Raw genomic sequence first — 144179 nt, 5'->3', positions numbered from 1 at the left:
CCGTATTATAGCCTGACAACCCCAGCAGGGGTACCCCATTCCACTAAAATAAGCAAAAGGTAAAGCAGATACATACACACACAAATTGCGCATTAAAATTATCAGGGAGACTATCGTTCAAAGAGAAAGGAGTATTTGAATGGGACGAATTGAAGAGAGAAAAAAAAGATTAAGTGATTGTTGGGGTTAAACGCCCGAACAGCAATATTTCAGGGACACAAGGACAATGGGGTCGAAAAATTTTGATTGCCACTGGAAATAGGGAGAGGTGGGCAGGGTCGGGCAATTTAGCCTCCTGTGGCGGAGCGCAAAGGTTCCTTCTATCGAATACCACAGCGGGGTTCTTTAACGTACAAGGAACGTGGCATTTTTCCCAACACGTTACACCAGTATGCTTTTTGGTCAGGTTTTCCGTATTATGGCCTGACGACCCTAGCATCTGGGATACACATCCCAGTTACTCTGTGGGCACCCCTAGCCCCACAAGCTAAGTGCTGGTGCAGGCTTATTCGTTTGACACCCGGACCCACACAGGCCAATTTGACACCGAATCACCAAGTTTTAATGTAACTGTCGACCTTGGTTGATGGTATATTACGATGCAAAAAAAAAAGAACTTCATGTAAAGGTCATAAAAAGTAGACTGTATTTCAGACGTATCTCACTATCTTCAATTTGTAAATCGAGAGTTTCATTTTTTTTTATCTGGAGCAATTTTGTATAGACGTAACAAAATTTTTTTTTTACCATTATGCATATGTTCGTTCACAATTTCTGCCATACATCGACATCTCCTTATACCCCAGGGAATCTGAATAAGAGATTTCTTACAACTCGCATACTCAGAAAATGTATAAGAGTAAAATGTACTCCCTAATTAAATTCGTTGTACTACATTTTAAATACGGATTGATTGATTGTTGGTTGGTTGGTTGTTGGGGTTTAACGTCCGAGCAGCAATATTTCAGCTATATTCAGACGATGAACATGAAATTGATGATAAAATGAATATGAAATGATGATGAGTTGAAAAAGGGATGGGACACAAGGACAATGGGGTCGATAGATTTTGATTGCCACTGGAAATAGGGAGAGGTGGGTAGGGTCGGGCAATTTAGCCTCCTGTGGCGGAGCCCTATGGTTACTACTCCGGGAGAATACCACAGTATTATAGCCTGACACCCCAGTATGTAACACGCTAGGGGTACCCCATTCCACCACCCGGGGCACACATCCCAGTTGCTCTGTGGACAAAGCGCCCTAGCCCCCGGCTAGGGTTCTGAGCACTATTTAGTCGCCTTTTACGACAAGCTTAGCGCTGCTGCAGGCCTATTCTTTAAACACCCGGACGATTGATTGTTGGGGTTTAACGCCCGAGCACTCGGGCGTTAAACCCCAACAATCAATCAATCAATCTCTCTCGTACAAACTTCTTTATCTTGAACGGTAGGGTAGCCTCCTTTCTGACTGTAAGTTAGTAGTATTGTAGCAATCTCCGGTATTTTTTAACAGACAAAACTCATATTGTTTTAACAAACATGCAACTATTACTGCACATGATATACAGTGAGGCTATCCAATAACGCGTGTCACTGTAAGTAGGAAGTTAATACGAACAGAAATCAAAAGTTCAATATATTATTCATACTTTGTTTGATATTAACACTTTCTTGAAGTTTATGTTCAACTCTTAACAATTTATTCTAAGATTAATCGAATAATATAAAGAGCTAATACCCTTAGTATTCCCAAACGCTAATTGATAATTTCTTTTTCGTGGGAAGAATAAACTAAAATTTGAATTTGAAATATAGAAATCCCATTCTTATCTCTAAGGTATTTTAATATTTTTAAGTATATTTCGCATATTCATATATATATATACAAGCTCCAAAGTTTGTAAGGAGTCTTGTATTCAACTGACAATTCTGACCTCTAAAATTAAGCCGTACTCTATAACGGAATGGTTCGGAAGTATTTTATTTTCTTGATGATGATAGCTTGTGACGTATGTTTGTCAAGATCGGTAAGTTAGCAACTAAATATTGTAGGTTTTGACACGAACGCAGAACAAATTTCGTATCATGTTGGTTTCCGATTACTTTCGTTTTTACAATAATTTGGGTTAAACTTACCGGATCTTTTTTGAAAGTTTAACATTTGTTACTTTGGGATATGGAGAAAGGCCCTATAGTTTTTAGACCCCTCCCTCTTGAAAATAAACTGCTTAAAGGGAAATGAAGGTTCTGTTAATAGAAATAGTTTGATATCCAATTATGATGATTCCGTTGTTGATGTGTCCCTTATGGAGTTCAGTTTCATGATTTTTTAACAAAATGTACCTGCCATTAACCGTTTTAGAGTGATTGGGGTACGCAATTTGGATACGCCCAATTTTGGTCGATTTTCGTCTTTTTAATTGATTCCTCTTGAAAATCTCAGCCTGTGTTTTTCAATTAGATTCCAGATAGTGCGGTTTTCGTGTAATGAAAGGCAAAATAGTGCCAAGTCATTTTTTTATATTTATCATCGGCGTTTGATTTTTTAAGATTCCTTTTGAAAATCCTGGTCTACATTTTTTTTCAATCAGATTTAAGATATCTCTTACAATTTTTTTAGATGACCCTTACGGCAGAACTTCTTTATTTGTTTGTTTGTTGGGGTTTAACGTCCGAGCAGCAATATTTTAGCTATATTCAGACGATGAACATGAAATTGATGATAAAATGAACATGAAATAATGATGAAATGAAAAAGGGATGGGACACAAGGACAAAGGGGTCGACAAATTTTGATTGCCACTGGAAATAAAGAGAGGTGGGTAGGGTCGGGCAATTTAGCCTCCTGTGGCGGAGCCCTATGGTTCCTACTCCGGGAGAATACCACAGTAGGGTTTTTTAACGTGCGATGCGAGGAACGTGGCATCTTTCTCAACACGGTGCACCACTATGGTTTGCGGTCAGGTTTTCCGTATTATAGCCTGACAACCCCAGCATGTAACACGCCAGGGGTACCCCATTCCACCACCTGGGGCACACATCCCAGTTGCTATGTGTGCAGAGCGCCCTAGCCCCCGGCTAAGGTTCTGAGCACTATTTAGTCATTTATTCTTTTAACACCTGATTGTTTCTGCATTATCATCATTTGTTGTGCTTGTACATGTACTTCACTTTACACGGTACTTCGTAATGTCATTTGTTTCATATGGGAAGATATTTTTTATATGTTGTTTATCATGTTAGAAATACTGAACGGCACTGAGAGTTTTAGTGAAATTTCCTTTTTATATTTTCTATATCAAAAACTTCATAGTACATAATATGCTGCTTTGTTTGATTCAAAATCAGGAGTATCGTCAAACCATGTGCTCTTCAATATTACGATAAAATTTCAAATTCACCAGCAAAACGAATGTAGTCGTTGAAATACCCTTACTATCGTATGTTTGATTTAATAGTCAGATGCCATTACAATTCATCTGTGTTTTTAAAATTTTTTTTTTCAAAATATCAAAATATCCGATATCACTGTTAGAGTAAATTCCGACGTGTTATTAATAAAATTCGTTTAACAACACGCGCAATTTCAAATTATTTAAATAAACAAATCAAACCATAAAGAGTGTCAACAAATTAATTTTTTTTGTTTGTTTGTTGGGGTTTAACGCCCGAGAGCAATATTTCAGCTACATTCAGGCAATGAACATGAAATGATGATGAAATGAAAAATGGGATGGGACACAAGGATAATGGGGTCGACAAATTTTGATTGCCACTGGAAATAGGGAGAGGTGTGTAGGGTCGGGCAATTTAGCCTCCTGTGGCGGAGCCCTATGGTTCTTACTCCGGGAGAATACCACAGTAGGGTTCTTTAACGTGCAAGGAACGTTGCATCTTTCCCAACACGGTGCACCACTATGGTTTGTGGTCAGGTTTTCCGTATTATAGCCTGACAACCCCAGCATGTAACACGCCAGGGGTACCCCATTCAACCACCTTGGGCACATATCCCAGTTGCTGTGTGGGCAAAGCGCCCTAGCCCCTGGCTAGGGTTCTCAGCACTATTTAGTCGCCTTTTTCGACAAGCTTAGCGCTACACGGGTCACAAATTAATTTTAAAAGCCACGCTAATTGTTATTAAAACACACTTCGATCATGATTTGTAATAAATCAGTTTTCCGACTAATTAGTTGACTTCGAGACATCAGGGTTAACTAACCTCGAAGTCTTATCGAGGGGACTGATTGATTACCTCGAGTTATCCGAGGTTTCGATTCATCCGAGGTAGCATTGTATTGGAGTAAGGGGAGTTTTGCTGGGACTTTGTAATTAGTTCGAGTTATCCGAGATTTCGACTAATCCGAGTTCGACTGTACATACGACCCGACATTTCAACAATGTAAACCACCATATGACCCGTGTTTGATTGATTATTGGGGTTAAATGCCCAAGGAGCAATATTTCAGCTACATTCAGACGTTGAATATGAAATGGGATAATAGAATGAACATGAAATGATGATTAAAGGAAAAGAAGGGATGGGTCACTAGGATAATACGGTCGATAAATTTGATTGCCACAAGAAAAAGGGAGGGATGAGTAGGGTCGGGCAATTTAGCTCCTGTGGCGGTTGATTGATAGTTGGGGTTTAACACCGGAGCAACAATACTTCAGCTATATTCAGGCGATGAACATGAAGTGGATGATAAAATTAACATGAAATGATGATGAAATGAAAAATGGGAGGGGACATAAGGATAATGGGGGTCGACAAATTTTGATTGCCACTGGAAATAGGGAGAGGTGGGTAGGGTCGGGCAATATAACCTACTGTGGCGAAGCCCTATGATTCCCAATCCGGGAGAACACCATAGCAGGGTTGTTTTAACGTGCGAGGAACGTAGCATCTTTCCCAAGAGGTGCACCACTTTGGTTTGCGGTCAGGTTCAGGACAAGTTTCTGAGCACTATTTTTCCGCCTTTTGCGACAAGCTTAGGGTTGCTGCATGCCTATTCTTTTGACACCCCGATCTGCCAGGGGCTCCCTGTTTGATGGAAGTATCAAAAGTGTACATTTGTAAGGGACTTTGACGGAGGACATTTGGTTTGTTTGTTTGTTGGGGTTTAACGTCCGAGCAGCAATATTTCAGCTATATTCAGACGATGAACATGAAATTGATGACAAAATGAACATGAAAGGAAGACATTTGGGAAAGTCTTTCTAAACAATCTTATTGAAGCAAAAAACAAAAAACATGAAACCTGGCTTACCTTGACTATGTTTATTTCATATAATTTACATAAGGCAAATCCGAAGTGTTGCTTTTTTTTTAGCGTATCTCTACATATAGAGTATTTAACATTAGATCGAGTATTTAATAAATTTACAAGTTTTAAATATAATTTGAAAAAAAGTCAAAAATTTTTACTTTTGTAGCTTATCTATGACGAAATGGATGCTGAGAACCAGATTCTTAGGTACAATCAGATGAAGAGTTTACTACAGGAAATTCTGTCCAGAGGACAAGATGTAAATATCATATCATAACTTGCGTATATAAAAAGAAAACAAAATCAAAATAAATTGATTGATTGTTGGGGTTTGTTTGTTTGTTTGTTTTTTTGTTTGTTGGGGTTTAACGTCCGAGCAGCAATATTTCAGCTATATTCAGACAATGGACATGAAATGGATGATAAAATGAACATGAAATGAAAAAAAAAAGGATGGGTCACAAGAATAATAGGGTCGACAAATTTTGATTGCCACTGGAAAAAGGGGGGATGGGTAAGGTAGGGCAATTTAGCCTCCTGTGGCGGAGCGCAAAGGTTCCTACTCCTATCGAATACCACAGCAGGGTTCTTTAACGTGCGAGGAACGTGGCATCTTTCCCAACACGGTGCACCACTATGGTTTGCGGTCAGGTTTTCCGTATTATAGCCTGACAACCCCAGCATGTAACACGCCAGGGGTACCCCATTCCACCACCCGGGGCACACATCCCAGTTGCTCTGTGGGCAGAGCGCCTAGCCCCCGGCTAGGTTTCTGAGCACTATTTAGTCGCCTTATACGACAAGCTTAGCGCTGCTGCAGGCCTATTCTTTTAACACCCGGACCTGCACGGGGCTTGTTGGGGTTTAACGCTCGAGCAGCAATATTTCAAATTTTGATTGCCACTGGAAATAGGGAAAGGTGGGTAGGTCGGGCAATTTAGACTCCTGTGGCAGAGCCCTGTGGTTCCTACTCCGGGAGATTACCACAGTAGGGTTCTTTCCCAACACGGTGCACCACTGTGGTTTGCGGTCAGGTTTCCCGTATTATAGCCTGATAACCCCAGCATGTAACACCCCAGGGGTACCCCATTCCACCACCCAGTTGCTCTGTGGGCAGAGCGCCCTAGTCCCCGGCTACGGTTCTGAGCGTTATTTAGTCGGCTTTTACGACAAGCTTAGCGCTGCTGCAGATTTATTCTTTTGACACCCGGACCTGCACGCGGCCAAAATAAATTGAAAAATATAACAAATGGCAAGTGTTGATGTTACGTGTATAATTTGAATTCAAGAATGTTTTATGGCATTTTTTGTTTGTTCATACAGTTGATATTGTTTACGTACACGTTCGATAGCCATTGATCTTCAGATTTCATTTCATTTTTAAAAGTTAATTAGCTGTAATGTTACCGGATTAGAATCCTTTCTTTTTTTCTGTTTTTTAGTATAGACAATATTGTGTTTTTATTGATGGTTCAAGCCCCTCTTCAGGATCAAAAGTAGAATATCACAATACTTTGCAGTTATCATTCCTACTAAAATAACATAAGTGATTGATGTGTATCACAAGTTTCTAGACTAACCGTCTTTAAATATTTCTTTTACCTAAAGGACCTATTTGTTATGCAGAAGAAACTTTCAGTATGTACTCCAGATGGATGTGGTATTCCAGAAGAAAGAAAAGTAATTCAAGTAACGTGAACTGAACATCTGATACCGCCACCACACTCCGCAGAGACATACTTTACACCTATATTACTTCTTTATTTACGCATGTTTATTTCAAATTATAACTTTCAGTAAAAAAGGGGAGGCGACATTGGAACAGTTTTCCCATATGTCTGTGGCTTGTGTCTAAAAAAACTAAATCAAACAAAACCGGAGACTGTTTAAAACCTCTGTATTAATTACCAATTAAAAAAGATGTTTTGTTTCAAAAATAATCAGTAAACGAGTGATCGGTAGAATAGTTTAGAATAATTAAAGTAAAAAATTACTACATCGTCTACACATGATATCAGCTTTTGGGTATTAAACAATAAACCTCGGATAGGATAGTTTTACACGCTCATTAGCCTCTATTGAAAAATACAACGTTAACAGTATTTATACACTCACAATCATAATGATCATATGAGAATTATTAAAATATTTCTATTTGCACTTTTTGCAGAGGAATACAACTAAGAAACGTATTTGTCTGCCTTCTGGGTGTGGAAAGAGAAGATTTTTTTGAGAGCTCTTGACTAAATGCAGACTATTACTCGTTTTGTTTTCAAAAAATAAAATATTTAACTTATTTGACTTGTCTGGCAATTACCTAAATAACTGTGGTCAGTATATCTGAGTACATGTAACTATAGGACGTTCAGAACGATGCTATACCATTGCTGTACTTATACTCCAGGATGTCATTAGATGGATATCCACGTCAGTGAATGCGAGTACATGTCACTGTATGACGTTCAGGACGATGCTATACCATTGCTGTACTTATACTCCAGGATATCATTAGATGGATATCCACGTCAGTGAATGCGAGTACACGTCACTGTATGACGTTCAGCCATTGCTGTACTTATTATCCAGGAACTTATTACTCGGATATTCACAAAAACGGATCTATTCATTAATTTTTATCTTTGTTTGTTGGGGTTTAACGTCCGAGCAGCAATATTTCAGCTATATTCAGACGATGAACATGAAATTGATGATAAAATGAACATGAAATGATGATGAAATGAAAAAGGGATGGGACACAAGGATAATGGGGTCGACAAATTTTGATTGCCACTGGAAATAGGGAGAGGTGGGTAGGGTCGGGGAATTTAGCCTCCTGTGGCGGAGCCTATGGTTCCTACTCCGGGAGAATACCACAGTAGGGTTCTTTAACGTGCAAGGAAAGTGGCATCTTTCCCAACACGGTGCACCACTATGGTTTGCGGTCAGGCTTTCCGTATTATAACCTGACAACCCCAGCATGTAATACGCTAGGGGTACTCCATTCCACCACCTTGGGCACACATCACAGTTGCTCTGTGGGCAGAGCGCCCTAGCCCCCGGCTAAAGTTCTGAGTACTATTTAGTCTCCTTTTACGACAAGCTTAGCGCTGCTGCAGGCCTATTCTTTTAACATCCGGACCTGCACAGGGCACAATTTTTCAGACCTCTTCTCCTGTGAAACTACTTGACCAATATGTTTGTTTGTAGGGGTTTAACGTCCGAGCAGAAATATTTCAGCTATATCCAGACAATTATTATGAAATGGATGATAAAATGAACATGAAATGATGATGAAATGAAATGGATAATAGGGTTGATTGCCACTAGAAAAAGGGGGATGGTTAAGGTCGGGCAATTTAGCCTCCTGTGGCGCAGCGCAAAGGTTCCTACTCCTATCGAATACCACAGCAGGGTTCTTTAACGTGCGAGGAACGTGGCATCTTTCCCAACACGGTGCACCACTATGGTTTGCGGTCAGGTTTTCCGCATTATAGCCTGACAACCCCAGCATTTAACATGCCAAATGTACCCCATTCCACCACCTGGGGCACACATCCCAGTTGCTCTGTGGGCAAAGCGCCCTAGCCCCCGGCTAGGGTTCTGAGCACTATTTAGTCGCCTTTTACGACAAGCTTAGCGCTGCCGCAGGCCTGTTCTTTAAACAACCGGACCTGTACGGGGCTCGTCAATGGTTTTCTTGGTCCCATCTACTAAGAAGTATTGCCATTAACTTATCATTTTTGAACTAATTTCTTGAGTAAATGTGGTTAGGGATTGGATGGACGCGTAAGAAGGTATTATAAAATTACCGACCTCCAAGCATTGAATTTTTAAAATAGGTTAAAACAGTTCAAAAATAGAAAAAAAATAAAATAAAATAAAAACGAGATTAAAATCAAATCGATAACTGTTGTTCTATTGAGTGAGACTTTTGGATACGAGGAAAATGAAATTGGGGTACAGTATAATTCGTATAGTTAGTATAGCAAAAAATTAGCGAACACTAATCCGATTAACAATCAAGTAAAATTTAAAACAAAATTGCACCACCGGAGCATCTGGTACCGCAATGGCCCTGATTTTGGTATATAGAAGAACTAGATTGAAAGTGTAATCAAAAGAATGCAATCCAGGGACAAAGACCAGACATGGAAAACAGACATACACAACAAAGAACATAAAGTAACTAAAATCATACATACAAAGTAACAAAAGCAAATGAGCAACTCGGACTCCCCTAAAACTAAAAAAACTGGGAGCATGGACCAGGTGCACCGGTAGGGTAAGCGTCTTCTGCTTTTCTAGAAACACCCGCCGAGTTGTTCATAAAAAGTCAAGTCCAGGGTAGACAAACGAGGAAAGGAAAACTATGACTGTTGAATAAATGGTTTTCATGGTGCAGATGGATACACCATAACGATCCACGAGTTTACGATGACGACCATAAAACTTCTGTAGTGATGACTCCAATCTTGTAGCAACATAACCCTGTTCCAGAAGTGTATTTGTTAGAGTTCTAGCGCGATACAAAAAGTCTGCGTAGTTTCGGCAGCCCCGTGCAGGTCCTGGTGTTAAAAGAATAGACATGCAGCAGCGCTACGCTTGTCATAAAAGGCGACTAAATAGTGCTCAGAACCCACAGGAGGCTAAATTGCCCGACTCTACCCACCACTCCCTATTTCCAAAGGCAATCAAAATTTGTCGACCCCATTATCCTCGTGTCCCATCCCTTTTTCTCATTTCATCATTTCATGTTCATTTTATCATCCACTTCATGTTCATTGTCTGAATATAGCTGAAATATTGCTGCTCGGACGTTAAACCCGCCCCGTGCAGGTCCGGGTGTTAAAAGAATAGGCCTGCAGCAGCGCTAAGCTTGTCGTAAAAGGCGACTAAATAGTGCTCAGAACACATGCCGGGGGCTAGGGCGCTCTGCCCACAGAGCAACTGGGATGTGTGCCCCAGGTGGTGGAATGGGGTACCCCTTGCGTGTTACATGCTGGGGTTGTCAGGCTATAGTACGGAAAACCTGACCGCAAACCATAGTGGTGTACCGTGTTGGGAAAGATACCACGCTGGAGTAGGAACCATAGGGCTCCGCCACAGGAGGCTAAATTGCCCGACCCTACCCACCTCTCCCTATTTCCAAAATTTGTCGACCCCATTGTCCTTGTGTCCCATCCCTTTTTCATTTCATCATCATTTCATGTTCATTTTATCATCAATTTCATGTTCATCGTCTGAATATAGTTGAAATATTGCTGCTCGGACGTTAAACCCCAACAAACAGTTGAATATCTTGAGTCAGGTAAATTTAACAATAAAAATATCAAGAAACCATCATGTGTTTATTATGAAAGTACTGGTCATGGGAGTGATTTGGTAGATACAAGTACATGTACACATATTTCGTTCAAATCATTTAATTGTAAACTAGCAAGTAAAAAAATCCATAGAAGGTAAATAAAACTCCCTCCCTTCCCAAAACAAAACTAAACAGGTACATTGTAGTGCATTCAATGAAAGGGAAATAATCAACTTAAATATTAAAAAGGCAGGTAAAAACTGAATAGCAAAAATATGGAGGCACATAGGAACTAAAAAGTAAATAAAACTTGCGCCAAAAAGTTAAAAAACGTATTTCCAACAAAATTGAAGAAAAGCCCCACCATGCCATACAACCACCTAAACAAGTATAACACCGTACTACAAATAAAATATATTGGAGAAAAAGCACCACCACCATATCCACTTAAAAAATACAAGGTAGTATAGCAATATCTGAAAAATGCTGACCTCTTTTAATAAAACAAAAGTAGAATAACAACAACTTTTAGCTGTATCTGCTGAAATATGACAGTAAACATTATAAATCAAGATGATTCAAAGAGAAAAATGTATATAGAATCGAGCCCCTACCTTGTTTGAGTGTGTCCAATGAAGCATGTGATATAAAACGTTCTGTCCCGAGGTAAGGTAAAATTTTCCAATTTTCCAGAATGAAATTTGCGGCGTTGACAAGGGATTCAGTGGGCGGCCAAATAAGAAAATAGCGTCGGACACAAAATCCCAAAAGGGATTATATTGCCACTAGAAATAAGAAGGGATGGGTAGGGTCGGGCAATTAAGCCACCTGTGGCGGAGCCAAATAGTTTTAAACGATATCGAATACCACAGCAGGGTTTTTTAACGTGTGAGAAACATGGCATCTTCCCCAACACGTTGCACTACTATGGTTTGCGGTCAGGTTTACCGTATTATAGCATGGCAACCCCCACCATGTAACACGCAAGGGGCACACAACCCAGTTGCTTTGAGGGCAGAGCGCCCTAGCCCCCGGCTATGGTTCTGAGCACTATTTATTCGCCTTTTACAAGCTTAGCGCTGCAGCATGCCTATTCTTTTGACACCCGGACCTGCAGGGGCCGAAAACTTGATTTACTTACAGGAAATAAAACAACATGCTATATGATTCAGAAATGTATTGATCTGTGATTTCAACGCCTTCACATGCATATGGCTGTGTGATTAAACACTAATTGAGAAAATACCGTAGTGGGTCCTAAATGACTTGTTCTGACAACACTGTAGCTTAAGTTCGGTAGGTTGTCAATACGGTAAGATGTGGAATCTTGGTACCACTGACGTAACGTCCAAGTTAACGATTTTGTTAGAGTTTTTTCTTAAACTGACGTACATCTAATTGTGTGTAAGGTTAATGGTATTTTTTTAAACAAGTTTAAAACCTAAACCAAAACAAAACAACAACTTCAAATCACATTATACTTAAACTGCACAAATACACAAAGCCTAAATCATCGAACATAATCACATTAACTATTGATTGACGGGTGTGGTCATAAAGCTTAACATCAAGTCCGTCACTGCTACAGTTCTCAATATCGTCGTCATCGCAAATATAGACAACAGAGGCTGCTGGAATCAATGCCAATTGACGGCGAATTAAAGAAAACATTAATGGATTGTCGTTCATATATTGAAAATAGTATTCTTCTATCACACGGGATCCCGAGTTGAATCGAACGCCCCATCATGTTCTAACACAAAAGTTTCGGATTTTGCTTTTACAAGGTAAAAATCGCACTCTTCGTCATCACATAAAACAGCAAATATTGCCTTTTTACTAACGGGATCCGGTAATTGTAAACTTTCGTCTTCTGTGTCATCTGTATTTGAGTTTATCGCGTTTAAATTTGACGTTTCGGGTATAAGTTTACAAATTTCTCTATGAATTTGAGTTTTTCACACTGTATTTAAATCTAAAAGGCACGGCTCGCAAGTGTAACACGACAAAGATCTGATTGAAATGTTGCCTTTTTGAAGTGCGTCGGCTTGATATAGATATACCTAATCACTGGAATTGGTTAATAAAGCCGTGGTTCGTTTTGCGGTATAGTTTCTATAAATTTAAAGATCCTCCGCTTACAGCCTTCAGTTTTTGGTTGAATAAGATTTTCGCTAGAAAAGTCAAAGGAATCTGCCGCTGATCGGATGGACGCTTTCCCTATAACCACAACTAAATCGGCTTGGTTTTTCGAAATCCCACCGACAGCATTCTGCAGCCCCTTTGCGTGGGCTGTTTCAAAAAAGTTTCTCACAATCTTCCTGTAACCTCATTCCCGGAACGAATTTGATAAATTTCCAAGACAGTGACGAATCTTATAATGACTGGAGCATCCATCACAGAACTCATGCATTGCATCAACATGACATGAAATCGATCTTGGATATTCAGAAATTTGGTTTTGTACATAATGTGTAAAATGATGATCGTGTTTTTCACCGTTGGAAATCACAATATAATGTTCGGTAACAATATGGGGATCATCATTCGTACTGTGCACGCCGTCCACGTTCAGTACAGCATGTCTATAAGTCAGTGTGACGTGTATCGAAAATTCTTGTTTCTGGCAGTATTCTGATTGAAATATCTGTTTGTTCTTTGCACCTATAGTTTTCTGAAAAGTCGTGTACCTTTATACAATGTTTTAGTGGTAAGTCTTTAACTAATGACTTTAACTGTGTATTCTGCCACTTAGCTTTATACATATGGGACGGGATTTATCTAGTTGCTTTGAAAAATAAGCCATCATTTCTCCTAGTTTGCTTTTTTCCGAACTAGCGTCAATTTTATTCTTTAACCCTGATTTTGTTTTGATATCTAAGTATTCGAAAAAACTGCGTTCACATCCACTGTGCTGATACTAGTTTCGACAGGAACAGTAGAAAACTTCGACAGACCACAGTCGATACAATCTCTACAGCCCAATGTAAAAAATAGGCCTGTAGCAGCGGTAAGGTTGTCGTAAAAGGCGACTAAATAGTGTTCAGAACCCTAGCCACGGCGCTCTGCCCACAGAGCAACTGGGTTGTTTGCCCTAGGTGGTGGAATGGGGTACCCCTGGCGTGTTACCTGCTGGGATTGTCAGGCTAGAATACGGAAAACCTGACCGCAAATCATAGTGGTTCACCATGTTGGGAAGCCCCGTGCAGGTCCGAGAGTCAAAAGAATAGACCTGCAGCAGCGCCAAGCTTGTCGTAAAAGGCGACCAAATAGTGCTCAGAAACCTAGCCGGGGGCTAGGAGCTTTGCCCACAGAGCAACTGGGATGTGTGTCCCAGGTGGTGGAATGGGGTACCCTTGACGTGTTACATGCTGGGGTTGTCAGGCTATAATACGGAAAACCTGACCGCAAACCATAGTGGTGCACCATGTTGGGAAAGATGCCACGTTCCTCGCACGTTAAAGAACCCTGCTGTGGTATTCGATAGGAGTAGGAACCTTTGCGCTCCGCCACAGGAGGCTAAATTGCCCGACCCTACCCATTCCCCCTTTTATCTTGTGGCAATCAAAATCTGTTGACCCTATTATCCTTGTGTCCCATCCTTTTTTTCATTTCATGTTCCTTTTATCATCCATTTCATGTTTATCGTCTGAATATAGCTGAAATTGCTGCTCGGACGTTAAACCCCAACAAATAAACAAACAAACGTGTTGGGAAAGATGCCTCGTTCTCGCTCGTTAAAGAACCCTGTTGTGGTATTCGATCGGAGTAGGAACCATAGGGCTCCGCCACAGGATGCTAAATTACCCGACCCTACCCACCTCTCCCTATTTCCAGTGGCAATCACAATTTCTCGACCCCATTGTCCTTGTGTCCCATCCCATTTTCATTTCATCATCTTTTCATGTTCATTTTTTTTTTATCATTTTCATGTTCATCGTCTAAATATAGCTGAAATATTGCTGCTCGGACGTTAAACACCAACAAACAAACAAACAAACAAAATTTTTCTGCGGTTTTCCATCACATATTTTAACATGTACTTAATTTTTAAACGATAGCGACAGCAACATGTAATGCGATCTTTTTTTATTAGCAGATCGAACAAAGAACTCCTCTCAAACACGCGTTGTGATGTTTTAATGTTTGGAAAGGAATGTTTCAAGTCCTGAAACACTTCAATTTGAGCTCTTTTCAAGAATTTGCACTGGGTGTGATGAGTACTTTTTAGGGCCTATGCGAACTCTTTACATAGTTTTTGTTTCCGTTGGAATGCCAATTTTCTGGAGAACACCAAAAGTTACACATGATTTTTTGTCGTCATCATTCAATGCATCACACCTTGTCTCACATGAAGTGTCTGTATATGCTGCACTCTAAGAGTGAAATATCTTTCTGAATGTAGTTGCCCTTGATATTCTGTTCTGAGACAATATTTTAGCCACTTGCCGATGCTGTAACTAAATTAACCGCTCCCGCGCTTCATCCGACCATCGGTATTTAGCCTTCTTATATTTCCTTCATATTTTCAACTATGGTTGACGCTAATTGATCTTGAGGTGTCGATATTATATTTTTATCTTTTTTTTTAGAATTTTAACAGTTGGTGATTTGTCTTCAGATACACAGCGAGAGTTGACGCACGCTTATTTGGTGTTTGTGGTAAACACGATTTATGTTTCTTCAAAAGCCTATATTTTGACATTCGATTTGGAAATTCAAAATTGTTTTTAGTGGCATCGTTATCACAAACTTCTGTTGCAGTTAATTTCATTTTATTCTCACTTTTTAGCCCTTTCCTCTTCAGTACATTAAGTTTCGCTTCTCCCAATTATGTTGTCTTTTTGTTTTCTATTTTTTTTTTCGCTTCGGTTTCTCTTTGTTACCATTTCCGCAACGCTGCATTTGATACTTCTTTTTGATTGCATGTACATTGGTCTGAAAAAAAAAATGCCTACGCGTATTCTTTGTATTTTTTTTGTTATCTAATTTTATTGTGAAAAATATCAGCTCCTATGGTACATAAAAGTTTGGTATTGACGCCATGTGATGCATGTCATAAACGCATCAAATTTACTTTCATTTCTTATTTAGAATAAGATGCACACCACATAACCTGTCTTGATTTTTCATTTGAGTGTTGCACTTCTGAGATAAAATTTATATATATTGTTCCTGAAATTAGCACTATGCAAGAGTTATCGTTCTTGATTTGCTTTGCATGAGTAATAAATGTATGATTTTGTAAAAAGTACAGATATGAATACAAAAAGACTGTTCCCTAATAATATAGCACCTGATGATCGACAAAAAAACATCGTTTGTTCCGTGGGGTTTTCTACACTATGAATCACCTGTACCATACCCAGTGTTTGAATTTTATACATACTCGTACTTAATAATATGCGAAGTAGCATGAATGTTGTGTGCGTTTAAAACATAAAACTACATGTATACATAGACTTTTTGCAATGTTAAAATTCGTTTAAAGTCACATTCTATACAAAGACTTTGCTTTTTGTTTCTTATGACAGACATTTGAGGACGACATAGAGAAATTCGAAACATTTCCTCAATTTACACCTATCTATCAAAATATTGCTGCTCGGGCGTTAAACCCCAACAATCAATCAATCCATGGAAATGCACATCTTGAACGTCTATCACTTTTGTAAAAAATAACGTGCTTTTACAATCGACAGTGGGGAAATAGTGAATGCGATCAAATCAAAAGCGAATTTGTGCATTTTCAACAAAGTGTGACATTTTACTGCGAAATCTTGAAAAACGGAAGTAATTCGTTGTTATGAGAGAAAACACATTTTACTACTAAAAAAATCTCGGCGAAATGAACAAAACAAGTATGAGCATTTTTCAAAATATCTTACATTGGTAACTAGACCAAAAATACAGTCGAAATTCGCATTATAGCTTCCGAATACCGAAAAACCGCGACATTTTAAAAATGTGATACAATGCTTCATAAGCTAAAAACGGGATATTGCGAAATAAAAAATACATGATGCATTCACCCTTTTTTCATGCTGCAAGGCAAATTATAATGGAACATAGATATGGAAGAGTATTTGTTCCGGAAGTAATAAATTATTAAAATGGGGGTAAGATTTGGTTGTTATTTGACTTCTTGAAACTTTGCAACAACATTTTGTGACATTTTCGGTCGATCTTTGAATTACGTGATAGGCATTAACAAATAAGGGCTTTTGTATTTGAGTGCCCTTAACTATGTAGAATTTTAGTTAAAATAGCAATGATTGCAGAATCTAATTACATGATGTTATATCTTAGCGCGTTTTTTTATACTTTCGTCTACTCGGTACAATTATTATGCATTTGTAGGCGTTTACAGGCTTTTGTGGTGTCTTCGGTTGATGATTCACCAAAGTAGGCTATTGGCGTCATGTTTTTCATTACGTAACAATAAGTGGTGTTCTTATGACGTAATTTTTCAAATCTTGTAATTTTCGTGCTTTTCACTTTTTGGGGGGGATATCGAAATTGAAAACCCAGTCAATGTCCATGTTACGAGTCTTCATTGTCAAAGTGCCGTTTAAGCGTTTTTGTAGTTTACTATTGAAAAAAAATCCATCTACAGAATTCACTTCTTAATTTGATAAGTAACAGTTCATGTTTTATGATAATATGGAAAAATGATAAACGTATGTGCATTCTTGTCCGCGAGTGTGAAGGTGTGGTACCAACATCTTGCGCGACGCCAACCGAAGATATCTTGTCTCATCTGCGATATAGAAACTGCGTATCGGCAAATCAAATTGTTTTCATGACCGTTAAACTTCTAAAGTGGTGATATTCCTACATTGTATAAGAAGTCATTTTGATATAATCCATCCATGCTCGCCCGTGCAGGTCCGGGTGTCAAATAAATAGGCCCGCAGCAGCACTAAGCTTGTCGTAAAAGGCGACTAAATAATGCTCAGAAACCTAGCCGGGGGCTAGGCGCTTTGCCTACAGAGCAACTGGAATGGGGTACCCCTGGCATGCTACATGCTGGGGTTGTCAGGCTATAATACGGAAAACCTAACCGCAAACCATAATGGTGCACCGTGTTGGGAAAGATGCCACGTTCCTCGCACGTTAAAGAACCCTGCTGTGGTATTCAATAGGAGTAGGAACCTTTACGCTCCGCCACAGGAGGCCAAATTGCCCGACCCTACCCATTCCCCCTATTTCTACTGGCAATCAAAATTTGTCGACCCTATTATCCTTTCGTCCCATCCCTTGTTTCATTTCATCATCATCCATGTTCATTTATCATCCATTTCATGTTCATCGCCTGAATATAGCTGAAATATTGTTGCTCGGGCGTTAAACCCCAACAATCAATCAATCCATTCATGCTCTACAGAGAAGTCATTTTGTAGATCACAGGCGCGACAGTAAGAATCAACTGTAAAATAATACATTTATATGTTCATGTATGATTAAAATGTTTTATTCTTTATTATACACATATAAGTTTTCGACAATTGATTGAACTAACCCTGGTTTCTACTTAATTTTTACTATGCAATGTTACCTTTCCTCGTTTGTCTACCTCGGACTTGACTTTTTATAAGCAACTCGGCGGGTGTTTCTAGAAAAGCAGAGGACGCTTACCCTACCGGTGCACCTAGTCCATGCTCCCAGTTTTTAGTGGAGTCCGAGTTGCTCATTTGCTTTTGTTACTTTGTATGTATGATTTTAGTTACTTTATGTTCTTTGTTGTGTATGTCTTGTTTTCCATGTCTGGTCTTTGTCCCCGGATTACATTCTTTTGATTACCGCTATAACCTTGGTTCCCTTGATTATTCTTTAAAACCCCAAAAGTGTAACCAATCCTTTTTATCGTAATATTTCAAACAATGATCTGGTTGGATTTTTTTTTCTTGGTGATCGAATAATGTTTAATACCAAAAAGGTTCATAATCAAAATAAGTAGAGTTGTTGTATATGCTTACTTAAACGCCCCGTCTGAAATTAGCAGTATTAGTAAATAATGTCAACGTGTGATGACAAATTACACAAGTTATGCGTCGCGACACGTTGCAAGGTAGATCGGTAAATCACAAACATCAAAAATATTCTTTACCTTTTTCATATGTAGTCCTGCGTGGCGTGGGAAGAGAATTTAAATAAACCTAAAGTACCAGGTACGCGATTTATTTTACCAATAAGTTAAGTTTTGTTGAGGTTGTGTAGAAAGCAAACTATTTCGACATCATGTCTCACAATAAAGATGAAATGGTTCAACTTTTCAAAGATTTGGATAAAGATGGTGGAGGAGTATCGATTCAAGAACTTCAAAGAGGAATAAAGGAGATATTTTGCCAGGATTTGAATAACCAATGTATTGTTGTGAGTGAAAAATCTAATTTTACTAGTAAATTTATAGAATTGCATTGACCATCTGCATCACTTGTCATGTTTTTTTTCTTTCGCGTTACTGTTATAACAATTTATAAATATCGTGAGGTCTTATCTTTTTAAAAGTCGGATAATGCGAGAGCTTAATTGATAGTTGGGAACAATATAAATTGCTTCCGTCGGTCTGTCAACCGTTTTCAACGTTTGAATTTTACTATTTGTAGCCCCGTGCAGGTCTGGGTGTCAAAAGAATAGGCCTGCAGCAGCGCTAAGCTTGTCGTAAAAGGCGACTAAATAGTGCTCAGAAACCTAGCCGGGGGTTAGGCGCTCTGCCCACAGAGCAACTGGGATGTGTGTCCCAGGTGGTGGAATGGGGTACCCCTGGCATGTTACATGCGGGGGTTGTCAGGCTATAATACGGAAAACCTGACCGCAAACCATAGTGGTGCACCGTGTTGGGAAAGATGCCACGTTCCTCGCACGTTAAAGAACCCTGCTGTGGTATTCGATAGGAATTGCCGACCTTACACATCGCTTCTTTTTGTAGTGGCAATCAAAATTTGTCGACCCTGTTGTCCTTGTGACCCATCCTTTTTTTTTATCATTTCATGTTCATTGTCTGAATATAGCTGAAATATTGCTGCTCGGACGTTAAACCCCAACAAACAAACAAACAAAAACTATTTGTAAGAGAGCTGTATTGCGGTACACATCCATCTGTCTGTCATGTGGCACCATAACTTGATTGCCTTTTATCACAATAAGATGTTTCGTTTTTTAGCTTAAACTTTACACTCGTTTTTGATTTAAAAAAAATGCTACGTTACGATTCACGGGTCGATCAGTTTGCTTCCAGTTTGGCGTATCGAAGCGATTCGGTACTATTTATTTTAATGATGTCTACTAAATTTGAGTTACGACCATGTCTGATATCATTAATTATATATTTTCAAACTAGGGGCCCCGTGCAGGTCCGGGTGTCAAAAGAATAGGCCTGCAGCAGCGCTAAGCTTGTCGTAAAAGGTGACTAAATAGCGCTCAGAAACTTAGCCGGGGGCTAGGCGCTCTGCCCACAGAGCAACTGGGATGTGTGTCCCAGGTAGTGGAATGGGGTACCCCTGGCATGCTACATGCTGGGGTTGTCAGGCTATAATACGGAAAACCTGACCGCAAACCATAGTGAAGCACCGTGTTGAGATAGATGCCACGTTCCTCGCACGTTAAAGAACCCTGCTGTGGTATTCAATAGGAGTAGGAACTTTTGCGCTCCGCCACAGGAGGCTAAATTGACCGACCCTACTCATCCATCCTTTTCATCTTGTGGCAATCAAAATTTGTCGACCCTATTATCCTTGTGTCCCATCCCGTTTTTTATTTCATGTTCATCGTCTGAATATAGCTAAAATATTGCTGCTACGACTTAAAATCCCAACAATCAATGAACCAATCAAACAAGGTCTGTCTTACCTGTAACTTGAGATAACGACAATACCTTGTCGAGTTATTGTTTTATGCGTACTGATATTGTGTTATTTAATCGAGGGGAGAATCTTTTGATTTTTATGTAACTGTAAATGTCACTACCCAAGCTCGTTTCATTTGCATGATTTCTATCTATATGACCAGCATCTTTCTTAGATCAATTCATTTCTGTAGCAGTTTGCCAAAATACAACACCAAAATCTAACTCTAAATGATAAAAGTTTTCTCGTTCACACGATTTCAAACGCAAAGCTGTGATAACTGTGAGGCTAAGGTGTTTCATATCGGTCGCCTGGGCAACAAAACTAACGAATACTTTGATAATTGCAGTCGCATACTTTGATAATTGTTGTTTACTAGTTCAGTCAGTGACATGTTACGAAAATCTTATTCTCATCGCGCTGTGGACTTTTGAATACTGGTGTCTGAAAAAGTAAAAGCACAGTTGTTGCAAATACAACAATTCAACCCAAATAACGAGAGAACAATTTGTACCAATATTACCGATATAGAACCCCATTTAATACGGATTTCTGTTGCAGAAAAAAAAAGCGCATATCAAGTCTTATAAAAGTTTAAGTTAATTGAGTTACATATTCTGTGTAACCGACTTGCTGTTCACTTACTTGCTTGGAGTGTTGTCTTTCTTTCAAATTACCGGCACTAAAATACGGTGCTAATATGAAAAATTCATTAGAAAAATGTATAAACAGAACAATAAAACATTGAATGTAATTCAAAAATTTAAATCGTGACCAAAATAAAATTATCTAATACAGTTGAAAGGTTTCAGTTATGAAAAAGCGACAACCCAAATAAGAAAGGTAAATGAAAGACGATAATATTCACTAAGTTCCTTTTTGAAATTAAATGATTTAAATATATTTGAAAACGAATACACGTATCCATATGACTCATGCATCGGTATAAAAGTTCAGTAAAGGATAAATACATATACTGTCGTTTGCAGCATGAACATTTAGCACATCGGTATGTTGCTAAGCAACGGTGTATACTGGCAATCATTTTTGACAATGTGGACCTTTTCATAAAACAGAGCAATTTGTTAGTGATAACATATCCTACATTTTAAAATATTCGTTTTAAATGCATGTATACATTTTTTTTCAGAATATGATGATGGGTTTTGATGCAGATGGTGACAAAATGATCTCAGAAGATGAATTCATTTCTCAAATGTGTGACAAGCTAGACCGCAAGTAAGTATATGAACAAAAGAAGTGTGTAATGTATGGTGTACGGCTTGGTATTTATCAAATTAGTACCGTTCTATAAGAACACAAATGATACACTATTAAAAAGTAGTCACAAGAAAACTATTGATCAAACTTTACGACAAACGTGGAGACTTCATTCAGAATTGTCAATGTTCCTTTCATCTGTGGCAACACCCTTCAACACCTGCGTATGGAGTTTTCATATCACACTCATACGTTATGCCAGAGCTTGTCGTAACTACGCAGACTTGTTTGTATCCGCGCTCGACTTCTTAAAATTAGGCTCCTGGAACAGGGTTATGTTGCTACATGATCGAAGTCATCACTACAGATCTTATTGTCGTCATCATGAACTTGTGGATCGTTACGGTGTATCCATCTGCACCATTAAAACTGATTTGTTCATCGTGTCATAGTTTCCTTTAATCTTTCGACTATCCCGGACGTGACTTTTTATAAGCAACTCTGCGGATGTTTCTAGAAAAGCAGAGGACGTTTACCCTACCGGTGCACCTGGTCCATGCTCCCAGTTTTTAGTGGAGTCTGAGTTGCTCATTTACTTTCGTTACTTTGTATGTATTATTTTAGTTACTTTATGTTCTTTGTTGTGTTTGTCTGTCTTCCATGTCTAGTTTTTGTTCCTGGATTACATTCTTTTGATTTTATCATCCTCCAATGTTTCTGCGAGGATATACATGTCGCTAGTGTCCTTCCGTCATTCTGCCTCATTTATTTTTTTCATATATTATTTTCAAGTAATAGTGCAACTAACGGGTACTTTTTTACACGTCGAAGGATTGTTCTTTGTGTTACAATACGTTTTAGCTCTTTAAAACTAAGTCAAACTTGTACTACATGTAATCTTAATATACGTAAACAGAAACAAATGTAATTATTTTGTCTGTAACATATAGGTTCAGGTGATGTAAACATATGGTTATTACCGTGGTCTTGTTACATGCCTACACATTTCGTGGTACATATCTACATACTTCATACCTACCGTTTCTTTCAGAGTTACATTTTCTAAGAGATTCAAAGAATACGATGCTGATGGGAACGGAAACCTATCAAGGGACGAAATAAAACGACTTCTTGATGGTTTGACCAATGAAGATGTTGCTGAACAGATGATAAACGATTGTGATCAAGACTCTGATGGCAAAATCACTTTGGAAGAATTCCTCAGAGTTATGCAGTAGGAGTCTAGCAATGAACTGACATTAGTACTGAAGTATTCCCAAGCATAATGACATGCTCCTAATCCCGTTAGTTTGATTTCTTTTTTTAGCAAAGAATCAAACACAAGCAAAACACAGGACTACCAATAATTTCCTAGGTTTTGGATGCATAATTGCACAAATCATGTTTATGTACCGTGTGTAGCAAATATGAACCTGGCAACAATCATGTTTTAAATGCAATTTGTCAATATTTCCTTGTCATGGGATATTTTATTATATTTATATGTAGCAATATTTTATATTAAAATTTACGATATAAATCTACGGTAGTGTTTTAGCGTTTCCTATAGAAAATGTTCAATCTTTTCCAATTTTAATGATGCACTGTCCATTATGCCAATTGAAAAAAAATAATTTGAAGGATACTTTGAATCTAAAATGCATGTACATGTAGGTTCATACTACATGTAATAGTTATGTAAGAAATACTAACGTTGCATCTTTATAACAGACTTCCTAATAAAAGTACTACCGATCGTTTGGTAGCAGTTGAAATAAAGGTGGTTTGAATTGTCAGGTAATGTCATTTACAATAAGTAAATTCGTAAAGGTCAACATTCGAATGAAACAGTTCACAGGCTGTTTTTTTTTGTTGAACTATGCAAAGTCACACGAAACTGTACACAGTCTTTAAGAATTGTATAACTTTTTCTTTACGAAAAGAACACATCAAATTGATAATGCCTACAGTAAAAAGTGGTAATTACGACAAGACCTTCATGAGTTGTTATGAATCAATATATTTTATACAAGTTAATCATTCCCTAAAGGCAAAATTCTGTCTGCATTGTAAATGATGTATACATTTTAACAATTATATAGTTATAATGCAAATGCCAAATATTATAAGGCAAACTGGGGAGATAATGTGTTTAAAAAAAACGCCAACACCCATATAGATGATGCACCTTCGATGAGCAAGTTCGACATTTAAATGGTCATTTATTCCTTTTTATATTGAAAGATACGGTCAAACTTCTGATGGGTCATATTGTATAATTATTAATAGCGACAAAATATGTATCCCCTGGCCACCTTGTGGTAGTTTAATGAATGAATCAACCAGTCATATGCATACTACGCATAGTAGGTAGTAAAGGGATTGTGAAAATATTTATGTTAATTCGACCATATATTTTACCCCTGGCCTTATAAGCCTTTACCTGTCTCAGTCATTCAAAATCAGTAATAAATACAGCTTAACCGGTTGTGTTCGCCATTCAGTCACAAAAATAGACCACTGTTCACTTCGTTCTTTGTTTTGGATTATTTTCTGCAGCTGAAATGTCTCACAGTGTTGAAGCCATGAGCGCTCTGTATGATGAATACGACAAAAATGGAGATGGAAAAGTATCTGTTCAGGAGCTAAAACGCGGAATTCAAGATAAATTTTGTGCAGATATTGATGACAAAAAAGTGGTGGTAAGATTGTTTTTCACAATTTTCAACAATTAGAGGTACGCTAGATCGAATTAGTACTGTAACTCTTACTGAATTTGAAACTGGCACCCACCCCTCAAAAACAGTTTAGAAAATCATCATGGAAATGACGAAAATGTTTTTCAAATTTCAACGGATCTTGAACTTTTTTATCATATGATAATCTTTGCACTTCGTACAATCTAAACTTTTTGAAATGTTTTGCTTTCTATTTTGTAAAAGTTAATCTAATTCAATGAATTCCATTAACTGGCAGTTTCCAAAGGATTTACAGTTTATGTTACATTTATGACTTAAACAACCACTGTAGGGAGGGCGATTTTATATTTATAGTTTTATCTTTGTTTATAAAGCCATGAAATTGTAAATTTTAACCATACCATAAATTTAATATACATGTAGATTTTTGTTTGTTTGTTTGTTGGGGTTTAACGTCCGAGCAGCAATATTTCAGCTATATTCAGACAATGAACATGAAATGAAAAAAAAGGATGGGTCACAAGGATAATAGGGTCGACAAATTTTGATTGCCACTGGAAAAAGGGGGGATGGGTAAGATCGGGCAATTTAGCCTCCTGTGGCGGAGCGCAAAGGTTCCTACTCCTATCGAATACCACAGCAGGGTTCTTTACCGTGCGAGGAACGTGGCATCTTTCCCAACACGGTGCACCACTATGGTTTGCGGTCAGGTTTTCCGTATTATAGCCTGAAAACCCCAGCATGTAACACGCCAGGGGTACCCCATTCCACCACCTGGGGCACACATCCCAGTTGCTCTGTGGGCAGAGTGCCTAGCCCCCGGCTAGGTTTCTGAGCACTATTTAGTCGCCGTATACGACAAGCTTAGCGCTGCTGCAGGCCTATTCTTTTATCACCCGGACCTGCACGGGGGATAAACATTAATAGTAAATAGAACGCCTTCATTACATGATCCTTGCATAACTGCTAAAATCTTAAAAACCCGTTGAAGAATCTAGGTACATGTACCAGATAAACCTTTATATTATGCAACAAACTTTAAATATACACCCTGGGAAGATTAAGCGAAGATACATTTTCCCTGTGGTCATTGTGTTAACCTTCACTGAAGCGACTAATTACACCTCTTTAAAACTGATTTCGTATGCTAGTTAGGAACTTTAGGTTTAGTCATTATCATCTGACTACTTGTTAAAATAGGGATAATTGATGAATACATCATTTTAATGCACTCGTGAAGTACAGCTTATATTACCATTTACTATTTTACCATAAATGATAAAGGTCTACGCTTACAGACAATATAAAAAAGACCACTGGATCATGGTTTATGAATACATCACATTTTAGTATTAGCTAAACTAAACTAACCGGAAGTTGATTTAAGGGTGTGTTTGATTTTTTCCCGACGCAGTCGGTATATTTTCGCTTTTTACCCTTTGACCTTAAGGACGCTCTTCTATGGAAACGCAAGTCACCTGATTGCATTTCTGTTTCCCGATTTGCCACAAATGGCGCTTAAAAAACACGGTATATCGAAAACTTGAAATAGCGTTAAAAAACCGTATCGAAAATTTGAATTGCGTGCCATGTGTTGTTTTCTTGAAAGAAATGTAGAAACTTAGAAGTAAAATTTTACTGTGTCGGCGTTCTTTTTTTTAAAGATAGTACTTGTTTTAACTCTGGGTTGTTCTATATTGCGCTAAAATGATTATTGTAGTATCTTTTCACACTTATCTTTGATAAACCCCGTCCAGTTCATATGTACAATTTTGTGTATGATACGCATATATATTTTATTTGATCGATTTCAGGCCATATTTATGGGTTTAGATATGGATGGTGACAAGTGTGTCAGCAAGGACGAATTCCTCGATCAGATGTGTAACAGAATTAATAGAAGGTAATAACCTCCAAAAGTAAAACTTGTGTTATCCAACTCTCTGTTATTTCGAAATCCAATATAATTGCGCATTTTTTTCTTTTCCCAATCTCCTCTGTAGACCGTGGTCGATTCCTGGTTTACTACGTATTACTCGCCTTGTTTTTCCCCAAATTCGATTCTACCCTGTTTTTAAATCTATGTATTCAAACTAGAACAGTTATCTATGAAGAATTGGTGAACTTCCTTAACATTTATGTCAAATTCTAATTGAATTTTGGTCACTTTTCGGTACCACATTTTACAAAGCGCAAACCATTGTGTATAGAAAAAAAGTATTTTTCTGAAAGTATTTTACTTGTACATGTACATTCGAAACTTAGTGGAGGCTCATACTCTGTAGTTGTTTGTGGTGTGAAAAATGTTTTCGTGTAGTGTACTTGTATGTTCGTGTAAATTAGTTATCAACTGAAACACCAGGAGTCTTTTAATATGATCGATTTTCTCTAATATGTAACTCTCTCTTTTCACCGAAGTATATGACTATTGTAGGGTAGGATTCACAAACCAGTTCAACCAGCTTGATGCTGATAAAAGTGGTTATCTCACACCCGAGGAAGTCAAACCACTTCTACAAGGACAATATAATGATGACCAAATTAATGAAATGTTTAAGCAATGTGACGCAAACAGTGACGGCAAAATTGGCTGCGAAGAATTCCTCAAACTTATGTAAACTATCGCAATTTTTGTTCACAGTGTATTTTTTTTTTATATTTACACAAGTTATATTGTTTTAAATGTTTACTTTATATACACGTGATGTAATCGTTGATTTTTCCTTTGGTTCTAGCATTAGTTAAATTGTAGAAGCTTTTTTTTCAAATTTTACCTCAAAATCTGAATTTCTTTATCAAAACTTGCCATTTTTCTATCAATGCATTTTGTCCTCCTATTCTGGTTGTTTTATATGAACATGTTTGTAACTGTTTTAAAATAATAAAGATTGAATAGCAAAAAAAAAAAAAACGAAGTTGTTTTATTGAATTATAATGTACACAGGCATTTCATGTAAAGCCGCACGTACTGTTTCGTTACGAGGTTGTCTATTTTATGCACTTAGAAACAAGCAATATTAAGTTCTTAAAGTTCATTGAATTGTAATGCCCCAAATAGAGATGCTATTTTTCTCGTGGATTTCATTGTCAACTTTTCTTGTTTTCTTAATAATAGTTAATAATGCATATGGATGTCCAAGTCAATTTCACAAATTGTGTAAATTTGAAACTAAGTGATGGCGTCGTAACTCTCGACCAAAATTACTTTGTAAAATAGGCTGTCAGAACTGTGTCTCAAAACAATCATGCCAAATCAAATAAAACTGAAAAAAATACATGGGATAAAATAACGTTTTTAGTAGATTATCGATATATATAGACAAGTATACGTAGCTTAATTTAACTGTTGCCCGAAGTAAACGTGGCGGATTTCACTGCTCCATTTAAAAAAAAAAGTGCTGAAAACTAGCGAGTCATGCATTTCAATAAAAACAGTAATGTTAAAAATTCTTGACTCTCATTCATAATGTATATAACAGTAAACAATTGCAAAAAATTAAAAAAAAAAAAAAAAAAAGACATCTTTACACCCCTGAAAATATTGTGAGCGCAATCAATTTGGACAATACCATTGTACCAAACACTCAGTTCGATGGTCAATATCTAGAAATCTGTCGAATCTGTAACAATCCTAAACCAGTGTAACTGCTTCAGTGCCATAGACTTCTCTTTTCAGTTCAGCTCTTTTGATATTACCCTTTATCTACATTTTTTCGTATTTCTTACCTTTTTCATTAAAATTGACCCAAGGATGTATGAATGACAGTCGTAATAGAATGTTATTATAACTTCTTAAAGCATGTGAATATTATTTACAATCTGGAATTACAACCTGATCCCTTTCTTCGTACAATAAAAAATAGTTACAAATAATGTACCCATTTAAGTACCAATCCGTAAAACTATCGGCAGAGGTTATTCCTGGTGCAGAAAAAAAACCAACTTAAGACAAACGATGCATTTTCGATCTACTTACACTATAGTGACCTATATTTTAAGGACATTCACATCTCACTTACATCAACCATATCAAGGACAATAATAACCCTTGCAATGCGCCAGTTTCTTGTACAATCTATATACGTGTAACAACGAATGGAAAACTAAGAAAAATTATGTGGTCATTGACTGTTTCTGAATAAGAAATATAAGTGTGAATCTTGTCAGTTTTTGACTTGCATAAAACAAGCCTGTCTGATATTTATTATGTAGCCTTGATATATAATCTGATCCGTTCGTTCATCAATGTGCTTAAAACCTTGAATTATAGATGCATTTCTTAGATACGTGTCACTCGCCAAAATTCACAGATCTGTTTTTGGTTTATTTCAGGAAGTCAAAAAGTATAGATACCTGGTTAAATTGTAATTGAAAGTTATTGTATTATTTAAGAAGATGGTAAGTGATAGACTACAAATCATCGAACTAATAATATGGTTTACAAGCTACATTGTGTACCGAGCTTCGTACACTTCTGATACCCACACTTTTGGCAAACGCAAAAGCCTTTGAGCAAAAAACATACCTTACAGTACAGTGCACATTTCTGTACCTAGAAATAGAAGGAGTAATCAAGGGGACCAGGATAATAGCGGAAATCAAAGTAATGTACTCCAGGGACAAAGACCAGACATGGAAAACAGACAAACACAATACAGAACATAAAATATCAAAAATGATATTTACAAAGTAACAAAAGTAAATGAGCAACTCTGAATCACTAAATACTGAGAGCATAGACCAGGTGCACCGGTAGGGTAAGCGTCCTGTTTCAAAATATGACGAAAATTAAAATTGTAATTAAATGTTTCGGATAAAGTAATACGGTGTCTCTATGATCAGGAAGCTGAGTTATGAGCATAAGAAGTTGCAGACAATAAAGACGGTCATTGATACTGTATAATAAACTCGCTACAGCGGAAGTTGATGTTAATACGGTCTGAAGTAGTATCTTGTAGTATGGAATGCGTAGATTCAGCTTTGACAAAAATCAATAGTAAAGTGACGAAAATTTATCAGATCAGACAAAACCACAATGGTTTAACTAATTCAATTCCCCTTTCTTGTTAGAAAGGAAGGGGTAACTGATTCAAAAATATATTATTTTTACTGGTATGTATACTGTCACCACTATTTCAAAAATCGAAAGTACAAGGCGTGTCCTTCAAAAAATACCATTAAGCGTACATTATGACTTTTTCAGATCTTTGTACAATATGACTATGATGAAATCTTGTTTTCCACATTGACAGTAATAAACGTGTAGATGACAGTATCGGGCATTTAAGAAACTTATATCCATTACCGTGGGTGTATGACTAGTTTCAAATTTAATAACTTTTAAGTTACCTAATATAAATTGCTAAAATTATAGATGTGTATTCATTCATAAATTACCAACACGAAACCTAAACAATTTTATGTAAATGAGGACGTATTTGTGTAATGGAAAGTTACTAGGACATTGATCTTCCGAACAACCCACGATAAAATTAAATTCGTACTAAAACTATTTTTCTTATATAAGGTACAATAAAACTTACCTACATTCTTTTCCAAATATTGATGGTTACCGAATGATAAACGCTTCATGTATACATGACTGTACTTAGAATCCCCATTACAACAATCGGCGACATTTTTCCTAGACAAGTCCACTAAATATTACATGTATGCTACAGAGAGATAAGCATTTTACTCATAAGCGTTAATTCTACTAGTAGATAAATAATGCAGACTTAAAGTAAACTTTAAGATGGCAAATTAAGAGAATTCCAGAAAATTCTATTCGTATCAGTACTCAGTCCGGATTTGACTTTCTATTTCAATATGTTTGTTTTGCTTATATACGCCCGTCAATATTTTGACGGGACGTATTATGGTATACAAATGCCCGGCGTCGATCTGTCCGTCGTATACATGTCGCACCGTAACCTGAGTACAGCTTATCAAAATGTCTTGAAACTTACTGCAGTTGTTTCTTATGATGGTCAAGCGGTCTGTATACTTTTTGGTGAAAATCAGATTAAAACGTTTGGTATTACAGGACTTTGTAACTAAAATAGGGGTGTTTTTTCACTTGTCACGCCGTATCTCAAAAACGATCTATGATCATTGCTTAAAACTACACACTTGTTAGTTATATTAATTTCATTTGCTGTGTATTTTTTGGTAAAGATTTAATAATATTTATTTTCAAGTTTTTTAATTCATTTGGTAAAAAAGCAACGTGTTTTTTTGTTCCAACGTAACTTGAAAACAACTTATCCATATTTCTTGAAACTTAACTAGTTTTCTTCTTATGATGGTCAAACGGTCTGTATACTTTTTGGTGAAAATCAGATTAAACTTTTCGAGTTACAGGACATTGTAACTAAAATAGGAAATGATTTCTGATTATTATTGTTCACATGTCGCTCCGTAACTTCCGAACAACTTATCCAAATTCTTGAAACTTGAGATAGTTGTATCCAAAAAAGTGTAAAAAAAAACTGCCCTCCAACCCTTCCGTACATTTATTGATGGAAAAGCCCTTAGAAAGAACCAATATTGAGAATTTTAGAGAAACATTATACCATGAACACTGAAACATGTAACAATTTGGGTTTATTTCTTTTATCAACTTTCTGTTTTATGGAACTTTGAAATTTTCAATTTATATAATGACATGCAAAATTTTCTTTGCAAGAGCCTTTGCTCCCTTAATCAGTGGTGCATCGTGTGGGGACAGATGCCACGTTTCTCGCACGTTAAAGAACCCTACTGTGGTATTCTCCCGGAGTAGTAACCATAGGGCTCCGCCACAGGAGGCTAAATTGCCCGACCCTACCCACCTCTCCCTATTTCCAGTGGCAATCAAAATCTATCGACCCCATTGTCCTTGTGTCCCATCCCTTTTTCAACTCATCATCATTTCATATTCATTTTATCATCAATTTCATGTTCATCGTCTGAATATAGCTGACATATTGCTGCTTGGGCGTTAAACCCTAACAAACAAAACAAAATTATTGCTTCAATTTGGTATCATATAAAACATGTTGGCAATTTTGTCGGTCTCTTGCATAAACTTCCTATTGAACAAGAATAAGTAATGAGGAAGGATATACTTGGATGTATTTTTTTTTAAAACGAGCAATTTATTATATATTTATATCATATTCACACCCGGTGCCCAGGGCGTTCTTGGGGTTCTTAAGACCTCCTTAAAAACAAATAAGCACTATTAAAGTCAAAGTTTTGTTTGATTTGTGACTATTAAAGCAACTCGAGTCTAAAGAACCTCTCTTCTCTACAAATTCCTGCTTACGGGCCTGATATTATGTAAAGCCTTAACTTATAGTTAGACCACACAAAAGCTAATAGTAAGCAATAGCCATGATAAGTACAAACCGACTGTACAAAGGGCGTCTACCAAAATACATGTATTAATGCTTCAACTAATAAAACCTTGGCCTATTGTGACATTTTAATCAATGAATTGAGACGTACTTCAGAAACCAAGTTGTCGAAGGTCAACAGACAGCTCGTGGGTGTAGATAAAAGTGGGATTTGCCACAGGTTTTGGCAACCATTGTTGATTTTAAAAGATGATAAACGTGTACATATTTCTACTGCATGACTAGATACACAAACTATGTAAGCTACTTATATCACGCGGCGGCGGAACAGGCATGGGAACTTGATTCATCATAATTAGTCAACTAAGACGTTTCACCTGAGATTTTTGTTCGAACACCTGGGCTACCTTTCTTCAATGATACACAGTAAAATTTAATATAAACCTTTGGAGTGGTATTACTGATATATCGGCGTATTAACAACTTTTGAACAATCCACGCCTCCAAACCACCCAAGGTTTTAACATGCCGTATATGGGTAATAACCCAATCATTTTAAGGGATAGATGCATATTTGAAATTGTTTGGAAAGATTAGGCTATTTACTCGACTGTGTTTAAATCATAGAAATAAAATGATAATAAACAGACGCTGTAAATAACGTGGACATTTTATGCGTCTTTGTTTAAGATAATCTTGACACTGATCGGATTTGTAGTATGGTTTTATCATCATGCATGAACAGAGAACGGGGGTTATAGGTTTCAGTCTTGTATTCTCTGCATCATAAGCTTCTATAGTAAACCTTAAATTATCATGATTTAAAAAAAATAGACAAGGAGATTCAATCCCCAAATTTTGACCGTTTTTTCCATTAAAGAAATATAAAAAAAATGTAGGTCAATTTTAGTGAAAAAAAAGGCACGAACTTTGGTACACAAGAACAGGTAGAACTAAAAAAAAAACTTCTACTTCCACTTTATTTTGAGTTCATAAATATATACCCCATTTCTGAAACACTATTTTTCATGAAAATACTGTTTTTCCTCAGAAATAATTTTTTTTTGTGTCGTAGCTTGATATTTACCCTGTACTTGTGATTGAAAATGATAATCATTTGTGAGAAACAAAAAAAACCCCCAAAAAACCAAAACAAATAAACAAAAACACACAAAAAAAAAAAAAAAAAAAAAAAAACAGGAAAAGGCAAAAAGAAAGCGCACTATATTTTTTAGCCTTCATGTTTTGACGTACATCCGCTCAGGATTATGCAATACAAGACTGATACCTATATGTACAATCTGCTCCACAACTGTTATAGCTGAAAACGTATCATTCATTTAATTTTGATAGACGTTAATGCTTCGGTGACTATCTACAAATAACTTTTGATTCGAATGAGGAAAGTGTGAGAAGTTCTTTTGCCAAATATCGGCAAAAAACAAAAATAAAACATGGCCTAGACGAGAAAACATGAAACAAAGACGATCAACAGAATCAATGTAGTGAGGTGAATAAAACCTTCAAAAAAAAAAAAAAAAAACTAAAAAAAAAAAAAAAAAAAAAAAAAAAAAAAACCAAAAAAATAAAACTAAAGCAATAGCAATATGACCTCCCACAAAAAAACGGGAGTGAGTACGTGCTCTGGAAGGGTAAGTCTGTCCTGCTTCGTCAGCGGCACCCGTCATATTGTTAGTGAATATAATCTGGTAGTAATCCAGCAACAATAATGTAGCCCCGTGATACGTGTTCACACTAGGGTGAAATCATTTCTTTCAAATAAGTATGACGATGTTAACATCGCAAATAACTTTGTGGAAAATTGTTGAAAAATATCCGAATTTGATTATATTAGAATTTATCCAGTTTTTTTTAAACGTTAGTTAAATGTTTTTAAATTAAGCTCTATTCGGACCGCTTACAATAAAAGGTTGTTCTTCCGTCCCGTTGATAATTCGTTAGCTGTTTTCTTTCTTTTTTTCTGTTAATATACTGGTATTCTGCTCATGACGGACCGCTTCTTCCATATATTCATACTTAGAAATTGGTCAAAGTGCAGTGCAGAGTATTTTTCGATATAATTACTAATTCATTTTTATATCGCTAATATTGTTAGCGCGTTCTTGCATTCCTAATTTCAGTACATATTCGCATATGATTTGCAATATTATAGGGTTATTAAATGGTTATTTTATGATCCCTTTATTAACTGATGACTTAAAATAACAGGAGTTATCTGTACAAACCTTTAAATACAGCTCAGTATGACATATTTCCTAGTGAAGACTGTAACACTCCAGATCTCTTGATGCATTTATTCACCCCGACAAGTTTAACTTTTATACAGGGCCAGAATTAATACAGGGCATGTGCCCTGTATTAAATTAATACAGGGCAATTGCCCTGTATAAATTATGGTTGCTAAAACCTCCTGTTGTATTAAAGGGGCAATTTACATTGTATTTTAAGTCATCAGTTAATAATATATATTACTAACCCACGTTGTTCTGCTGATCTGTGCCGTGTTTACCGCCATAGTGTCATAGTTATAGCTTCATACGGGATAAAAATGTACCTCTTAAATATCATGCCCCGTGCATGTCACCCGTGCAGGTGTAAAAAAAAAACATAGGCCTGCAACAGCGCTAAGCTTGTCGTAAAAGGCGACTAAATAGTGCTCAGAAACCTAGCAGGAGGCTAGGCGCTCTGCCCATAGAGCAACCGGGATGTGTACCACAGGTGGTGGTATGGGGTACCCCTGGCGTGTTATATGCTGAGGTTGTCAGGCTATAATACGGAAAACCTGACCGCAAACCATAGTGGTGCACCGTGTTGGGAAAGATGTCACGTTCTTCGCACGTTAAAGAATCCTGCAGTGGTATTTGATAGGAGTAGAAACCTTTGCGCTCCGCCACAGGAGGCGAAATTGCCCGACCCTACTCATTCCTCCCTTTTTCTAGTGGTAATCAAAATTTGTCGACCCTATTATCCTTGTGTCCCATCCCTTTTTCATTTCATGTTCATTTTATCATCAATTTCATGTTCATCGTCTGAATATATCTGATATATAGCTGCTCGAACGTTAAAACCAAACAATCAATCAATCAATCTTTACAAGACTATACAGGACCTTTACATTAGCAGGGCCCGGTATCTAAAACATGCATTGCCAGTTATTTAATCTGGTTTCTAATCTGGTTCCCTGGTCAATATAATAAGCGACCCAAAGATCACTAAAGTGTACCTCTTTTTTAAAATATCATACATGTCTATGTGTTTTTTTTGCTTGTATGAGAAATGTACATTAAAAGTTGAAATGATTGGTTAGCATTGAATTTATGTGAAATCACCAAGTTTCCGATTCAAACACAGGGGCTCCTTGACTTTATAGGTCATATACATTATCATGGCCCCGATATATCTATTATACAGGCATTGTCAGTTTTTTAATCTGGTTCCGGATGCCCAGTTATTTCGATTGAAAACATTGAAAGAGTACGCAATCATATCAAGGGAATTCAACCAAGATTCTAGCGGAAGTTGCCCGATTTTAGAGCATATCGCATTCGTACCATTTCGGATCTTGAAATGAAGCCAAAATCAGTGTCAAAGAATATTTGACGTTTAGCGACTTTGAAAACTTCAGTCTTTGATTTTACATGCTGTCCGTCGCTATTGGTTAATTCACATGTCAAAGCTTATGCAGAGGGGTGCTTTTTATCAAACTGTTTCCTAAGTAGTGCCATCGTTTTCTACTTTAAACTTAAAATGATTGTAAAAAAATAAACACTATTGTCATCATTTGGCGTCCGTCGTCGTTAACAATTTTTCAAAACTCTTCTCCTCTAAAACTACTGGGCCAATTGGAACCAAACTTGTTATGGATGTTCCTTGGGGTATCCTGCATAGAATAGATGTTGGGATTTTTGATCCGTCGATAAACATGACCGCCGTTACTAAAAATAGAACATAGGGGTCAGGCAACAGTTTTTCGCATATATCTCGAAAGCGGTTAGGTTAAGCCCAATCCTGATTAGATAAAAGTGTTCAGCATGATAAGATCTATTTGTGGTCAAATTTTCATTGTAACCTGTTCAGCCCCGTTGGAGTTACTGCCCCTTTTCAACGTTTTTTGCTATTTTTTGTTATTTCTTTCAAAAATCTTCTTCTCTGACACTATTTTACCAACTGAAACAAAACTCGGTATAAGTGTTCCTTGGGGTATCCTGCATAGAATTGAAGTGGAGTTTTTTGATCCGTCGAAAAACATGGCCACTGTTACTAAAAATAGGACATAGGGGTCATACAGTAGTTTTTCGCATATATCTCCATAACCGTTTGGTTTAGCTAAATTCTTACAACTGCTGAAATGATCCTTATTTTTAGGACTACAAAAGTCTTCAGGCATAAAATTTGTCAAACGCCTTCTTATAAGAGTTATTGCCCTTGACGGGAAAATGACAGGTTTCTTTTTACAGTTTTCAGCCAATGTCTTGAAAACTATGATAAGATTTAGACTTTCATTTACTGACATCATCCTTATGATAAGTCCTATCAAAGTTTTCTTGAGTCAAAATTGTTGGATAACTTGTTTAATTTATTGCCCTTGAAAGGCAAAATTCAACCAGATGAGCGATTCAGGCTCCTGTGAGCCTCTTGTTTAGTAATTGCTCTAAAAACGACAAAACAACAATATTCGAATTGTTTTGAATACGCATGGATAATAAAATTTGTTTGTTTGTTTGTTGGGGTTTAACGTCCGAGCAGCAATATTTCAGCTATATTCAGACGATGAACATGAAATTGATGATAAAATGAACATGAAATGATGATGGAGTGAAAAAGGGACAGGACACAAGGATAATGGGATCGACAAATTTTGATTGCCACTGGAAATAGGGAGAGGTGGGTAGGGTCGGGCAATTTAGCCTCCTGTGGCGGAGCCCTATGGTTCCTACTCCTATCGAATACCACAGCAGGGTTCTTTAACGTGCGAGGAACGTGGCATCTTTCCCAACACGGTGCACCACTATGGTTTGCGATCAGGTTTTCCGTATTATAGCCTGACAACCCCAGCATGTAACACGCCAGGGGTACCCCATTCCACCACTTGGGGCACACATCCCAGTTGCTCTGTGGGCAGAGCGCCCTAGCCCTTGGCTAGGGTTCTGAGCACTATTTAGTCGCCTTTTACGACAAGCTTAGCGCTGCTGCAGGCCTATTCTTTTAACACCCGGACCTGCTCGGGGCCATGGATAATAAAAAAAAAACATAAACTCCTGTACATGTGGATAAAAGCCGTCAAGTCGATGATAGAGGACGAAGTCCTCGTAATGGTAATCAATACGAATTTAACTTTTGATCTGACAAGCAGTGTGAAACCATTTCCGACAGGCAGGAAGTTTACCAGCATTACTGAGTGATTCACTGTAAGGATCTTTTCTATTTCATATCTTGAACAAACACAAAATGTTTATAACATATAAAAAGACGTGTTAAATAATGTAGAAAAGTAAATCCTAGATGATGTAAAACGGTGAAAATATCAATATATTCAAATTCGTCCTTTTAAAGATATAACTGCTTAATATTATTAAGACTCGTTAGTGTCTGTTAATTTGTAAGTCAATAAATGAGAAAAACTTTATTAACATTCAATGAATCGGACGAACCGGAAGAACTGTCATCCATGCAAGACAAATAAGTTGTCGTCACTAACGACTAATCCCCAAATATCGTTTTTAGGCCTTTCCTACGCTATGGCACGACACATTCTTTTTTTGGAATTTCCACAAATCTATCTATTGCGTTGTGCTGACCATTCGTGATTGGGTAAACTTAACCATTCGTCCAAATAACCGAAGCAGCATTAAACAAATTAAGATGAAACAGAAAATCTGCCATTGATGAAAATATTTGAATAAACAATAAGCAAATGACCATAATAAGAAAATCCATCCACGAATTCAATTCGAATTCATTAAATCATCAAAGCCTGTATACAAAGCATATTGTATCACCCTAATCCTACGTCGCACATTATGAAATTTTTCGATAGCAAGAAGAGTTACATTCGTGAATAGGACAACAAAGACGAAACCCAGGCGGATAAGAATCTATACTACTAAAGGAAGAGACCGATTTCTTGTGAAAATATCCAAATTCGGAGACCGTCATTAGTCCGTGTGTTATAATACGTTTTCGCGCATGCTCAATCGACCTACTGTCCGGACTTGGTTTACATGTGTTACACGAGTATTGTACGTTCATTATTTTGCTTACTTAAACGACATCCACCATTTTTCTGAGGTTCAAAACTGTCCAGACATGGAAAGGCGTAAAACGTGTCGAAATAAACCTTGAAAAAAGCTCCCTCTTCTATGTTTTCCTTTGTATGTGTAAACTGGCTTGACTGGTAAACCCCCTACCCATTGTTTTGAGAAAATTTTGAATTAATATTTAAAATTTAAGAATATATTACGTACCTTTTAACTTGGCGGAGCAGAACATTAAGAAATTTTTAAACGATATTCAACCCCCCCCTCCAAAAAAAAACAAACAAACAAACAAAAACAAAACAAGCCATTGGAGCATCAATCACAAACAAACAGGAAATGACATTTTCACCGATTTAGATGTAGTATACATGTAGTTGTCTTTCTTTTCTTACATTGTATGATAAAAAGTTCTGTTCGAGAAAAATGTACAGTTCGGATGAAGTGTAAAGGAATCATAAACTTTTTATTATGCATAACAATTCATTTGAGTGTCTGTCTGTCCGTTCGTCTCCATGCGTTGTCCATTTGATAAACAAAACTGTACAATTGTTAAGCACAAAAATACACGCAAGTTCGCTGTTGAGCTAGACAAAAAATATTTTTCCAGTTAGCAAGAGACCACTTTGATAACCTGCTTGAAAGCATCATTTGGCGTAATATTTCACTGAATAATAGGACAATATACTAGAAAGTCCCTCTCGACTTTTCTCGCCAATTCAACCATTAAATAATCACGAGCTAACAAGTCCCAGTTTGGCCAATGGGGGTTGATTACATATTTGTACATGTATATATATATATTTATATACTTATATACCTATATAAGGGTGGTTGCCGAGTTAATGTGCGTCTGCAAAAACTCGCACGATACATTGAAAATAACCGATATCAAGGAACAAGGCTTTAATGCTTCTTCTTCTGTGTCTTAATGTTATATGAGATTTCTTCAACAATGAAAAAACGTCAACACCTTCAAACCAGACCAAGAAGGACCCATGTAACGTGCACATAAGCAGAATTCTTTATAAAATAAAAATCAAGGTTACTCTCTTGCTGCCCCGTGCAGGTCCGGGTGTCAAAAGAATAGGCCTGCAGCAGCGCTAAGCTTGTCGTAAAAGGCGACTAAATAGTGCTCAGAAACCTAGCCGGGGGCTAGGCGCTCTGCCCACAGAGCAACTGGGATGTGTGCCCCAGGTCGTCGAATGGGGTACCCCTAGTCCTGATGTGTTACATGCTGGGGTTGTTAGGCTATCATACGGAAAACCTGACCGCAAACCATAGTGGTGCAACGTGTTGGGAAAGATGCCACGTTCCTCGCACGTTAAAGAACCCTGCTGTGGTATTCGATAGGAGTAGGAACATTTGCACTCTGCCACAGGAGGCTAAATTGTCCGAACTTACCCATCCCTCCCTTTTTTCTTGTGGCAATCAAAATTTGTCGACCCTACTATCCTTGTGTCCTGTCCCATTTTTCATTTCATGTTCATTTTATCATCCATTTCATGTTCATCGTCTGAATATAGCCAAGATATTGCTGCTCGGACGTTAAACCCCAACAATCAATCAATCAATCAGCTCTCTTGCTGCCACTGGCAATGGAGTGAAAACTTGGTAATCAGCTACTAGCACCAGGGTTATAGGTAGAGACTGCTAATCTTGAATTAATCGATCGCTGCAAAAATACGTCATTGATGCAACGCATGTCTGGAGCAGTCAGATTGTTTATTGCAAATGTACATGTATTTTAATGGAGTTCGATTTTTTCCTCAACGTACTATATCAATCTTTAAAGTCTTCGCTTTGTGTTTGTCGGTGTCGTCATCGTCGTCCTAAAACACCAGCTCTTCCAATACCTCTGGGTCAAATTAAACCTGGGACCAATAAAATAGCTTTTTAAGCCCAGATTATTTTTTTTTCAGGAAAGTGCATTGGCATGAGGATATGAACTTTTCTTTTCTTAAAAAAATAAGGAATGTGAATATAAAAAGAAAAAAAATAATTCGCTTACATGCGTTCGAAAATATTTTTCCGCGCAAAAGAAATTCTGAGTTAAAAGAATACCAAGTCCCCCTGAAAGGTTTATGGTCAACTCCTCTTAAACCACTGAAGCAATTTGAACGGAACTGTACACCATTGATGTATATTAGATGATCGTAGATCCTTTACAACGATTACTCATTTTGTTTAGATTCGTCAAGTTAGTACTGTGTCCACACTTTGCTCAATCGACCGCGGGCATCCTCCAGTAATGACTTATGTCTACAAAACTGGCTTCAAAATGACGACAAAGACGCGGTAAGACGTCATAACGTTTTTATCCCTGACAAGAAAGCACGACTCGGGGAATACTTGATCGGCAAAACATTATAACTTCTATTCAACTGAAGGAGGAAATCTTTTTCCTGTTTTTTCCATAAACTGAAATTCCGGATGATTATTTGGATGAGTTCGTATTTTGTCCAGAAACCCATCTAGATGAAAGAGATGTATGGATTTATAAAAACGATAATTTTCATGGATTTAACGACAAAATTGACAATACTAATTGGGATGATTTTTTATGGTATCCCATGATCTTGATGATATGACTTCTAAATTTACTGCTAAATATTTAGAAATTGCTAAGGAGTTCATTCCCTGCAAAAAGGTTACAATTAGACCTAACGACAAACCGTGGTTTAATTCTTTTATCCGTAAAGAAATGAGAATTCGTGATCGATTTCATAAGCAATTAAAAATCAAGAAAACTCCACAATTAAAAGCAAACTACAAGCGCCAAAGAAACAAAGTCAATAACATGATGTCTTATGCTGGGGAACAATACCAAATAAATGCTAATGAACTTCTCGACAAAGAAAAATCAATAAATCCAAAATCCTACAGGAGTTTAATTAAAAAACTCAAAGATGAATACAAAGTCCAAAACATTCCTCCCCTAATTAACAATACAGGTGAATTCATAGTAAACGAAAAAGAAAAGGCAAATCTGCTAAACGAATTCTTCTGTTCGATATCCAACAAAATAATTCATACAATGATCCACCACATTTTGGAACTCGTTGTGTAAATAATCTAGATATTGATCAAATCAACCCCTAATGAAGTTCAAGATGTTCTTGAGACGCTACAATTAGGCAAAGCTACTGGCAATGATTGTATTAGCCATCATATGTTAAAATATACTGCTTCAACTTTATGTTACCCCCTGTGTATTATATTCAACAAATCACTAAGGGATGGTAAATATCCGTCTACCTGGAAATCTGCTAATGTACTAGCTCTTTTCAAATAGGGTCAAAATCAGATACAACTAATTATAGACCAATTTCATTGTTAAGTTGTGTTGGTAAAGTCTTCGAACGTGTTATTTACAAATATATGTTCTATAAACTTTCTGGTAGATAATTCCTTAATTTCCCGGTTCCAATCTGGATTTATGCATGGACACTACAGTTCATCAATTGATTGAAATTTATCATAGAATTAGTCTAGCTCTTGAAAAGAAACAAATTATTTGCACTGTTTTTTGTGATATATCGAAAAGCGTTTGACCGCGTTTGGCACAAAGGCTTCATTCAAAAGATAAAGGCATATGGTATATCTGGAAATTTATTAAAATGGATTGAAAATTATATGTCAAACAGAAACCAAATGATATTAATAGGAAATTGTCTATCAGATATAGGTACTATTAAAAGAAGTGTTCCTCAGGGTCAGTGCAAGGACCGCTTTTTTTCTTATTGTATATAGATGACATTGCTGACAATACCACAAGTCTATCCAGGTTATTTGCTGATGATACATCACTGTCATATGCCTCCGGAAATATTAATCAAATTGAAGAAAACATTAACTCAGATTTAGAAAAGATAAATAACCGATAAAAAAAAACTGGCTAGTAAATTTTAATCCCCCCAAAAAACAGAATATTTGTTATTTTCTACAAATCGGCAACCGGATAGACCAAGTATGAAATTCAATGATCAGTTGATTGACTGTGTGCAAAATCAAAAACACTTAGGTGTTACATTTCATTCAAATTGTAAATGGACTTGTCATATTCAAAATTTAGTAAAAAGCGCTTCCAATCAACTTTCCATGCTGCGTAAATTTAAATTTATTCTTAGTAGACAGAATCTGGAAAAAAAAATTATTTTGCCTATATTGTACTTTTGTTGGAATATGCCTGTGAACTTTGGGATGGTTGTACACAAGATGATATGAACAAAATTGAACGAGTGCAACATGAGGTTGCAAGAATTGTCACTGGTCTTCCAAAATAGGCTCCTTATACTTTGAAACTGGTTCGGAAACCCTTCAGTCTAGAAGGAAAAGAAGGAAACTTAGTTTGCTTTATAAAATTCACCATCAAGATTGTCCATCTTATCTTAATGACTGTTTATCACCGTATCAACGAGATGTAAGGCAAAGAAACTTGCGAATTGATTCTGACTATCGGCAACCATTTACAAGATTACAGTTATTTTCCAACTCTTTTCCCGTCAGCGATTAGACTTTGGAACAATTTGGAATCAAATATACGTAATCTTCCAACCATTTCTAAATTTAAAAAAAGCAAACCGATTTGAAATATATAATAAACCTCCTCCTTGTCATTTCACAGGTTGTAGATTATATATTATTCTACACACGAAACTTAGACATGGGTGTAGTGCCCTGAATGCAGGTCTATTCCGTGTTAATTTTGTGAATGATCCGGGTTGTATCCGCGGCTGGGTAGTTGAAGATACCATACATTACCTATTGGAATGCCCATTATATTTAGAGACACGAGAACAATTACTAATAATACTGCCTTTTTACCAGAATTAACAATCGAAACTCTTTTATACTCTTTTTAGCTTACCCGGCTAAAGGCCATGTGAGCTATTGCCATCACTTTGCGTCCGTCGTCGTCCGTCGTCAACAATTTTTCATAACTCTACTCCTCTAAAACTACTTGACCAAATTAAACCAAACTTGGTATGAATGTTTTTGGGGTATCCTGCACAGAACCGATGTGGGGATTTTTGATCCGTCAAAAAACATGACCGCCGTTACTAAAAATAGAACATAGGGGTCAGACAGCAGTTTTTCGCATGTATCTCCAAATTTGTTAGATTTAGCCAAATTCTGGCGGGGTAAAAGTGTTCAGCATGATGAAATCTATCTGCGGTCAAATTTTGGCTGTAATCAGTTTAGTTATGTTGGAGTTATTGACCTTTTTCAACGATTTTTGCCATTTTTAATTTTATTTCTTTCAAAAATCTTCTCCTCTGACACTACTTGACTAATTGAAACCTAACTTGGTATGAATGTTTCTTGGAGTATCGTGCATAGAACCGATGTGAGGATTTTTGATCCGTTGAAAAACATGGCCGCCATTACTATAAATGGAACATAGAGGTCAGACAGTCGTTTTTCGCATTTATCTCCAAAACCGTTAGGTTTAGCCGAACTTTGATATGGAGTAAAATTATTCAACATGAAGAGATCTATCTGTGGTCTAATTTTGGTGAATATTTGTTGACCCATGTTGGAGTTATTGCCCTTTTTGGACGTTTTTTGCTGTTTGTAATGTTATTATTTTAAAAAAATCTTCTCCTCAGAAACTACTTTACAGAATTCAATGAAAGTTGGTATTTTGGATTTTTGATCTGTTATAAAGCATGACCGCTGTTACTAAAAAATGAATATTGGTGTCCGACAGCAGATTTTTGTATATATCTCCAAAACTGATAGGTTTAACCAAAATCTGATATGGGGGTAAAATTATTCAGCATGAAGAGATCTATCTGTGGTCAAATTTTGGTGAAAATTTGTTGACCCATGTTGGAGTTATTGCCCTTTTTGGACGTTTTTTTTCTGTTTATGATGTTATTACTTTAAAAAAAATCCACAGAAACTGCTCTACAGAATTCAATGAAAGTTTACATTTTTGTTTTATAGGGTATCCTTAACGAAATGACAGATTTTTCATCGCTGCCGTTTCTATAAATAGAACAATGGGGTCAGACAGCAGATTTTTCTATACATCTCCAAATCTGTTAGGTTTAGCCAATACCTTTCAATTGCTGAAATGATCCTTATTATAAGGCTTACAAATGTGTTCAATGAATCAAATAGAGTTAAAATTGTCTGACAACTCCTTGTTAGAGTTATTGCCCTTAAAAGGCAAAAATTCAACCAGGTGAGCGATTCAGGCTCCTGGGAGCCTCTTGTTTTTAGTTCAGAGAACTATTGCCACATATATTGAAATGGCAAGTTCATCACATGATAACATATATACTGTTCTTGATTCAGTTTTGTCACAATTAGTTGTTTACATTGTATATTATGCTTTATTGCTGACGTATGTTCACAAAATATTTGTAATTGATTATCTGGAAAGGACCTTTGTAAGTTGGTATAACTTATGTTCAATCCAATTGCCTGTGAATTTTAGCAATAAAATATGTTTAAACTAAACTGGTCCAGAAAATCTCTTAAACGTATTTTTGTCCCCGCACGCGTCGCGAGGGGACATGGAAATGCCGGGCGTTTTTTTTTGGTTATGCTTTTACCAAATACGTTTGTGTTTTTGGTGTGTGGCTTTATTATGAAGAGTTACAGATTAAGTTCGGTTGAATGATTTGAACGGAAGTTATGGCCCTTGGACTTAGAACATTTCAGTGCATTTACAGTTTTCCGCACTTTTTTTGTAAAGCAAAAAAGAAGACACGAACAGAACACATAAAAAATTTGCAATGATAATCTTAATCTTGTGGATACACGACCCTGTTCCAAAAGTCTAATTGTTAGAAGTACAGCGCTTTACAAAACGTCCACGTAATTTCGACAAACTCTAGCATGTCAGATGTATGACTTAGCTGTGATAAGAAAACTCTTTCCGCATCGTTTAAATACGGAATGTTTTTGTTAAAATTTTACCAATATGCAGATAATAAGATAATGATAAGTTCAGAAAAAAAAGAACAACAGAAGAGACTTTTAGTAAAACAAGAAAACAAATTATATTCATTTGATTTATTTAAGAATCTAAAGACGAATACAACATTCTTTAGTAACTTTTCCTGGCACAAATATAAAATGTACTTTCCTTTTTTTAACATTAAACATATAAAGCGTTCTGTTCATCCTACTCGGTATATTTATGGAGTGATATGGAACACTGACTTATCAGTTGTGCCACCACAATTTCCGCCACCTCCCCCAGTGCATAGACTGTTACACCCACCTGCCTGAATACCTGATGATATGCTATTTCCACAGAAACATCTATTTCCATTCTGAAAAACGAAAAACATTTTTTAGAATTCCGAGTCGTGTAAAACATACACCTGAACGACTTGTAATTTATTACAGTAACCATATTATATTTTGGAAAGGTTGAAATTAATAACTGTTTTGTAAGTACCTGGTTTTTATACATGTTTACATGTAGCATGCCAAATTGATAAATAAACATATACCAATTATGAGCATTCTATTTCTATCAAAACTTTATAATGCATAATACTTCGTAAATAAAAAAAGAATATGCAAATATTTCAGAAAATTAATCCGAATGATCAGTTTTGGTTCCCCGTTTTTATTCCAAAGCTGTTTACCAGACTCGATTTTACTACATAAAACTTCTGTGCTAAAATTAGATCGGCGGTTACAAAGGTCATGTGATCGTCCAGAATTGCGACGCTCTAAGGAAAAAATGTTTAATGGTAAATTTGAATGAGATTGGATTATTAGGTTATAATGTTTGTCTATCCGCACAAATGTAATTTCAAGGTTAGTTTTTACTTGAATAACATTGATTTAAAGCAGAAAATATGCTCGAGGTCGGTAAGGCGCTACTACTTTTGATGTTAAGTAAGTTCAGAACTCGTCTGCTCAGATCTTAAACATGTCTGGCAGTGATATCGAAAGTTTCGGCAAATCTGATGTCATAGAGATGTCTTAGCTGTTGAAGAAAGGTTAAGAGATGTTTTCAATGAACAGGGTAAAGATGATGATTAAGAATCACATATATTCACACCTAGAAGAATAACTTGCCCAAGACAACAATGAACCCAATAAAAGAGGCTTTTGATTTTTGGCAGCTCTTTGTTGATTTGCTAAATACCAAATAGCATACATGTCAGGTGAGAATAGAATGCAATGAAGAACGCCAACCCAGCCTGAAATTACAGCTTTTCTTGTTCTAACATAACAAATGGATATAAGCCAAAAACCAAGCATCAACTTGTACTGGTCATCTGATCCCGTCATCTAAAGGCCAATTTTTTCATCTACAATGAGCCGAGACAGTAACACACAAATATTAAGATATCTCAACTTTTCTGACTATGCAGTTGAGCCAAAACCAGGTAGTCCTGACTATGATCCGTTGTTCATTATTAGGCCGGTGGTAAAACGTTTAAATGACACTTTCGGTTCCAAGTACATTCCAAGGAGAAATGTCACAAATGATGAATGTATGGTACCCTTTAAAAGCCGTACACCCCTAAACAGTACATACCCAGCAAACCTAACAAATGGGGTGTAAAGATATGGATGCTGTTAAGTTCTGAAAAGAGTTACATACAGTATATTAATATATACCCTGGCACATTTGTTAGAATCGAAAGATGCTTGGCACTCTCTGTAGTCTATGACTACATTTTTAATGGAAGATTAAGAGACCAAGGTTATCATGTGTAAACTGATAACCCTTTTACTTCTTGTCTTAAACTGAATTGTGGGAACACTACGGGACAGCGACTTGTGGCACTGTACGTACAAATAAAGCAGGTTTACCAAGTGGTATAATGTGTAGCAAGTCCTCAAACATCAACACAGGTGGTGACTATCAATTCAGACAAAAAATAGAGCCATATTAGCAAGGCAGTGAAAGATTAAAGAAATGTCTCTGTCATTTCCACAATACTTGATAACAGAGTAGGTCATAAAAGTCGCCTAGTCAATGAAAATGGTGCATTATTAGAAATGGTTAAATTCAATGCTTTCAGTCGCAATCGCTCATTCACAATCACCATCTTGGATTTCTCATCCATGAGTATTTAAGAGCTATTATCAGGTAATGTACGAGAGGTACACCGAGGAAGGCCAGCACTTAATTTACCAGAACTTAGATGAGTTCAGAGACATATGCAAACAACTTTTCAAATCAAATCAAGATGTCATGTCTGTTACATGAACTGCAGAAATGGCAAACAAAGAAAAGTTAAATTAATTATGGCAGCAGGGATTGGGGAAAACATTTATGTTTACCTAATTGCTTTACAAAGAACCATACCCAGAAGAACCACTGCTAATTTGACAATTTGAAGAATTTATAGTTCGTTTCTGTTTCCTGCTACCTGACAAATTTGTTCCAGTTTTTTTTTTAATTTAAATTGAACATTATATTTCCATGGTTTAATTTGGACAGAGCTGGTTGTTGCTATCGTTCAGTTTTTTAGGGAGTTCATTTTATGCATGTTTTTAGTTCAGTGATCAATATATTTGATTTTTCAATTGAAAATGATATTAATGCTAACGTGTTTTTTTTTGCGATTGAGATATCAAGTTAACAAGATCCGCTAATGGTCATCAGACAATCTTTTCAACTAATGAATAAGTTTTTCTATATTTTGAAATTTTCTAGAAAAAAAGTAGTATTAATTACTAATAACTAATTAGTATTTTTTCCTAAACAAATATCCTGGTTACTTCACAGATTGAAAAAGGGGCAATATGAAGTATTATAACCTGGTTCATTGTTCTGTCATTTGAAGTAATTTATTACCAGCTTGATTTCTTCGTATTAGAAGGCTATTTCCAGTTCGGAGACGCTCGCTTGATAACAATGGCGGTTTTGAAATACAAACGAGAAAAAGCTGTTCAAAGTCTTTTCATGTTTTATACCTCTTCGATGATTGTAGAAAGAAAACCTTAGGCATGGGTGAACGGACCATCATTTCAACTTAACAAGTCTACATACGATGTTATTGTTTTGTGCAATTTTGTGAATAGTTTGACAACAAGCACGTGATATCATGAGGACAAGCCGACAGGATTACTTGAAGAGACAACTTAAAAATTCTAAAAATTATCTTCGTTTACGGTTTACTGTTTTATCAATAGTGCGAGTGTTTCGAGTACTTTCATACAGATTTAACTCTGCAATGCTGAAAGGCTTTGAAATCTCGAGGGTTGTAAGCGTAGCCATTTTTCACGCACATGTACTGAAATCAATTCCGCCCAGTGCGATACGTCGCGTGAAATTTACTCGGCTGCTCAGACACGCCAAATTTTTTTAAAAATCTGTACTGAAAGTGTAAACTGAATAAAGGCTACAGAGCCGAAAATGTATCTGTCTATCCCTACCCGTTTACAATATCTGATCAGATAAATGCATGTCAGTCCTAAAAATTATTTTGGATATTTCATTTTAGAATTACATATGTATAAACACACATTTGTGTTTTTTATTTTTCATTTGTCTCCCCTTAAACCATATAGCCCCGTGCAGGTCCGGGTGTTAAAAGAATAGGCTTGCAGTAGCGCTAAGCTTGTCGTAAAAAGCGACAAAATAGTGCTCAGAACTCTAGCCGGGGGCTAGGGCGCTCTGCCCACAGAGCAACTGGGATGTGTGCCCCAGGTGGTGGAATGGGGTACCCCTGGCGTGTTACATGCTAGGGTTGTCAGGCTATAATACGGAAAACCTGACCGCAAACCATAGTGGTGCACCGTGTTGGGAAAGATGCCACGTTCCTCGCACGTTAAAGAACCCTACTGTGGTATTCTCCCGGAGAAGGAACCATAGGGCTCCGCCACAGGAGGCTGAATTGCCCGACCCTACCCACCTCTCTCTATTTTCCAGTGACAATCAAAATTTCTCGACCCCATTGTCCTTGTGTCCCATCCCATTTTTCATTTCATCATCATTTCATTTTATTTATCATCCACTTCATGTTCATCGCCTGAATATATCTTGCTCGGACGTTAAACCCCAACAAACAAACACATTTTGTTGACGTCTTTGTATTCTACTCACCATAATTCCAGCGTATGGCTTACCGACAGTAATGCATGTATTCACACATATCAAGATGGATAAACTGGTTGGGTCAACAGTTACCTCTGACATTGTAATTTGGTAACAACCACTGTGTGTATAAGCTTCTGTAAATAATAGTACGAAATACATGTAGTAGGCTCCAATAGTTCTTACATATGCATCGTATCAAAGGGAATTTAACGCAAGTGCTGTCATGGCATAACCTCTATGCGACAAAAGTTGTAATTACTTGAATACTGTAAACGTACTAATTTTCGCTATTTCCGCGCTGGACAGAAAACCGCGAAATTGATTTTTAACGCCAAATAACGCTAATAATTTTTTTTAAACCGCGAAAATTGATACCCGCGAATATGTTCACTTCGCGAAAATTAGCAACCGCTAAAATTAATACGTCTATAGCATGTAAAGTTTATACCCATTCACATTTACGAAATTCGTATAACTACACGAATGCTTGCAACTTGGACATTAATACGAGTGCTTTACGACTGGTTACTGGTTTGAACAATTACGATGTAATAAACAAACAGAATGCTTACTCGTCATCTTTGTAACAATGAATGCGATGCATTTACGAGCAATTTACGAATGTATCTGAGTTTTTTAAGCGTAACTGCGAGTATAATACGTATTGTTACGATTTGATCCACAGCTTTTACGAGTTATTTACGTATAGTTTTCGGTAACTTACTAGGTTTTTTCAAATGTTAGTGGTTTTCTTACGAATGTGTTATACTCGGTAATAATTTTTAGTTGGGTTGCATTTTCATACATGAATTCTTGGTCATATAGACTCGTTCATTCTTCATTTTTACATGCAACGATAGGAGACAAGTTTATATGTTTCACTTATTCTCCAACAAACACATGTAAGAAAAAATTATCTGCAATCTAAGCCTTCTTGCCGCAGGATGTGGTCGCACAAAGCCCGCGATTGAAAGGGAATTCAAGGGAATTGCCAAGTTTCAATGGTGACCAAAAAGAACATAATCCAAGATAACGACAAGACAAAGAAAATAGATATACACAAAGTACATGAAATAACCAAAATGACACGTAAGCAAACAATGGAAATAGAGCATCCGGGACTTTATAAAAACTGTAAACATGAAACATTTGAAGTGGCGCAGTTAAGCGTAAATATTTAGAACAGATTAGTGAACGATAAATGGAACTAAATACAACTAACACAAAATAAAACAGATTGTTTATTAGCCCAAATTGATCTGAGTTGGTATGGTCTCTTCTATATCTAGACTTTTTGCCATTGACCATGGCCAAAAATTTTTTCTAGAAACACCCTTCGAGTTTTTGTAAAATGTCACGTCCAGTAGATGAAAAAGGAAAGGGGGAAATGCGACACCATTCCCAAAATGCAATGTGTTTAGAATAACGAACCTTATTTTTTTGTAGCAGCTTCCCTAGAAGATAAAAAAAGACCATTGCGGTACAAACTATTCGCGTACTTTTGGTGAGCCTCATTGCACAATGCTTGAGTTGTGGTATGAAAATCAATAAGCAAGTGAGATGTTGCCACATATGAAAGGAAAGTTGATGACACGAAATGAGAAGTCATCGCTTTTGTCATATTGTTGGTAATGAGTTAGCTTACCGCGAACTTATGTTAATCCGTAAATCCACTACAAAATCATTTAAAAATGAAGTGTAAAACGATCCGTATGATAACCAAACAGTTCACGATTTCTTGCGATCGGTGAATGATCACTTTCGAATTATTAAGACATATTTATGTAAAAAAATTGACATGTAAAATAAGATTCGTGTATGTGAAGGGGGTTTCAAGTGATTTATTAAGTTTTATACATTTGTACCACTGCTTCCTAAGTTTATACGCAACTTTACACAGATTCAAAGAGTAGTGTAAATCAGATAAAATAATTCCTATGAAATAAAAAAGTGAAGACTTTAATGAAATCCCAGAAAGAATTTGCTGAAATTGTTACGAATGAATAGAAAATTGACGATACAAAAAGGAGTTAAATTGCGTTTATGACTTTCTAATTTCTAAAAAAGTCCAAGTTTGAAAAGCGGTATAACACTTAAATGTTTTTTCAACTAGGATCTAAGAGTATGTGTAGCTAATGGTATTCGTTTTATTTAAACGTTTAATATTGTAATTAACATAAAAGTACAAAATTTTACAATAATATATTGTCAATTGACTCAAAGCTTTTCATGCCGATTGTTGATGTTTGATTATTTTTGGCATGATTCAGGCAGGAATCATTCTTTAGTGATCAAACAAGATAAAAAGACATACTCTGACACATATTTCCAGCATAATTGGAATAGCATACACAACTGGTTGCCGACTGACAATTCCCGTTTATGCAAGTAGCTCCTGTACAAGGAATAGCTGCAAACAGTCATTAATATTATGAAAACAGTCAGAATTTGAATGCCTGTAATGACGACTTTGTAAACCTTTAAACAAAAGAATTATAGGATACAATAACAGTGATCATTGTAAGAATTTTGCCATTTGTAAACAATTGTACACTATCTTGATGATAACATTTATGTAAAGGTTATATTAATATTTTAAAACTGAAAACCACCGATTATGTAAAATAAAGTCAGAGAGTTGAAATAATAACACTTCTACTACTAAAAGGTCATACGTAATTTTTTTTTACGCTTGCGATTTGATAACCCCAAACTTACAAGTTGTCGCCGTCGGTGGATTTGTTGTCGTGGTTAGTTGTTTTGATGTCGTGGTTTGTTGTGTTGACTCAAAAGAAATATCTGAAACTTCCAAGTTAAAATTAATTTATAATGACCTTTTCTACACTTATTAGTGTTAGTCTCCGTATTTCCATGTATTAGGATCCTATTATTTTGTTTATGTAATACATGTATAAAAACTTTTCAAGTGTATGCAGAAGAAAACTCAAATCTGACTTTTGAAGGCAAATTGTGAATTGATATGTACACATATTCAGAAAAGTGTAGTTATTCATATTTTTCAAAAACAATTTCAAACTAGTTTCACGCATTTGAAAGTTTTTTTTACACAGATTTGATTTAAATCGTTATTAAACATGTATGATGTATTAATTTTAAAGACGAAAACTGAAATTTTGCTTACTTGTGGCTGCAGGGAAAGTTGCAACTGGAGATGACTGTAGTTCTATATATCCTAAAAATCAAAGATATCACGATTTTCAAGAATGCCTGTTTTCTCGAAACATTCTACAAAAAACATCCGGAGTTAAAAGAAAATATTCAAAACATTTCAAAATTTTGTATGGAAAAAGATAGGTGCATGTGCCCTCAAATTTGTGGAAACATTTGTGACTTTTTGTTAATTCTCCATTTATTAAGCAAAAGAAAATGTAAAAAATAAATAACCTAAGAAAATAAAATTATTTTCAGTCTGATATAAACCATTGTAGGGATATTCAATTTTTCATTATATTTTGAAAGACATGTACGTAAGGTTATGACATGCAGATTATTGAAACAAACCTTGTTCATAGTACAAAACTCCAACTTCTAATACCCCTGCGGAATCGTAATTAATCGAGTTCAGAAGGCACATGTATGTTGGAGTTCGAAAGAATATAGATTTACATGCAGTATTTCTCGAACATTGTCTTACACAATCAATAACAGAAGAAGTCGCTTCTGACGTAATTAACTTGTCAGTAGAGTATTTTCCATTCAAGTTACTGTTTTTCGTGAAAACGGTAGTTTCTGAAATATATATATTAAATGTTAGTGTGGACTTTCACATTTACTTTCTTTTGACATAAAAATGTTATATCTTAAAATTGATATGAAATAAATGAATGGCATTAAGGTCTCAGTAGTATTTTTTTTGCAATAGCTTGGTTTTAGCTCACTTGGCTTGAAGGGCCATGTTAACTAATGGCACCACTTGACACCCGTCGTCGTCGTGTCTGTAACCAGTGTAACAAATTTTAAAAACTTTTCTCATCTGACATATTTGCATTAACTGATATTGACCTCTATGATCTTTACTAACAATCGAGTTGCTTTGTTTGTTTGTTGGGGTTTAACGTCCGAGCAGCAATATTTCAGCTATATTCAGACGATAAACATGAGATGGATGATAAAATGAACATTTTTACATTCTTTTAAACCTTCTCTATAAACTTAAATGTTTATCTGTAGTCCCGTGCAGGTCCGGGTGTTGAAAGAATAGGCCTGCAGCAGCGTTAAGCTTGTCGTAAAAGGCGACTAAATAGTGCTCAGAACCCTAGCCGGGGGCTAGGGCGCTCTGCCCACAGAGCAACTGGGATGTGTGCCCCAGGTGGTGGAATGGGGTACCCCTTGCGTGTTACATGCTGGGGTTGTCAGGCTATAATACGGAAAACCTGACCGCAAACCATAGTGGTGCACCGTGTTGGGAAAGGTGTCACGTTCCTGGCACGTTAAAGAACCCTACTGTGGTATTCTCCCGGAGTAAGAACCATAGGGCTCCGCCACAGGAGGCTAAATTGCCCGATCCTACCCACCTCTCCCTATTTCCAGTGGCAATCAAAATTTCTCGACCCCATTGTCCTTGTGTTCCATCCCTTTTTCATTTCATCATCATTTCATGTTCATTTCATCATCAATTTCATGTTCATCGTCTGAATATAGCTGAAATATTGCTGCTCGGACGTTAAACCCCAACAAACAAACAAACAAAATGTAATTTATATATCTTGCCCTAATCGTAACTGTCGCTGATCTCTAACTTCGATATATTGAACTGTTGAATTGGCGATCATGCACTAGTAATTTTTGCTTTTGTTTTTCCTCCTTTCACAAATTTAGAGTTTTTTGCACTTAGTGGGTAGACTAACATACATTCAAAACAACAATCTTTTGGGAAGGAACTATCATATTATGACCAAAATGAGACAAAATTTCAACAAACAGGAAAAAAAATTGCACGTGTTGACCTGATAAGTATTTCTCCATTCGTAAAAGAAGTTGATATAGGATAGCAACTAAAATCACCTACTATGGATTCCATACCAAATTTCAAATTGATCCATCTTTTGTAAACAAACAAGTGTACAACATGTCTTAAGTGGGAACATACATGATTGGTATTTTTTTTGTATTTGACAGCAAAGAAAGTTGCAACGACAAACTTAGAACGGTCGCACAGAATAGGCAATTCCAATATACCACTATCTAATTGAGTGGGGGTATAAAAATCATACTGTACATACCTAAAGCTGCGAAGAGAAATCCAACATTTTGCAAAAATGTCAAAATAGATAACATGTTGCTTAGACCTCTTTTAGGTGGTTCAGTGAAAAGAAATCAATTCGAACCCGATACAGTCAACTCAAATGTTTATATAGCTAGGTAAATAATTGAGATTCCTTGTTTCACAACTGACTCCTGTTAACTACATTCTTTTATATTAGAAAAAATCTATTTAATCATATTTTAATGTTTACAATGATTTTACTGCTGGTAGATACATTATCGTCAAATTGTAATTGTATGCAGTTTGTTTACAAAATCAGCTTGCTTCTACTATATATTGAGTTTTATAAAAAAAAAAGATGCATTAACTGATAAAACAAGTATTTATTATTTTATAACCGTCTCCTGAGATGATTAATTGATTTGGATTGAACCAAACACCACCAAGGTCATTTTCAGGTCATCATAAAAAAATAATCTTTATTAGTTTGATTCATTAAATTATTATTTGCCATTAACTGTTCTGAAAAGCGTTTCTACTTATGTCTATCCATTCTTCCATACATTTTATCTTCAGTTTTTTTTTGTAATTTGATCCTTGAACTCTCTGTCAAAGATAAGTTATATATGTTATTACTCCTTATTATAACTATAAAAATTCTTCCTTCACTAAGTAAACGAAAATAATACAAAAAGTTGTAAATTTCCAAATAACATTTAAAATTCGGTATAAGATTTATTAGAGCTGAACGTATTGACATGAATCTTTTTTCACTCATCTTACTAAAATAGTATTTCTGGTTAAATGAGGCCCCGTGCAGGTCCGGGTGTTAAAAGAATAGGCCTGCAGTAGCGCTAAGCTTGTAAAAGGCGACTAAATAGTGCTCAGAACCCTAGCCAGGGGCTAGTGCGCTCTGCCCACAGAGCAACTGGGATGTGTGCCCCAGGTGGTGGAATGGGGTACCCCTGGCGTGTTACATGCTGGGGCTGTCAGGCTATAATACGGAAAACCTGACCGCAAACCAAAGTGGTGCATCGTGTTGGGAAAGATGCCACGTTCCTCGCACGTTAAAGAACCCTACTGTGATATTCTTCCGGAGTAGGAACCATAGGGATCCGCCACAGGAGGCTAAATTGCCCGACCTTACCCATTCCTCCCTTTATCTAGTGGCAATCAAAGTTTGTGGACCCTACTGTCCTTGTGTCCCATCCCATTTTTCATTTCATCATCATTTCATGTTCATTTTATCATCCATTTCATGCTCATCGTCTGAATATAGCTGAAATATTGCTGCTCGGACGTTAAACCCCAACAATCAATCAATCAATCTGGTTAAATAAGAGTTATAACCTAATCCAAGACAAATGATTTCGTTTAGATAATGCTGCAATGCCTAACTTATTGATAATGTGAATTTTTATTTTATGAAAACTTAAAGAAAGATTGGATATGGTTAATATTTTAATCATTTCAGATAGACCCAGATGGTAAATTTTTGAACAAAAATTAGGTCCAAACAACATATCTATGAAAAGACATCAAAATGATACTGTCCAATCAAATTGAGACTTTATCTATATTTGTTTATAAAATGGTGACCTTGTAGATACAGCGGAGTGTCTTTTTGAATGTGAATTAAAAAAGTATATCTGGATGCTTTGCAAATTTCAAATAGGTACAATTGTCAATCAAACATTTATATCTCTTCCAACATTTCTATAAAAGCAAACACATTCTATGCAATTCGCGAAAACGACAAACATTTACGAATTAATAAAAGGACATTCTGACACTTATGTCAACTTAACATATTGAAAACTTAATCTGAAATGTTTGTTCCCATTTCAACATATATTATTAGGAAATCATATTCAATTGATACAACACTTAGTAAATATAAATCCTATAAAGTTTCTGGCTGTTTACTTTTTAGTGATTATTGACCTAGGGCAATTTGAAGTACAAACATAGGTGCATTTTACGTATTAAATTAATGTTCTATTGACACGTGAACTTTGGATACATTTAAGTGTCAGTAAGTGTCTGTAAGAATCAGGCAGTGGGAGAAACATGGCGTGAAAAATCCCACTATTTTGATAGTTTAATTTGACTATTTTCACCATCAGAATCAAAGAAAAAGGCAAGATTTGCAATATCACTTTGGAAAATTAAGATATAAATTCATTGAAATTCACTGTAAATGATCATATCAAGGGCAACTGTGTCAAAAACCTAATTTTTCAGCATTCTATTGAAAAATTTCTGAGCAAATCCAGTGATACAGAGATAAAATAATTATCTTTTTCAAATAGAGAAAGCATCCTTGAGTGAAACTATATTCTCATTGGTGGGGTTTTGACTTGCATGTTTTAGATTTTCTCAATTTTGCCTGATTCTTACAAATACTTACATTTAAGTCTAAAAAGGTTCTTACCTGATTAATTTATAACTTCCAATTAAAAAATTCAGTTCATAACAGAATCAATACTGTTGCAGTACACTTACGGCTTTTGATTTTACTGAAGTAATATCTAAAATGTTAAGGAAACAAAAATAAGGCAAGGGATAATTTAAATTAAACAAAAAATTATATACAATATTTTATATACAATAAACGGTTAAACTACTGCTTTTATATTAAATACTTAAATATGAATACAATGTATTACTACCTGTGATGGAGCACTATTGATTTATTAATGTATTAACTATAATTTGTTGACTTGTTATATACGTAATGCATAAGTTGTCCGTTCAAAACGAACAATACAAAGAGCAAATGATAACCATTGTGCATGTGATAGTTGATTAGATTTTTATCCTTAATACAAATGTATTTGTCCTGGTCATTAAGGTCAAATGGGGTTCTTAACGTCCTTGACGAGACTCAACCGAGAAATTAAAAACGTTAAAAAACCCCTAAGTACTTATTGGTTAGGACAAAGGGGAAAAAGGTCTAAAGTATTAAACAGATGATCAGAGTTTTGCATCTGAAGAATTGACTAGTTGTGAAAAACACTACAAACGTGAGTTGTCATTTTTATGTACAAAATAACTTTTTCAGGCATTTATTTGTTTTGATATGTGCACGTACATTTACTGGAATCAAACTACAGGTGTTTGTGTTTGTGATTAAGACTTTGAGGAAGGAATATTACTACTAGCTTGATGTTATTTTACCATGATTTGCTTCAAAGGGGGTATCCAGTCTTACCAATAGACTTGTTTTTCTCGTATCTAATCAAAGTGAAAACTCTCAATGGTAGATTATGATTGAAATATAGCGACATCAAGACCTGTAATTTTCAATTTTACATACTACTATTCCCATACGCAGCTGAAATTGCGACTTAAAAGCATATCATACATCGTTGTTACTCTTGAAAAGATGGAGCTTCTATAAGCAAACAATTTATACCTATATTATTTTAGTTACTTTGTGTTCTTTGTTGTGTTTGTCTGTTTTCCATGTCTGGTCTTTGATCCTGGATTACATTCTTTTGACTTACGCTAGAATCTTGGTTCCCTTGATTACTCTTATTAAAACACATGCGAGTCATCTTAATTTACCAAAGATGATAAAATGGTGGATTTTTTTCATCGACAACATATTTGTTCAGTCTAGTGGACGAGTTTTTTTGAACAGACGGTGGTCATTCCAATAGGAATAAATTGTTATCCGCTTATAACTTATTTTATACAAAGAAGTTACATCGTTAAGACAGATCCCTTGATCTCAGTTTCCGCTATAAAGATGACATTTTAACATCATAGATTTGAGGATTTATTTACATCGGATTTATCTCAACAATCTTAAGATAAAGGATACAGAAACTATGAAGTCAGCCTCATTTGTTGACCCATTCTTACAGATCGATGAAAGGAGAAACCAATAACTAAAACGTGATGACAACTCGTTTCGTATAGTCAACTTTCCTTCCATTTTAAGCCAGATCTCTTCAGCACATGTGTTTGCAGTTATTATATAATAACTCACACGTTATGCTATAGCTTGCCAAAACTAAGCTTACGTTTTGTACCATGCTAGAATATCTTACAATCAAGGTATTGAAAATGATTGATTGATTGTTGGGGTTTAACGCCCGAGCAGCATTCTTTCAGCTATATTCAGGCGATGAACATGAAGTGGATGACAAAATGAACATGAAATGATTAAATGACAAATGGGATGGGACACAAGGATAATGGGGTCGACAAATTTTGATTGTCACTGGAAATAGGGAGAGGTGGGTAGGGTCGAGCAATTTAGCCTCCTGTGGCGGAGCCCTATGGTTCCTACTCTGGGAGAATACCACAGTAGGGTTCTTTAACGTGCGAGGAACGTGGAATCTTTCCCAACAAGGTGCACCACTATGGTTTGCGGTAAGGTTTTCCGTATTATAACCTGACAACCCCAGCATGTAACACGCCAGGGGTACCCCACTCCACCACCTGGGACACATAACCCAGTTGATCTGTGGGCAGAGCGCCCTAGTCCCCGGCTAGGGTTATGAGCACTATTTAGTCGCCTTTCACAAGCTTAGCGCTGCTGCAGGCCTATTCTTTCGACACCCGGACCCGCACGGGGCAGGTATTGAAAAAAGGGTATTTTTGCATATTGAAGTCAGCTCTACAGAAGTCTAATGGTCGTCATCACCCACTCATGGATCGTTATGATGTATCCATCTGAACTCCATGATAACCGAACCGATTTATTCACCGTGTCATAGTTGTCTTTTCCCTTTCCGTCTACACCGGACGTGACATTACATAAGCTATGAGTGGGTGTTTCTTGGAAGGCTGCCCATGCTCCCAATTTTAGATGGAGCCCGGTTACTCATTCACTTTTGTATCTATGAACGTATTTGTTATTGTTTTTGTTTTCATGTTTATCACATATTTTTATTGCGTGTTTCTATTTTCTTTACCTGAGCACTATTTCGTTGCCTTTTACCACAAGCTTAGCGTGGCTGCAGGCCAATTCTTTTAACACCCAGACCTGCACTGGGCGTAAAAAATTGAGATGATAAATTTATAATTTAAAACGATAGATGCATCAGAAATATGGAACATCATAGCCGGGGGCTAGGCAATCTGCCCACAGAGCAACTGGGTTGTGTGTCCGAGGTGGTGGAATGGGGTACCCCTGGAGTGTTACATGCTTGGGTTGCCAGGCTATAATAAGGAAAACCTGACCGTTTGCTTGCTTAAAATTCATTACCTTTCATGGGTAAATTATTTAGCAATCCATCCAATCCACAATATGCGATTGACCTATATCTTTTCAAAGTATCATTTACAGTGGGCGTATATAGCAGTATACACGATTTAATTTTTTTCATAATATATGTTTATGAAAAAGATTATTAATCGATTTCAAATTGATAGGATTTCAATCAAGGTTTTTTTAATGTTTAATGCTATATTTTGTTTAACATCGTTTGACAATCGGATAACGTCACGTAAAATCATTAACATTTTCCCGACTTTGCAGTAATTTTGCATTTTCTGAGAAGACTGGCTGCAGCGTCTGGAGTGAATTTCGAACGTTCGACTCTATTTCGGAGCTTGTTGGAACTTAAAGTTGGAGTCCCAGCATATGTTCCAAAGGGATAGTTTGTCCTGTTAAAGCAGTGTCAGTCGTCACATTGTAAGCGAGTAAAACCAGTAAGTGGCAAGTTCGATGGGTTGTAAATATGGTCATACGAGAAATGCGAATGAAAATACGTTGTCTCATCTGTGAGATAGAAAATTAATATCGGTGAAATAAAATGTGATGACGACCTTTATAACATTTTATGATAGTAACTAACACTGAACATACCCTTGAAAAATGAAAGATTTTGAAAATCCTTCTTTCAGAATACGACCAAGTAGTCGCTTAACTCAGAGTATTAAGAAATAATAGATGCTGATCATATTTTTTGCCCGCTATAATATGGGTTATGTATTAGAAGCTAACGACATTTGTCGTTACAATATTATTATTATTTATATTTATACAATACTGAGATGTTGAAACAAGATCATTCTTTTTTCTCTCATTGATTAGCATTTAGGCATCAAATGATGGACGGAGCTGAAATTGGTATAGAATTAGATACACATTTGTAAATATATTTTGACTTTATTATTGATTAAAAATAACGAAAACACGATAATTCAATCAACAGAATAGACAACATTTACAGTACATATCACAAGTAATCATTTATGATTATTTTTACCCAACAATAACTCACAAGCGTACGATAGCACTAGATTCACTCACACACATACATGTAGCAAAGTGGAAGTGTTTAAAAAAATTGATTTTACAAAAGTGTCACTGCAAAAGATTTCAAGCATCGTTTTGAAATTGTAAAAAAGGAGATAGAATATTCTAGCCATTTATGTTCAATAAAAAAAATGAAGGCACGACTCGTTTTCTAAAATCAATGATTCGGAATACTTATATTATTTTGATTTTCCTTACATTGCTGAAACAGGCACTTTGCATTCGTTTGACAATTCAACTACAGGCATACATATTTTTTTTACAATACCAGTAAATAATTGCTAAACATCATCATTTGATAAAAGACACGTTATACATGTAAATACTACGGACGGATTGCATGAATATTAATAACTATGAAATATAGCTTTTGTAAATATTGGACTGGACAAGGCACACGTATGAAGTACATTCATGAACTCGCAATTTTTTCAAAAAACATAGTATTTGAAATATCGTCCATTCATAGTTTTTTTAAGGTTAGTAGTGTAGATATTTTATTCAAAATGGGTTTCCATAAACCAGCCATATTAGTATGCCATAACGGGATTGTACAGTAATAACTTTAGTTTGCTACAAAGACATGAAATACACATTTCATGCTAAGACAGATTTAGTCAAATTCTAAAACAATCATAAAAAATAAGGATATACGGTTAAACCATGTTCTATGATATGATACTGGATTTGTGTATCTTTAATGAAATGTAACATGTATAATTATGACTTGTACAAACGCTCAAAATACAGTCAACAACTATTTTATTTTTCCATGCAATGTGGTCATGTGGATAAGACTATTGACCTTATGAAAGACCACGTCTGTAATCTAAGGAATGTTTAACACAGTTTTTGTCAGAAATTATGATGGAAGGTGCGAAAAACAAAAAAAACAATTTGAGGCTTCTATAACATTATGACTGTTTACGTATTGACTTGGTTAAGACAAAGCGCGTGTATTGTATCAACCTTTACTTTTGTTAGCAGTCTTAACATGTCTGCAAATAACTTTGCAATTTTCATGACGTTTTCTTGGGTCTTATGCATATTTGTTTAATTGTTTGTGCATGACGGGAAAGTGACGTCATATCAGATAAGATAATTAATACGGCAATGGCGGATAGCATAACGATTCCAAATACACCAATATTTCTAGCAGACGGACGACTATCCTTTGCACTTATCTTTTTATTTAAGATGGCAGAAACATTTGTCTTGTCCACCGTTAAGATCTTTTCTAGTTCTTTTATCTTAGGTTGTAACCATTCAACTATTTCGTCATAGGTCATATTAGTAACGTTATGAGATGCCCAGTAGTCAACTTTCGCTTTGTAGTCACATGAGCAGGGACACATACCTGAAAAATTGAATTATATTTAGTCAAATTTAGACAATCGTTTAAGTAATTACAAACGTTTGGCATGGAAAAGAAATCTGTGATTTGTTGTTAAATGATATTATCTCTCGGTTTGAAATGAACTCAACAAATGTTTTACACTATAGCGTATACAAGAACAGGTATACAAAATATGAAAAAAAAATGAGTTGATCATGATGAAATTTGAAATAGCCATAAAACTTTCTATAGTTCATTGAAGACAGAGAAGACAATATCATGACAATATTCATAACATAAAGGACCTCCCAACCGGTTTTAAGAAATGTACATTGATAACAATAGGGGATATATTGCCATGCTTCAGACGAGCAACTCAAAACAAGAAACAATACCTGTATAGGATAAAGTACCCATTTATGGGTTATGGGGCAATCGGACATGGGAATTGTGGATCATGATCGTTTTTTTTTTTCAACGTGACATAGTTTTCCTTCCTCTTTCGTCTACATTAGACCTCTTTTGATTTCTGCTAGGGTCTTGGTTATCTTTATTACTCTTTAACATTTTATGCAATAGTTTTAGACTGAAAGGTATATGAAAGGTGTTTGCACACATAAACTTTGCAAAAAATATGTCATTTTGAAGATTTTTTACCAACATGATACTAACATTTTATACAATAGTTTTGGGCCATTTTGTAAATTAAAAGTGTTTGCACCCATTCAATTTGCAGAAATATGTCATTTTGTGACATTAAAATGGACAAATTTAACATTTTAAACAATAATATAAGACCTTTATTGAAATTAAAAACACATACATTTGCAGAAAAATCTTATTTTGTAGAATTGGAACTGGAATTTATGTGTCACATCCACCCACGTGATACTAATATTGCAATTTTTAATATTTTAAACAATAATATCAGACGTTTTAGGAAATTTAAAGTGTTAGCTCTCATTCAAATTCCAGAAATATATCATTTTAAAGAATTTTGACTAAAATATTTGAGATGCAGCCGTTCACATGATACTAGAGTTAGCAAATTTACCAATTTTATACAATCATTTTAAACAATTATGAACATTTAAATTGATTAGTTGTGCTCATACAATTAGCCAAAAATATGTGATTATTAAGAATTTAGACTGAAATACAGTGTCACAGTCACCCAATAAAAGTGTTCCAATGATAAATTAGATGGTATCGCATTAAGCACATCTGCTATATTAGTAGAAAATTTGGTACATTTTATCAGCATTTTGAATTTATAAGAATGCTTCTTTTTAAGGTTTATAATACAAAAGTTAATAAATGGACATGCAACAAATTTCCAATCGCTGCACTTTTACGTCTCCTTTTTTAAATCATCATCATTATCATGATTATTGTCATGCAGCTTGGAGTTGCGATAAACTAAACACAATTCAAGTTTCGCGTGATATATATATATATATATATATATATATATATATATATATATATATTGATTGATTAAAACTACAGCACAGAACTTTGCGCATCACGTAATGTTAATGTCTCATGTCTATGGTAAAACATTTACTTCTCCTTAACTTTGGGTCATTGGACAACGTGGAATGGAGAGATGCAATTTGGCTATGGGGAAATGGAGCATTGGCCAGTTTTGGAATGAGGAATGGGGCAATTGGGAAGTTTATCCCATACAGGGACTGTACAGCTGTCATGATAATTATAATTTCCAACCTAAGTGTATACCAATGATTTGAATCAAATATGGCAAGAAAGATAATTCGATCGGCAAAATGGATGCAATATAAACAATAAATTCCAGCATTTATTTAAATCAAATGAACCATAAATAGTGTACAAAAATCGTTACCAACCTCATTTTTGGAAGAGTAATAAAAGGAACCAATGTTATAGCGGTAATCAAAAGAATATAATCCAGGGACAAAGACCAGACATGGAAAACAGACACACACAACAAAGAACATAAAGTAACTAAAATCATACATACAAAGTAACAAAAGTAAATGAGCAATCGGAAACCACTAAAAACTGAGAGCATGGACCAGGTGCACCGGTAAGGTAAGCGTCCTCTGCTTTTCTAGAAACACCCGCCGAGTTGCTCATAAAAAGTCAAGTCCGGGGTAGACAAACGAGGAGAGGTAAACCATAACCCGTTGAATAAATCAGTTTTCATGATGCTGATGGATACATCATAACGATCCACGAGTTCATGATGACGACATAAAACTTCTGTAGTGATGACTTCAATCTTGTAGCAATAGTATTTACTTCCTCTTCTATGTATATAACGAATATCCTTTACATGTTAAGTCACATTGCTTCCGATAAAAGTAGTTATATAATAATAATGGAAATATTACCTAAAATTTATTTTGGAAGTACTTTCTTCAATCAAACTTAATATTATATCATTAGTGATTTATCTACTTCTATTCCACTTTTGAATTGTAAATAGGTTTGAGTATATTCCTTACCAGTAGAAGTATCATTAACAGTTAACAGTATCCCGTTGCTAGTAACGGCTTCTAATATATTTTCTGCATGGCAGAAATATTCACCACTGTCTGACGTCTGTAGATTAGTAATTGTTAGTGTTGGTGACGGTAACGGAGCTATCGATATACGCTGATTTGGCGCCATGTTTGTAGAAACACTCAAAGCACTTTTCGTCCAGTAGTAGCTTGTAATAGCTGGTGAAGCCGTTATGTTACAGTAAAATACTGCAGTGTCTGTTTTGTTCAATGATAAGGAATTCGGTGACGTTTCTATTACAGGTGGTCCTGAAATTACAACCCAAAATAATATGTTCATTAGAGAATAATTTAATGTTGTTTAAAACTCTGCTAATTAGTCGAAAATATTCAGTTTATTTGATGTATATATCTTTGTCCATTAAATTCTCCGCAGGTACAAATTTTAGAATTGGATTGTATACGACAACGCTTCTCTAGTTGCACAATCATTTCCTGTATGCTGGGCGTCAAACAAATTTGAGTACAACTGCATTGTAAATGCTGTGAATTTTTTTTATCACCTAATGTTTTGGAAACAATAATGAGAACAATTACAAATTAAGAAAGGTACCAAAGCATATTTTGGTTGCACCGTTTGTGTTTTTCAGACTATTGCAGTATTATCAGGAAACACTTTTTTTGTTTACGTGAATAGGTAGATTTGGTATTGTAATCATAACATTTTGTAACTTATTTAGCGTCATGGGTTATGCTCAGAGTTTTACCTGTTTTCATCTATGTATTTAATATATCATATATCTTATAAATACTTCATTCCTTTATTTGCAAATGGTGGAACTCTCGGTGATGGATTTTGCTTCCTATTTCGATAGTTTTGATTTTGAGTACTTCTCGTAAACAATTAAATTTTGGAGTTAGATCTGTCTATGTATTTGATTCTAATGACCTGATGGGTTGTCAGTTGCATTTGAAATATTTTAACACGTTATACAGCATGATTTATCGCTTCGCCCATAGTTATACATATATGTGTGTATACTATCTTTTCTAGGTTGTAATAGACTGTAAGACTGCAACTGAATGTTAGTTGTTTTCTTAACATTTTTAAACGTATTGTAGCTACAGTCTATTAATGCAAATTGTAAAGTTATAAAGCAATATTTGAGAGAAATGGTATTAATATATATATATATATAATCAACTACACCCCAACTCTAGAATCGGTGCGAGATTGCAAATTTGGTCGCTCCCTCACCGGGATTCGAACCCCTTCTCTTCGCTGACATCTATGGCAACACCGCCTGCACTAAGTCCAACGCTCTACACCACTCGGCCAACTTGGCTATAAAGAAATATAGCTTTTGTTAACCGTGTGATACTTCCGGGTAAGTAAATGTAAAGCGCAAACAGAAGCACATGATGTCACTGAATAGGACAACCTCTGATGGTATCGAGTAAGACATATATATATATATATATATATATATATATATATATATATATATATATATATATATATATATTGCTTCGCAAATTTGACAGTTCTAACATCGTTTGGAATTTTTCTGACCCTTTTATATATATAAACGATTTTAGAACTGTCAAATTTGCGAAGCAAATTTTTGGTCGTTCCCTCCGCGGGACTCGAACTCGTACATCTATGGCAACACCGCCTGCACTAAGTCCAGCGCCCCAGACCACTCAGCCAGCAGATAGACTATATAAAAATATAGCTTTCGCTGGCCGGGTCATTCATCCTCGTAGGATTAATCTAGGACTATAACTTAGTACACGATGTATGGTAGTACAGGACAGTTCATCTAGGTGTTATTATGTAGGATAGAGGATCAAATTAATGATGCATGTCACAACAAAGCAATATTATACAACGTCTCAGAATGTGACGACTCTATTCGCTACACTGCTCCATCGGATCAAATTGATACAGGGAATATCTCAGAATGTGACGACTCTATTCGCTACACTGCTCCATCGGATCAAATTGATACAGGGAAAATATATATATATATATATTGGTCGTTCCCTCCGCGGGACTCGAACCCATACCGCTGTGACATCCATGGCACCACCGCCTGCACAAAGTCCAGTGCCCTAGATGACTCGGCCAGCTAGGCTATATAAAAATATAGCTTTCGCTGGCCGGGTCATTCCTCCTCGTAGGATTAATCTAGAGCTGTAACTTAGTACACGATGTATGGTAGTACGGGACAGATATAGTTCCGACCGTTAAAACATATGGGAACATATTTTCAATGTTTTGCTCCACTGAAAGACAGCTTTTAAAAAGAGGAACACAAACAAACGACATAGTATTTGTACGGTTTGTTTACTGGAAGTTAAATACTTAATTAATTATTTTAAAATAATACAAGAATATACAATATACTCTGTAGTGTTCTTACCTCCTGTAACATTTAAAACAATACTAATAGAACCAAAAATGTCAAGAGAATTAGTTGCATTACAAGAGTAGTGTCCAGAGTCTCCAAACACAACGCCAGTTATATTAAAGTAATGGTACTGTATTTGTTCGTCAATATTGTATCTAGTTACTGCTCCAGAAGACGTTAACCATGTCACATCTTTGATCGGGATGACACTATTTATATTGCAGAGCAGGTTGACATCATCTCCATAGACAGCGTTATACACTGCTTGAGCAGTGAGTAATGGTGGATCTGAAGTTATACAAAACTTTACACTTTGATTTAGTCTTTAAATAAATATGCAAACATACTTTTATACACGTATTTGTTTTTAAATGGATTTAGATAGTGTACACCTATTTAAATTCCTCGTTAAATATAAATTATGTAAGGAAGTTCAAGTTTTATTTTCAAAACATTTTGTCCGTTTGCTCTCAGTCGCCATATAAGTAAATTCGCTTACATTGACCTTTGCCCTTTAAAAGAAAGAAAGATGTGCTTCAATAAACTCTATTACTATACCGATAGATTTTTTTCTAATGTTAACTATATTTTCTTTAGTTGAAATATTACAGTTGATTTAACGAATATGATTGCGCACATCATAAATATACTTTGCTATACATTGTTGCTAATACACCAGTGTCTGTTGGATTTGCTCATAAAAAGTCAAGTCCGGGGTAACTGATAGAAGACGAGAAAATTATGACACGTTAAACAAATCGAGTTCATGATGAGAAGCCATAAAACCTCTGTAGTGATGACTTCAAAACTACATAACCCTGTTTCAGAAGCCTAATTGTAAGAAGTCTAGCACAGAAAAAAAAGCGAAGTTACGGCATATGTAGGTCCTGAAGGAATGGTATCACAAACTAAAGGAAAGTTGACGGAATAAAAAGTCATCACGTTTGTGGTATAGTTTGGTCAATAGTTTTCCTTTTCCATCGATCTTTAAGTGTAGGTAAAGATATAAGACTGACCTCACGGTGTCTATAGCATGGTTTATCTTCATCTCTTTGGGGAGTAGATTGTATTTTAGATTGTTTAACGATAAAACTAAACTCTCAGTCAAATACTATGCACAGTTGACAGAATTAATTGTAGTATTATACTTTTTATATGAACATTCAAGGTGTCTTCTCATTTACAGCTTTCATGATATTTAAAATAAAATAAGAAAAATAATATAATAGTTACCATCACATTTACTTGGGTTAGGTGAACTTTTATTCGGCAATGTACAAGTATCTGAAAATAATTGTAGAATTAAAAAGCAATTAACCAATTATAAAGTTGTTTTTTTTTTATTAAATAAAAACAAAGGTTCATCAGTTGATACTCTTTTTAAACTAGAAAATTTAGATGTCCTGCATTCCGCAACGAAAAAAATGCATTTAGAAATATATTTATTATACAACAGTTTCATAATATTTCCGTCCACAATTCTTGATGCCAAAATGATGTGTGTGAGCGTCATAGATTTTGACTTTTGATCGAATCTTAAACACTCTTTATCCATTGTAAATGTTGCTTCTTATTATGTCTTAAGCTTAGGCGTTAATGAAATAAACTATGACGCCCATAAAGCATGGAGGTGCGTGTAAGAAAAATTTATAATTCTAATTTGTAACTCACATTTTTGAAAATCTATCTCTACAATATTTTGTTTCTTTAAATCACGAGACTTACCTGCATAAAATGCAGTTATTTTAACTTCCGTTATGTCTGTCGACTGTGGAAGATTGCCACCTACAGTTAAGGAAAATAATGTATAAAGTGCCACCAACTTGCCACGTCTTTATTTGACAGTGACAAATATCTGTTGTCCAATTTTAAAAAAATTCAATCGCCTTATTTCATCTATCTGTCTAAATAAATATGAAGCAGAAGAAGGAAAATCAGTTAAATTTCCTGTTCGGATTGAAATTTATGAATACATTTCATTCGAATTTTACCCGTTGTTGATAAATTGTATCATATAATAAATGATGTTGAACTAGTCCAAATATTTATAACGAGTTTATGCAGACGTTTTATTCATTATGAATATAAAGTGTATGCGATAAGTTCAGAAAGGCCATGAACGTACAATTGTAAGGACTAATATACGGGTTCCTAAAGGTAGGGTAAAAGCGAAGTTACCGAACCGATAAAATCTAGGCACTAGTCAAAAGGAATAATCCAAAAGGAAAGTCCGTATAACAAATTGCTATATTAGGGTAAAACATATCCAACATGTTCCTCAGCAGTCACATTAAAAAAAAAACTTTAGTTAGTGTGCTCACATACCCCACGCGATTCCATGTTGGATAACTCCGGACTGTAATTTCTTTGTGTTTTAATTAATCCAAAGTAAACATCATCGAAGCGGAACAAAACGTACACTTGACCTGTAACTTATCATGGTGAACCTACATGTATATACCAAATATCATGTCATAATCTGCAAGCATTCAGGAAAAAGTCCGAAACGATTATTTCTGTAAATTTAGCTTAGTTCAAGGCCCGTTATTTCAGTAAAAATCATCGGAGCGAAACCAAACACAAACTTATCCTGTAGCTTACTTGTCATTGTGAATGTATATACTATATATCTGGAAGCGTTTTATAAAAAAGTCCAGAAAACTATTATTTCTGTAATTTTGCTAAGTTCAAGGCCCGTAATTTTGGTAAAAATCATCAGACCGGAACTTGACCTGTAACTTATAGTGGTGAACGTACATACTAAAAATCATGTCATTATCTGCAAGCGTTTAAAAAAGTCCGGAAAACTGAAGATGGACTGACTGACGGACGGACGGGCCAAAACATTATACCCCTGCAACTTCATTGCATAGCTTATAATAAACAATTTAAACTTTTCTTTCTTTTCAATAATAAGGAAGCGACCATTGGATTTTTATGGGATAGGAAGAAATGTTTTACTCTCGAAATTTGTCGCTGTAATTTTGTTTACGATTTATAAAAAAAAACGACATTTTTCTATTTTGGTTCTTTGTCAAACTGCTTGTCCTTAAATTTTCCAGCGTATGAACATTCCCCTTTATTTATTATAATCATAGCTCCTCCAAACAAGAATAAAATTTGTATTCCCTTAAATTTTAATTAATTACCAGAAATATCAAACCCAGAAGTAAATTCTGCAAAATAAGGCACTCCGTTTTTTGAACGTGGCTTCATTAATCCAACATACATTGTTGTACCGTCGTTGTTAGTAACTTTGAGTTCAAAACCATCCGCTGTACTAAAATAAATGCAATTAATATATACCCGACTTTTAATGATATAAAAATCCCAAGGTCGGGATAAGCTTGTGTGATCAATATATGTTTTAAAGGAATCGGAGGAGGCTGTTTGTTGATTTTTATGTTTATCATGGACCTTTCTTTGAGAGTTTTTAAATTTAAACAAGTACTATCTTTAAAAAATTTGTTCTTTTTACTTATAATTTTCATCAGGAAATAACGCAATGCACGCAGTTTCAATTTGCTTTCTCGAACCCCACTAAGTTATCAGTATTTGGCAATTCTGGAAACAGAATGTTGATCAGGTGACTTGCGTTTCCATTGAAGAGCGTCTTTAAGGTCAAAGGGTAAAAAGCGAATCTATACCGACTGCGTCGGAAAAAGAACTGATACGATAAAACACATTAAATGCACCGGATATAACCTAATTCCAACATAGTATCTTCAAAACGTCTTCAACAAAAGCTTTTTAAATAGCTCTAAAAGGCACGCACAGCAAAAAAGCAACCGTAACAGAACAAAAACAATGCCTTTAAATTAAACAAAGAAGTAATATAACTACACAAAGACACTTTAATGACCAATATCTCCTGACGACTGTGGGCAAGTGCATGAAGTCTGCAGTTTGGTTAAACTAGTTGTCTAAGACTTCAACCATCCACTTTAATGTAAGATCAAAAATGAACTGCAACAATGTGAAAACCAACCAATCAAAATAATTTATTTAAGCTTTAAACACATAAATAAATTGAAAAAAGTGTTTTATATAAATAAAAATTGTTGAGATTTAAAAAAGTAATCATTGTTTCATGATTTAGCACAAATGTTATTCTATAGTAATTTATGCTTATTTTATTATATTTATTTATCCAAAGAGTGATTGACAATTTCTCTCAAAAATATTTAAAAAATAACTAAGTTTACCTAGTGCAAAACGTTGGACAAGTTATCTCGATCCCGTTGCATATTGCCTGGAAACTTAAAACTTTTAGATGCGGCACATTTTTGTCCTCGTAAAAATACTTACTTTTTTTACCATAATAAGGCATTTTGAAGTTTTGGATGGAAAATCATTTACTATGGCAACAACGAATTTCACATGGATTTGAAATCCAAACAATTAGAATCGGCGTGTCACTTTCATCCTGGAATTCAAGTAAATTTCATCCAGATTGGTGCATTTTGAAATTTAGGTGAGTAAATGGGTTGCCATGACACCGGGCAACATTTTGATTCCGGTTGTTTTGCATAATCTTGTTTGGCAAATCTAACTCTACCACTGTACCAAATTTCAAGGTCAAGTTCAGTCAATCTGCACCATGAAAACTGATTTATTCAACGTGTTATAGGTATCCTGTCCTCGTTTGTCTGCCCTGGACTTGACTTTAAACGAGTAATTCGGCGGGTGTTTCTAGAAAAGCAAAGGACGCTCACCCTACCGGTGCACCTGGTCCATGCTCCCAGTTTTTAGTGGAGTCCGAGTTGCTCATTTGCTATTGTTACTTTGTATGTATTATTTTAGTTACTTCACGTTCTTTGTTGTGTATGTTTTTTTCCATGTCTGGTCTTTGGCCCTTGATAACCGCTATAACATTGGTTCCCTTGATTATTCCTATACCTAGGTTTCCAAGAAATTGCAATGTCTTTCATTTTGCAGCCATTTCAAAATGGCCGCCTGTTCGGAGTTCATATTAAATTCAAATACTGCCAATGGAAAGGTGATTCATGGTGTAGAAAAATCAGACGATGCTATTATGGTTTACATACTCTTTTTTTATGTGACAGTAGTTCTTTCGGTTTTAAGATCTGTACTTTGAGAAAACTTCATTTAACCTCCCACTAAAATATGTCAAATCGAAAACAGTAACTCTTTTAAAGTGCTTATATCATGTACAATCTATATAAATTTTATCTCAAAAGCGAAACACCCAAATAAAAAACGTAGACTGGTGATGTGATGTATAACGGTTTTTGAACAAGATTTAAAACTGTTTCTGTGGGTATTTGACATGCATGAATCAACTGTGTCTGATTTTTTTAAACCCTTCCGAGGGTATCATATATGTGTGCAAAGGTTCGAAAGAATTGACCTTTCGGTTTCTAAAAATTTGTCCGGATCAGTTCATTGAATAGAGGACGGAAGATGACGGAATAAAATTAATTACGTTTGCGGACCATTATAATAAACGGAGTAATTAAAGCTTCTATACTTCCAGTGATATGATTGTCGATTCTCTTTCAAGCACACCTATATCTGGATGTTAACCTTCATTTAATTTTTAAATTAAAAGCCAATGAACAATAAAGGAGGCATAGTGCGTACGAATGACTCCCTTTGCTAACATCGGACAATAATTTAATTTAATTGTTTATTTCTCATCTGGGCAAGATAGGTCGTTTGCAATAAACCAACTTGGTACTGTGACCTTCTGCTTTGTCGGAGATTTTTGTAGGGTAAATTCTGTTTCGAAATCTGACCAGTATCCAATTCTTAGAAATGACGACTACATTTATAGAATTGGTAATGCAAAATTTGTCAGTATTTTTGACATATTTAATAGCAGTCTCTATAAAAATCGGACAGGAGGTGATTCATGAATGTAAAAACCCACCGAATTCAGTTTTATTTCTTGTTAAGAAACCGTTACAGATCACATAACCAGTCTTAGTTTTTCATTTGGGTGTTACGCTTTTGAGATAAATTGTGCATGAAATAAGCATTTTGCAAGTTATCGTTCTTGATTTGGTTGATTTTAGTGGGAGATTAAAGTGAAGTTTTCTCAAAAAACAAATCTAAATACAGAAAGGACTACTGTTACATAAAAATATGGGATATGTAGACCATCATCTAATTCATTGGTTTTTCTACACCATGAATCACCTTTCCATAGGCGGTGTCTGATTTTTATATGGACTGATACTTAAAAGGCATTGACACAACTTCTGAGGTTTCTGCTTTTGTTACATCAGCACCACTTTAATTATCAATAATGTTATTAAAAATCTGCATTATTGTTATGTTTACATGGATGATTTAATTGTAAGTAGTGATAGCTGATCTGTACACATGAAACATTTAGAAGGTACGTTTGATAAGTTACCAACTGCTAATTTTACTGTTAATCTCGGAGAAAAGTGAATTTTGTATAGCTATATTTGACTACATAGGGCATACTTTAGGCCAGGGCCAAGTAAAACCTCTAATGGCTAGAGTAGAACCAATAATTATTGTTCAACTCTCTATATTTTAGATTTTTGGGTATGATTGGTTTCTACAGAAATTTTCTTCAAATTTTGCAACTGTTGTTGAACTTTATACACAACTCTAAATTTCTGTGGAGTGACAAATGTTAGATAGCTTTTGAAAATAGTAAATCAGTTTTAATCAGTAGTCCAGTCTTCATCACACCGGATTACGAAAAACCTTTCAAAATTGCTGTCGATGCTTATTATGCTGGAGTAGGAGCTGTGCTATAGCAGGAGACTCCTGATATGATTGTCAAACAAATTTCTTTTTTTTTTTCTTAAATTTGATCGGGAAAAAGTATCTACTTCAATCCAGTCAGCTTTACAGTGTTTTGATGTTCATTTAAGTTTCACTAGGCATTCAATTTTGGTTTTAACAAGTAACAAACCTCTTATATTCATAAATAGAATGCAAAATAAAAATCAGAGACTGACCAGTTAATAATTCAAGAATATGACATATCAAAGGAATATTTTCTACGGAGTGACACATCAAGCAAATAATATACCTGATGCATTATCTAGGACTTTAACTGATAATTTCATTTTATATGTATATAGTATTTGTTGTATGTTGAAACAGTTATCATCGCATTCAAAGTTTCTTTTAATGGGATTGGGGGGGGGGGTATATAAGGACGCTGTGAATTTTACATTTGTTTTGTTACAATTATAACATAATTCGGCCTTATCTGTTTAAACTTTATTGCTAAATATAGAAATGGTATATTTGTAAACATGTTATTAAAATAGAATTTTCCAGTATTTGTAAACAAACAAATATTTGTTAATTTGACTCATTAATGATTCATTGTTTTATGAATTATTCTAAAACTTTCTTAGTATTTAGATATATTTTTATATAAATACTGGGCATCTGACAAGCAAATTAATCTAATCAACTGAATCTAATTTACTGATGTATATCTGAAAGCTGTTTTGTGAGTACATTCATTCTTTAATACTTGACTTCTAATTACACCTTTACAATGTGGATTAAGTGCTTAAAATTACATTGGAATCTGTGCCGGACCTTTTATACTAAAATAACATTGTACTCTGTGCTGGACTTTTAATATTGAAATTTGATTTGGGTTCGTGCTGTATAACAGAATTCAAAATTGGACATCGAAATTTTGATTGAGTATCGAAGTTTCCAGACTTATATATATTGATACGTATCTTTCGTAATTGTTACTACTGTAAATTGTATTTATTTAGCCTAATTGAAATTACCTTTACTATTGTAATAACACTGGACTTTGGGATTCGTGATATATAACATAATTCAAAGTTGGTCATTGAAAAATAGGCCGAGTATTTCCAGACTCTACATTGATAATTATCTTTTGTAATTATAAATACTGTAAATTGTTATACATTACTTATTTAGTTTAGTTAAAATAATTGAAATTGTCTCTAGTTGGCTGAATCTTTCTAAGAGGCCATTTCTGACCTTGACGTTTAGTTTTAACAAGAGCTGTATTCAATATCGATGTCATGCTTAATAACCATCCTCTCTTCCTTTGATCAATTTTGTTCAAGCAAAATTCATGTCTGATATATTTTGCGGTGTACTTTTTGAATAAATGATGATCATTATATTTTTCCATGTTTCCAATTGAAAGCTATGATAAAAGGTTCAATTCTACATGTTTGAGGTTAATTCAGACAATAAATTGGAATATAGTTTTAGAGATTGGACTTGTTATTTGTAAAGCTGTATACGTTCTGAGGACAAATTGAAAAAAAAATTGTTTAAAAATGGAAGGACAAAACCTGCGTTCTTTGTGTTCCTAAATAAAAGAAACAACCCGCGTTCTATAGTGCCATAACCCGCAGCTTTTAGTGTCTAATTCTCCTTCCCCATCGGTATGAAAACCTGTGAAGTACTCTTACAAGTGCATTTGAAAGGATGATTTTGTAATTGATTACTGAGTATAGATTTTAGCAGATGCATTGCTCAATATAATTTAAAAAATCGATATCATTGATAGAGAAATAACCCGATGAAGTCAAAACTTCGAAATCTTTTCTGGCCGTTTCGAACATCCAGGGCTGCTACAGATTCATTATCGACTAATACTACTGGAAATATGGCATAAACCAAGCCCAATAATTCCCCAGTAGGTGTGCCACGTCACGTATCCTATATCAAACATTCATGATGCATGGTGGTGAAAACAGGACTCAGAAATGGAAAATCGGGGGAAAAAAGTACGATTAGGATATGTCCTCAACTAAGACAAACAAGTACCAAATTCCTTTCCGGCGTTTTTAATTTTATTTAAGTAAATCTATCTGTCGACTATAAGCAGCATACGATAATCGTACTTAGAAAAACGGACATGTTCAAATAGAGTAATTAAGGGAACCAAGATTCTAGCGGAGATCGAAAGAAAGCAATCCAGGGACAAAGACCAAACATGGAAAATAGACATACACAACAAAGAACATTAAGTAACTAAAATAATACATACTAAGTAATAAAAGCAAATGAGCAACTCGGACTACACTAAAAACTTCGAGCATGGACCAGGTGCACCGGTAAGGTAAGCGTCCTCTGTTTTTCTAGAACACCCGCCGAGTACTCATAAACAGTCAAGTCCGGGGTAGACGAAAGAGGAAAGGAAAACTGACACGAGGAACAAATCAATTTTTATAGTGCAGATGGATACACCGAAACGATCCAAATTACGCAAAAATAATCATAAAAGCAATCAGAGTAGATATTACAAATGTAAACATCAATTTTAATAAAATGAACGAATTACCAATCAAATTTTCTTGTCCATTAAGGAATAAAACGGGTTTATTTCAATTAAATATACATAATTTAATAAATGTAACCAGCTATACTTTTTTTCTTCTTTTTATAGCATTTATGAGTACAGAATAAAAATTTACAACACACACTTTAAATGAATTTTGCATGTTTGAAGCAGTTTAATGATATTGGAAATATGTGAAGAATTTTGGAAAGCTCTAATGGAAAAAAGTCATCTAATTTTGCCATTGATAAAACGCAATTCAATATAATTGTTGTATTAAAATAGAACTAAGCTGTTAGGATCTTAATGCTCATAAAGGTAGGAACCAGTCAATTCCATTGCTATAGTTCAATGCTATTTTCATAATTCTAACCATTGACTTTATCAATAATGGGGTGCTATAAGGCAATAAAATTGGCTTAACAGCATTATACATCATATCTTATAGATATGATATCACTACATTTCCCATGGTAACGATTAAGCCATAAGACAACCATATTGACCTCTAGATGGGGTCAAAGGTAAATATTTAGAACACATTGAAATGACCACTGGTAATTGAAAAACAGCTTACTGATCATTTATTAGGTTCTAACATAATTTAAATATTTTTGACAGTTAGCAGATATATATACAGAACTCAACATCAATTTAAAAAAAATCCAAGAGCCATGCACTTTTTGGATCAAATTTCAGATATCGCTTCAATATAAAACCAACCTAATATTTTGTTTTCAGTTTAATTATACACAAACAAATTACTCTTTGCCGAATTTCATGTTCGTTAACAACTAAAGCCATGTTTAATTTTCATATAAATGTAAAAATAATTTTTACCCTCCCCCTTTCTTAATTTGTTTGTTAAAAACATGTTTTTATAAAAATCATCATCCAACCTATTATTGACTTTCTTCTATATCGAACAAGTAGAGTACAGACTAAAACCATCTGTTTTAGCTCACCTGGCCGTAGGCCATGTGAGCTATTGCCATCACTAATCGTCCGTTGTCATCGTCGTCATCATCAACTATTATTCAAACATCTTATCTCAAACTATTGAATGGATTCAGATGAAACTTAGCATGATTGTTCCTTTGGGTATCCTGTACCAAATGATCCCCGTGCAGGTCCGGGTGTCAAAAGAATAGGCCTGCAGCAGCGCTAAGCTTGTTGTAAAAGGCGACTAAATAGTGCTCAGAACCCTAGCCGGGGGCTAGGGCGCTCTGCCCACAGAGCAACTGGGATGTGTGCCCCAAGTGGTGGAATGGGGTACCCCTGGCGTGTTACATGCTGGGGTTTTCAGGCTATAATACGGAAAAACTGACCGCAAACCATAGTGGTGCACCGTGTTGGGAAAGATGCCACGTTCCTCGCACGTTAAAGAACCCTACTGTGGTATTCTTCCGGAGTAGCAACCATAGGGCTCCGCCACAGGAGGCTAAATTGCCCGACCCAACCCACCTCTCCCTATTTCAAGTGGCAATCAAAATTTGTCGACCCTATTGTCCTTGTGTCCCATCCCTTTTTCAATTCATCATCATTTCATGCTCATTTTGTCATCCATTTCATGTTCATCGTCTGAATATAGCTGAAATATTGCTGCTCGGACGTTAAACCCCAACAATCAATCAATCATGCACCAAATGATGTTGATCCGTGCAAAAACATGGCCGCTGTTACTAAAAATAAAACATAGGTGTCAGCCAGCAGCTTTTGCATATGTGTCCAAAACCGTAGGGTTCCACAAAATTCTGAATGGAGTAAAAGTGTTCAGCATGTTGAGATCAATCTGTAGTCTCAATTTGGTGAAAACCTGTTGACCCATGTTGGAGTTATTGCCCTTGTTAGACTTTTTTTTTGCTGTTTTTTATGTTATTACGTTCAAATATCTTCTCATCAGAAACTTCTGTACAGAAGTGAATGAATGTTGCTATGATTGTTTCTTAGGGTAGCTTCCACAAAATGATTGTTTGGATTAATGATCCGTGAAAAATCATGAGGGTTGTTACTAAAAATAGAACATAGGTATTAGACAGCTGTTTATTTTGTATACATCTCCAAAAACGTACGGAGGTTTAACCAAATATGTATACGAGTAAAAGTGTTCAACATGATGAGATCTATCTGTGGTCTAATTTTGGTGAAAATCGGACATTTATTTGTTTGAGTTATTTCCCACTTTGGTCGTTTTTTGCTGTTTTTGATGATATTACTATAAAAAAATCTCCTCAGAAACTATTGTACAGATTTGAATGAAAGTTGTTATGATTGTTTCTTAGTATACCCTGCACAAAATGACCGTTTGGATGTTGGTCCCTGAAAAAAATACGGCTCCCGAAATTTTTTTTGTCGTTGTTGTTCACGTGTACAACCTTACGAATCTTCTTCTCTGAAACCAATTGCAACAAACTTTAATGACATATTTGTGGGTATTCTTCACAATCTGATCATTTAAAATTGTTCATCGGTAAAAAAAACTCGTCCGTCATTACAAAAAATAGAACATAGGGGTCAAAATGCATTGTTTTGCTATTTTATTCAACTATAGAAACATAATGAAGAGTAAAGCTACTCATAATGTAAAGATGATATTCTAAATAGACTGGCAATAATGAAATTATTTTTAAGTGATCATTTTGCGACCATTTTCATCAGTTGCTCGGACTCCAATTATTTTTAGTTTCTTTAGGAAACATTGTGTTCTTAGTTGAATGATGATGACGAAAGTTTGTTCTTGGGGGCCAATTTGTATACTTGCTTAGTTTTGAACGATATTTGGTTTATATAGTAAACATGGTCTCTTGAGTTGAATGGTGACGATGAAAATGTTGTATAGCCGTGTTTTAGCATCATTTTGTATTCCTCTTCAGCAAATGTATACTGGGCTAATGCCTCCTCAGACCCGTTGGAATAATTGGCCATAAAGGGACCCCTGCCTATTTTTTTTCCAGAGGTTCTAAAAACACTTTGAACGTATTTTCAACATTTTCAGTGCCTTAGGTACTCAGTTGAACTTACAACATTCATCAGTTAATCCTCTTTTTCTGCATTTTGTTTGTCAAACATGGTTACCACGATTGATATATTGATACTTCGTAAATAGGGCATGGTTTTCCAGGTCAACGATTCAGGCTTTTGGAGAGCCTCTTGTTTTCATTAAATATAAAACATGAAATGATTTGTAAACATCATTTTTTGATATCGTATATTTTCTGCAAGAAATGGGACTGATATTTCATGAATCCTAATTTTCTTCTTGTTTTTAATCATCACACATTTATGACATAAATATATGAAAATAATGTAATAATTAAAAAAATATATATATATTTTGGGTAGAGTTTAAAGCAGCTTCAAATCAAAATAGTTTCTGAAAAATTGAGTTACCTCTCCAGATTTTTTTTCTACATTTTTCATAAATCTTCATAATTTAGAAAAAAAATAACCTAAAAGTTTGATTTTTTAAATTCTAATTGATCTATGAGAATTCTGCATAACTGTCAAAAAATATTTAAAATATTAGGACCTTAATGATTTGTAAGCTGTTGACCATTACAATGTATTCAAAATATAGATCTTTGATATCATTTGGAGATTAAGAAGATTGTCCTATGGCTAAATCGTTATCATGGAAAAAGTAGCGTTGTAATGTCTAAGTATATACAAGATATAAGATAAATTGCTAGTAGCCACATTCATGGCCTTTTAACATCTCATTCTTTCAATTTAAGGGCGTAATTCCACACATGTTCTCAGACTTGCATGTCAGCATAAAAGAAATAGCAGTGGAAATTGCTTTGTTTTCACAAATCAATCGGTGTATTCAGAGGGTAAGGCCGTATTTTGAGTAAAATTATTTTTGCGTACGCTTCAAGTTCTCATTGCTTGAAATATGGTTTTTAACATCAGCTAAAGACGTATCTATTTGAACATTACCATAGAGGTACAGCTCTTGCTTTATACGCTTTCTTATATTGAATTAAGTGTGCAGACAGCAAGCATAAAGACAACTTAATGATAAATAAAAATACTTACTCGGTATGGACTGTATAAGGGGTTGGTAAGGAATTTGGATATTCGTAAAGTATATCACTATCGAAGATATGATTCAGATCTTTAGAGACAATTTTAAATTGAAGCAGCCATACACCGGAAGGTCTCACCAGAAACAATCTAGTCTGGAAAATGAAATAAAATTATAACCTCGAAATTCTATGTAGTAGTATAACGGGAAAAAGAAAATTGTAAATTGTAGTGGAAGGAATGTAAACAATTCAATGGAGATTAATGAAACGCTTTACTTTTCCTATATAGCTTCAATCCAACGTCGTTGTGTCTACACATGTAAAAACTCTTTGTAAATGTTGCATTATGACACCTTGTTGTCATGATGATTATAAATTTGTATGAAGCATAGTAATAGATTGTTAAAATACTTACAAATTTTGGACAAGGGTAACTACTAGGGTCATAACTGTCAATTATATTACTTCGGAAAAAATCATTTGTGTTTGTTTCAGTTCCACATGACACAGAGCTTAAATTCCACAAGTTATAGAGACCTATCGTTGTTCCATTGAATATCCGTAAAAGTTCAAGTGGTTGATCTGAAAAAAAGTGACAAATCAGACTATAAATAAGCAATTCATGATTGCCATATAATACGCGTATTGAATTCGTTTCATTTACAATGTATTAGAAAATTATAGATATTTATTCATATCCAGTCATCGTATTCAATAATTAAAATCCTATAATCATGAAATATTGTTTGGGATGAACAAGATGTACAACCCAACCGAAGTTACTAAATGAGCTAGGAAATCAATAACAAATAATGTTTTGGACACCAAAATAACAACAAGCTATTCGTACAAAGCCAAGGAGCCATGATTCCGTTATCAATCTTGTAAGTTTGCTCACAAATGTTTCAGGTGTTTTGGAGACCACCCATTGTCAAACTGTAAGAAGAGGTGAGAATTTATATGGTCTTGGTGTGTCATTAATAAATGTTGATATGGTTGAAAAATCTCTTGGTGCTTATCCAATAAAAAATTAGCAAATGAAATTATAATGTGATTAAAGTTTGGTTTTAAACTGCATTACTCTGGGCCTCGTCTGCCATTAATGAGCAAAACTGAAAAAAGTGTTATTGAAAATGTACAATTTTTCTGAGATAAGATAAATAAAGAGAGCAGCAGGCAGAATTGCTCGTCCTTTTGATTTACCTCCATTCCCAACTTCTCCAGAGTTTCTCCCATTTTCTTAACACCATAATATCTCGCATTCACAAAATAACTATCTTAATGACTTTATTGATGAGCAGATATGTAAAGTAAAATATGCAAGTATTGACGACGCTGTGTCTATGATCAAACGATTTGGGTATTAGAGGAAAACTTCCTAAAACTGATATAAAAATAATTTCCGTTTATTGAGAGTTGCCCCTGCTGACTTTGACCTATTAGGTTTCAGTTTTGAAGACCATTTTTATTTTGATCGTTACATACTACAGGGAGCTTCTATTAACTGTTCACTCTTTGAGAAATTTTTCTCTGCACTTCATTGGACTACTGTAGATTTGTCAAAAATCGAAAACATTCTCCATTACTTATATGATTTTTTATTTTGAGGTGAATCCCATTCTAATGTATGTCAGATTACACTAGACAAATTCAGAGATTTCTGTTTGTCATGGGGCGTTCCTTTAGCAGAAGACAAATCAGTAGAACCAACTGAGATTTCAATATTTTTAGGGGTTGAATTTGATACAATAAATATGCAGATGCGACTGCAAGAAGACAAGCTGAACAATATCCGTCAGTCATTGCTTATGTTTATAAAGTCTAAAAAAAGTCACATTGAGAGAGTCACAGTCCTTGATAGGCTCTTTAAATTTTGCTTGTCAGGTAATTGATCCAGGTAGAGCTTTTTGCAGACGTATGATTGACGCAACTTGTCAAGCTAAGCTCCCACATCACAAAATGCGGGTTACTAATGAAATGCGTGAAGATTTGAAAGTTTGGATTTCCTTTTTGGACAGTTACAATGGCATCACTGTCATGCTTAACGATGTTGATATTATTGAGCTGTTCACTGACAGTGCGAGCGGAGAGACAGAGGCTTCGGAATATATTTTGTCGGAAAATGGGTTCAAAAGAGTAATCAAGGGAACCAAGGTTATAGCGGTAATCAAAAGAATGTAATCCGGGGACAAAGACCAGACATGGAAAACAGACATACACAACAAAGAACATAAAGTAACTAAAATCATACATACAAAGTAACAAAAGTAAATGAGCAACTCGGACTTCAAAGCTGCTGGCCAAGGCAATGGTTTGATGATGGTTTTTTTTATCGGATAATACATTTTTAGAGTTATTCCCAGTGGTAGTCGCTTTATCCATTTGAGATGCTGACCTTAAAAACCAGAAAATTGTCTTTAAAATCGAGCCCCGTGCAGGTCCGGGTTTAAAAGAATAGGCCTGCAGCAGCACTAAGCTTGTCGTAAAAAGCGACTAAATAGTGCTCAGAAACCTAGCCAGGGGCTAGGCGCTCTGCCCACAGAGCAACTGGGATGTGTGCCCGAGATGGTGGAATGGGGTACCCCTGGCGTGTTACATGCTGGGGTTGTCAGGCTATAATACGGAAAACCTGACCGCAAACCATAGTGGTGCACCGTGTTGGGAAAGATGCCACGTTCCTCGCACGTTAAAGAACCCTGCTGTGATATTCGATACGAGTAGGAATCTTTGCGCTACGCCACATGAGGCTAAATTGCCCGACCCTACCCATCCCTCCCTTTTTCTGGTGGTAATCTAAATTTGTCGACCCTGTTGCCCTTGTGTCCCATCCCTTTTTTCATCATTTCATGTTCATTTTATCATCCACTTCATGTTCATCGTCTGAATATAGCTGAAATATTGCTGCTCGGACGTTAAACCCCAACAAACAAACAAACAAACTTTAAAATCGACAATGAAGCAGTTGTGACAATTAAAAACAAAAAGTCGTTAAAATCAAAAAGAGTGATGTCCCTTGTGAGAAAGCTTGTTTTCTGTACCCTGCAGTTTAATATTTTACTGAAAGCTGTTCACATTAGGGGCAAGCTTAATAATTTGGCTGATTCTTTATCACATTGTGATTTTCAGCGGTTTCACCATCTATGCTCCACAGCAGATGCAGCGAGAACAGAAATACCAAAGCATGTTTGGAAGATTTAGATACTGAAGTAAATGTTTTAGTTGATAGATTCATGGCATGCAACACTTGGAAAACTTAAGAAGCCGCTATTGAATCCTTTAATTCATTTCGTATTTCGTATAGCCTCTCTAATGTTTCGCCCACCCCAGGGTCTGATATGTTACAGTATATTGCACTTCTTTCTATATGAAGTAATGCCTTTTCGACGGTCATACCTATATAAGTGGGATCCGTACTTACCATAAATATAAAGGTTTACATGACAATTTTCAGTCATTCCTATTAAAGATTTAAAAGAAAACAAAAACTCCTAAATCTGATATCCGTATGCCCATATCAGTTGACTTACTTATTCTCCAAGGTATGCAACTCTAGTTATGAATCTGCTTTATTTTCTTCTGCTTTTAGTTTATGTTTTTTTTGGCTTGCTCCGAGAAGGCGAGATTGCAACTAACAATAAGTACAATGTTGGCAGCCATATCATCCATGTGTCAGATACTGGTTTCTCACGCTCAGATCAAGAGGTCATTTACCTTTCCATAAAGAGATCCAAAACGGACCAAATCGGTACTTCCACATCATCAAATAGACAAGGCTATCTGCCCCATCACATTGCTAAAAATTTTCTTGCAATTCAGCAATTCTCATTTGAATAAATATCTGTTCATTCATTACGATGGAACAAGTTTAACCCGTTATCAATTTTCGTCTATCTTACAAAAAGCATTGTCTTTTTGCTGTATTGTAGGGCATTTCAAGTCCCATTCTTTTAGAAGACCAAAAGATTAAGCATTGATGATGAAACACTAAAAAATTGGGGCCGCTGGTCCTCAAATGCCTATACTAAATACATTCGATTGACTTTTTGAATTCTACCTTTTAAATATGACTCATTAATGGTCTTATAATTTTCTCATATATTTTATCATTGTGGTTTGAAGGTTCTAAGAATATTTGGTTTGTTGGTTCCTCTATCATCCACTGGGCTGACAAAGAAGCTGTAGCAATAATTGGGGGATCCAACCTTGGCCTTCAAAGACAAGGATTAAGGGCCACTTGGCTTAGTGAAAAGGATATGAGGTGGGCCCATTTTAGGAAAGTTATGGATTAATCTAAGCCGGCTTCCTCTTCCAAATTACTTACTTATACAGTTAGGATCCAATGATTTAGGTGTTATATCCTCTCAGAAGTTATTGAAAGACATTGAATGTGACTTATTACGATTTCATGCACTTTACCCAAATATGGTTATAATATGGTCTGATATACTTATGAGAAGGTACTATCATCATGCAGAGGTAGATGAGAATGCTTTGTTAGGAAAAAACTTTGTACCGTTTTGACGGAACACACTTGTCAATGCTGGGTAATGAAATTTATTTGAATAACTTACAAGGTGCGCTTGAAAGGTTTATTGGTCCTCTTGTATTTCCACCTTTGTAATCCTTTGATATATATATTATTAGAGGCAGAGATATAAACGTTTTTGTTTGGCAGTGAGTGAGTTACTATCACTTATTTGGTTTTCCTACAGAGTATTGTGGTCTCATCTGAATGTACCAGGTGAACCGGGTTCCTGAATTGTTCCTCCTAGTTTGGATATCAGGCGTTCTTTTTTGTTAGTAAGTGTGTAGCACACCAAAGAGTTCTTGGGGGAATATTTGAAACGTATTTAGGTCGATAGTCTCTCCATTGTGTTTTTTTTTACGTAGGGGATTTTGGTTTTTAGTGACGCCTAGTAAAACACAGGCAAGCCACTCTTTGCACGGCGGTCCGTTACCTTCACTTTCCCTCATCCTGCCGGCACAAAAAAAATATGAACTGTGACCATTACATCCACAGTATATAGTTATTTTTTATCATATTAGTTTATATAGTTATTCACGTCAAGAAGGTGAAATATAATGTAACATTCACAATTTTTATTTATGATGTACCTAGAAGTACGTGTATATGTATGCACTGCTAAGCTGCAGACAAGTTAATAATCAATTGCATAGTTTTTGGTCTTGCCGGTTCATGTGTGGAGTCTTTGATCAAATAAATATATATGACAGATTTTTTTGTCATATTTGAAACGAACACTCCATACTGTTCCGTCATGAGGGTTGTAGTAGTTTTTGTACGACTGAACATCAGTGTATCGATCACACTCTTAAAAAATGCGAATTGGTTTTGGCTGCAGTACTTGGAATATTTCTAAATATAAATCGATCGTGTTCACAATGAAAAAATTGAAATCTTTGCCTTTCTGATAGATTCTAGAGAGATGATTTGGTGATTGAACTCAGAGATAAAGGTCAGTTTCAGAGACAAGTTGTAGTATGTTGGCAGAATCCGTAATTTCAAGTTCTTGTGATAAATGTGATGACGATAATTACCAAATCTAAGAATATCTAGTGATAAGGCCAAGAAAAAAACCCCTATTTCCGCTGACATACACTAAAAACTAGGGGTGGAAGGTACATGACACTTTTTAAATTTTACTGGTTTGTGTTATGGACACATTCAGATCTTTAACACTTCAAAAAAAATGACAAAAAACTGCAGGGTAGGCACTGAAAATTAGGCTTGGTAGGGTTATCCGAAACACAGGTAATTTCTTAACGTTTACACACCTTTTATAAAGCGGATATTGAACTTTAATGACTATGCCAACTTGCATATAGAAGCAAAGTTCGAAGTCAGGTTCATTTGAGTTTAGAAAAAGATCGACAACAAGAAAAGCACTATTGGTGCCCATAAGGATGCCAAGTGTCTGTTGAAATTCCAAACGACTCAAATAAGTTGTCAATCATAATCATATTAACAATTTAATCATCTTCATATTTGTTTGATTAATATTGTTTTTATTTGACAAATATAACGTGAATGGATACGGTGAATATGTCAAATAGACAACAGCCCCAACAGGATGAAAAATTATCAGCTCAAAGCCACCGATGGGTCTGCAATGAACGACGTGGAAACCCTCAAAATACAGTGCATGCTGCAGCTGGCCCCAAAACAACATTATACACATAGAAATAAACTGAAAGTGAAAACGAAATCATACATAGAGGCAATAAATTCCTGACTTGGGACAGGCGCTAAAAAAGCGGAGGAGTTAAAGTATTACAATCCCCCTTTTAAATCTGGCCATTGTGGAAAAAATATCACACAATTAAACACACCTTAAAAGCAGGTAAAAATGTCTTAAGTCCTTTGTTAAAACAGAAATAAACAAACTGGTAATACGTTACACAATATCAGTAACAAAGCATAATGCTAGCAGTTATCTGAAATACCAAGTTCTGACCAGTTTAAACTCACAAAAAATAATGCGCTCATCGTGTGTAAAATCAACCCCAATTCTACCCATGAGGGATTGTGAACCACGGTACCTCATAAGTCATACAACAACCTGCACCTGCTTTGTACAAAAAAGGATTGGAAAAATGGAAAGAAAACAAGATCAAAGATTATCTGTACGTTCTTTCAATAAAAAAATCTAAATCTATGTCTTATGTTTTGTTAATGTCAGGTCTTTGGAAAAAAACGGGAGACCACAATCCAGTTCTTTAGCAATAATATTGTAAAGGCTAGTTTTTTTCTGTATTCAAATAGCATGTTGTAACCGGCAAGACAATACCGACGACATGATTTAAACTATTTTATTCAATTAAATAAATGAAAAGGTTTGGATAGCAGGCCACAGGCCTATGAATATCTTCTCCTGTATACAAGGCATGATGTGAGGCAGCTACATAAATCATATGATATACAGTAAATACATATAAATCAATAAATTATTTATAATTAATACGTACAATCCCAATTGTGTTGATGTTTTAAATTTTGTTGGAAATGATAATGGAATTTAATTATTTATAAAGCTGAATAATTAATATTTATTATCTTTTTGCTAATAAATTTTCCACAATCACTCTTATCCCAAGTTATTTAATTGATATTTAGCCTCGCAAAATGAATAAAAATTGCTGAAGTCAGTTTAAAAATATTTTCAAATCTAACGAATAGCTACCATACAATACATTGTGAACACTGAAGTCAACTCCTAGAATTCTACATATATTTTGTAGTACTGCACTGTAATCAGCATAACGTAGACAAGACATTATGAAATGCTCTCTATCTTCATTTACATCCCCACAGTGTGCGCATCGAGGATTGTCAGTCAAGTGATGATACCAGAGATCATAATTTAGATTACTGGCGTCATTCTTCAACTAACATGTAATTATATTTTACTTTCTATTTCCAAAGTTGATATAATCAGGTGTACGTCTATTGTCCATGTTTTGTTTTCTCTTAAAACTATCAACAGATACACTAGACTTTGTTCTGATTGGTAAGCTATTCCACAGACGTAAAATGTTTAGTAAGAAGCTCTTGTTATATGAAATAGTATTACAAAAAGGAATACGAAAGTTATTAACAGATATAGGTTGTCTCAAGGCATGTTCATGAGTATTAGCCGAGTATGGCTGCACCAAATCTAGCAAATAATCTGGTGCATATCCGTTGATAATCTTATACATAAACACAAGCTTATGTTTCTGGTGCCTCTTATAGAGAGGTTCCCAACCTAGTTCCTCGTATAATTTGGTTCTGGATGTATTTGAACGAAGACCAGTAATAATTCTAACCGCCTCTACTTGAACGCTTTCTACCAACGACATGGAAACACATAGTCATGGTTTCAATTTTTTGTAAGATAATCCCTATTTGAAATGCATAATTATTTTATTTAGTTTAAACATCTTTAAATCATATCATAAAAATATCAATATTTAACGCCATAATCATAACATAAAGTAGAAAGCAACAGACAGTTAAACACGGAGTGGTCTTACATAACAGGACACCAGGTTTAAGTACAGCTAGTGTAAAATTCAAATATAGCTCCGATTAATTGGTAGTGAATAAAGACTAGACAGCGTTACTGATTCATTAATTCTAATATTACATTTTGTAAAAGCTCAAAATAATCGTAAATGAGCATCAACAAGTAAAATATTACCTTCTGATATAAATGGAAACATAAGAGTTTTACTCACAATTATATACCAAGTTTCGCTATACAAAATATGTATCACATACAAGCGGTTATTATTCAGTGAAGGAAGCCTATATAATATGATATGATTTCGAGACAGAGTTCCTTATTCGCAGAGAACGTAATCCTATACGATGAATAGAATTATTCTTGGGCAAGTCCCTTACCTTCTAATGAACAAATTTACAATTCGTAAAACTATTCTGATTTTTGCTGACTGTATTATTCTATGCTTAACTTATGCACCTCACTGTTATTAAATTTATATCTATCGTACCTTATACAATACAAAATTAGACAATAAGTCGCAAAGGATGAAAAAATCTCTTATCCTCTCAGTTGATGATAAGTCTATGGTTTATAACACACTTGAAATAATTTACACAGAAATGCAATCAGATTTAATTAAGTGTTAACAACGAACTATTGTATGCATTTATGCGTTTGGCAAATCACATAGTGTAGCATTGACATCGTAGCCGCAAAAGTACAATACGATTGTATAATGTATCTTCTAGTTTGTATATTACAACGTACCTTTACAAGTTTAATATAGAAAAGATTGCAGAAACAGAACCAGACTTAAAAATAGAAATACTATGATCCAGCGGATTATCTCCTTTTGGTACCTTGACACATCTACATGCCGCCTATATTATCCTCGTATAAAATTCCTGTAAGCAGTTAAGGCAGATATGCGCTTACGAGGTTAATATATAAAACCCTTAAGTTCGAACATCTGTGAATTCCTCTGACAATTATTATATTTCTTGAAACAAATTCTCATGCTCGAAATTCCTATATCATTACATCAAAATCGCTTGATTGGTTTAGAAGATGTTGCAACCACAAAATATGTGGATAAACAGATTTCTATATATCCCTTAAGTTTGATTGCGGGGAATTACAATATCGTTTAAAAGTGATTGTAAATATTTAATGGAAAATTTACAATTAAATATCTTACTTGCTGCTTTGAATGTAGTTACATGCTTTCTCTATACTGTACGCCGATGTAAAAAAAAACTATTGTAGAGTGGAAAAAATTGCTTCTGATTTATTTTATACTGGTATATTTTATGACGTAGAAATACAAGTCTTAAATGTAAAATTTACTTTGTTTTTCTGAAATATGTATCGAGTTTGATGAATTCGCATATTTGTTTGACATGCAACAATGTTTTTTTTTAAACTTGTATGCCTACTGAGGAGAGCAATGATATACATTCCGTCATTTCGATAATTCCTGTTTATACACTTAACCTAGAAATCCTGAAAGTATATGTTTATCTTGCATTTGATACACTGATATAATTATGTTCTTGCATTTTTTTTATTATTATTCAACAAAACAATCCAAGAACTCAGCTATATCTTAATTTTGTTGAAAACTAGAGGCTTTAGCTTTTCAAAAGTTGTTTTAACGATGGTTTTTGGATTACCTGAGGAAACCAGCGTGCTTTTTTCATTAACGGAAAAGGACTCCTTTTAATTATATCGTGAGCAAAGTTGGAAAACATCGTCAATTTTCAATGCTGGAGTTTTTCATTTATAACAATTTACAGAATAAAATGCAGTTTGACAACCTCTTTTATTAGTTCGTTTCGTTACCTGAGATTTCTTCGCGATAAAAACGGCTAATTGTACTTTTAATAACCCATAATGTAACGCAAGCCAGGAGGCGTTGAAAACCACAATGACTTTCACGTATATTTCTAAATATTCCATTTCCTAAAGCAATGAGCGTAAATTACATGTTCGAACAACTTGATTTCAATAGTCGAACGAAGCTGTAAAAACCAAAAACTGATATTGTGTTATTTTAGAACATATGAAGAAATCAGATCACTGTGTAGCTAAGCGACAAATCAGTCTGCCGTTTACAAACGCAAAATTAAACGAACGCTGACTAAAATAGACTTTGAAAACAAGGACTAATTTCAACCTTATTTTTCAAAAGTTGTTCTCTATTTTAATCAATCTACAAGGAACTTATTAAGCGAAAAACACGATATTGTCATTTAAAATTGGTTTGATAAATCAAATGTGATAAGGAGTATTATACAAGGGCTAATATGCTCGCAACACATTGGGTGATTATACTGAAAACAAAAAAAGGCCAACACTGATACCGAACACTGGATTCGTTGAATGGGATCTTTGGCAGTATTTGCTTAATTCTTTGTTTGATAAATCAAATTGGTGGTGCAGTATGTATACCTCTGTTTCAGAACAATTAAAAAATATAGAAGCAAATCACCTAGTAACGTCAAATCCACAAGGCCTTTTTATTGTTTATACGTTGACAATTATAAACGTAAATATAGTATAGCCGAAAACAACCACACAACCTGTTGAATAAAATGTGTGTATATCTAAACCTATTCGAAATACATCGAAGTAATAATGAATGAAATCCAGTAAATTTATTCAAAAGCGGTGGACCTACAAAAACTACCTCGTCCCAGTGCCGTGTTAAGGGCGGGATGGGGGTCGCATAAGTTTTCATTCATTGTTGCATGATTAAAAAGTACTTTGTTACCCTTACTACGTAAATGCTTCCTCAAAGAAAAAGTTTACGGCATCGTATAGAAAATATGAATTGTAAGACCTCTTTGAATTTTTTTGGTGTTTTAGTGTTTTAGTATTATGGTATTGATATACTTATTTGTAACTTAAGAACATAACTGTGCCATGCCACCTTTAGTCCAAATGCCATATGCGGGCCACAATTGTTATAAAGAATAGACCCGAAACAGAACTCAACTTGTTGATGTTGATTAAAATACCTGGAAATTAAGTTGGTGAACGGGATTCTCAGCCCACAGAGCTATTTATTTGTGAACCCCAGGTGGCGGCATGGGTTAGCTCTCTCTTCGGGGGTTGTCAGGCAATAAGAAGAAAACTTGATCGCGTACAATAGTGGACCAACGTGTATGGAGAGCGCTACGCTTCTTTTAAGCCAATAATCCAAGATACAATGGTCATTCAAAGTAAGCTCCTTGGACCCGCTACAAGTGACAAAATTTGCCAACCAAACTATACCCGCGATTGGGGTAGTGGCAATGAAAATACTGTTTTTTTTCTTTTTTCCTATCCCTCCCTATTCTTATTTTATATCTCTTATTCTCTTTTGTGTCACTTGTTCTGGACCTTATTAGGCAAGAAAAATGTGTATCTGGACGTTGAATAGACAACAATCAATCTAGAGTTCAAAACCGTTAAAATGTTGGATTCACTCTTATTAACCCCAAAATAAGATGAAACAGAATTTTGAATATACCTCTGTCAAATTGTCGAAAACCTATTAAATACTTTGTTAAAGAAGATTTTGTATCTCCTTGTTCAATTAAAATCTCTGACAAGAATGACAATGTGGGGATAGCTAAGAAAACCCCATAGTTTCCATCCAATAATTTTCTGTCACTTTTGGTAAATTTAACTAACCGCAAACAATGTAAATAGTTGATGAAACATTAATGTATTTGATTCAACTTACAAGTACCAGTTGAAACCAGAATTTTTTAAGCGAATATAATTTCAAATGCCAACAAGTTAAACAGCACAAAAATGTCTAAATTGGTTAAATATTGCTTACCTACATCTTTCATTGCTATTAATGTTATATCTACAGACAATATGAATATCCATATTAAACTATAAATCATGTTGCATGTGAATTCAACTGCAGAACACAAACGTTAAGTACGTTATTAAGAAAAGAACCAATTGGAATGGATAAATTGATTACATATGAAATTGGGCTTTTTATATAATATCCATAATTGTGCTCCTTTTCTGTAATTATTGCCTAGTTCGTTGTCCAATCATTGCTGTTGCTAAGACGTCAGCCACTTTCAAATTGTATCTTCAAATGTTTTGGTTTGCAGTAATGTAGGGTTATAATGGCTTTGACAATGCCGATAATTCAATTGAAAATTTGCAATGCAAATTATTCTGCAAGCTAAAAGCTTTATGAAATTTATCATCAACCACGAAAAAGAGACTATCACCACGTGTTAGAAGTATAACTTATCGACTGTGACATTCATCAAGCTCGCGTAAGCTTTTCAGAATACTATCGACGAAGGGTCATGCTCCATTTTTTTTAATTCGAACTGAAAATAAACTTAGTCAAGTCAGTGAAGATATTGTGTAATATTTAGTAAAAATTTGTATGTGCTTACTTGCCAACAAAACTTTTCATGCAGTTATGCATGCATAACATGATATATTTAATGCAAAACGGAACAAACACCTATAAAAGAAATCAAGGAAACTAGAATAAGAACAAAGTAAAACAGCCAACTCAACTAAAACGTGGGAGTAAAGACCAGATGTACTAGTAGGGTAAACTTCCTCTGCTCTCCTTTAAAAAGCCAGAGATTTGCTCTTAAAATATCACGTCCGGGGTACTTGGAAGAAAAAAAAGGAAGACTATGACAACGTAAACAAATCGGTTTTAATGATGCAGGTGGATACACCATAATGATCCAAGAGTTCATGGTAACCCTCATATTTTTGTTTTGTTTTTGTAATGATGACATTGATATATAGCAACATCACCCTGTTGCAGAAGTTGTATGGAAATGACATTTTGTGACGTCATTTTGGCAGTTAATTTTTTTAATTAAAAAAAAAAAACTTGCCGGGGATTAGAATGGCTACTAAGCAAACCTGCTCAATCTTAATTTTGAAGACAAGTCTTGTGCACCGATTGAAATCAATAAAAGATACGAGTTGAAAGATATGGCTTTTAAAAATATACCATTGTTCTATGTAAATACAATTGTTAAAAGACATAAACACAATGCTATGACATAAATCTGTATTGATCTTTGAGTACTAAGGAGTGTATGTGTTTTACTTGCACCGGGTATTCAGAAATAATGTGTATGTTGTAATGAAAGAGTAATCAAGGGAACCAAGAATATAGCGGTAATCAAAAGAATGTATTCCAGGGACAAAGACCAGACATGGAAAACAGACATACACAACAAAGAACATAAAGTAACTAAAATCATACATACAAAGAAAGAAAAGTAAATGAGCAACTCGGACTCCACTAAAAACTGGGAGCATGGACCAGGTGCACCGGTAGGGTAAGCGTCCTCTGCTTTTCTAGAAACAACCGCCGAGTTGCTCATAAAAAGTCAGGTCCGGGGTAGACAAACGAGGAAAGGAAAACTATGACCCGTTGAATAAATCAGTTTTCATGGTGCTGATGGATACACCATAACGATCCACGAGTTCATGATGACGATCATAAAACTTGTGTAGTGATGACTTCAATCTTGTAGCAACATAACACTGTTCCAGAAGCCTATTCGTTAGAGTTCTAGCGCGATACAAAAAGTCTGCGTAGTTTGGGCAAGCTCTGGCATAACGTATGAGTTGTGATATGAACACTCCATACGCAGGAGCCGAAGGGATGTTGCCACAGATGAAAGGAAAGTTGACAATTCTGAATGAAAAGTCATCACGTTTGTCGTAAAGTTTGGTCTATAGCTTTCCTTTACCATCGATTTCTAAGTGTAGGTCAAGATATGAGGCTGACTTCACAGTGTCTGTAGTATCCTTTATCTCAAGTTCTTTTGGGTAGATGAAAAAATCGAAAAATCGATCATCTGGAAACTATGAATTATTGTTTATTATCGGAATAGAATAGCATCAAAACCTATGATGTTTCAAGTCTTCGTACTTCTATTCCCCATGCACATTTGAAATCCCGAGTCAAAAGTATAATACATTTTTGTTACTCTACAAAGATGGAACAACTAAAGTCAAATACGAATACATGGCGGAGATTCTTCATACCGTTTAAAAATAAAAACAATTTCAACTTCTAGATATAACGAGGAAGATGGTGTTAAAAAGCTGGAATTATGATCGTCAACATACTTTTCCAGACTGGTAGACGCGTTTTCAAAAGACGGTCTGCATTCAAATGAGAAATATGTTCTGCTACCTACTTATCTTTTTCTTAACTAGTTTGAGTCTGACTTTCAAGCTAATCTAATCAGTAAGAAGAAACATTTTTCCAGTTTCTTCTATATAGATGACTTATATATAAAATTTTTGACCTTGACTTAAAGATCAGTGGAAAGGAAACGACTGTAAACTATACCACAATCGCAATGACTATTTTACTTTCCCTTCATCTGTTGCAACATCCCGTCAGTGGAGTGTTCATATCACTAATACTAGAGCTTACCGAAACTTTGCAAACATATATATAGTGCTAGACTTCTTACAGTTAAGCTTCTGGAACAGGTTTATGTTACTGCTAGGTTTAAGTCATCATTGTGGTCATCATGAACTCGTATATGAACGATTATGGTGTACATTTATCTATCTGTTCCATGAAAACCGATTTGCCGACCGTGTCATACATTTCTTCTTCTGTCGTTCTCGGTAGTATCATTTTGTGAGGAAATTGGCAGTTGTTTGACATAGAAAAGCAGAGAACGCTTATCCTTCTGGCAGTGCACCTGATCTATGCCGTCAAGTTTATTATAGTACGATTTGCTAATCACTTTCGATTCTATGTGTTTTATTTCATGTTTGTTGTTTGGTGTGTCATTTGTTTCCTTCATCCAGTTAATTCCTGGATTATGTTCTTTTCAAATTCCGTTCGTATCCTAGTTCCAGTGGCGCTAAGTGTGTCGTAAAAGGCGACTAAATAGTGCTAAGAGACATAACCGGAGGCTAGGAGCTCTGCCCACAGAGCAACTGGGATGTGTGCCCCAGACTTTTGTATCGTGCTAGAACTCTAACAAATATACTTCTGGAACAAGGTTATGTTTCTACAAGATTGAAGTCATTTGTTACTTTATATGTATTATTTTAGTTACTTCATGTTCTTTGTTGTGTATGTCTGTTTTCCATGTCTGGTCTTTGTCCCTAGATTGCATTCTTTTGATTACCACTATAACCTTGGTTCCCTTGATTACTCTTCCACCAATTTTAATAAAATTTGCTTTATTGTATTATTTCACTGAGAACAATTTTTGGTCATTTAACGATTTGACACTGTCGCCCCTGTTGTCAAGGCATGTCTTTAGACACTTAGTTTCATGTTTCATGTTATAATTTCAAGGAAAGTTGGTACTAATTTTGGGGGATATGGCATCAACCATACGGGAAGTAAGGCCAAAAGCAAGTAGTTCATAAAATTGAACTATATTACATTGATCTCAAGTAAAAGCAAATGAATGTCTTGGATATAGCTTTACAACTTTCTATACCATTATGGCTAGACTGGTATTGATGGTTAAGATTTAAACCCTTAAGAAATGATGGTCCAAAACTTGCCAGGACCAAGGAAGACTCTGATTCCTGAAAGTTACATGTAACACCAGGTACTTTGTACAAGTAAATTGATCTTTTTTAAGATTGTACTTCAATTTGCCATTTCGGGGGTTGTGACCTAATCTGATTAAGAACTAGGGGAAAAAAACAAACATTCCTGATGCCTGGATGATAACTTCAGTAAAATAGAACGGATCTTTTTGAAATTGTACCACAATGTGGCTTTCTTCAAAGGAAAGTTTTGACTGATTTGAACCAAATGAGGACCAAGAAAGGGCTACATTGATACTGGCGAAATTTTTATCCTGCTATCAAAATTTAACGTCGTGTAATCTACAACAACTATGTAGCTTCCTGTCAGAGTTGTGGGACTTAAAAATTTCAGCACAGAAACATCCTTATTCCATGCATGTAACTGACACATACCACACTGTTGGATTCTGTTAAAAATCTGAGAGTCCAAAATAATTAAAGCACAAAATTTACCAAGCCAACCTAAGTGAAATGGTCAATCCTTAACATGACATAGCAAGTTCAACACATCCATGGAAGTACACCTTCAAGAAGCATTGTAATATGTATATGACTTTTGTTATGTTTGTGGCAAGCCATTGTTGAATTTATGCCCCATTTATTGATATTAGCAGATATTTAGTAACATACGTTAATGGATATTTATCAACATGTGCATAATTTAATTATTGATATCATTGTAATGTGTATATGACATGTGTTATATTTGTGGCAAGTCATTGTGGAATTTATGACCCATTTATTGATATCAGCAGATATTTAGTAATATACGTTAATGGATATTTATCAACATTTGCATAATTTAATTATTGATATCAATAAATGGAGGAGTTTTCTAATCAATGAAGACACATTTAAGACAAAACGTATATATATTTAAATTTGCTCTTACGGCATTACCAGTCTGTGTCCACATTTGTTGTATATAAAAAAAATCTAAGCTAGCAAATGGAAAAACAAAAAGTGGAACAACGAAGTACCATAATTATTCACTACTCTGATTTAGACAACACAACTGACCCGTGCAGGTCCGGGTGTTAAAAGAATAGGCCTGCAGCAGCGCTAAGCTTGTCGTAAAAGGCAACTAAACAGTGCTCAGAACCCTAGCCGGGGGCTAGGGCGCTCTGCCCACAGAGCAACTGGGATGTGTGCCACAGGTGGTGGAATGGGGTACCCCTTGCGTGTTACATGATGGGGTTGTCAGGCTATAATACGGAAAACCTGACCGCAAACCATAGTGGTGCACCGTGTTGGAAAAGATGCCACGTTCCTCGTACGTTAAAGAACCTTACTGTGGTTATTCTCCCGGAGCAAGGAACCATAGGGCTCCGCCACAGGAGGCTAAATTGCCTGACCTTACCCATCTCTCCCTGTTTCCAGTGGCAGTTAAAGTTTGTCGGTCCCATTGTCTATGTGTCCCATCTCTTTTTCATTTCATCATCATTTCATGTTCATCGTCTGAATGTAGCTGAAATATTGCTGCTCGGACGTTAAACCCCAACAAACAAACAAAAAAAAAACTTCTTATCAATTCCCATTAATTTGAATTATTTACATCTTTGATTTTATATTTCTTATCAAATCCACTATCAACAAAACTAGTGTTGAGGTTATGTGGCTTTTACCTGCTATTTGTGATTTTAAATGATTTTCCTTAAATGGTGTCAGTACCACATCGCAGTTGTTACTTTGATGATCACTTTTGTACACTCTCTGAGAAATATCTACCTTATAACTTCTGAAAAACTTCCTCTTATTTGAGAACCATTGTTTATTTAGTTCTCCAATTTTTACTGATTTGTGATAACTTAGTTTTACTGGCGTGATACATAATCAAAGATCAGCATTATTGAAAAATGACTGTTAATTAGCAACATGCATAATATATTATACAAAGACATTAAATGAATATCTTTGAAAATTGTAATCGATAGACGGAATAAATTACAACAGTGTTGTCGGATTTAATCAAAACTAAGGAAATATGAATATAAAATCATGTCTTAGTCATCGAGAGAGCATAGACTATGCTGTCCACATAAAAGGATGGTGTTTCTCCTTGAAATTTTTAATCCTTTTCAATAAGTTCTTCTTAAATTATCAATTATCAATCAACGAAATAAAAATTGCGTTTGTTGCGATGGTTTTATTTAAGCTATACTATCAATTTTATAATATATATCGTAAAAAATGAAGTTGACACATTCAAAGGTCAAAAGGCAAATAACAGTCGAAAATGATGGTTACTAAAGCAATTAAAGTTTCTAGTACATATAAAAATCTATAATGGCTAAACTTGAATATTTATCATAAAGGGTGAATGAATACAAATAAAAAATATAAATAAAGCAAAACACAAATAACATAAACACAAAAACATCTTAGTTTTTACACCCATCAAATGTTATTTTTAACAGAGGGTTTATTTATTCTAGATTGAGCAACTTATGAAAATAGTTTCCATCCATCGATCAATGATTTTATATGTATACTAGTAAAACCTTTCAATCGATCATTGATACGACAGGTATAATAGTAAAACCTTTTATTTCATTACTGATATAACAGTAAAACTTTCCATCGATCAATGATGTTACAAGTATAATAGTAAAACCTTTCCATCGATCAGTGATGTTACAGGTATCAAAGTAAAACCATTTGATCGTTCAGCGATATTACAGGTATAAAAGTATAACCCTCAATCGATCAATGATGTTACATGCATAACAGTAAAACCATTCGATCGTTCAGCGATGTTACAGGTAAAACAGAAAAACCCTTCGATCGTTCAGTGATGTTAAAGGCAAAACAGTAAAACTTTTTCATCGATCAGAGATGTTACAAGTATTGTTTGTTTTACCACTTTAGTTTTTCCTTCTGCCAATGAATTAAATTTCCACTTCTCACCAATGCATTTACAAAATTTTTTTTAGTCAATGAATATCGCCATGTTTTTTGCACAGACATGACGTCATTTAACACTTAATTTAATGAATAGGCATATTGAAGATATGTATAAATTCATTTTAAAATTTTATTGCATCTTTACACGAAATACTTTCGAATACGAAAGAACCTTTTGTTTATTATTGCCTAATCGTTACAACATGCAAACAAGTCATATTTTGAATGGAAGAAACTGAACGTCAGTTTCTTTTCGATTTTTTAATAACATTATATTTATGAACAAGCATTCATTTCAAGTCAAAATATCAGCAACAAATCCCCAAACTGTCAAAAGAAGGACAATTCAGGCATCAAAATACACGGGAACGAGACATAAACACATAAACATGGAAAAAAAGGAAAACTGAGCTGATCCACATACGTAATGTGGCAAAAAGAATGAAAATACAAAAGAACAATTAAATATCCGACTAATTGTAAGGAAAAACAATATTGCTATTTTCTTTTTATCATAATCAACATCAGAATAATTTGCTTTCTTCAAAGAAGGAATTGTATTTTTTTTTCTTTTTTTTTTCTCAATAATGATCTCAAATGTCGGCAAAACATCCGAGGCGTAAAAAATAGGACAGTTCAGACATCGTAATCCAAGCACATGGCCTGTACATGAAAATAGGCAACAGAGCCCGTCTATGTACACAATATATCCAACAGAATAAATTAGAATTTAATAAAGAAACTGAAGATAAGGAAAAGTAGACTCCATAGAAAAAAAACAGGTAATCCAGGAGGTTGGCACGTCGGGAGAAAATTGAAAAGTTATGGAGTAAAAAAACATAACTAACACTACTGACAATAACATAGAAAAACAAACTTATTTTCTTTCGGTGTTATATTCACCATTTCAAAGAAATTTTATTGTATAATACTAAATTCACTATTTTCATACATAATCGTTCATATTTTAACCATGAAATTAAATGCAAAAAAATAAATAATTAAAAAAATCTTACCTGCTCGAACATTTAGCCACATCACATAGAATACGCTGGTCCATAAAACCACACATTTCATTTTTCTGCTAGGTAAATATTTCCAATTTATTGTACAGACAAAAATAATATCCAAATTTGTCCTCAAAGCTCAAACACAGATGGAGTTATATCTGAAAATTGGGAGTGAACAAATTAAGGTAATTGAAATGAAATCGATTAGGCAGCTTCTCTCTTCAGATAAACATTTATTCAATAAATAGTTGCTCCTATTAACTAACAGCAGAAAGTAGGTATGTCCAACTCTAAACCCTACATATTGTAACAGAACAGAAAATAACCTGGGAAGGTTTGTTGGAATGTACGATCTGAAAAGCACGAAGTGTCAGTTTTTACAGAATGCTGAATTTGGTTGATTGATTTATTTTTGGGGTTTAACGCCCGAGCAGCAGTATTTCAGCTATATTCAGGCGATGAACATCAAAGAGGTGATACAATGAACATGAAATGATGATGAAGAAATGAAAAAAGGTATGGGACACAAGGATAATAGGGTTAAAAATTTTTTATTGCCACAAGAAAAAGGGAGGGATGGGAATGGTCGGGCAATTTAGTCTCCTGGGGCGGAGGGCAAAGGTTCCTACTCCTATCGAATATCACAGCAGGGTTCTTTAACGTGCGAGGAACGTGGCATCTTTCCCAACACGGTGCAACACTATGGTTTGCGGTCAGGTTTTCCGTATTTTAGCCTGACAACCCCAGCATGTAACACGCCAGGGGTATCCCATTTCACCACCTAGGGCACACATCCAAGTTGCTCTGTGGGCAGAGCGCCTAGCCCCCGGTTAGGTTTCTGAGCAATATTTAATCGCCTTTTACGACATCCCTTGATTACTCTTTAACAATGACTTGGAATTTGTGTAGTATTTTTTTTTAGAAATCCTGTCTGATTTATTTACAAAACAGCAGGTAAAATTTTGATATATTAAAAAATATCGTTTATATTTGTTTTTTAAAAAAAATGTAATAGTTAAAATTAATTTGGGGGATTTTAATAAAACGAACTATTATGTATAGTATATCTTTTTATCATTTTTTGTTTGTGGCTTGCAGCAGTTTGCAACGCAGAGTTCTGGTTAAAAGTAGAAAAAAAACTATTAAGTACCATTCTGTGTAAGAATCAGGCAATGGGTGGCACATCATTTCCCCAAATTTACCCATTTTTGCTGAAAACATATTCTGTACATCTAGAAAACAACCAAAAAGCTATTTAAGTTTATCCTGAAGCATCTGTGACATAGATATTTTTACTGCTTTTAAACGGAAAGAGTGCGAAAAAATTTTCCCGCCATATTTCCGTATTGCTTTCAAATAAATTTGGCCTATCAATACCTTAAAAAGGCAAATTTTACAAACTCGTTGATAGTAATTTATAACCAATTGGCTAATGCAATAAAATCTCAGTTTATTTTCCTTCATGTGCCACACTCTTTATACATTTGTATACATTTTCTTAGAGGGACAAGTACTTAAATGCACATTGGAAATAAAGCTTTTTTTTTTTTGGGGGGGGGGGGTAAAAACGTTACACGTTAGTCACAGATACAGACCAAAAGCAGCATTTGAAAACATAGACGAATAAAAAAAAAACTAAATACATGCACAAGTTAACCGAACACACATTGATATTTTTTTTAACAAAGATTGTTATCTACTAAGCACTTGTTCAAAAAGCAACCGCTTATGTTTATAACATTCTTTCTTTTGTGTGAGGGACATGTATTGAGTATTGAACTTTTCTACTCCGATTCAATATTTTGAAAATTCCAAACCTCCATATATTAAGGGTATTTCACCACGTTTGCTTTTGTAAATGTGTTATTTGATAATCAAAATTATGTGTTCTGTTTTACTATATGTGTTTTCTGGGTCATCTAAATCCAATATAGTGTTAAGAGGGCAAGGAAAACCACAATACTTAAAAACATCGTTTAAACCTAGCCATCCGTTCATGCTTCACAAAACAAATGCAAAATGCATTGTTTTTATTGCAAAAGTTCACGATTTTGTTTTTTTTTCATGCTACACTTAAATAGGAAACATTTTTGGCTACAATTCTGTGTCTTAACTGGAATATTTTTTTTAAGCATAGAATTTTTGGTCGTACGAAATGATTGATTAAATATTTGATCCCAAATCTCAATTTTTTGTTCCTAATCTTTTTTCCTATCTTGCATGCCTTTTCTGGATATTTTATTATCCTTCCCATAATCGTGTATAAAATATTTGCATGGCTGCTTTAAATGTGAGATAGTACATACAATGTCATATCATTCTAAGGAGTTTGTTTTTATATCAACAAATTTATTAAAAAAAGTAAAGGACTTTGAAAAGTAAAATTGTATATTTTTTTTATTCCTTCGAGGTCACGTGTTTAGTCCTCCAGACTTATTTTGCTTAATTCTGTAAAATTTGTAATGAATCATGTCTATTTGATTTAAATATCATTGACCTATACATTAGTTTTATAACAAGTCAATCGACAGTAGTTATTGGATAGTTAGTCTGAGTACGTTTGTTTTGATTTATTCAGGTGATGCCAATTTCATTTATTTTAGATTTTCCTCTATGATTGCATTTGTTTATACATTTACGGGTCGGATATTCCTCCACTGAAACCATTTCTTTTTATTCGTATTTTGTACAGAAGGCAAGCTACAATTTAGATTAAAAATCAAACCTCATTTATTAGTGAAATTATCATACTTTTCTATGTGAGTAGTACTTACTATACCAGTGTTCATAGTCATGTTCAATGTTTTAGTGGAGACCAAATAGCTCATTTACTTTTGTTTGTATATACAAATTATTTTGATAATTTTATATTCTATGTTATGTATGTCTATTTTGTTTTGTCTAATCGTATCCTCGGGTTATATTCTTTCCTTTCGGATGTTGGTTCGCATGAATTTCCTTTCTATTTAATAAAGATAACTTATAAACGCACAGATTACTCCACACAAGTGTTGTGGGGTGGGAGCATGTAGCTACTTTGTTAACTGTCAAACCATAAACTGTATTTTATTCATTAAGGTTAAGCTAAAGTCAATATCTATGACATTCCATAGTGAAAAGTTTTCATTCAGTTTAATTATACATTAAAGAGTAATCAAGGAACTAAGGTTATAGCGGTAATCAAAAGAATGCAATCCAGGGACAAAGAACAGATATGGTAAACAGACATACACAACAAAAAACATGAAGTAACTACAATCATACATACAAAGTAACAAATGCAAATGAGCAACTCGGACTCCACTAAAAATGTTAAATACATCTTTATATGTATTTAACACACAAGCACAAGTCAAACGAAGAAAAATGTTTTTAAACTTCAATATAGCATTAACAAGAAAAGTGTTAACAACATATTTTAAAATTAATCTATAGCTGTCCAAAACAAGGTTTAAAGTTTGAAATTCATATTATTACAAAGACTTTAATATGATGGTAGTGATAAATATAATAATGAATAAATACTGGTAGTGATTCCTGCACTTACAGATGCGCTCATTGAACCATTTTGATTATTTAGTTGCTTAATGAGACCTCCAGTGTAAAACGATTTTAAATTTATATTTCTTGTTATGAACTATTTGATAAAATTAAAGATTTTGTAAATGTAACGTCGATTAAAACAAATACTTATTACTTATCAATTATTTCATAAATATTGTTCACAGTAGGTCATAATTCTGCATGAGACAACATAATAATACGCTACTGCTAAAGTTTTTTTTTGTCCTTTATTCAATGTAGTGGTTTATTACATTTGAGCATTTACAAATCTATACCTAATTGACACGTACTTCGGTACTGTATTTTGTATTGATTTACATTTCAAGTTGTCCCGGGCAGGTCCGGGTGTTAAAAGAATAGGCTTGCAGCAGCGCTAAGCTTGTCGTAAAAGGTGACTAAATAGTGCTCATAACCCTAGCCGGGGGCTAGGGCGCTTTGCCCACAGAACAACTGGGATGTGTGCCCCAGGTGGTGGAATGGGGTACCCCTGGCGTGTTACATGCTGGGGTTATCAGGCTATAATACGGAAAACCTGACCGAAAACCATAGTGGTGCACCGTGTTGGGAAATATGCCACGTTCTTCGCACGTTAAAGAACCCTACTGTGGTATTTTCCCGGAGTAGGAACCATAGGGCTCCGCCACAGGAGGCTAAATTGCCCTACCTTACCCACCTCTCCCTGTTTCTAGTGGCAGTTAAAGTTTGTCGGCCCCATTGTCCTTGTGTCCCATCCCTTTTTCATTTCATCATCAATTCATGTTCATGTTCATCATCATTTTCATGTTTATCGTCTGAATATAGCTGAAATATTGCTGCTCGGACGTTAAACCCCAACAAACAAACAGACAAACATTTCAAGTTCAAGACTGAATGAAAGAAACCAAGGAACTTAGTTATAGATAATTCTTAAGTAATTAAAGAATGCATAGTCTGCATATACGGATGTTTTTTTTTATTAGGCTTTTAACGTAATGCGACAAAAAGAGAAATTCAGGAAAAAAGAAATTGCAACAAAAAGTCCTTCAATGCATTTACCATTAAGAGTCATCTGTTCGGTAAATCCCTGATTTTTTGCTATTCCCATTCACCCTGTAACACACTCTTTGCTTCCCTCATTACCCGTACCTATTGACAAACATTTTGGTTTCTTAACCAACCCTTAAATTACGCTTTTCTTTAAATAGGAACCATTTTGTTGATTTCCAAGATAGAGCTCAGCAACTGACATAAAAAATTATTCGAAAAAAATATGTTACTATAGACTGAATTCTTCATTTAAAAAGTTGTCTTACAAGTGTTACGAGTGGATTATTTCTTTATCTACACTTTACGTTTATTTATATGCAAGGTTTTATTTGTTAACAGATATCTGTCGAACTTATTACATATTCGTATCCTTTTGCATATTGTCCCATGCCAAATTCACCACCACCCAATACCCCGACGAACATGCATGTATTGTACTCGTTCTTTTATCTATTGCCTTCCTTTGCCTCTTGTCGTGATGCTGTATTGTAATTGACTATATTTTATACATTATTGTTGATTCTTGATAAGTGTTTTATCATACAGGAATATGTTTTACTTTGATGTTATGAAGACTTTGAAATAAAATAAGGCAATAGTATATTAAGAAAGAAGATCAAACATATCAGATACAGAAAATTTCAGGAAACAGATAACTGTTGAGGTAATTGCATACAAGGCATTTTCAATATTTTTTTTTCACTTTTCAATTGCCTTGAAATAGCAAAATATACAACAACCTTAACTTTGTAAAATATAGAAAGTTGTTAAGTGCGTTATTTTCCTTTTCCCATCATTCTCTCTTTAATTGATCCGAAGGGAACATCCCGCTGAGATCTCCAGATGATTTCGAGGAACTTGAACTTGAATATTATATTTAAATAATTGATCAACCATTTAACTATTGGTTACATAGAAGACATCAAACATATCTATCACAGTATCATACAGCAACTAGAAATATTTACACTGTTGTGAAACAATAGGAACGGCTTATTCTTGGTATATTGAACAAATTTAATAATTCAAAGTATGTAACCAGTATAAATATCCGACTTCAACGCGTAAAAGTATACTAGTATTTCTTAACTTACGTGTTTTCAGGATTAGTCAATAAGTGGTATTTAAGAAAGACTTTTTTTTATTAAATGTGTCAACCGTATAAATTGGAAGACATGTTTAAAGAATAGAGAGGATGGAGGAGATATCGAATTATAAATAAAAGATCAATCACCACGGAGTGGTACGTTGATTGTGATTTTCAAGATTTTGTGAATAAAGTTATACAATCATGTCGATAAAGTTATTTTTTATCCGATTTAACATTTTCTTGTATTTTGCAAAGAGGTATTGATTTTAGTGATTTTGGTACTTCCATTTCACTGTATTTTAATAGTAAAATCTTGAAATATGTTCTTTCATAAATTTTAATCACAGGACTTAGGAAGTCCATTAGATTGGGCCCTGTTTATTAAATAAATTGCAAAAGAAATACACATATCCCTACATCAAACGGCACAAAGAAGTAGATTTCATCACACACTATAAACGCTTCTTGACTGATTACATATCACATCACTAGCTTATAGGCTTTACTATACAGAAAGTGAAAAAAACATTCTGATGGCACGGTAACAACTTTTCTGTTGTATTGCACATCATATAGAAGTGTGGTTAAGAGTAGATTGCGGCAGAGGTATAACAACTTTGATAGAGCGGTAATACCCTCCTTGCAGGAGTGAGATATTCTATATCGATGAACTGGTGCTTTTCGTGTTACAGCCCTCAGAGGGAAATTATTGTAATTAGTAATCGAGTAGATTCAATAGCATATTGGTCATGTGACAAGTATGGTTTGTCAGCCTTTAGTTACATCTATATCAGTTAAGACGTATTTACTTTCATATTCATTTTATATATGTAGACTTTTGTCATTATTTATTGGATATACGTTTTAATTTATTTTCATTAATTATCACTGATATCAGAGTAACGCTCTTGAAACTAATTGCTTTGGTTTCGACACAGGTTTTCCCTAGCCCCGTGCAGGTCCGGGTGTTAAAAGAATAGGCCTGCAGCAGCGCTAAGCTTGTCGTACAAGGCGACTAAATAGTGCTCAGAAACCTAGCCGGGGGCTAGGCGCTCTGCCCACAGAGCAACTGGGATGTGTGCCCCAGGTGGTGGAATGGGGTACCCCTGGCGTGTTGCATGCTGGGGTTGTCAGGCTATAATACGGAAAACCTGACCGCAAACCATAGTGGTGCACCGTGTTGGGAAAGATGCCACGTTCCTCGCACGTTAAAGAACCCTGCTGTGGTATTCGATAGGAGTAGGAACCTTTGCGCTCCGCCACAGGAGGCTAAATTGCCCGACCGTACCCATCCCCCCTTTTTCCAGTGGCAATCAAAATTTGTCGACCCTATTATCCTTGTGACCCATCCTTTTTTTTTTCATTTCATGTTCATTTTATCATCCATTTCATGGTCGTTGTCTGAATATAGCTGAAATATTGCTGCTCGGACGTTAAACCCCAACAAACAAACAGGTTTTCACTAGAACTAGGTTGATCTTTCCTGACCGACTCAACTAATTTGTAAGCTTACGTTTTACAATTTTTCATACTGTAGATATGAGATCTATTTTACATGAATGATCGTGATAAATTCGTGGTGACATGTATTTCACTGGTGCTCTCTATGTACGGTGGGCCATCAGCAATTGTATTGATAATGTTTAAATTGTGTAGCATAAATATTTTATTTTGCTTGTTAAACAAATGCTAAAATTGCAGTTAAATATTTACATTGATGATTTACGAAGTAGTGTTTTTTTTCTAAATTTCGGATTAACGTTTATTTTGTTTACTATGTAGTTATATTTCTGTGATTTAAAAAAAAATGAATAAAAAAATTATGATAAATGATAAAATTCATCGAAGTAATAAATGTGATAAAGATTAAAATGAAATACTTGTCGAGGCCAACATTAACAAAGGAATAAATAATCGGAATATACTCCAATTTAATTATTGATTCGAGTGTTTTGCAAGTTGCTCTCCTCTAAAATGAGTTCCGTGTTGCATGTGTAAAAGGATGTAATTTTGAATATTGTAAATATTTAGGTAGAAAGTAGATTCGAAATGATTTATGTGCAACTTAATGAGCAATTGTATCTCGGTTGGTGTTGCTAGAAAAGCAGAGGACGCTTACCCTACCGTTGCACCTGGTCCATGCTCCCAGTTTTTAGTGGAGTCCGAGTTTTTCATTTACGTTTGTTTCTTTGTATGTATTATTTTCGTTACTTTATGTTCTTTGTTGTGTTTTCCTGTTTTCCATGTCTGGTCTTTGTCCATGGATTATATTCAAGGAGACATGTCGGTTTTATTTAACGGTATTTCAAATGTTACTGTACTCTTTCTTTTTTACTACAATTTCAACCACTAAGATGTTTTTAAACTGTTTATTAAAATGAACAATAATCCACTAATAACAAATAACAACTTTAAATAATGTCTCGCTGGTGGCGATACATGTTGTATAAGATGGAAACCTTTGACCTTGAATATTCGTATATGTGACCGTATAAATTTTTGTTGACATGAAAGTGCAGATATTCCTGAATATGTGAAGTTGAGTTAATTTCATAACTAAATTTGTTTTTTTCCTAGCGTATGACATAAAGATGAGTTTTGAATTGAAAGCATGCATATAACAAGAGAAATTTTGATTTTTGTTTTATGTTATCTAATTTAAAACGTACCATATCACGATGGAGCAACAACAACAATACAAGGCACGTGTAAATGGTAACATTATGAAAATTATAAAAAATTATGATAGGGAATAACTTTTTAACATCAATGTTGTCGTAAAATAGATTCACAAATGATTTCTAAGTAACATGATTTTTGTATCCGAAAATAGGAGTAACATGTTTTTGCAAACTGAATATTGAGATAAATGTTATCTGAATACACTAAGCATTATGCAACTAAATTGAAGTTGCTGACGCCTGTGGCCAACATATCATTCATTTAAAAAATGCCACAAAGCTTAATGTTTTACGCTGCTTTATATCGAAGTAGACGTTGGTTTCCTTTCCGTAAATGCATGAATTGCCAAATAATGCTTTGTTAGGATAGGAGCACAGGATTAAGTAAATATTTTAATTTCGATTTTGCTTTGATGAAATCAACCTGAATGCCAAATATGATATAAACGACACGGAGTTTTTAATGGCAAGTTATTCTTACTTGTAATGCAGTACATACTGAAAATAACATGCCAAAATCTGTATCACATGCTATATCAACTCTAGACTCCCATATCACCCCTAAAACCACCGGCCCACGCGATGATATAGGTCAAGGGTTGATACAGCATGTGATATAGTTTTTTACATGTCATGTTCATTAATATCATATATTTTGACCATACTTCAAGTATGGTCTGTGAAGGGTTTGATATAGGGTGTGCGATATAGGTCCAGAGGTGTGATATAAAGTATGCGATATTTGGTAGACGTCATTTGAATTTTATCATAAGTGTAGACTGCTTATGCAATTACATTGCATGTAAACTCTTCATGTCGACAAAGACAAAAAACATTTATATTGCTAAAAATGTTGTGGATTTCATCCGGATCCGAATACTTGAAATGATTAATTGCCTTTCCGCCAAGGACGTGGTATATAAAGAAATGATTAATGGACCCGTGACAACATCCCTTCAGCACCTGCGCATGGAGTTTTCAATTAAGCTTTTGGAACAGGGTTAGGTTGAAGTACTCACTATAGAAATTTTATGGTCGTGGTCATGAACTCGTGGATCGTTACAGTGTTTCTATCTGCACCATGAAAACTGATTTGTTCGACGTGTCATAGTTTTCTTTTCCTCTTTCGTCTACCCAGCCCTGGACTTGAAATTTTATGAGATTTTAACTCGGTAGATATTACTAGAAAAGCGGTGGACGCTTTTCCTTCCGGTGCACCTGGTTCATGCTTCCAGTTTTTAGTGGAGTCCGAGTTGCTCATTTATTCATGTTACTTTGTATGTATTATTTTGGTTATTTTATGATGTGTGTTCTGTGTGTCTGTTTCCTATGTCTGGTCTTTGTCCCTGGATTACATTCACTTGATTTCCGCACGTATCTTGGTCCCTTTGATTACTCTTAGCTTAAAAGTCATTATGATGAATCTAAGTAAGATATAATATATACCTGGATACTGTTGCTTTTGTACGCTGGCATAATAAATATCCGACTCATTGTGTCAGACGAGTTCAAAGCAGGGTCTGTTAGAATAATTTAGTATTTTCGTTTAGAAGTTTGTGATATATATCCAATAAGATGTAAAACCACGACCAAGCAATGAATGAATCAATCAAAACATTAAGCATTTCTATTGTAACCTTTGTTTCCTATTGGTACATGTGTAAGAGTACTTACACTTAAACAAACACAAAGAAAAAAATTAAAACGAAAAGGGTTGAACATAAAGTTGATTAGTCAAACCAATCTTCTTTATTGATATTGACTAGTTTTTATTTGGGTGTCTCCTTTTTCCTTAAGTCGCCTGTATGTCTTAGATTTTGCTTTAATAAAAAAATATTTAAAAACAAATTAATTACACAAAATGGATCTACTTTCAATTATACCGATTTTATTTTTGTCTAAAAGATTTGAATATAGATAAGAACAGAATAAAGTATTTGAAAAACAGAGAAAGAGTAATCAAGTGAATCAAGGTTATAGCGGTAATCAAAAGAATGCAATCCAGGGACAAAGACCAGACATGGAAAACAGACATACACAAAAAACACAAAGTAACTCGGACTCCACTAAAAACTGGGAGCATGGACCAGGTGCACCGGTAGGGTAAGCGTCCTCTTCTTGTCTAGAAATACCCGCCGAGTTGCTCATATAAAGTCAAGTCCAGGCTAGACAAACGAGGAAAGGAAAACTATGACATGTTGAATAAATCAGTGCTCATGGTGCAGATGAACACCGAGTTGCTCAGAAAAAGTCAAGTCCGGGGTAGACAAAACGATATTCTTTCTTTCCGATCAGATCAGCTATAGAGTCAGCTTCATAAGTGTAAATGAATAGGTCAGCAAGTAGAGGAGCTCAGTTTGTTCCCATTGAAATGCCGACCGTTTGTTGAAAAACGCGTCCACCACACTGGACAAATATGTTGTCGATAAAAAATTCCAGTATTTCGTAAACATCTTCCTCTGTATATTTGAAAGATGATTTGGAATTATTTCTTACAAAGTATAGGGAATCTCTATCAAGAACTATATATTTGTATCTAGGTGTGACATCTTTTTGGAAAAAACAAAGATGTATGATTTTAACTGAGTATGGGGAATAGAAGTATACAGTTTTGAAAACTCACTGGTTTTAATGCTATTATATTCTGATAGTCTTGAACTGATTGTCTCCAAAAGATCTTTCGAATTTTTCAGAATCCACATTGAATTAATACCACTACGAGAGTAACAGGTGCTGTGATAGGACTGCAGACCCTCTTTGACAGCTGTGAGTGTAGAAGTTATAGGTTTTGAAAAAGGTTTGGTGGTACATTTTGCAGATTAAGCTATGTTACGTTGTTTATATGGATTCTTGTGGAGTTTAGGAATTCAGTACATAGACGGTTAATCTCAATCATCGTCCTTGCAGACCAAAAGAGAATAGCAATAGCACAGATTTATGGTTTTCCACAATCTCTTCTTTGGAGAGTGTGGTAGCAGTATAGGTCTTATCACTGCTATTATTTTCTACGTCTACCTCTGATAATAAACATCTGATGTAAATCGTTTTGCAGACAAAAACAATGTTGTTTTATACTTTTTTTCTGCTGGTACGACAACATGTTTTTTTATTTATAGTAGACAATGTTTTTGCTACATCGGGGTCTTTAAAAACTGATGTAGAATTGGCAGTCATCGACCTAATTAACAGTTTCATTTGTTTCAAAATTAAAGACCTCACGATCTGTAACCACTCTGACAGAGAATTAATGTATTCTTGTTACCGTTTTATCCATTTTCTTGCGTAGTCCTCCACGGAAAACATGAATATTTAGCTTAAAACCGAAATAATACAAAACAAACAAAGATTGCATAATTGTATATTAATAAACAAGACCCTAAGTTGAAACCACCCATCGAAAGTGAAATATTTAGCGCATGACTTATACAGAAATTAATGTCAAATTTATTGATTTGTTTTCCATTTATTTTAATAACATATACTCATTAATATCATTCGTAGGCGGCGTTAGTCCATGATAAGGATCGTTTGCATTTATTTCTATTCAACAATTAAAAGGACATTAGTTTTCTCAAGCATGCTTGTCTAAAGCTAATCCAGTTATGCTTAATTTGCTTCATACAACCAGTAATTTCAATTTTGTATTTATTTCCAGGTTAGTGTGGCAATATGACTACTCTAATAGTGCTTTCCCACTGTTCAGGATATAGCATACATTACCATTAAGGATATTAACAGAACAAATACATTGAAAAAAGCTTATATTAAAATCAAGACTAATATGAGGTCACCGGACATTAGCTATATTTCCTTCTAAAACAAATAGTATTATTAGTTTGAATTGCATTATTGTTTTAACTATTCAAAGTTGTACTGGAATAGATCTAGAAATTGATGTTTGGCGTTAAAGATGAATTATCTAAAACATTACACCTTAATAAAGAGCTCTGCATATTTTTTTTTAAACTTTTTTACGTTCTTAAGAAAGGATACATGGGAGGGTTTTGTTTTTTTTTCTCACATCGATTGGAAAATGTACTTAAAGGTTCGAAAATAAACCATACATAATGAAATTTAAAACCACCCAAATGCGTAATGTCCATTTATTGACATCTACATGCGTCCAGTTTCTAAATAAAAATATCTTCTATAATTTAAGTCTGTGTTTAAGTTTGTGTTTTTAAAATAAAGAAAAGTTCTAAAACTTTTTGCAAATAACGGGTCCTTCCATATTTTGGCTTGTTCTCTTCTTAACCTTTGACATTTAAATCTACTAATGACCGTGTAAAGATTTGCTTTGTGATCCAAAATCACAATCACCATTTTTATTATATTGAATACGAGTTCTTACAAATTTAGGGTCCCAGTAAACAAAAAAGTTTTGGCCTTTTAAAGACTCAAATATATGAGCAGACAAGGTTGTATGTAATTGATTGAATATAGCAAGTGCAATTTGTTTTGTTTATACTTCATGTCAAAATAAGAAAACAATCAGAATTATTAAGGGAATTTGATTTGATAGGTAAAACAAACGGGACTTACATAAGTTAAAAGAAGTGGTAGTTATTCCAAAGGTGGAAACGACGGAAAATACCGATAACTACAATATGAACAACAACAACATCAACAACAAAACAAAAACAAAAACAAATGTACAAACTGAAAAACAAACACATCGAACCCCAACCAAACATGATAAAGTAACCATTATTTTATAATATATATATATTTTTTTAAATTCGTTTGTTAAAAGTTTCAATCGTTGCTCTAATGCCCGACTTGCATTAGTTTTAAGACTACATTTGTGTTGTAAACAAAGATCTCATATCTGCCATACACTGACAATTGATCAATACCTTTTGTTAGAACTTGCATTAAACTACGCTACATTTCAATGAATTTTAAACCCCACTGCTTATTTACAATTTCTTCTCTTAAAAACTTAAGTAATTAAATACTTGAGTCCCAATGTTATGTGAAATTTAAAAGGTTCTACTTCACAGTATTATGATGGAGAGTGCACTTAGGTCTGATCCCCAAAGTTTTCAAAAGAATAAATGGCGCCCCTCTCCTGTGGCAAAAGTTTTTGGGTTTTAAATCGATTTCTCATCTTCGGAAAAATAGAACACAACTAAATTTATATGATAGTAATCTTCATTATTTAACCTTCCAACGGCAGTCAATGAAAGTTCATAGAAAAAACAATACTATTTAAAACGTATTGGGCATCATACTCAGAAAACAGGGAAACTTTGATCCTTACGATAAGGCACGTTGCTCTTTAATAATCCGCGTTTGTGTGGATTCTACATGTCCCACTGACTTCTAACTTAAACAACTTTTTACTATAAACACAAATACCTCATATGTAAGTAATACAAGTAGTGAAATAAAGTAAACGACATAAACAATAATACCACCATCACACATTTCTGAACTATTTTTTAGATTATTGCCTAAAGCTTATCCGTTCAATAGTAATTTTGTTATAACCATTCATTTTATTTCGGAAAGTGTGTATAGGTCCATTTAAAAGTTATGAACTGAACAAGATAAAAATACAATACCTTTAACAAATTTTTAAATTATTGTTTTTAAATTTTCATTTCTACGTACTCAGTATATAAATTGAAATGTACTATGATTGAAAGGTTTCAGAGCACACTATCAAGGTCGTAATACAAAGAAAGTATATGCAAATAGCTTTTAGTTATTGTATCAATGTATTACAAGTTGCAAAACACAAAACGGTAGTTAAAGTGAAGCAATTTGCACAAGTTTATTATATTTCTATTGTGGTAAAATATTAGACAAGATCTGAAAAAAAAAGCTTTAAAGTTGTTTATTCGTTAGAATCTCTTTTACCATGAACTAGATACCGAATGTCGTCTTTAATTCGGGGCGTGTTTTACAATCAATTATATGATGTAAACTGAACATAATATAAAATAAAACGATATAGTTTACAACTTAAAAAACGCCTGTAGACGTTATTTACTTTAAATACAATGTCTATATAGGAAAATGATTTGAGAATAGTTTAGTGACCGAGTATGTTTTTTAATGTATGGTTGTTTCCATGTGTCAATCTATAACCATTGAAATGGTTTAAAACATTTTTTATAAGGATGATCGAAGATTTTAAATTTATTTCAAACAGACATTTGAAATAGACTTTTTTTCAATACATTTGTTTTGTTTACACTTAAAGTAACTCAAAAGAAAAGGGTCTCAGCTCTACTAAACCTTCGTTTTATGTGTTGTGTATCACATTTTGTAATTTCGTTTGATACAAAATAAAATCCTTGACAAGCAATGGCTTATCGTCTCTGTATTCAGGCAGTATTGAACGAATTTATAGCTGCGATAAGTAACTGACTTTTCGTTTTGAAATATCGAAACAAAACATTTTATGTCTTGTATTAATTTTGTTATTAAAATGATAATAAAAATAGTGATTTGCGAGACCTTATTATCTGCATAGCAAACGGGTTTTTATTGCAGATTTTCTCAAAAATAGAAGTTGTCTTTACTATTAATCAGTGCGTTGCTTACTTTACTTCAGAATAAAAATGTTATATTAGTTATTTCATATTACATTTAAGGACTGTTATGTTCCAATGTAATCAGGTATGAATACTTAAACAGAGAAAGTGAAGTCCGCGACTGAACATCTTTATTTGTAATACATTACCATCTAATAAGAAATCTTCAAAAATCGGACAATATCCATTAATATCATTTAAGTAAGTAAAAAAATAGTGTTGTTTAAGCCGCGTTTCATTTACAATCACGTTTGATTTTAGGTATTGTTATTTAGTCATACAGTTGTTTCAATCAACCCTACATAATCATTTCAAAACGAACCGCGTAATTTTAGTGGACTTGGCAGAAAGTTTGGACAGAGAAGTCGCTCACTAAAATTCTGATCAGTTGTTTTACCTAAGTCATACATTCCCCACGTATTTTTTAGTATATTGTATTCTTTTCTTCTGGATGAAGAGTTAAGGCATATTCTCTTCTCGTCTCCACCGGTATTATATGATTAACTAAGTGAGATGGCTAAAATGTTCTGAATTTACAACTACATGTATCTAATCAATCAAGCTTTTACTTTTAGTTTATTACTACATTATATCGTTTCATTGTACCATTCATCTTAGATTGATTATTTCACCACATTTTCAAATTTACGGCAAACCATTAGACACAATATTTGTTTTAATTGCTCTTTAGCGGTTGTTTATCTACCAAGTAGTGATGCCTACGAAACGATTCAAAACTAATTTAGAATTAACATTTCACAGATCAATTTGAAATGTAGAAACATGAGAAAAACAAATATGGACAATCGTATTTTTTCATATATAAGCAAAATTCAACGGTAAGAACTGAGTATTTAACGAGACAGATTGAGTATGCAAATCGTTTAAAAAAAAAGCTTATACAAAAAAGTAATCAATGCACCTTCATTAGTACTATCATGTGTCATCAGAGAGGTGAAAGTGAGAGATCACCCCAAAGGAATAACGTCTGTGTGTATACAATACATACATTACTACAGAGAAATGTCTCTATTGTATTAGAATGTTCATTTATGGCAACACCGCCTGCACAAAGTCCAGCGCCCTAGACCACTAATCTAACACCCTCTGATTGAGCTGTCCCGTACTACCACACATCGTGTACTTAGTTACAGCCCTAGATTAATCCTACGAGGAGGAATGACCCGGCTAGCAAAAGCTATATTTAATATAGCCTAGCTGGCCGAGTGGTCTAGGGCGCTGGACTTTGCGCAGGCGGTGTTGCCATAGATGTCACAGCGGTACGAGTTTGAGTCCCGCGGAGGGAACGACCAGAAATTTGCATCGCAAATTTGACAGTTCTAACAACGTTTGGAATTTTTCAGACCTTTCTATACGTTTACATATCTTCCCTGTATCAATTTGATCCGATAGAGCAGTGTAGCGAATAGAGTCGTCACATTCCGAGACGTGTATATATATATATATATATATATATATATATATATATATATATATATATATAATCAAAATCTCTATAGAATATCCAGTCCAAGGAAAGACATGGTAGAATGCGACAAAAATGTGTTAATAGTTAAAAAAGCAACGGTATCAAGCAACTACTGCTGAAACAGTTTTATTATCAATAGATGACACAAGGTTCTCAACCAATCTTGCCAGTAATCTCCTAAACTATCAAGTCATAACCGTATAAGATGTCGACCGACATTTTCTCATCTTTAGATACTTAAAAATGCTTTTGAATATCGTCAGCAAGTGTCCCGAATTCTCGTTGCAGTGTCATATTCATATATAGAATGCATGAGAATTAATTAAAAAATCGACAACCGATTCGTGTAATAGATTGCTTCTCCAGGTTGCCAACATAAAATATGGTCATGTACTATACTTAATGTTACAACCTCTTTTAATTTGTTAATCTTGGGAATTGTCAACGTCACTTTGATGTGGCATACATGTAATTAATAAAAAAACGTCAATCTTAGCGCGCCAGAGTATCCTCTCCGTATCCAAAAATTTAATTGTGTGGATACTGTAATACTGTAATAACTAAAAAAGCTAGTAGGGCAAAGGTCACACCATACGGCCGAGTTGCTTTTACATTTTTAATTCACCTTTTATTAGAAAACTGAAAGGAGTTTGTTAATGAGAACTACACAGCTCATCAACTCAGCTTCAATATGGTCACGCAACATGAATAATGAATCCAATTAGTTTGTGACATGAAAGTCTGTGACAAATAATCAATAGCTGGCATTCACTGATGACATATTGTAAAACATCATTTTCGAACCTCGCGTACAAAAATCATTTTCCTAAAATGCCAATTTATTCCCTTTTTTCTAGAGTTATTTACAGTCTTCGGTAATTTATTTATTTCTCCATTGTATTCAGAGAGGGCAAAAATAGAAAAATTTATGTATACATTTTGAAATTTAATTTCCTTTAAATTTTGAAATTTTGAGTTGATACCCGCTTGGTGTATTTTGGGATATGATATTTTAGATATAAAAATAGGAAATGTGCTATGATTGCCAATGAGACAGTCATCCATCAAAAGCCAAACAAGGAACAATTAAACTTCTAAAGGTCACCATACGGTCTTTAATGTTAGGCAAACCCCATACCATAAAGCAAGCTGTAAAAAGCCCCAAATAAATGAAGTGAAACTCATCATAAAAAACGAAAATTTGCCTAACCTATAGAAAAAAATGAATAACAATAATCATAAAAAACACTGAACTACAAGTTCCTGGCTTGGGACAGGACCATAAAGTGTGGCTTCTTTGTTGACCATAAAGTATGGCTTTGTTAACATCAGTGTAAATTTTAGATTTTATATAAACATAATGTCAATACATGCATAATTTGGATGTGAATGTAATGCATTTATTGCCTTTCTGATTACTTAAAATAAAAATAAACAGAAACCGAAACAAATGAAGAACAATTGAATTGGACTGTAAAAGCAACGTCATTATTTTACGCTATCTGATAATCAGCTTTAGTCAATTTATGGAGAGAGAAAAAAGAAAAATACATACGCCCCATGTTTTTAAACTAAACAAACTATTACAAAAAACTACATGAAAGAGTCAATTGATATGAATATATGCTAATAACTATAATGGAGTTATATTTAACCAACGGAAATAAAAAAGTATACTAAAAAGTACAAAAGTGCATCAAATTCACTTAACACTAACTTCCAAACCTGGATTCAAAATACGCCATAAATTGGTCTTCAACATTATTTACCTAATTAAATAAAAGAGTTAAACATCACAAAATTTGATGTCTTCTTGTTTCTTTTTGATTTAAAGTTGCAGCCTGTATATAAACATTTAAGCAGAAATGAATTCATAAAGTTTAAATTCCAACCCGTTTTCACTATCAATAAGTACTGATGTATAATGATGTAGATCGTTTCTGGCACATTATAAAATGTATCGAAACAAACTTTAATGATTACATAAAATGTTAATATACTGCTTTACTGAGCCTACTTTTACATGTGCACCGGTAGAAACAAGATCTTGCACTGTAACACTTCAAGTGAAAAGATTACCAACACAGTAGAAAATATTTTGTCAACGTCACAAACATTATTGAAACCATTGCTATTCTCTTTAGTTTGCTTGAACTACTAGTATTTGTTTTGTTAGTAAATAGTAGTTGTACTAAATATTAAGCAATGCTATCTACTATTAAGAAGGTCAGCTGAACCCAAAAAAGCTAGAATCAAGCGATAAAATATTGTTTTAAACAATCATATATTCCTTTTACAGAATTAATGAATGACAATAGATGAATGATAAATTTCCAAGGAGTGGTGATCAAATGTTTTTCTATGAAAATTGATATGCTTTATTCGTGTCTTTGAATATTGTATTTATTCTTTGTTTATTTAGGATTATTTTCAAAAAGGCTAATGCAGAAAATTGATCAAAAGCGATTGACTAATATGTTTATCTTGCATAAAATTGTGATTGAACATTAGCAATGCAATTTGTTAACAACTGATTTATGTAAGGTTATAACCATTTCATGCATAGAAGACGAAATCAGACCTAGCTGTTATCGATAATTTCTCATCAGCATGATCAATGGCATGATTTGCATCTGACGAATGTGCCCAGCATGAAATATAGTCATTAAAGTAACAGAAGTAGTTTAATTTGCAGCATAAAAATTAGTGATATGTGAACACATTTTTGTTTAATTATATCCGTGGAAGATGGTAACGGGATGGTAAGCACCAAAAATAATAAAAAATAACTTTGTTTTAGTGTATTAATATTTTATCAGCTTGCAACTTAATGAACCAAAAGTTACAAATAAGTATATCTGTATATCGTATATTGATTCAGTTAAATACAAAACATTTGTTTTAAAGCTGGTCATTAATGTTGATTAATTTGAAAAAAAACAAAACAATATTTTTAGATAAGTCATTGATTAATAGTAAGAATATCAAGAAATATCTGCTACTTTCCTAGTGTAGATTTACTTTAACAAAATATGCATTACTTCAAGTGAATGTCACTATGCGGAACCAATCGGTGACACTGACCATTATTTTCATTTTTTTGTGGATCACTATTGGTCATTATCATATTCTTCTCTGTATGTGGTATCAGTATAGGGATTGCAATGTTTCGCGTTTGATCTTTAGGTGGTTATAGTTTTCGCACAAACAGCTGGTACCATGAACCAATGATTTTGGTAACTTAACAGAAGTCAATGTTCGTACGTACAAAGTTACAAATGGTGTGTATTAATCATCTAATTAAAGGAATCTGGGTGTTCAAATGATAAAATCAGTAATTTATTATCGAGATAATGTCAATGATGAAGCAATATCGATTTAATATCTGGATTTGAGTTACCTTCAGATGATAATTTTGGCAACAAAGTTTCAAAAAAGACAAAAGAGGAGTTGAAAGACTTTTAATTTTTATGCAAATAAGGCACCAAAAAAGTCGGAAATAGCGATTAAACAATGTATCCATCGATGGATAAATCACTGATCAACACGGATCATGGTTATGTGTACAAGTATAATTTTGACAAATAGCCCCAAAAAGGAAATGACTATGGCTTAAACAAAACGAGTCATATTCCAACAATAACATAATATAAGGTATAATAAAATCAAAATACAACATTTTTATCCTTACATAGTTCATGAAAAAAATGTATCTAAAAAAAACGTTCTCTGTGTTAATTATATTGCTAAAACTATTGACCAAACTTTACGACAAACATGATGATTTTTCATTCAGAATTGTCAACTTTCCATTCTGTGGCAACATCAGTTCAGCACCTGCGTATGGAGTTTTCATATCACAACGTTTTGCCAGAGCTTGCCGTAGCTGCGCAGATGGGAAGTAGATATGCAAGAAACGCAGGAGGAGACAAGTTATCAAATAATATACTTTGCAAAAATATTAAATTATTGCCTCCAATAGTAGCTAAGAAATCTGTAAAAGTTGAGTTAATAGGCCTGACGGACGTACAAGGCGATTGAAAAGTATAATATATTATTTATTGTTTCAGCATCTGTAACAATCACCAAAAGCTTACTTTCAATGGTAGTAAATATAACGCATTTCTTTGTAATGATTTTTCAAAACTTATTTTATAAAATTGATTGGTGAAATAATTTTAATTTCCTTTGGCAATAATACCTTATTCATTGGAAAAAGAAGAAAATAAACAAAATCAACCTACAGACAGTTTTGTAACTGTTTATGTCCAACAATCCCATTCATATTTTCATTATGCAGGCATCATGATGTGATAAACAGAACTCAGTCATGTAAAATTAACAAGAAAATTAGTCTGAATACAAGTCAATCTTTAACTAAGCTTTGTGTTAATTAGCAAATCAGCCTTTAATTATGCTGCGTGCTAATTAGAGAGGTAAAACCTTTATGAGCAACTCGACTGGTGTTTCTAGAAAAGCAGAAGACGCTTATCCAACCGGTGCACCTGGTCCAGGCTCTCATTTTTCAGTGGAGTCCGAGTTGCTCATTTACTTTTGCTACTTTCATGTATCATTTTAGTTACTTTATGTTCTTTGTTGTGTATGTCAATTTTCAATGTCTGGCCTTTGTCCCTGGATTAAATTCTTTTGATTTCTGCTAGAACCTTGGTTCCTTGATTACTCTTACATTTGATGTCTAGATATACCAATCAAAACCAAAGAAGTAAACTAAAATTGATTATTAGCAGGCCAAAATATGAAATATTCTGAAATACATTTAAATGTAACATAAAATCACACATTATGGAAGTTTAATTGTTTTTCTATTGTGGATTATACGGGCACTAAATCACAGTAAATGTAAGGACCACTCCTTCAAATATATGTCATCTCCTTATTCCATAATATAATTTGAGGTGATTTACTGTAACAAAATTCGGTTCTGGATTTACATTAACGATCATTTTTGCCTTCAGAATCAAAGCGTTTTATTTTGTCACGACAATAATAGGATACATATTGATCTAACGTTCAAGAAAATTTCTTTTAAATTTCATTTTTATTTGATATATTACGTGATATGATCATGATGGTACTTTTATATCATAAATTAAAATGCTTGTGATTAAAAGTAAATATACGATCCTGTTTACATTACTTCATTTCACATGTTGTTCTGTGTTTTTTAATTGATATAGCATTAAAATAAAAAAAAAAATTTATATGGTTGGTCTTCACAAAAATAATCTAGTAAATTTTGATACGTCAGTAGCACTTTTCATTATCATTAACGTTCGACGAATTAAAGTAAAATTCAATTCTACAAGAAGCCATAACAAATCTGGTTTCTTTTTATATATAATTTCCTTCTGTTGTTCAATGATTACAGAGGTTATTAGATAAATTCAGAGGAGAAAATGTTTGTCTCCCAGTCTTCATAATGAACATACAAACCACAACCTTTTACAAATACAGCGGAATATATTTGAACTGATACGACAAATCTCTTGAGTCTCACTAATCGTACTTTTTTTTCCCTTGTTTGTATCAGATAAGATCTTACGTGGCAATTTCAATTATTTTTTTCCGCTTTCCTAATTAAAGACCCGACTACTTTAATAAAACATTACCATGGGGTGTTGGTAACACGCAGAAACTGATATTCGTGTATTGGGTTTAGAAAGTATATGTACATTTCGAATAAAAAAAGAACTTTGATAAAGTCACATGACATTCAAATAACAGGTGAAGGAGACAAACAGTGTTACAACAATACACCAACAAAAGTCAGGTTAGACAATAAGAAAAAAACATCCATTTATAAAGAAGATTATTGAACGACATATCCAAATCAGAACTGATTGAAATGACATTAAACATAAAAACCGTTGTACAGGTCGGAAAAAATGTTTTACAGGGTTGGGTCAGGAAAGCATACTAAAATAAGTGTTTAAAGACTAAAGAATTGAAATACGGCAGCATCTAGTCAACTTTTTCATTTTGAAAATTTAAAGAATAACGCTTGCAAAATTTGATTAATTAAACAATCAAATTATAACGATATTGAATGTCGTAAATATAAATAAAAACAAATCAGATGGTAGCTCAATTATATAACAAAAGTATGCTTGAAAGTTGTCTGAAACTGATCATTACCAAAAATGGCACTAGAAAGTAATATGGCATTTAATTTGATATAAAACAGGTTATAGTTAGTTTATTAGTTGTAATTGTTTATTGAAATGCAATATCCCCTTACCTTGATCGGATTTAGTATAGCTCGTGCATTTATAATGGTGTATTTTCTTCTTTGCAGACCTCAAATAAGAACAATATTCCTAAATGCATATAAAGATAAAAATGGAAACGAGGAATGCCTGGGTGTTCCATCGCCGGTCCAATTAAACGACATGTATAACGGTTCAGTATAATAAATACAATACTACCTTGAACAATTCAAAACCGAAATCAGATTAATCAAGGTTTGTGAAGTTTCTGACTTTAAGCAGACACAAAATGCGGCCACATTCGAATATGTTTAATAGGACTCTAACCAATCTCCAGATGCTGCCTCTGCGTCCTATATATCTCAGTCATTAAAATCCGTAATACATAAAAGTTACAGTATCTTCCTCTGAAGCAATGGGCAGTTATTACATGTATATTCTTTTATGCATATGATGCCAAAATATTCCGATAAAGTTTCATCAAAATTTATAAGCAGTTTAACAGGAGTTGCGTCTAAAACATAGTTACGAACGGACACACACATTTGTTGATGTGAGATCGAATTACAGACCAAGATATAGAACTGTATTCAATTTTTGTAATGACGTCACATCAGAAAATAGCATAGTGACGACGAACTTATATTAATTTACTCTAACTAATTATTGTGAAATTGACGGCTGTTGCGCAGTATGGGTGGTTAACGTGACTTAAAGAATATTTGGTTTTACTAATGAAATCAATATTTGAAATGATATAATGATATAATGAATCATGTTATCGACAAACAAAATGACTATATGTCAAATAGTGACTTTCAGTATTTGCGAAAGTTTGAACTGTTGATGTTCAATGTCCATTGGTTACATTAATGTATCAAAGAAGTTGACAACCGATAAAAACAAAATATAAGATGAAATAATCTTTCATGCAAAATTACAATGTCTTAGTTAATTAATATTTTTGAAAACTAAAAAGAAATGATTATCAAGATTATCTATTTCCGAAAATGTTGTAATTATAAAACACCAAACACGCAATACTGAACCATTTCTGAGTTATTGACTTTAGATTCCTTACATAAGAAATCGCTTACTCTGTTCTTTAATTGTTGTAGTGATAATCGATTGAAATAAACAATAGCTAAAAAGTTCATTAAGTTTACACTATGATACTCTTGCTATATATCTGTCTAATCGTGTCAGTTTTGTTTAATTACACTGAAATCAGATTAAGAAAAAAAAAACATATGTAAGCTTTACATGTAGAATAATTGAAATGACATTAATCCGTATTTGTTTGTACTTTTTTCAATGCTGTTAAATGTTATGTTCGAATACGTTTTTGTAGAAAACCGTTTTAATGAAGTCGTATAATTGCAAATCCACACCCAAAAGAAACAAGTCTCATGATTATTTAATCTCTTCCTGGTACAGCTAAGCCTTGTAAAAATAGTGTCTATTATTTAAGCAGCTGTCTTTGTAAGAATCATGCAAAATCTGAAAAATGTGATACACCCCAAAAATGGCTACATATTTTTATTTTTGTAATTAAGTTGTTTGATGGGTCTATGCTATGAAATAATTACTCATTCAAATCCGCCTGCTCTTAGGAGATAATCAACATTGAAATTAAATTCCAATAAATTCTATTGTATTTGAGTGACATTTACAGGGTTATCTCCCTTACTTTAGAAATCTACATGCATTCTATATAATTTGTACCTCATAAGAACACAGGTTATAGGAAAAACTGAATGATAATTTCTGTTTACTATGGCAATTCAAACAAAATATCAAAGATAAAAATATGTAGGCCTTTTACCAATAAATCACACTTTGCATGAGTCTTAGGTGGAGTGCTACTTAAGTACGATAACATTAAAGTAAAGTAGTGCGAGCTTTGTGTTTTTTCAACTCTATTCAACACATGTACACATAAAGAAAGCCATTTTTGTGAATTCAAAGCAATAGAAATTTATCACTGAAACTTAACATAAAATGTATATTGTACATGTACATAGTTATGGTGTAAAAAGGGCAACTCAGTGATACCAGTTCTACTAGGGAATTCATCCGAAAGGTTTTGCTGGTTTACTTTTTATGTAATTAAAAACAATGAAGTGATTGCCCAAAATGTTCTGAATTACTCAATGGAATACCACTTTTCAAATTATTGCTTATTTCCTCTCGTTGAATATACCTTTGATTACTTAAAATTTTCACAATGAAGTTTTGTAAAACAATATAAGACTATTTAGGTTATTATGATACTAACCATGACAATTTTATGCTCCATTGATTTAATATTTAATGTCAAAAGTTAAATTGTTTTTTTTGGAATGAAAACTAACTATGAGAGAAATATATATATATATATATAACGTCTCAGAATGTGACGACTCTATTCGCTACACTGCTCCATCGGATCAATTGATACAGAGAAGATATGTGAACGTATAGAAGTTCTGAACAATTCCTATCCTACATAATAACATCTAAATGAACTGTCCCGTACTACCATACATCGTGTACTGTTACAGCCATAGATTAATCCTACGAGGAGGAATGACCCGGCCAGCGAAAGCTATATTTAATATAGCCTAGCTGGCCGAGTGGTCTAGGGCGCTGGACTTTGTGCAGGCGGTGTTGCCATAGATGTCACAGCGGTACAAGTTCGAGTCCCGCGGAGGGAACGACCAAAAATTTGCATCGCAAATTTGACAGTTCTAACATCGTTGGGAAATTTTCAGACCTATATATATATATAGTGTGGAGGCATATGTCTACCCCTATTTGTCAGATTAATAAGTCAAATGGACTGATCAGTAAGTCGACTTGCCCAGTAATATATATGACAACTAGATAACATTAATAGTTCATGGTTTTCAGACAAGCGCACTTAAGTAGCAGTCTTTATAAAATAATACAAGAGGTGATTGTTTTCACGTAAAACACCGACCAAATTTACTTTTTTTCTTATTCAAAAACACCTACGGACCACATAAGCACTCATGATTTGTCATTTTTGCTTTTTGCACTTTTAGGATAATAAATATATAGATTGTGTATGAAATTGGTACTTTGCAAGCGTTGACGTTCTTGACTTGGTTTAATTTGGATGAATTTAGTGGGAAATGAGTGTTAAGTGTTCTAAAAAATACATATTTAGATACTGAAACGACTATCTGCAATTATAACATATATCAACCGTGAAGGTGTCAATTGTTCGATGGGTTTTTCTTACCATGAATCACCTCTACCAAATGCAGTGTCTGAATTTCATAAAGATTGGTATTGAAATAAATGGCAAGAAAGGACAGGTGTATACAACCATAATAAAGCAAGCCTCATTTCGATTTCCTATTTATATTATTCCCGCCAATATATCCACCATAGCTCGAGATAAAGGGGACTACAGAATCAGCCTGTTCTGCATCTTTTTTGGACCTACATCTCGAATTTGACAACAGTGGTCATCTCAGTACTAAGATCTATGATAAAAGAGACGAAAATTTTAATATAAAATTTTTTCTAACTAGTGCAGCAATATGCCTTCATCTCCTGCATATGGTGTTTATATTTCACAATTGATTCGATACGCTAGAGCAAGTGTACAAATACTTTGATTTCCATGGACGCCATAAATATCTGCATTACAGACTCCAGAATCAGGGGTATGGGGGAATGCGTCTAAAATGGTCTCTTACCATATTTGTTAGATATCAGTCCTTGGTCGAAAAACACTAAAATACTAAGTTTCTTCTAAAACAATGAGTAACGATTTTGTTTTGTAAATTGTTCTTTATGCTGATGTTATCGCTGATTTAATGATTATGACAATAGCATGCAAATGCTTTGTCTTTAATCATGACTGGTAGAGTCACGCCGCAATGGAAGAGGGACGTTTAGCGCGCTGTAAAACATAGATTTGACCCACCATTTCGTTTGAAGTGCCTGTACCAAGTCAGGACCATTGCGGTCCCAGCTGCTTTAGTGGTGTAATATATATTTTGCCAGATTTATTTTTGACTTGACTTGATTGTGAAAACTGTTCTTAATTATTAAATCATATGTCTGTAATTCTACAATCTATTACCAACACATGCAGAGAGAAAAAGTAATTACTTAGAGGAATAAAAGTCAAATTTGACTTTACGTATAAAACATTACCTTATGTTAATACAAGCAAATGCGATCGATATTTGGCTTAGGTCAGAAGACAAATAAATTAAAACCAATTAAATTTCATTGAAAAAGTACATAAATTTGAGGTCAAATGTCAAGGTCATATAAAGGTATTCATGATATGAGGTACATCAGCTCATTAATGCATATTTATAAGCCATGGTAAAGGAAAATAAATATGACATTGACAAGTTTTTTTTCTGTAGCAACTGAACTTCAGATGAACAGAATGTTTATGGTAAAGTCCACAAAAAGTAAATTCTAAAAGGCTCTGCAGACTTGGGTTGGAAGGCTAATAAAATGAAGCTTGTACAATTTTTTCTCTGGAATAACATTACATTGAATTAAGATCAAAGGTCAAGATCTAATAAGATCTTCATTCAGGAAAACAGCACACAAATTTATATTTATACACTGGTCAAAAGACAAATAAGTATTAGGATGGACTATTTTTCTTCTGAAAATGAAAAAAAAATTCCTCACTATGAAACAAACTTTACTTCAACAGGACAAAGATGTAAGGCCTAAGTAAAAAAATGTTACGACCTTGACGAACTTTTGTACGTTATAAACCAGAATAACAAGTATAATGCTCTCAAAAAGAGTAATCAAGGGAACCAAGGTTATAGCGGTAATCAAAAGAATGTAATCCAGGGACAAAGACCAGACATGGAAAACAGACATACACAATAAAGAACACAAAGTAACTAAAATCATACATACAGAGTAACAAAAGTAAATGAGCAACTCGGACTCCACAAAAAACTGGGAGCATGGACCAGGTGCACCGGTAGGGTAAGCGTCCTCTGCTTTTCTAGAAACACCCGCCGAGTTGCTCATAAAAAGTCAAGTCCGGGGTAGACAAACCATGGCTTTTTGATGCGGTAACATAATTTAAAAAATAAAAGTACTGAAAATAGGAAAGTAACAAATAATTAAAATAATACTCAAGGGGTTTAGCAGTTCTTGTTAGGACAAGAAATTTGCCATGCTCCTTGTAAAATGTCATCTTAAGGGAAAATACCAATCATATATATTACAAATTTCCATATGCACTTGTTTCAAGGATTAACTTCTCATCAGCAGCATTATAATCAAATGTAAAGAAAGATATTTATCAATTAATTGTATACAAGAAGTACTCAAAACCAAAACTATCGATACAGGAATTCAAATCCATCACCTAGAGATTCTACTAGGTGCGATACAAGAAATAAAGCCTCAATGTCGTAGATATTTTGAAATTTGTAACATTGCAAATTGTGATAGATATGTACGAATTTGATATATATCATGGTCAGACAAGTCCGACTACTAGGTTGATGAATACCATCGGGGACCTAAACGTCTTATTCATAATTAACATAATGGTAATTTTAGAGTGTCTTCAACGAAATGTACCATTAAGAAAAATAATGGTTACAAAAATTAGAAGAAAAATGCTGGAAAACCAACATATGATCCTTTAGGAATACGCTTAGGAGACATATTCGTAGCTTATTTTTTTTAGTTTTTAGTCCTAAGATTTTCTTCCATAACATTATTTAAAATATTTTTTTTAAAAACGCAGTCACTGATTCGGTTGAATTAACTTACGTTATTGTTGGCATGTAGATATGTATATTATAGATGCCGATAACATATATTTTCGTACTTTAACAGTATTTTTTTAATCTTTTTTTACGAAGAGTGAGTGTAAGGTTTTATTGTTTACTTTTCTCACAATGTACATACGATATGAGCTAAAATAAAATAAACATCTTAATAAATAAGATTATTTGGCCGATCCCAACAATATCAAAGTTTTACTTACCAGAGTAATTCGTACCTCTTTTAATATTCAATACAAATATTGCACAAGTACACAATTCCCCATTCAATGATATTGACTCATTCGATGTTAGATACACTTTGTTGCTAATACTTGCTACCTCCAGACTAATAAAGAATGGAAAAAATACATTTAAAATTAAATCGATATACTTGTCTATATTCTGCGCAGATTGTTCAATATGAAGAAATTATAATTCTTTTATTACATAAGTATTGATAGATTTTTATCCTGAATACTAATGCTATCGTTTCCATCTAGTTTTTGTTGAAAAATAAATCATTTTGGTTACCATGGGATTCATCCTTCTCAGTTTAATTTACCTAAAACTTGCATTGAAATCTCTCTTTAATGACTGTACCAATTTATCAATTCATTGTGATGAATACAGCAAAGGTCCATTACATTGATACTATCATTATCATCCAAATCCCAAGGCAACAATATATTTTTGTCCCCAACACGTCAAGCAAATTAACAACAAACATGGATCTTGACTATATTAGTCAACAAAAGGAACGATATAACAACTTTATCAAAAACATATTTTACCTTTTTTTGTAGAATACACAAGGAAACAGAAATGTTTTAAAATTTTTAACCGAAATTATGACATTGCATACTACCCAAATTGTGTTGTTATGACGATCTGACATTCTTTGAGCCGAATTTCCCGCTTTCAATGAGGGGTTGTGAATGCTTAAAAGCCGTCTAACATTGCCTGAAATGTCGACGTCATACGGTGGTCACAAATAAGTTGACTAATTTGAGTCACAGGTCTTGATACTGTTATTCCTACAATATGAAAAATATTTCAGAAGTAGTTGTACGTCATCCCACCTCAAACTATTCCTACTGACGTTTTTTTTTTTTTTTTTGTTTTAGTAACCGTGACATCAAAATCTTTGGTTGTCTTCTACTTTTTGAAATTTTGAAATGGTAAATTATTTGCCTGATGCAGTAGCCCGAGTATTCACACCATCAAATAATAAAATAATAATAATAATAATACTTTATTGATTCGTGGCGTAGTCGATGATTGCACGGAATAGTTACATTCCGGATTTACTTCGTTTCCATTCCGGAATATTTGAAAAAAGATTAACAGATGCATTTTGGTCTTATTCACAGAAGACATTTTTAAAGAAGCTATGAATTGTAAAAAAAAATTAATAATGACAAATGTACGGTTACTAATTCATACCATTTGCCAACCCCATTCCATTTTTCCCTATCCCATTTTCCATAAAATCTTCAACACCTAATTCCTGTTTTTAGATTAAATAAAAAATTTATTTTCTAAAACACATAAATACTTTTAAAACCGATTTCCCAAATTTTGACATTAAAAATCTCATTCAATTCCCCATTCCCTATTTCCCCATATACCAAAGATACAGAAGTTTGCACCATAATAGTGCCGATATATTGTAGTATATTTCTATTTCCAAACAGGTTTGTGTCACTCCAGTATTACGTGTCAAAAATTGATACATGGATGAAAATGTATATTAGTTTTTTTTCTAGGTGAGCCGCTAAATGGCGGATTACACTATTAAAGTTCAGCAAGCTGTTATTTTTTAGACTATGGGACTTTAATAACTTTTATGTTCATCAAATAGTGCATGAAGACTCTAGATATTGGGTATGTGCACCAAAGGACATCAAGCATTAAATTGCTAGCCTGGACAAGATTGTTAAGAAATTCAGATTGTATCTAATATTCGAAAAGATAAATTCTGAAAAGTGGAAAAAGCAAACAAAGTACAATGTGGATAATAAGTGTTATATAGATTGTTCTAATACAAAGTTAATTACTTAGTTCTAAATCGCTTCCTCTACCAAGAAGTGTGTATTTACCACATGTTATGATAATGATCACGTATTCTATTGACCAAATATAAGATTCTGTCAAACTTATAAATTGATTGATATAATGATATTGATATTAATTTGTATAAATTTATTAAGACACGCAAAATTATAATCGTTTTGCTAAAAATGGATAATGATAGAAATTATTACACCCACAAAAGTATTTTTTAGAAGATATAGATTCATATTCGCCTCTAGTGTGACGGAAAATCAATATTTTAAAGCTTGATAACAGTTCATTTACCACGTACAAATTTGAGAGCAAACCGCGCATATGAAGATTGGTTACTTACAGATCAAATATAATATTTAAAACAGTTCGACTGTATATAAGGTTCATTTGTTTTGATCTTACTTTTAAGTTTAACCATCTTGCTCTGTATTGGGTCATATCTTCCTGTCAGACTGAATTCAGACTCTCAGTGCTTCCAAGGATATCAGTGTATTTCATATTAAATACCATTATTAGGACGTCGTCCTGTTATAATCGACACACAAACTTATAATTAGTATGTCTTTGCGGACATAAATTAATATCAGGAACCACGTCTGATAATAAATGTTGGCAGATAAACTTCGTTGTTGAGATTCCAATTAGTTCAAAGAGTAACCAAGGGAACCAAGATTCTAGCAGAAATCAAAAGAATTTTATCCAGGGACAAAGACCAGACATGGAAAACAGACAAACACAATGAAGATAATTAAATAACTAAAATAATACATACAAAGTGACAAAAGTAAATGAGCAACTCGGACTCCACCAAAAAATGGTAGCATGGACCAGATGCACCGGTAGGGTAAGCGTCCTCTGCTCTTCCAGAAACACCCGCCGAGTTGCTTATAAAAAGTTATAATATGAAAACTCCATACGCAGGCGCTGAAGGGATGTTGCCAAAGATGAAAGGATCGTTGACAATTCGGAATGAAAAGTCGTCACGTTTGTCGTAAAGTTTGGTCAATATTTTTCCTTTACCATCGATCTTTAAGTGCAGGTCAACATTTATGGCTGACTTCACAGTGTCTGTAGTATCCTTTATATCAAGTTTTTGGTTTTTTTTGGTAGATGTGATGTATCAAATCCCCGAAACTATTATTGTTTAACTACAATACGTCATCTGTATAGCGGAAACTGAGATTAAAGGATCTAGCTAAACGATGTTTTTTTACTTTCGGATCAGATCAGCTATAAAGTCAGCCACATAAATGTGAAGGAATTGGTCAGCAAGTAAAGGAGCACAATTTGTTCCTATTGGAATGCCGACCGTTTGAAAAACGCGTCCACCACACTGGACACATATGTTGTCGATAAAAAATTCCAGCATTTTGAAAACATCTTCTTCTGTATATTTGAAAGATAATTTGGAATTACCTTTTACAAAGTATGAGGAATCTATATAGTGAATATGGGGAATAAAACTATAAAATATTGAAAAATCATAGAGTTTAATGATATTATATTCTGATAATAATCTTGAAATGAAAGTCTCCAGAAGGTGTTTCGAATTATTCAGGATCCACATTGAATTAATACTACTACGGGAGTAAACGTGTTGTTGTAGGACTGGAGACCCTCTTTGACAGTTGTGAGTATAGAAGTTAAAAGTTTGAAAGAGGTTTGGTGGTACATTTTGCAGATCCAGCTATGAAACTTTTGTATGGATTCTTGTGGGGTATGCAGTACATAGAGATTAATCACAATCATCGTCTTTGGTAGAGAGACCAAAAGAGGATAGCACAGTTTTATGGTTTTCCGCTATCTCTTCTTTTGGGAATTTAGTGGCAGTATAGGTGTATTTATAGGTATTTTCAATTCAAATCTTACTATTGTGGGATTAGAAAGTTTCATAGAAGTATGATGGACAGCTAACTGACATTTTTTTACGGTTGGGGGATTGGTGCAGAACCAGAGGTTTTTCAAATATACTATATGCTACTACATAAAGTAAATTCAAATCTTATCTTAAATTGTCATAAAAGTGGTAATGTATTTCTATAAACTGACAAAACTGAACAAAATTACAAAGGACTATAAATTCTGTCAAAATCCTCATTGACCATTCGGCGTACAAATTCAAAAATTAAATATCTGTTTAGTTGCCATTTGTATATGCTTATATACTTGATATGACAATTGACCAAACTTTACGACAAACGTGATGACTTTTCATTGTCAACTTTCCTTTCATCTGTGGCAACATCCCTTCAGCACCTGCGTATGGAGTGTTCATATCACAACTCATACGATATACCAGAGCTTGCCGAAACTACGCAGACTTTTTATATTGCGCTAGAACTCTAACAAATAGGTTTCTGGAACAGGGTTATGTTGCTACAAGATTGAAGTCATCACTACAGAAGTTTTATGGTCGTCATCATGAACTCGTGGATCGTTATGGTGTATCCAAAAAAAATTAGGATAGGACTGTCATTAGAATTAAATCAATTTTACAGTTTAACACGAATTCCCGATGTATTCAACATACTTGTTATTTTAAAAGCTTTAAACATTAAAATGAAATAGATACTTAAGGCATCATTTTACTAATGAACAATATTGGCAACAAGAGATGTGTAAATACAATACAATTGAATACAAATATAAAAAATAGGTTTATTACGCTGATTGTAATGTTTATACACACTCCCAGTTGTGTTGTTTTCCTATCACTCAAAAGTACATTATTGTTATGGAACTTTCCATAAATTGAAAGATGGTATTTTTGGTAAGAACCTCCCTTTATCAGAGGTAGGTAAAAGTAATAAATGGATCAAATATTCTAGTGGAAATATTCTAGAACGCAATCCAGGGACGAAGAACAGAAAGGGAAAACAGACACACACAGCAAGTATAATAAAATAACCAAAATAGTACGTACAAAGATACAAAAGTAAATGAGAAACTCGGACTCCGCTGTGAGCATGGACCAGATACACATGTCTTCTTTTTTCTAGAAATATCCGCCGGGTTGCTTACATAAAGTCAAGTCTGGCATAGGAACATTTAATATATAAGAAGTCTTTTTGTCAAATTTTGAAATATTAAGTCTTTCATTCATTGATATTCTTGTCACATCACTTAGTTATGTATGTTATATCATTTTATTTAAATGTTACATTTCAATTACTCAGTTTAGGCATATTGCTGCGTTTGCGAAAGATTGTAAGCATATTTTGGCCGGGTTTTGTCCATAAATACGGCAAATTGAAAAAAAAAAGTGCTTCGATGATACTGTTGTAATAAAAACATATCTGTAGGGAATGTTATTTTATAAAAATAGCAAGTGAAAATGGCGACTTGAAAATTCATCTTTGATATTCTTCAGGTAAACAGAAGACGAATTTGTAAAGTAGCACATTGTCAATTATTATATGTGACCTTCCAAGCTTCGCGAATGAAGAAGAATAAGTTGAAAGAGTAATCAAGAGAACCAAGGTTATAGCGGTAATCAAAATAATGTAATCCAGGGACAAATACCAGACATGGAAAACAGACATACACAACAAAGAACATAAAGTACTTAAAATCATACATACAAAGTAACAAAAGCAAATGAGCAACTTGGACTCCAATAAAAACTGGGAGCATAGACCAGGTGCACCGGTAGGGTAAGCGTCCTCTACTTGAAAACTGTTAATATGTCGATGTGTGCTTCTTAGTATTTTAAGACTAAGTTATACGAAAAGGAATTCCTGCACTTTTGTAATGTTCGTAGCTTAATCAATCAGACATTCGTACAAATAATTCGTTGTGCTTTCTTATACAGATTGAATCTAACTATTGTATAAATAGCACCTAGCTTTTAGGTGTGACTTGAAAGATACTGATATATCTTATACAGTAAAATGTTATGTAGTACAATTCATATGATTCTAATAGGAAAAAGTCACTTTAATGATTATCTTAACTATTCTGACAAAATGAAAAAAAAAATCATACTCATCAACTTCATGTAGATACCGTGCTATAACAATGGTTAAACAAACAATTGATTAATGTTACCCATTTGTTCAAATTATTTTATTCTACAGCAAGGCTATTACAACATTTTTTTATATAATCGAATTGCAAATTTGTTTATCTTGCTTTAAACTATGACCTTGCATCAGCGATGTCGATTTGTAAGGAAGTGATTTATGTCAGGTTATTTCCTTTTCATGCATTGATGACGACATCAGACATTTAAGTTATCGATAATTTCTCATCAGCACGATCAATCGTGTAACTAGCATCGCATGGGTATGCTCATCACATTATATAGTCATTATAGTAATTAGAGTCGTTTTACACTGCCATAAAATGCATTAATGTGTCAATAAACAATTTCACATTAAACAATGGATGACGTATAGTTACATAGTAATTCCTTCATGGCAAAATCTATATGATGATATTGCTCGAGTGTTGAAACAACATGCTATAAGGAATTTGTCATGTATTTATCATTTCGTTATTTAGGAACACTTGAAATTTCAACTTAGTAATGCATTAGTTATATATTGTCAAAAACATGTGAAAGAGTAGAGGGTAAAAGTGCTACACCTGTACACGAATCGTATCGACACTGTTAGACTCAGTCATTTTTTTCTATATCCTATATAAAACATTATATTTTCCAACAATGTTGTGTTGATGCATTTAAACAGCTGTGCTAAAGGAAATGGCATGTGTGTCCTACTTATTATCATTGCTTAAATAATAGATTCCACATAAACAGAATATTTCAAAGCATTTTGTTCAGTGGTCATGTTATATGTTGTCTAATAAAGAATAAGTAAAACAAAACCAGTAAAACAAGTATAACTAATGATTGAGGTGCACGCAGGATTTATTACATCATTACATCTTTTAGGACTCGTCTGCCAATTCAGATTTGTTCACCGTGTCATAGTTTCCCTTTCTTCATACGTCTATCTGGACGTGACATTTCATAAGCAACTCTACGGAAATTTCTAGCAGAGGACGCTTATCCGATCGATGCACCTCGTTCGTGGTCTGGGTTTTTAGTGGAGTCCGGGTTGCTTATTCATTTAATTCTTTGTACTTTTTATTTTGCTTACTAGTATTAAATTTTCTTTATTTTGTGTGTGCCTATTTTCCCTGTCTAGTTTTTATTCTTTTAATTTCCGCTAGTATCTTGGATCCCTCGATTATTCTGTCTACTAATTCAGACACAAAACAAATTAATAAGTAAACAACAATAACAAAAATAATTACATAAATATTAAAAACAACTTGTGTATGCTGTAATTGTGTCATCAGCAGTAATAGAATTAAATACTTAAGATGACCGTAACAGAAATTTAAAAAACAAAAGACGCTAGATCATAAGCATTATAAAAAAAAACTCATAACCATATGAGACCGATTTGTGTGAATTTTATGTATATTTAATTTAATTTCTATCGAATGTACTTATTAAGCAGATATCAATTTACATCACCTGTTTTTGGTGTGCTATATATTATGCAATTAACATTTCAAAAATAAGGGAGGCAATTCTTATTTGTTTAGCATACGTGTATCATGTTAAATTAATGACAGTGATTTGTATAACTTTGATAGATAATGAACAGTGCTCTGTAAGCCTTTGAATGCTGGCCAATGATTTGTATATTATTCAAATTTTATGATATATCAGGTTGCATTTCAAAATTGAATGTTTATCTTTGTTTTGTGTTTGACTAGGTTGATAAATTACTTAATTACTTAAAGCCACAACCATTTTTTGTCGAGCTACGTATTTGATTAACACCTTGAAAAACACTAGACTTGAAATCTAAAAAAACACAATACCGTTAATACCATATTTGAATGGAACACATACCGTACCATTCATGTTCGTCATCGGTACCTCGCATTTGCTCGGGGGAACTAAAACAAATGACAGGCTTTGGGACAGCAATAAAGAACAATGATAAAGTGGATTATCGCTATTTTGTTTAAAATCCCCTTGATCTTGCTATACGATAATTTTCAATCTCTCGCCAGTCGAGAGAGAATGAAAATTATCCCTAGTTTCTATGTCCTCGCGTGACATACAAGCGTAGGGATATTTGATGACCCAAATAACCATCTGTTTGTCTACTGCGTACGAAATAATGGCTAATTTGTGGCAATATTTTCTAGTCAACAATGGAAAATGATTAAATACAGTAACTTACCCGATTAGAATGAATAAATCCCAAAATTATTTAACAAATTTTAAACGCGATCGTCATAGTTAACCGATTTTTTTCAAAAATTATGTATCACAGCTGCACAACATACGTGACGTCACGTAGCACGTCGCTGAAAAATAGTCCCGAAAGGAAATTTTGCAGTGCTTATAAAACTTACATATATAGGTCAAGAAAACTGAAATAAAAGAAAATTAATACCTTACAATTCAGGAAAACAGCGATGAACAGATTACTAAATATTTTTTCAACTCGCGGGAGTCTCTCATGCTCATCTCGTCGAGTGGCTTTGCCTGAGACACTCCCTCTCGTTCAAAAATATTGAATAATCTAATAATCTTTTGAGTTATCTCTTAATTTGAGCAAATGAAAAAAAATATAACAGGAAACTACACTTATCAAAAGCAACTTAAAAAACCTTGAAAAGATATTGGCAATGAAAGAACTTAACTAGTATTAGATTGCAGTCGTCTCACAAATGATATCTGTGTTCTGAAAAATCGATCGTAAAGCATACCAAATATTTAGTGCAAATTAGTCGACTTTCTATTTCTCTACATCTGCTTAAAACTCTGTAGCAACAACGTTATAAGTTTCTTTTTTTCTCAGTTTTGAAAAAAACATAACAATGAAATTCAGTCAAGCATATTTGAGGAACTGTAAACAGTAGATCTTAAAATCATATAATGTCATGAAATCAAACTCATCAAAGCATTAATATCTTTGTGCAAGAGAGGTTGACTTTTGGTTCCTTAGAAGCGGCCATACCATTTGATCTTTCAACTGCAAACTTTCTTCTTATTAATGGAATTAATATTAATACTAAATTCATGCCAACTTTTGCCTTTTTTCAAATTCCAGCTGATATATGTTCATGTAATAACAGACTTCGTGGACGAACATTTTGTCTATGCATTTTTACAAAGGAAGTTTTAATTAATAGCAATATATTTAAATAATGTTGTTTTTTTTAACGTTATCAAAACGAGCTACTTGTTTTACATTTTGCATTTGCAAATTGCGTTTTTTTGGAATTTGTCATATTCCAAATAAAGATATTTCTAATAAAAATAATTATAGTGATAAAGATGAAAATAGTTTCAATATCGTCCATCGTGTCTTCGTATCGTTATTTGACTTTTTAGTTTATTTTGGAGGAGTGCCATCGTACTGTTAACGTGGATTTTATTACTTTGTTGATTGCCTTTTTCAGAGCTTACTTGAAGACTTTTTGGTGGTCTTTGTAAGTATTTACAATTTTAATAGGTGTTATACGATATGGTGCATTTGTTGCGAACCATAACTGTGCTGTTCTCTTTTCTATAATGCATTATCTAACGCCACTGTTCAGTCAAGTTCAATCAACTATCCATTTCTTTTCAATTGTCTGCATGCATAGTATTCCTGCTTAAATCTCTGAGAAAAAAAAATTAAGTTGCATAGCAACTTAATTTTACGATTTTGTCTTGTTACGTTATCATCTTAAGATTTACAGTTAAATACCCATAAAAATCATTCAACCAACTTGAAGTATGGTCTACAGCAGTTTAAATAATCAGATTAGGTGATATGTTCTGAAATTAAAGACGAAGCATTTCATCGATCATGAAAGTTTATAGCTTCTTGCATGTACTGCTTTGTGTAATATAATTTCCATCGACGGTTGGTTAAAAACAATCATGAAGCTCTGCAAATCGAACTGTCTATAGAAAAGAAGCACTAAAAGCAAGTAAAAGATAAATGTGTTTTTTTTCTGTGTGAAAATAATAGTTGGAAATTATTGAGTTGTAGTATATATCTGCGTACCAACATTTAAGTTGCAAGCTGTGCATCAACTAAAACAGGCCAAAATCAATGAAATCATCGCTTTTTCTATCCAAATAAAATCTCAAGTGAACTAACATGTCATTTATTGCTACATACATGTATTTATAACGAAACACTTTTCTATCGTCTGAATATGTTGGATTTCAAATGTAATTTGAGACATATTATGTTTTATAATAAATGCTTTAAATTTCTTAATTTAATGTAGACATGAATTTGCAAAAATACCAATCTTATACTCTGTATAATGCAAATTTTGATATGCTGTACACGTGTTTCAAGGAGGAACTTTTCATCAGCAGCATAAAATCAAATACATAAGATGATCTTAATCCACACATATATTTTATTATGTAATTTAGATTGCGCAGGTTTTATGTGATTAGTTAAATGTATATGTAGTTAAAATACAACTTTTTTCACTACTTTTGAGTCACAATGCCATGCATTCCAAAAAAGCAATTTTTAAGTATTTAATTACAAAATAAATACAGTCGTCTTCCAGCATTCATAGCAATCGACATTCAATGAATTTCAATGTTTCAATGGTCGACTGTTTAAAATGACTAAACTTAACCTTGACATCATGACCCGACACCCACATTAACGCCTACCGTTTTGAGTGTAACATTCTCTTTTATACTTTTTTTGAAAATCATTAACTTATTTCATTTGACAATGTCAATTTCTAATTATTGAAGTAGAAGAAAAATATGAGGAAGGAAAATATAATTGATTTGCAGATTATAATGCAGCGAAGAGAAATGCAATTCGCAACACTGGTTATTCTTAACAAGAATTACGCATCATGAACGTACTATACTTAAATTTAAAGGTAGACCAAAATCTCCTGTATTATTCAATTATATAAATCCACACATTGCATTGCTATCTTTAGAATATACCCAGAAGATTGCATAAAAAAGGAAAAAGAAACCAGGACGGACTTGTACAGTAGTATCCCGTATATGATTTTTAAAAAAAATTAATCTGATGCAAATAAATGGCTACAAACGCCGTGTCGATAATTTTTAACCAATCTAAGTTCCCTACTATAAACTTGAGTTTTCTTAATATGAAATTAACATATCTTTGTTTACAGGAGTGGATAGCTGTTGACAAGAACAGTCAAGGATAACCCAAAGCATTTTTGTTTGGTTTTTGGAACACAAGCACATATCGTTGAAGCAGAAAAAAAGGTGTCAACTTAATTTGTGTTACATGATGTAGCACTTTCTTAGTCGAAAAGAATATAATAAAGTTACAATGAAATAAGTCATTTGTAAGTAACGCTGAGTAAGGTAATATTAACACTTGAACTTAAAAGTTAATCTACCCATTCCGCCTGCTTTGGATGTCCAACACGTATGTTGTCTTAATACAATAAAAAAACTAACCTAAAAACATATTTTAATACCAAGTTTTGAAGAAAAAAAAGATAATAAAAAAGATATTCCTGAAAAGTTAAATTTGTTTATATTTTTTTTCTTTCACAGCTCAATGGCACTGCATATTAATGCTTGCTTATCGTGATATCCAGTAGCCTCCTTCTGATTTCAAGAATTAACAGTAACAATAAGATATTAATAGAAAGTCTTTATCATTGTATTCATGTTCTATATAAATACCACATGTACTTTATGACTCATTTATTAATACTAGTTTAAACCAAGTAACCAAATTTGATTAAAGTTTGTTTCAAATTGTCTTCAAATTCACACGTACCATCATTTACCTCTTTTTTCATTTGAGAATTTTAAAGTACATGAGTTTCTATGACAGCGTATTAAATTTTATTACTTTTGTAAACCATAAACAGTTGCTTTGTTCAGCACAACCAGCATATCTAAGTACACTTCCATACACTTAATCAACTGATAACCTTCAAAATAAAATGATGTTTTCAATGGCAAAGCAATATATTAAGGGGTAGTTTTGGCTGTCCAAGCGTATAATTGCTCAGATTAGTATCGTAAATATCCAATTAAGTTATCCAATAAAGTTCATAATGACTATTAATTTCCAATACTTTTCTCAGATATCGATGAACGTCGTACTGATTGTAAAAACCATTTGACATTTATTTCGAAAACGTCGAATCTTACTCAGTTGCTTCTTATATCTGAAAAGTATCATATGTCATTTGAACCTCCAACCTGTGATTGCTTAAAATGCTTCTGTCATTGTGATTATAATTTGGATGTATTAAATACTATTAATTTTTATAACAGTAGACAGGAAGGGGTATGCTATAAAGGGGTAAAATCAAAGCATAGATAGAAGAATTTGACAATGATTCTTAAAATAAACACCGGAAAGAATGTCCTAGCAAACAATTTTGGGAATTACAGTTATTAAATAGTCTTCATTCGCTTTAGTTTCTCTGCTACAAGAATATTTCAGTATTCAGTTTGATATTCAAACGTCCCCTGAAAAAAAGGCAGACAAACTTTGAACATTATCCCGCTACATCTTTTAATTAATAGTTGGTCTAAGATTTTGGCATGTAGATGTATCTCATTGAGGAGTTATACCCCTTCCATAATGACTTTCATCTGAGCTAGACCTTGAATTATATACACTTTTTTCTAAAAATTGTGATTGCTAGAATGTTTTTGTCTTTTGACCTAGGAATGCAATATGCCATCCCAAATTTATCAATTTTATCAATGTGTAAAGGCTAAAGATAACAAATCACATCAGAAGTTGACTTAAGCGTGAAGATTCATGAAAATCTTAGCTGTAAAACTTCAGCATATATGTATGGATGTATCATACTAAGTTGGAATAAGATTGTTTTTTTGGGTTAGTTTGTTGATAAAACAATACGGAGCGAAAAGGAAAAAACTGGTTTCAGGCGGTAATTTGAACAAAAGCGTATAGATATTTATGAAAGTGTATTATAAGGCTCAGCACAACAAAAGAATGGATGGATCTAGAGTGCATTAGCTTTTACCTTTTTTCAAATGAAAGACAAAAAGGAGTCATTTTCTTTTACCTTCTATAAAGTGCTTATTTTCCATGTGTATATACAAAATTTAAAGCTATTTTGCCGTTCCACCATTCAATTCCGGTCAGAATTGTCTCGAGTATTAAACACAATCCAAATCAAAATGAATATTGAGTTGTGATCATACTTGTCCCAACTGTTGACCTCTGTGGAAGTGTCAAGCTGTTCCACGCAAAGCATTTTATTGATATTCTGGAAAAGAGAAAAAAAAGTCCTAATTAATAACCTTTTATTTTACAACGGGTTATATAATTGAATTGGTTCTTACATTATCAACAGAATTTTGTATTATGTATACATTTTGTGTACCTTTTTACTCAATAATGACATATATTTACTTTCAATTTTTCCTTAAGCATTCCTAGATTTTCATGTTTCGATTGATGCTATTATCAGAACAAGTAAAATATGTCAATATCTGATGATTATATTCCCTTCGCAAAAAGTAAATACGCGTAATACAAAACCTGAAACTTTTTTTTACTTGATTACTTTGTTGTTGTTTGGTTGTTTCGGATTTGCTTTGTTTGTTTTTGGAGAATTGCTTTGTTTATTAACAAAATGGCTTAATTAAAAAAAAAACAGGTCTTGGACAATTTTTAATTGATTTTTCCAGCTCTACAATAAATGAGACAGAAATAAGCTGTTACAGTGTTACACGGATGCATTCCAGACAAAATCGTCATCTTGGTGACAAAGTTGATGTTCAAGACTTCAAGCGGACAATAATGTTTGGCGTAACATATACTGGAATATATATTCTATTTCTGATTTACAAAAAACTGAATCACAGTTTTTGTATTATCATAGTCAATAACCTGACAGAAAAGTAAACAAATATTTTGAACTATTACCGGTTTTATTATTAGTTAAATGTCGTCATGAAAAACTCATTTTACTTACATTCTGACCTTTTATTAACCTAGTTCCAATAGAGGGAAGAAGATTCAAGCAAGTTGTCTAAAAGTTTGTATTATTGAAAATAACTGACATTTAAAGCCTTGAATATAATTTTTGAGAATACTATGCATGTAGCATACGTACATGAAAATATAGGCATACTTTAAAACAAATTATCAAAGTACTTAAACGTGACATCAAACACCATTTTCAATTGGAAATTCAAATACTTCGTGGTCACCAATTAATTTCAATATGTTAAAAGATAGATAACTCAAATTGAAACATTATCTACGTGTTGATGTGATTGTTAGTACAGACAAAAATGTTATTTTTCTATGTAATATAAAGATATAATTATAATTTTAAATACATGTACGTTTTTATACATACCAATGTACCCACTATAAATGTCTACAAAAATTAATTTGATACTTATAGTGGAAGGTATGCTAGGGTACATTTAACAAATAGATTCAGTGTTGTGTAAAGCTTATCCTGTCTAAATTTGGTACGATTTAAGTTAGAATTTTTGAAATTAGAGAAATAAGGGTAACAACGAAATTACATAACAATAATCCGATCCATAATTAAGTCAAGTCCAAAATAAATCCTGCAAATTAGATATTACACCACCGGAGCAGCTGGTACCGCCTAATGTGTTCTTTTTTCAAAATAAAGCTATTTTGAATGCTTCAAGGACCATGGCTCATTGGCTTCTCTACTTAGTGTAAAAAGTTTGTTTTATTTGAAAACAAAGACACGAAATATTGCTAAAAATGAAGTATTTTTATATGATAAAAAATATAGACATGAATGATTTGGTAATTAGTCACGTGAATAATTAAGCTGCAAATGAAATTTCTATAAATGAATGAATACAATGTAAACTATTGGATTATCCAAATATATTTGCCTTGACAATAAAGTCTTGTTTGTTCAAGAAGTCGGACAATAATGGGTTACCAATTAGTAAATTATGAATTATAGGGCGACCTTTGGAGTTAACCTTTTGATTGCTTGTAACATTTTATATTGAGAATAATGAAGTACAGAGTGTTCAGATGTTTCAGTTTGACCTCTTCATATATAAAGAGTCAGCAATTAAAATTGTCTTTCAGGCCATTACTTTAGTTTCGTGATCTAGCATGACGAATCTGACCCAATCTATTTTGGAATAATAAATTGTTTTTCAGTGATTTATTTTATTTTCCACTTTGTTTCCTACACTATCGTATACTCAAGTATCATAGGCTTTCATGAAATGTGTTATTGTTAAGGAGTAATCAAGGGAACAATCGTCTTAGATTTTTTAATTCTTAACCTCGTTCGAGTCTGGCCCCCCAGCCCCGTGCAGGTCCGGGTGTTAAAAGAATAGGCCTGCAGCAGCACTAAGCTTGTCGTATAAGGCGACTAAATAGTGCTCAGAAACCTAGCCGGGGGCTAGGCGCTCTGCCCACAGAGCAACTGGGATGTGTGCCCCAGGTGGTGGAATGGGGTACCCCTGGCGTGTTACATGCTGGGGTTGTCAGGCTATAATACGGAAAACCTGACCGCAAACCATAGTGGTGCACCGTGATGGGAAAGATGCCACGTTCCTCGCACGTTAAAGAACCCTGCTGTGGTATTCGATAGGAGTAGGAACCTTTGCGCTCTGCCACAGGAGGCTAAATTGCCCTACCTTACCCATCCCCCCTTTTTCCAGTGGCAATCAAAATTTGTCGACCCTATTATCCTTGTGACCCATCCTTTTTTTTTCATTTCATGTTCATTTTGTCATCCATTTCATGTTCATTGTCTGAATATAGCTGAAATATTGCTGCTCGGACGTTAAACCCCAACAAACAAACATCGTTCGAGTCTGAAGGATAGGCATTTTATTTATATTTAAGACATTTATATTTACCTCAACGTTGCTTACAGACATGGGTAATATAACTTACAAACACGTTTTCTCTTCTCTTCAAGATACTTTTGACAATGCTATATATGGAGATTAGGTATGGTGTATATGTCCAACAACCCCACTGGAATGAAAATGTCAACCCAAGGTCTTCAATAAACAACATGGAAATCCTCATACCACAAGGCAGCGCCTGGTCCCAACACATAATTATACGCAGGTACAGCGAAAGAGTTGTCCTACTCAAGTAACATAAACAATAAACTAAAGGTGAAAACGAAACAAAATATACAGAG

At 34.3% G+C, this 144179-nt stretch overlaps 4 protein-coding genes, 2 long non-coding RNA genes and 1 pseudogene across 10 annotated transcripts; 5 read left to right on the top strand and 2 right to left on the bottom strand.

Moving 5' to 3' along the window:
* Positions 1-1901: 1901 nt before the first annotated feature.
* Positions 1902-7524, top strand: LOC148625047 (uncharacterized). Its single transcript, XR_015920180.1, has 4 exons — positions 1902-2026; positions 5436-5528; positions 6878-6949; positions 7440-7524. It is a non-coding gene; the product is annotated as an uncharacterized LOC148625047 (long non-coding RNA).
* An 11227-nt stretch (positions 7525-18751) lies between these two features.
* On the top strand, positions 18752-23187 carry LOC148625046 (calcium-binding protein LPS1-beta-like). Its single transcript, XM_088568240.1, has 3 exons — positions 18752-18950; positions 21573-21661; positions 22695-23187. Exons 1-3 carry the CDS (start codon positions 18816-18818, stop codon positions 22879-22881), a joined length of 411 nt encoding a protein of 136 aa, XP_088424366.1. The 5' UTR covers positions 18752-18815; the 3' UTR covers positions 22882-23187.
* Positions 23188-23751: 564 nt separating this feature from the next.
* On the top strand, positions 23752-27248 carry LOC148625045 (calcium-binding protein LPS1-beta-like). The gene is made up of 3 exons (XM_088568241.1): positions 23752-24345; positions 26157-26245; positions 26777-27248. Exons 1-3 carry the CDS (start codon positions 24208-24210, stop codon positions 26958-26960), a joined length of 411 nt encoding a protein of 136 aa, XP_088424367.1. The 5' UTR covers positions 23752-24207; the 3' UTR covers positions 26961-27248.
* A 17721-nt stretch (positions 27249-44969) lies between these two features.
* Positions 44970-58630, bottom strand: LOC148625044 (uncharacterized). 2 transcript variants are annotated; one of them, XM_088568238.1, is made up of 7 exons: positions 54233-54953; positions 52512-52739; positions 52132-52182; positions 51708-51794; positions 51304-51399; positions 48996-49123; positions 44970-45249 (listed from the first exon to the last, which is right to left on the bottom strand). In XM_088568238.1, the coding sequence occupies exons 1-7, from the start codon at positions 54285-54287 to the stop codon at positions 45112-45114; spliced, it is 783 nt and encodes a 260-aa protein (XP_088424364.1). In that variant the 5' UTR covers positions 54288-54953; the 3' UTR covers positions 44970-45111. The 2 variants fall into 2 exon arrangements, with proteins under 2 accessions (XP_088424364.1, XP_088424365.1); XM_088568239.1 differs by lacking the exon at positions 54233-54953 and adding an exon at positions 56651-58630 and having other exon boundaries at positions 44972-45249.
* Positions 58631-60326: 1696 nt separating this feature from the next.
* LOC148625042 (uncharacterized) lies at positions 60327-128316 on the bottom strand. 4 transcript variants are annotated; one of them, XM_088568235.1, is made up of 11 exons: positions 128174-128295; positions 122205-122283; positions 99557-99708; positions 80471-80637; positions 80066-80208; positions 69879-70009; positions 68455-68514; positions 67963-68013; positions 66742-67017; positions 64319-64624; positions 60327-61850 (listed from the first exon to the last, which is right to left on the bottom strand). In XM_088568235.1, the coding sequence occupies exons 3-11, from the start codon at positions 99615-99617 to the stop codon at positions 61513-61515; spliced, it is 1533 nt and encodes a 510-aa protein (XP_088424361.1). In that variant the 5' UTR covers positions 99618-99708; positions 122205-122283; positions 128174-128295; the 3' UTR covers positions 60327-61512. The 4 variants fall into 4 exon arrangements, with proteins under 4 accessions (XP_088424361.1, XP_088424360.1, XP_088424362.1 ...); XM_088568234.1 differs by lacking the exon at positions 122205-122283 and having other exon boundaries at positions 128174-128316; XM_088568236.1 differs by lacking the exon at positions 122205-122283 and having other exon boundaries at positions 128189-128313.
* LOC148625043 (uncharacterized) lies at positions 84126-84903 on the top strand (annotated as a pseudogene).
* Positions 128317-137454: 9138 nt separating the features above from the next.
* LOC148625041 (uncharacterized) lies at positions 137455-142215 on the top strand. The gene is made up of 3 exons (XR_015920179.1): positions 137455-137486; positions 139173-139269; positions 141697-142215. It is a non-coding gene; the product is annotated as an uncharacterized LOC148625041 (long non-coding RNA).
* The last annotated feature ends 1964 nt before the right edge of the window (positions 142216-144179 follow it).

The sequence above is a fragment of the Perna viridis genome, chromosome 2, assembly GCF_037379345.1.
Source record: "Perna viridis isolate PV_CMFRI_1.1 ecotype Kerala chromosome 2, ASM3737934v1, whole genome shotgun sequence".
Taxonomy (NCBI): domain Eukaryota; kingdom Metazoa; phylum Mollusca; class Bivalvia; order Mytilida; family Mytilidae; genus Perna; species Perna viridis.
The sequence above is the reverse complement of the archived record's forward strand: the minus strand, read 5'-3'. Positions and strand labels throughout refer to the sequence as shown.

Excerpts from the sequence above, each read along its gene's own strand:
- LOC148625046 (XM_088568240.1), top strand. The coding sequence starts at position 18,816 with ATGTCTCACAATAAAGATGAAATGGTTCAACTTTTCAAAGATTTGGAT. Across the intron at positions 18,951-21,572 it reads TGAATAACCAATGTATTGTT|AATATGATGATGGGTTTTGA; the intron begins GTGAGTGAAAAA and ends ATTTTTTTTCAG. Across the intron at positions 21,662-22,694 it reads TGTGACAAGCTAGACCGCAA|AGTTACATTTTCTAAGAGAT; the intron begins GTAAGTATATGA and ends CGTTTCTTTCAG.
- LOC148625045 (XM_088568241.1), top strand. The coding sequence starts at position 24,208 with ATGTCTCACAGTGTTGAAGCCATGAGCGCTCTGTATGATGAATACGAC. Across the intron at positions 24,346-26,156 it reads TTGATGACAAAAAAGTGGTG|GCCATATTTATGGGTTTAGA; the intron begins GTAAGATTGTTT and ends GATCGATTTCAG. Across the intron at positions 26,246-26,776 it reads TGTAACAGAATTAATAGAAG|GGTAGGATTCACAAACCAGT; the intron begins GTAATAACCTCC and ends TGACTATTGTAG.
- LOC148625044 (XM_088568238.1), bottom strand. The coding sequence starts at position 54,287 with ATGTTATCTATTTTGACATTTTTGCAAAATGTTGGATTTCTCTTCGCA. Across the intron at positions 51,400-51,707 it reads TCCACCGACGGCGACAACTT|CTATTCCTTGTACAGGAGCT; the intron begins GTAAGTTTGGGG and ends GACTGTTTGCAG. Across the intron at positions 45,250-48,995 it reads AGCCATACGCTGGAATTATG|AATGGAAATAGATGTTTCTG; the intron begins GTGAGTAGAATA and ends TTCGTTTTTCAG.
- LOC148625042 (XM_088568233.1), bottom strand. The coding sequence starts at position 91,960 with ATGATTTATAGTTTAATATGGATATTCATATTGTCTGTAGATATAACA. Across the intron at positions 68,515-69,878 it reads TTCTGGGTTTGATATTTCTG|GTGGCAATCTTCCACAGTCG; the intron begins GTAATTAATTAA and ends CCTTAACTGTAG. Across the intron at positions 64,625-66,741 it reads TGTTTTAAATGTTACAGGAG|GACCACCTGTAATAGAAACG; the intron begins GTAAGAACACTA and ends TTGTAATTTCAG.